Source organism: Xyrauchen texanus, chromosome 43 (genome assembly GCF_025860055.1).
Source record: "Xyrauchen texanus isolate HMW12.3.18 chromosome 43, RBS_HiC_50CHRs, whole genome shotgun sequence".
Taxonomy (NCBI): domain Eukaryota; kingdom Metazoa; phylum Chordata; class Actinopteri; order Cypriniformes; family Catostomidae; genus Xyrauchen; species Xyrauchen texanus.
Window position 1 is genome coordinate 17,973,125 of NC_068318.1, and position 140,958 is coordinate 18,114,082.

General features: G+C 41.7%; 2 protein-coding genes across 2 annotated transcripts; both read right to left on the minus strand.

Annotated features, from left to right (window-relative positions):
• Positions 1–4,272: 4,272 nt before the first annotated feature.
• On the minus strand, positions 4,273–33,128 carry LOC127635939 (melatonin receptor type 1B-B-like). The gene is made up of 2 exons (XM_052116241.1): positions 32,933–33,128; positions 4,273–5,296 (listed from the first exon to the last, which is right to left on the minus strand). Exons 1-2 carry the CDS (start codon positions 33,126–33,128, stop codon positions 4,449–4,451), a joined length of 1,044 nt encoding a protein of 347 aa, XP_051972201.1. The 3' UTR covers positions 4,273–4,448.
• A 14,694-nt stretch (positions 33,129–47,822) lies between these two features.
• Positions 47,823–116,739, minus strand: LOC127635910 (protocadherin Fat 3-like). The gene is given in 30 exon segments (XM_052116198.1): positions 47,823–48,392; positions 49,107–49,172; positions 49,722–49,760; positions 53,153–53,227; positions 54,995–55,090; positions 59,563–60,377; positions 63,040–63,193; positions 63,412–63,886; positions 63,983–64,140; positions 65,396–65,527; positions 65,684–66,225; positions 66,474–66,751; positions 67,705–67,902; positions 68,536–68,679; positions 69,722–69,859; positions 70,715–70,929; positions 72,214–72,606; positions 73,325–73,558; positions 74,532–74,685; positions 75,105–75,301; positions 75,809–79,903; positions 80,137–80,347; positions 81,348–81,623; positions 82,079–82,215; positions 83,053–83,124; positions 84,209–84,419; positions 84,520–84,834; positions 98,036–98,097; positions 102,805–103,122; positions 113,457–116,739. Coding segments are annotated over 30 exon segments (14,040 nt in total). The 3' UTR covers positions 47,823–47,835.
• Positions 116,740–140,958: the final 24,219 nt, after the last annotated feature.

Consider the following 140,958-nt stretch of genomic DNA (forward strand, 5'->3'; position numbering starts at 1 on the left):
ACCCAGAGCAGGCCCATGCGTGAGGCTGCCACTGCAAGCTGGCTGCTTCAATGCAGTTTACCAAAACAGTACCTCAGTCATATCTTTCTCCGCAAATTGGGACATGCTTTCCAAATGTAGCCCTTTCAAAATTATACTGCCGCAGCTGTACCCAACTCATAGCTCCACATTGTGGACATAGTAGGGAGACATCGGTCCAGCCTAAACAGCAGCATCGCCTGCTCATGACTCCAGGTTTATAAACACAGCGGCGAGACGCATTAGCGTTTCAAATTGACGCATCCCCAGTTGTCACTACAGTACAATCTCCCGCAATATCTACCTCCAATGCACAACAGTTGCCCCACTCACAGCTCCCGCAGAAACTAGGCAACCAACATCCCTCATCATATACCTTCATCCCTTTCAATTCACTTTTTTGGAGGGGGTCTTTCCGTACTATCAAGTCTAATGATCGTCTACATCAATTCAACCTCTAAGCATCCAACTTGCTGTCCTAAACTCCTCCTGCATCTTTTTGGGGGAATACTTCAGAGCTCGAGTTGAAGCTGCTTCATCGAGCCCCTCCTCTGCGGACAGCAAGCCAAATAAGTTTAACTTTAAAAGCTTTAAGATTATAAGGGCAAACAAACTCGTGTATTGAAGTTCCAAAACTTAATTCCATGAGGGACGAGTCCATCTAAACTTTCAATTAACAGCCAGAGTATATAAGCAGCTCTTTACCGGTCTTCGGTCTCAGCTGTTTCCAGCATCCCTCCACCTCCGCCAGAGTATATACACCTGGAACAGCCACAACATTAAAACCACCTACCTAATATTGTGTAGGTCAACCTCGTGATGCCAAATGTAATAAATGTAAATATGCAATAGAGGGTTAAGTGTGTATATGTAACGTATTTCCCTGTTTTATGGCAGTTTTGCTTTAAGTGTTTTCAAGTACATACGATTACAGTATGTTTGAGTGTATTTACTGTATGTGAAGTGCACTTGTAAATGTGTCCACTGAATGAATAAATGTCATGTAAATGCAAGTGTCCTTATCACTCTTGCGCTATCTGCATCCATGTATGTGTGTTTATTGTCTTTTTTTTTTTTATTCACTTCACGTTCACGTGTAGTTACAGAAGTATTGAGTAATTCAGATAAGCAACATGTAATATGTTCTATTGGAGCTTGTAATACAACATGAACACTGAAATGTATTAAAATATCTGTGCATTTAAAAGGGATAGTTCACCTTAAAATGTCATTATTTCTCACCCACAAGTTGTTCCAAAGCTGCATAAATGTATTTCTTCTGTGGACAACAAAGAGAGATGGTAGGCAGAATATCAGCCTCAGTCAAAATTCAAATTTTAATTCATCTTTTCTTCCATACATTCAAAATGAATGGTGACTAAAGGCTGACTATTGCCGAACATCTCCTTTGATGTTGCATGGAAGAAAGAAAGTAATATGAGTTCGGAACAACATATGGGTGAGTAAATGATAACAGAATTTACATTTTTGGGTAACTTATCCCTTTAAACTCCTCTATAAAAATTAATTCAAGTCATTATGCTGTTTAACATAACCTGAGGTTAGGTGCTGTTCTCAAATGTGTGATGTAATGGGTTTGGCCAGATCTCAACAACTCACTCGACCTGTGAGTGCAATCCTGCAATAAAGTGTTATATAATCTGCATGAATGATTCCACGTCTTTGCATGGGCACAAGTTCTTTTTGAAGTGCGTCTATGTGTACATGTTTGAATGTTTACCAGTTTCAAGGGGCTTTAAGTGTGTGTGCATAAATGTTTTTAAAGGGTTTTTGTGTGAGCGCAGGTAGGTGTTTGAATGTGTGTGTGTTCTGTCTCTGTTTGAGAGATGAAAGAGAAAGCAAAGTTAAATTAGAAGAGGTTGTTGTAGTCTGATCATTTTCTCAGAGGGGTGGTGCGGAAACCATTTAGTCTTCTCATTCACACTGTGCTGCTGTGCTGTTCATTTTAACTATATTTATTTTCAAAATGAACTTTTGCATTGGCAGAATAGCTCTCGGATACGAAGCTATGGATTTAGCACTCCAAACCCCTTTGTTATCTGCTAAGATCAGCTTTGTTGATTTTTGTGATGTTTTATTCTGTTAGATGTTGGCCAAAATACATGATCAAATAGATTTTAGTGGATTAAATAAAATATACATAAAGGTATATAAAATCATGTGATTTACAAAGCATAGAAAAAGGTAAAAGTGTTTACCTTTGTATGTTTACTTTTATACAGAAAACAATGTAACCTAAAAAAATGTGCTTCATCTAACATCTAAATGAACTGGTTTTATTCAAGTCAAGATATTATTTAACATCACTAAATCAACTTGAATCCATAAGTTTAAACCAACAATACTAATTTTAAGGGTTAGATCAGGTACATCTTCTTAACAGTTGCATACAGAAAACTGATATAAATCACTCTCAACTTGGTCATGTATTTACGTTATCAGCCACCTCAGTCCACACCATCTGCTGGGTATCCAGCCACACGGTCCCCGTAATTCCCTCTGCAGATGTGACCACAAGGAGCAAGGTCATCCCAATATCTCCATGTAATCCCTCCACAGCCGATTCATACCACACAGAGGTTGCGCAATCACCAATAGACTTGGCTTTCATCCGTTCCTTTCTTTTATTGAGGTCAATGGTGAAGAATGTTCTCACACAGTACAATCACACTGCATGGAACATCTTGTTATGTCGGGAGGATTAAATTGCCCAATGTCAAATCAAGTGAAAACAAGCACAGATAACAATAGTACATTCCAAACAGGTCCGATAAAATCATCCCCCCTTGCCAGTAACCTTTAGCTTAATCTAAATGCCTGCTGCATTTTGTTCAGATTATTTGTTGAAGAAATATAACATTTCAGAGTCATGCACATTTCCTTTTTTTTTCTTCCTTGAGAAAGTAATAACCCCAAAGTCATGAATGACATTTATGTTTGAAAGATAAGAGGTGAACACAGATTGAAAGTGATGACTGACTGGCTGCACGTTGTTACCGTTCACTTTGAAAAATTGAAATCTCTCTTTGCTTGAATACACATGAGGTGATATTTTTTGAAGTTGTGCTTTATTTCGCTGTGCTACCCTTTTGGAAGCTCTTTTGGCTCTGCACATCTGCAAGTTTGACACTACATTTAAATTAGGATTTGTTTCAACATGACAAACTGATTTGGTATTTATTAGATGATTTCCATCAGGTATTTTGGACCTGTAAGCATGTTTGACACTTTGAAGAATTATTCACTATATTCATTATATTAAATTTTTTTCTCCTCATATTTTATGTGAAAGTTTAAGTGTAAGGTAGAACTTCTGAAATGGTAATGACTTAAACATGTGAAGCATACTGATTTATACAACATATACACAACAGACCTCCACAAAAATGAAGAAGATCCTCAATAAATACAAGCCTTTTTATATTTTTGTATATTGTGTGTGTGTGTGCGTGCGTGCGTGAGTGCGTGCGTGTTTAAAAGGTCAATTTTATAATGGTAAGTTAAATATATTGTAATAATAATTATGTTTTGAAATGGATCACTCCATCACAGCAAAAGTAAAACAAACATCCTGAGTTGTGTATAATGGCATTGTAGGAGTAAAAAAAATGTCAAGTATTGACAATTCACATTACAGTTCGGTTTAAAGCATAGAAATTTGCTTTATGTATTCACAACATTTCCCGTAAGTCCCTTTTGTATAGCCTGATCTCATGAATATTATGTGATTTTGGCAACATTTTTGCAAAATGATATTACATGGCTCATTAGACATATCGTGGCACTTTCAATGTAAAATGTCCACTGTGTGGTGCCAAAAGCTAAATACATTTTTAAAATATACATAGACAAAAACTACCTCCTTAGCCTAAACCTTAAATCTAAACCTAATTGATAATGTCATAAAAGCAAATGTGAGATGAAAAACACAAATACTGAAGCAACCACTTTAAGCAATCAACCATTTTGTGGTGACACTTATGGCTCACGTGTCGATTTGCATGGTCTTCAAGACTCATACCCCGGTCCTTTGCAAGTGCAACTCTCTATCAGTTGAGCTACCATACATACTACACACGAACAAGCTTGTAGTTGTTTATGCAATGCAAATGTTAAAATATATTGCCTTCCAAGTCATGCTCTTTAGTGAAAGTTATAATGTCATAAGATTGTGTTGTGTGAGGAACAGAGCGAAAAGTAAGTGTTTAGGATAATTTGTCATTTTATCTGTGGTATGTGTGAAAGGGAATAAAAGTTGCAGTTGTAGCATCTCTAGTGTTCATTTCACCTTGATATGTACAATGAGGCACATGAAAAATAATTTAGCAAAAATGTACATCTAGTAATGTGATTATTTGAGGCCTGGTTGCTTTTGTATCAGTTAACAGTGATTTTGTTGAAAAGGTGAGTCACTCGTTGTTGTTGATGGCAGGTGAGTGTTTGCTCCTTATGCCATCCGTGGCTGCCTTGGATGTCTCAGTCACAAACCTTCGAGGAATCCACACCGAGGTTACAATCCGCATGTACTCCTTACGAAAGTTCCTATTAAGGAGTCCATAAATTATGGCGTTGAGGCAACTGTTAAAATAGGCCATAAAGTAGCTTACCACAAATAGCCACTCTGGAACACGTGGAGCCATAACCTCAGGGTCAGTGGCCACCACGAGACCAATGAGATTCAGTGGAGCCCAGCATATCGCAAATAAAACGAACACCACGAACATGGTGACAAAGTTTCGCAAGTCACTAGGCCTCACTTTGGATCTCTCCTCGCTCTTCACTTTCCTCCTCACCTGTATCACTAGCACCCAAATCCTCAGGTAACAGAAGGTCACCACAGCGATGGGCACCAGGAAGTGGACCACAACCACCACGACAGTGTAGGAGCTGCTGGCAGTCTGAGTGAAGGTACAGGAGTAAACCCTTGGTTCATAACTCAATGAACCCACAAAGAAGTTGGGGAGAATGGCCAGAACAGTCAGGGCCCAGATGAGGGCCACTAGTAGTAGCGTGTTACGGAAGCTGTAGATACGTCCGTAGGCAAAACTGTGACAGATATAGCAGTAGCGGTTGATGGCGATGCCCGTAATGTTGAAAACAGAGCCAATTACGCTCAGGCCCATTAGGAAGCCACTGAACTTGCACTGGGTTTCTCCTAGAGACCAGCCATCATGGAAGATTGCATACAAAGCCATGGGGTAGGGATAGAAAGCCACCACCAGGTCAGCGAAAGCCAGACTGACCACAAACACATTGCCTGTGTGAAAGAAAGGGAAAGAGGAAAAAACTGAGAGTTGTGCTTGTTAATGACACTTCATACTCTATGCCACAATTTGACACTTTCACAACATGACACTGGCACAGTAATTGAATTTAGTTATACAAGTAAACCCATATGTGAACTGAATTTTTGAGAACCATAGAGAAAATGAGCGAGGAAACGAGAATGACAAAGCTACAGACAGAAAAGGAGAGACAACAAATAAATCACATCAACTTCAAAAGCCCTGGATCCCAAGAGAGTGTAAAGCCTTTGATTACAGTGTGACAGAAGAAAACACATTACTCTGTTAACAATGCATTCTCTTCTAGTCTCTGCAACTTTAGATTCATCTCATGCATGTTCTACTGCTTTAAAAGTTTTGTTATGTATATATTTATTATGTAATTTTTCAAGCTAAACAGTCAACATCTCTTACTGTGGCTCATTAGATGAAGTTGTAGGCCATTGTATAAACAGTTGACCAAGTAATCAAATTAGCATGGAGTCCAGTGTAACGAACACAAGTTGAGACAGTCACAATGTCGAGGTAAAACTGCTTTATTAATCAAAGCAGGCAACAGTACAAAGGGCAAATCCAGAGAAGCGTAGTCAAGCGGAGCGTAAGGTCGAAGCCGGGAAATCAGTAAATATCAAAAGGGGCAAATCCACAGAAGAGTAGTCCAGGGGAGCGTTAGGTCGAAGCCGGGGAATCAGAGTATATCAAAGGGGCGAGACAAGCGAGAGGAAAAGACAGGGGATACTAGGGGAACACTAGAGCTGGCAAAGCGAAGGGGTAAACTAAACAATAACCAACAAGAGTGAAGCGAAAGGGCAGCGTATAAATAGGGGAAAACGAACAGTGCAGGTGAAACTAATAATCGAGTGATTGGGACGAGTGCGGGTGAAACTAATACTCTGATGATTGTGAGCGAGAGCCAGAGGGGGCGGATGCAGGTGAAACTAATAACAGAGAACATGCACGCTAATAAGGGGACTGTGGAGTTAAATACGGGACGAAATGGGCAAAGAAGAGGTAAAGGCAAAACGGGACAAGGTGAATGTTACATCCAGAAATGCTTACATTTTGTATTACTTCTTTAAAAATTTTGCATACAGAAGTTTGCTGTGGATGCATGCTGGTAAAATGAGGTACAATTTTCATAATGTGATTTGTGAGTGGTGGTGGCATAGTGGGCTAAAGCACATAACTGTTAATCAGAAGGTCACTGGTTCGATCCCCACGGCCACCACCATTGTGTCCTTGAGCAAGGCACTTAACTCCAGGTTGCTCCGGGGGAGATTGACCCTGTAATATGTGCACTGTAAGTCACTTTGGATAAAAGCGTCTGCCAAATGCATAAATGTAAATAAATATTATGAAAACTGCACCCAAAAATGTCATAACAGAACAGTAAAAGAAATGTATATTTTCTATGAAGAAATGTAAGCCTGTTTAAGGACCATATACAACATACCTGTATATATGGTCCTACAATAGGCAACATCTCCATCCACCCCGTAGCCCCCAAATTATCTTTACCTTAATAGGTGTTGATGCAATTCCAGTAATAATACAGTATTTCAAAATACAGGAATCAATATTTTATTTCATGTTTTATTATTAAGGTTTTCATTAAAGGTAGTACAACATATATTACTTAAATAACATATAATTGTCTTTTGCATTACAGTAATGATAATTAGATGTATTTATTTATTTTGCATTATGCAAAATAATGTAAAACATTTTGAAAATGTGCTAAATTATGATGAAAATAATGTCACAGTACACAAAAGCTTATTGGTCCCATAAATAGGCTTCTTATGTTTTATGTAAATTATAATTTCTTATTTTTTTTATTTTGATTTTAGGGTGAAATGTGACAGAAAGTTCATGATGGGCTTTGTAAGATCCACCCGTAAAATATCAAATAGATTTAACAAAGTCATAAATGGAGAACATCTACAAACATGCACACATTTTCCTCACAGCTTGTTAGTCCTCTTACTTAAATCAACAGTAACTGCAGTATTGCACCACCAAGTTCTCAGAGTAGCTGAAGTAATATAAAAGCTAGCGAAGAAAGAAACACACAAGGAAGGTATACCCTTACATTGTCTGCAAGTCACAGGATTGTAGCGTTAACAGCTTCATTGATTATAATAGGAGCGATCCAATCTTCCCAACCTTTCCACTGATTAAATAATTATGAGCATCTAAATCACAATACACTTCCATCTCCTCTCTTGTGAACAGAAAAGGCATTCTGTATCAACAACACGTCTGGATATATCACTTTAGGTAAGGATCCGTTAATTACCTCATTGTTTATTTTCAGTTTTCACACACATCTTGTTTGTTCTGTTTTAGCTAGACTTTAAAAGTTCCCACTAGTCATTTAATTTTGACAGTTCTGGGATATAAAAATGCTGCAATCGGAAATGCTTTAGGAACAGACATGCGCAGTAGCATTCTAATTCTAAGTCCTTTAAATTGTCTATAGCAACCAACCATGCTTGCTTTCAACATGATCACACAGGAAATCGACATGCTGCTTCCGAATGTTTATGAACCCTGAATTGACCCCATTTTGCTGAATTATTGATAAGCAGCATCCCTCATAAGACTTTTTTATTTTTTTCATCAATTCAAATGTGTTCAACTTTTCCTCTGGTGTTAATGAAAGTAAGTTGCATAAGCAGCCTCCGAGATGTGGGTTCTGGTCCCATGGAAACCAGGAAGTAGTCGTATTCATATTAACAATGTTGATTGTGAATCAGAGGTTTCATTTACACACTAAAATCTAATTTTTACTCCACTGACGCTTAGGTTTGGAATTAGAGTTTAGGATAAGAGGTAGGGTAAATAAAATAGCAGTTCCCCTTCTGTCGCTCTCTCCACGTTGTGTCAGAGAAGCAACACTAGGGGTCTCTCTTGAGCGCCGATATTCACATCTGGACTATGAAAAAAGGCCAATGAGAGTTGGCAACCAGTATTTGCATGTCCCGCCCCCGGACATACGGGTATTTAAGCGGCGCAAATACGGGAGTTCATTCAGAAAATTTCTTCAGAGCCGATGGTCGTGTCTGCAACTGCTGCGTGCACACACCGAGTTCCTGTTATCCCTCTGCTGCATGGTGTTGGATTCTACTGCGCACAACAGCGGCTTTCTCCTGTTTGCACGGCTGTGCATTCCTGACCCTGGGCGCATCGACAGTGCAGATTTAAAAACTCTCACGAGTTTTTTCCCTAAAAGAGTGATTTTATTTAAAAGATTAATTTCCTCTAAAAGAGCAAAACACAGCGCGTTGAACGTCCTTTTAAGGATGCGTCTTTATAAAGATGCCCTTCCGCCCCTGTGTTGTTTCTGGATGCGGTAGAGTGCTCTCTGCTTCCGACGGCCACAGGCGCTGTCTCGTGTGTCTGGGGAGCGATCACACCGAGGCTGCGTTTGTGGATGGTTCATGTTTTCACTGCGAGAACATAACCATGACAACGTTGCGGTCGCAGCTTGCTTACAACCGTGAGCAAGCCACTCCAGCCGCCCCCCGTGTCGCTCCTTCTTCCCACGGGATTGAGGACGATGCGGCTGGCGATGGAGGCGATTTGGGGATGGCAGCGGGTGCAGCTCCGCCGGGTACGCCCCCTCAGACCACCCGCGCCCCGACACGCTCGTTGATTCCCGTCCGTGCTCGAGGTAGCGGTGACTCGCCTCACAGCCAGTCGGCCGACCCTCTTGCGATGGAAGCCGATGAGATCGCAGCGGCATCGGAGGGCGGGTTATCTGATGCTGAGGACTCCCCTGGGCTGCCGCTTTCGGGCCTGCATGCCCAGGCTGAGGCCGACACACAGATGACGAACATGCTTTCCCGGGCAGCCGACAGCGTGGGCTTGGATTGGAACCCTCCATCCTCCCCACAACCATCACGGCTCGACGACTGGTTCCTGGGGTCTGGGCGCCGCTCACAGCCTCGCCCCCCCAGTCCCGTTTTTCCCGGAAGTGCATGACGAGCTGACGTCTTCGTGGAGAGCACCCCTCTCCACTCGTCACATCGCCACAGGCTCGTCCGCCCTCGCTACCATCGATGGCGTAGCGTGCCATGGGTACGAGGCGATTCCCCAGGTGGATAGGGCGGTTGCGATCCATCTATGCCCCGGTACCCCTACCACCTGGCGAGGTCGCCCCGTACTCCCTTTCCTGTAGCGCAACCTCCTCGCTGACAGCGAAGGCCTACAGGACACAGCGAAGGACGCGCCGCTTCCGCCCTGCATGCCGTGGCCCTCCTGCAGGTCCACCAAGCCAAGGCACTACGCGACATGCACGGGGGTGGCCCTAATCCCGACACGCTGCAGGAACTGCGCTCAGTGACCGACCTCGCCCTGAGAGCGACGAAGGTCACAGTGCAAGCACTCGGGCAGGCGATGGCCACGCTAGTGGTCCAGGAACGTCAACTGTGGCTGAACATGGTCGAGATGCGTGAAGCTGACAAGACTCGCTTCCTCAACGCCCCTGTCTCCCAGTTCAGCCTCTTCGGCGACACCGTCGAGGACTTTGCCCAGCAGTTCTCCATGGTGAAGAAGCAGACGGAGGCCATCTCTCACATCATGCCTCGCCGCAAGCCTGCCGCCACGGCCCATGCCCCGCCTGCTCGCCAATTTCGTCCTCCCGCGGCCAGAAGGCAAGCGCCTGCTCCACCTCAACCCGGGCCCAGCTCTCAGCCCCAGCGTCGAGCAAACCGCGGGAAGCGCACGCCCCCTGTCTCATGGACCCCCTCGAGGACCCGGAAGGCTCCCAGGCGCTCCTGAGACAACGCACCCACAGCCCAAGACGTTAGCTCCGGAGGTGGTAAGACCGATCCGTCCCCCGGTGGAGGGCCGGGAGGAGAATCCTTTGTTCTTTCATTTGCCGCACCCCCTAACACGGGCTGCAGTACCCAAATTCTCAATAAAAGAGCTATTTCCTTTGTCTCTGGGGCACATGGCCCGCAAATGCCGTTCTCACGGCACTCTGCTTTCAGGCCTCAACAGTCCCGGCTCCATGGACGCGGTGTCCCCGCCTTCAGCGCCACGACTGTTCCCCGGCCGGCCGGTTCAGACGAGTCCAGAGGACGCCAACATCAGACCTCCTCCTCAGTCACGAACCCGCCCCCTGCCGGGTGCGCGGAGCAAGGTAAGTGCTTTGAGTTCATTCTCAGCACCAGAGCCTCGGGACGCCACGTTGCCTCCTGACGCCGCGTTACCTGTTCCGCACTGCTGCGAAGCCCCGCCGGGTACGTCCAAAAAACCCGTCCCCTTGGTGCCCCTAGCACGGAGTTTAGAGGCGTGGCTTTCACTGCCCAACCCGTCACGCTGGCTGCACCGGACCATTCCACTCGGTTACGCAATTCAGTTTGCCAGGTCTCCGCCCCCCTTCGTGGGCGTACATTTTTCCGCAGTACACGGCCAACATGCCCTCTCCCTGCGTGAAGAAATCGCCTCCCTCCTCCCTCCAACCGAAACGAAGAAGGGTTTCTACAGCCCTTACTTCGTTGTACCCAAGAAAGGCGGCGGCTTACGACCGATCTTCGATCTGCGAGTTCTCAATCGGACCTTGTCCAAACTCCCGTTCAAAATGCTCACCCAGAAACAAATTCTATCTGGCGTCCGGCATCTAGATTGGTTCGCAGTGGTAGACCTGAAGGACATGTACTTCCACGTCTCAATTCACCCTCGACACCGCCCCTTCCTAAGGTTCGCGTTCGACGGCCAGGCGTATCAGTACAAAGTCCTCCCCTTCGTCCTGTCTCTGTCCCCTCGCGTCTTCACGAAAGTCGCAGAGGCAGCTCTTGCTCCGCTCCGAGAAGCCGGCATATGCATACTCAATTACCTCGACGACTGGCTCATACTGGCCCACTCCCGAGAGTTACTATGTGCACACAGAGACCAGGTGCTCAGCCACCTCAGCCGTTTGGGGTTTCAGGTCAATGAGGAAAAGTGCAAGCTCTCCCCGGTCCAGAGCATCTCTTTTCTCGGTCTGGTGTTAGACTCATTCCCAATGACAGCACGTCTCTCCAACGAGCGTGCTCAGTCAGTGCTGAAATGCCTCGCTTCCTTCAAGCCAGGCGCCATGATCCCGCTAAAACATTTCCAACAGCTCCTGGGGCATATGGCATCCTCCGCGGCGGCCGCGCTGCTGGGGTTGATGCATATGAGACCACTTCAGCACTGGCTCCGGACTTGAGTCCCGAGACGAGCATGGCACCGCGGCACGCACAACATAAAAGTTACCTCTGCCTGCCGCCAAACCTTCAAACCCTGGACAGACCTCTGCTTCCTAAGGGCAGGAGTACCCTTGCAGCAGGTGTCCCGACGTTCTGGTCACAACCGACGCCTCCAAATTGGGTTGGGGCGCCGTATGCAACGGGCGCGCAGCCGCAGGCCGGTGGAACCGAGGCCCGCTGCGCTGGCACATCAACTGCCTAGAGCTTCTGGCTGTTTTTCTGGCCCTGCAGAAGTTTCTCCCATTAATTCGTAACAAACACGTCCTAGTCAGGACAGACAGCACCACGGTCGTAGCCTACATAAACCGCCAAGGCGGAGTACGCTCCCTCCACATGTCACAGCTCGCCCGTCGTCTCCTCCTTTGGAGTCAGCAGCGACTCAAGTCACTGCGCGCCACTCACATCCCCGGCAACCTCAATGTGATAGCGGACGCGCTGTCAAGACAAAGCTTGCCCGGCGGAGAGTGGAGGCTCCACCCCCAGTCGGTCCAGCTGATTTGGGACCGGATCGGCAAGGCTCAGGTAGACCTGTTTGCCTCCCAAGAAACCTCCCACTGCCCGCTCTGGTATGCCCGGACAGAGGCTCCCCTCGGGGCAGACGCGTTGGCACACAGCTGGCCTGCGGGGCTGCGCAAGTACGCATTCCCCCCAGTGAGCCTTCTTGCACAGGTGCTATACAAGGTCAGGGAGGACGAGGAGCAAGTCATTCTGGTAGCCCCTTACTGGCCTACCCGGACTTGGTTTATGGACCTCACGCTCATCACGACAGCCCCTCCCTGGCGGATTCCCCGGAGGAAGGACCTTCTTTCTCAGGGACGGGGCACGCTCTGGCACCCACGTCTGGCCCTTGGACGGGATGAGGAAGATCTAGCCGGCCTACCACCTACCGTCATAGATACAATCAATCAAGCCAGAGCCCCCTCTACAAGGCATCTCTATGCTCTAAAGTGACGTCTGTTCGCGGACTGGTGTTCTTCCCGAGCCGAAGACACGCAGAAGTGTGCAGTTAGGTCAGTGCTCGTGTTTCTTCAGGAGAGGCTGGAGAGGAGGCTGTCCCCCTCCACCCTCAAGGTGTATTTCGCCGCTATCGTGGCCCACCACGACACGGTAGACGGCAAGTCTCTTGGTAAGCACGACTTAATCGTCAGGTTCCTAAAAGGTGCCCGGAGGATAACTCCCTCCCGGCCTAACCTGTTCCCCTCCTGGGATCTCTTGGTCGTCCTTACGGGCCTCCAGAGACCCCCCTTTGAGCCGCTTGACTCAGCTGGACTCAGGGCCCTCTCTCTCAAGACTGCCCTGCTGATCGCGCTCGCTTCCATCAAGAGGGTCGGGGACCTGCATGCGTTCTCTGTTAGCGACGCTTGCCTGGAGTTTGGTCCGGCAGATACATTCGTGATCCTAAGACCGTGACCGGGCTATGTGCCCAAGGTTCCTACCACGCCCTTCAGGGATCAGGTAGTGAACCTGCAAGCGCTGCCCCGGGAGGAGGCAGACCCAGCCCTTTCACTGCTGTGTCCAGTATGTGCTTTACGTATTTATCTGGACCGCACACAGAGCACCAGACGCTCTGAGCAGCTCTTCGTCGGCTTTGGGGGACAGCAGAAAGGGAATGCTGTCTCCAAGCAGAGACTCGCCCTCTGGGTTGTCGACGCCATTTCCCTGGCTTATCACACCCAGGCCGTGCCCCCCCCTTGCGGGTCCGAGCTCACTCCACCAGGAGTGTTGCGTCCTCATGGGCACTGGCTAGGGGCACTGCTCTAGCAGACATTTGTAGAGCAGCGGGCTGGGCAACACCTAACACTTTTGCGAGATTCTACAATCTCCGAGTTGAGTCAGTATCGTCCCGTGTTCTCTCAGGTACCGAGCCCGTAGAACTCGATGGCACGCCAACGATCTGACCAGGTGAATCGCTTGCACCTAGCGCCCTTCCCCCTAACCAGGGGAAACAGTGCGCCTTCATTCCCAGGAGATCTCAGGTTTGGGACACTGGTCGATTCCTCCCTAGCCCTCGTGGGTCGCAGTTCAGCGGAGGAACTCGCTGACCCAAGCCACTGCGGGTACCGTAAGCTACCCTGTACTGGTATAGGTGCTCCACAGGTAAGGCCTCCTTCGGACTCCCCCTGTGTGTAACACCACGGTTCTGTCCCCTCTGGCTGAGCTGACTCCGTGTTTCCCTTAGGCAGTCATGGCTGCCTCGGCTGCCGTGCTGTATGTTCCCCCCTCTATAGGCTGGATCCACCACCGCACCGACTTTTCCACATAGGCCCTAAGCAGGCCTCTGATGGTTTTGCCACTTAAACTTGCCTCCTCTCTCGGGTAGGCGTGGCCTCCGCAGGGTCTTCTCTGCCCTGAATAAGGGCTAAGACCCCCTTCCCTCAATGCGTGTAAGGGCCCCGGCCTAAGTTGTCCTATGCGAGAAACCTAGAGTGAAAAGAGGCCCGGCCAGGCTTGTCCCGTTCCCAGGTTGGCGGCCACCACCTTGTTCCCCTCCAGGGTAACAATAAGGAATCCTGATGGCTTAAATGGGGCATTGGGGAAGGGTACGTGCAGACTGATACAGTTGGTCGTCCTGCACGTAAGAATACCTGCTCGCTCCTGTATCAGCGGTTCACGTACACGGCTCAGCGCATGGCGCTTTTATAAGTGGACCCCTAGTGTCGCTTCTCTGACACAACGTGGAGAGAGCGACAGAAGGAGAACGTCTAGGTTACGTATGTAACCTCCATTCCCTGATGGAGAGAATGAGACTTTGTGTCTCCCCTGCCACGTCGCTGAGCCGAGCCACTGTTTTTTTTTCCGGCTCCTCAGAAAAATCCTGAATGAACTCCCGTATTTGCGCTGCTTAAATACCCGTATGTCCGGGGGCGGGACATGCAAATACTGGTTACCAACTCTCATTGGCCTTTTTTCATAGTCCAGAGGTGAATATCGGCGCTCAAGAGAGACCCCTAGTGTCGCTTCTCTGACACAACGTCTCGTTCCCTCCATCAGGGAACGGAGGTTACATACGTAACCTAGACGATTTCCCCCATATTTTTCCCAAATGCCAAAAAGTACATTTTCGACACTTCTGTGTTGCATTACAGATCATAGCCGAATATTCTCTTCTTTTCACCACTGTGGCCTCTTCAAAGAAGTTGAAATGACACTGACTTTCTCATGCTCTTTTCATCTATTCCAATTCTTACACAAAAGCAAGAAGTCTGTAAAAGGATAAACACAATAACCCTGACCTACCTGAGCCCAACCTTTCTTCTCTTCTCAACCAGAGCTTTCATCTCTTTTCTCTCGACTTTTATCCGCAGCCTCCATAATTCAGCATGAGATGTAGCATACTCAACGTCACTGTGCTGTTGTGTTCAATCAGCCATAAGTGAAAGTGTGATGAAATAATGTACAATGAGGGATACGGCTGTCATAAATGGTGTATTTGTGTTCACATACCCGTGATTAGCATGCATATTTTTTATCCCAATGTGTAAAATCTCAACAGACAGTTAATGCTTGAATTTCATGCATGGCACAATCTTTTTATAATCCTATAAAAATGATTTGTGTATAATCATGAGATAATTATGTAGAATAGAGATGTGGTTATAGATTGGAGCTGAATAAATTCTACCCAGTAGGCAAGGGAAATAAGAATTCACAAATGCAGCAAGATATAAAATGAACAATAATCATATATGCACACATAAGAGTGTATGTTTTTGTATTATATTTTAAAGGGGCAGTATGTTAATATTCTCACTCTCTATCTCTTGCTCTCTCAGTCTTCAATATCAAAATAGGGCAATTACAAAAGACAGCTGGCAATTTAATGGGTGATGAGCCTGTGTTTGTGAATGAATGTATAATGTGTGTGTGTGTGTGTGTGCGCGCGCGTGTGTGTGTGTGTGTGTGTGTGAGACAGAGAGAAACACACAGTAATCTAGTTTAATATGACGTAAAAATCGAGATGCAATGTAAGGGAGTGCCTTTCGGTTCCACACATCCACATTCTCTAGATTCAATATACTATAGAGTCAAAATTATACTCATAGTTAATGGAATATGAATAGAATTTAATGACAGATGAAGAGTTAGAAAGAGAGACAGAGAGAGGAAAAGAAAGATAGAAATTACATCTTTCCTTCCCTCTCCTTTGATGACAGATTTGGAGTAGTTACAGTGTGAAGGAAAATCTGCCAAGGAAAACTAGGGAGAAAAGGGTAAGTACTGTAAGAACAGAATAATAATAATGACTCCTTACTTTAAGAACAGAATAATAATAATGACTCCTTACATTGCACTTTTTTAAGCACTCATAGTGCTTTATATAGTATAGGGGGAATCTCCTCAACCACCACCTGTGTGCCGCATCCAACTAGATGATGCAACTGCAGCCATAGTGAGCCAGAACGCCCACCAAACACTAGCTATTGGTGGAGAGGAGAGTACAGTGATATGGCCAATTTAGGGATGGGGATTATTAGGAGGCCTTGATAGGTAAGGGCAAAGGGGGGGAGTTTTGGCCAGGACACCGGTGTTATACACCTACTCTTTATAAGGAGTGCCCTGGGATTTTTAATGACCGCAGAGAGTCATGACCTAGGTTTAACGTCTCATCTGAAAGACAGTTTGTTTGTACAGTGTAGCGTCACCATCACTATACTTATGCATTAGGACCCACACAGAACGCAGGGTGTGCACCCCCTGTTGGCCTCCCTAATACCACTTCCAGCAGCAACTTTAGTGTTCCCCAGGAGGTCTCCCATCCTGGTACTGACTGGCCAGACTCAACCCTACTTTGCTTTAGTGGGCAACCAGGCGAAAGCTGCAGGGTGATATTGCTGTTGAAGTCTTATTTCATGTCCAGGGGTCATTACAGATGCACTGGAACAGGGTCAGAGAGGGTTACAAAACCCTTGGGGTACAGTATAAAATAATACATGCAAGCCTTGTTCACCTGTCAAACTCTATATGCTCAGAAAAAGAAGAACTACAGCTGTAAGAGGCACAACACTCTCGAATCACGATGTCCACGAAACAGGTGGCCTTTTTTTGTCTTCCTTGCGGATCAAGACAACCTTTACAAATGGAATTTGCGAAGCCCTGCCACGTACAATAATACATATTGAACCTGAAGTTTCAATTAACAGCCTCACAAAACAAATCTATTTAATTAAAGAAATACTAATAATAATTAAATAAAATCAATAGTATGATCAAATCATTGTGAACATAAAAATAAACTAGGGGTTTTCCATCATAAATGTAATATCAGAATTATACCAAAAGGTTAGTAAGTTATAGCTACAACATAGAGAGAAAATTAAGCTAAATCATCAGCAGAAATACATGCAGTCATTTTTGACTCTACTGATCCATGCAAATCCTTGTTTTTCATTGTGAATGAACTGCTGTCCGTGGTGCTGAAATCAAATTCCAGTCGTCACATTTTGAATGATAACTCACATTAATTTTGCCAATTACATATAAAGATTGTCAAGAATAAAGAACATGTCAAGTTAAAAAATGACAGATTAATAAAATATGACAGTTGTGGCGCTCTATTTCAAGTGTGATTAAATGAATGAGTAAAAGCATTAATTTGAACCACTCCAGAAATCAAAACACAAGAAGCTGAGCTGACTGTCTAGCGAGCTGTGGGGTGAAAGAAGTGCACATGATGACCTTGTTAGCAATATCTTTTCATTATTATTATTTTTATTATTATTATTATTATTATTATTATTATTATTATCATCATGTTTTTAGCTTTCTATTGTACAGGAAAGTAGAGCTAGAAATTATTCTCACAAAACCTGTCAAGAAAATGTCCTGGTCCTATTTCATCCCAAAATCAGAAAGGAATAAGAAATTATATTTTACATATAGAAAATTAAGCCTTATTATGGCCAATTTTACATTGTGAAAAAATATATTATTATTATTATTATTATTACCTCAACACAAAAAAATATAATTGTACAACTATATGCAAATGTAAATACAATTTAAAAAAAATACATTAGAATATATCAGTTTGATTTCCTATTAAATATGACCACAATATTTTCTTGACAGGTTTCATGAGAACCACCTACAAATTTTAACTGTAATGGGAGAGAGGTGAATGGATGTGGGAGATCACATCAAACCTGCATTCCCATGCACTACCAAGTGTGCCTCAGCTTGGCTGCAACATTTTCATAGTTCTATTAGTAAATCTAAAATAGGTATAAATATTTTTTAACAATGTTTTTGTTCCATTTAAAACTTCTTCATTTGGCCTCTTTTAAGAGAGAAAGGTGATCCACGTGTAAATAGAGGGAACTGAACTTTAGATGGAAGCTTCCATCCTTGCTGAGCATGGCTTAAGGTTCACTTGGAACTCAATTCCACATAAGTCCACAGAAGTCTAATTATGCAGGAGAATGACCTTGTGGAACTTTGCATGCAGCCAAATGTATGTGTTTATTAGCACAGCACCTGCACTGCTGGTCATAATTGATAAAAGTCAATAACACATGGAAACCCCTCTACTACATATGATTAGGGACAAAAAGAGAAAATCAATGAATTCAGAAAATGGACAAGTACTGAAAATGAATACCAAACCTTGCGGTTGATACAGTATCTTTCTTTGTTCAGTTTTTCACCAACCAAATACAATGACTACAAATGTAACACATGTTTCTATTTGTGAGTATATGCACTACCCACAATGCCAATAGGTGACCTCCATTTTATAAGCATTTGTTTGAGCAATTCTGCTTCTAAAAATGTATGTTTATGGCAGTTCTCACTTGTAAATATGTCTGACTTGCCAAAAATCAAATAAATTCAAAAGAATAAAATAAAAAAATCAAATAATAATAATAATAAATAAATAAAATAAAAATTAAGTCATATCCCAATGCAAGATTTTCTAGCCTTTTCCTAATTTCTTCACACTGGGTTGAAACTTGTCATATTCCCAATCATGGTTAAGAAAGACAACACTTATATGACAAATAATAACAATAATAATACAATAAAAAATACAAATATAATTTGGGGAATTTAAGCTGCCTTTGATTACAACATTTCATCTTTTAAAAAGCTTACATCAGTAAGGAGCTTAACATAAAAGTGTAGCTTGCATGTTGCAAGTTTAAACCTTACCCTGTCAAAAGTTTAAAAACGTACTGATAATGACCTTGTCTGTCCTGAACAAGTATCGGGATTTTTATACTGACCCCAATATATTACAATATCCAGCAGCGTGAAGAACTTGGGTAAAGCTAAATGTCCGAGGAAGCACTTTTCTGTTCCTTTGAAGTGTGACATATTCACAGGGTAATTTCATACAAGCTAGAATATGGAAATCACATTATATGCTTGTTGCAACTTTTGGAAATGCAGATGAGGATGGTGACAGGTTTTGTGTTGAATTTTTTTAGGCTTCTACATTGTGGCAGGGGCCTAGTCCTAGAGGTCATTGGAACTAGAAATTATAAAGAAATATTTAAAAAACTGGACTGAAGACCACATGAAGCACTAGGGGCTAATCATAATTGGTACCCTGAAGCTTGTACTCTCAGTGGCACCACTATTGTGCCCTTGAGCCATAGCTATGTAGCTCAGTTGTGGTCCCCTTTTTTTCAAAAGAGAGTGTGTGTTCTGTGCTGTCTCTGTGATTTTGATACCACATGAATGTATGAAGTGTTATCTCAATACAACATATGCAGTGTTTGAGACATGGCCTGGTGGATCATGGATGTGCTCTGACATGTCATGTGGTGGTGGTTATGTGCAGTCAGCCCGAGTTAAAATCTAGTTCAGCATCGTAAGCCTAAGTAGATCGTAGAATCCATCTTGTGATTCATCTTAGTTTTGTGCCCCGTTTCCAAAAAGCATCCTAACTTAAGTAGTACTTGAAATGCTCATAGATTAACGAGTGCTCTGGATTACTCGTAAACCACTAAGAACATCGAAATGACACAGATTTATGTAGACCCCTACAGGACAATTGCAACATTACACCTAATACAATACCTATAGCTACACTTTATGCTCATTTAATATCAGTATACATATTTATGTATACAATTTATTGTTTTATTATTTTTAACTAACAAGGCTAATATGAATAATAATAATAATAATAAAATGCATAAAATGGTTAGTCAATATTGAATGAACAGATACATTAATAAGCAAACAAATAAAAGTTATTTGTGGTCTAGTTGGTAACAACAAAGTTGTGGCATGATTGTTGCAGGGAACAGTAAAAATTACAATCAGAGAGAGAAGGAAAAAAGTAAATAACTGCAGTGCATGAAAATCGTCTGTACAGTATATATTCTCCTCATGCTCGTCTCCTCTTCCTCTATGACACTTAAGGGCACACTTGCCCGCACCACGCGTTGTGTAGTACCACACATGTTGTGTAGCATTGCTGTTACTGTTATCACTTTTGGGAGTAAAGAGCAGATCTGGTGAATGTCCCTAAAGTGCAGTTTCCACACGGCACTTTATTTTGTGCTCCACAAAAACACAGTGAAACTCGTTATATTCAATTAATGCTTGTGATTAGCAGGACCATACACAGGGTCTCCGCTGTCTTCAATGATCTTGGAAGCTTTATTCTCGACCTATACAGCAATATTTGAAAACGAAATATTAAAATACACATATGATGAACGAAGCAGTGATTGTGTAAAAGAAATATATCGTTCTGCATAAAACGATTGCAAAGCAAAATTCAATTATGTGGTGAATTACATATTTTTATATTTCCATCAAGGTAAATTACAATTATGTACAATGAAGTTGCAATGACGAGCAGCACTATATGGTCACATTTCAGTACTTTCCGTTTATGGACAGCATCTCTCTTAATTAGTACTTAAAAGTGCTTTCTTGCACGTTCATGTTAAGTGTAGGGAATCGCACATAAAAATAATGAACGTTCGTAAAATTGCTCGTAAAAAATGCCCTTAACCAATAAGATCAATTGTTATTGCGAAACGAGGCCCAGGTAATTTCCAGATCCCACACAGTTTCCTTTTATTTCACAGATGGATGGATGGATGGATGGATGGATGGATGGATGGAATATACAATAAACGTCCAGCTCTCCAATTATTAAAACAACAAAATTACTCTTTTGTACAAATTCTGTTCAAATATACAAATTTTGACATATTCAACTGAATGTATGAATAGTATAAGAATTTCACCACAGCAAGGACACCTGTGCTTTCTTCTCTGGAATCTGTTTGCTTGTTTATTTGTTTTCCAAAGTTTAACTGTTGCATGATATTATTCTCATTCTGCAACACAAGCGGAACAATACCTCCCACCGGCTTCAAACCACACCAGCTTCTCTGCACCCACCCGTTATCAGTCAGCCCACTTCGAGACCAGTGTTCCTTCCAGCCAGTCTATTACATCATTCAGTGATCTGAACAGTCAAATAAAAAACAATATCCTTGTTGCAGACCTCTGTCAAAATGTCAACATGTTGGCCTTTGACTCCCTCCAAGTAAATCTGATGAGTCATGGAGCAATGTAAATAAAATGTCTCAGATTATGTTATGTAACTGCTCACAGCAGCTTGAACATCAGAAAGGTTCAGCTCTGGTTACATCGGTGTAATTATTTACATGTGAATTGGTGGTGTTAATTGTGTTTGTTTTTTTTTTTTTTTAAACTGAATCTGAAGACTGTGGATTTTTACTTTGTGCTGATGTACAAGCTTTGAATGCTTAAAAGTGCTTTAGGCACTCAGAGGCGCACTATTTTACCTCAGCCGAGGTAAAATAGTGCGCCTCTGTTCCTAGGAGACCCCATCTTCGGGTCGCTGGTTGACTCCTCCCTAGCCCTGTTGGGTCCGCAGTTCAGCGGAGGAACTCGCCGACCCAAGCCACTACGGGTACCCGAAGGCTACCCTGTACTGGAATAGGTGCTCCACAGGTAAGGCCTCCTGCTCGGACTCCCCCTGTGTGTAATTCCACGGTACTGTCCCCTCACGAGTGGACCCCCGTGTCTCCCTTAGGCAGTTACAGCTGCCTCGGTCGCCGTGCTGTATGCTTCCCCCCTCTACGAGACTGGATCTACCACCGCACCAACTTTTCCACATAGGTCCTAACAGGCCATGTGATGCATTTGCCACTCTTTGCCTCCCCTGCCGGGTAGGTGTGGCCTCCGCGGGGTCTTCTCCCCCTGAAAGAAGGGCTAAGACCCCCTTCCCTCAATGCATGTAAGGGCCCCGGCCGTAGTTGCTCTATGCGAGAAACATAGAGAGAAAAGAGGCCCAGCCAGGCTGATGGCTTGAATGGGGCATTGGGGAAGGGTACGAGAAGGGGAACGTCTAGGTTACGTATGTAACCTCCGTTCCCCGATGGAGGGAACGAGACGTTGTGTCTTCCCCGCCACGTCGCTGAGCCGAGCCACTGTTGTGGCCGGACCATTTCCGGCTCCTCAGAAAAATCCTGAATGAACTCCTGTATTTGCGCCACCTAAATACCCGTATGTCCGGGGGCGGGACATGCAAATACCGGCTGCCAACTTCTCATTGGCCTTTTTTCATAGCTCAGAGGTAAATATCGGCACTCAAGAGAGACCCCTAGTGTCGCTTCTCTGACACAACGTCTCGTTCCCTCCATCGGGGAACGGAGGATACATACGTAACCTAGACATTTTGTCCTAACTCTAAGGTAACATCGTATGTATTCTTCCCCATGTAGGCAAGCCCAGAATGCAATGTGATGAACTCCACCAAATTCAAGATGGTGGACAAAGCGAGAGAAAATGTATTATAAGTATAGATATAATCCTAAAAAGTATAAATAAATAATAGTTTTATATTATTCAAACAGACTATTTTTCCCAAAATGTGTGTGATGTGCATATTTCTGGTTATTAGAGGTTTCTGTCGTTTCTCTCACATCACCTGTATTGAAATCAGTTGCGAGTCGAGTCTCGGGCACAGCACGTGAGGAGCGCTATTTGAATGATCCACGGAGCTGCCAACTATAAATAGCTTTCCAAATTGGTCTCTTATTTATGAGAATCCATTCCAGTTAGGTTGCTACCATAAAAGACAGCTGCCAATATAGGCATGAGACAGTGAAGCTAAGTTTTGGAACGGACCCCCTGTTTGCCAGATAAAAGTATGGAGGTTTAATTCTAGGGCTGCTGAGAGTGGGAGTAGGCTAGCATCTGGAGGCTTACTGTGGTCACAATCCTGCTTTCCTAAAAATTAGTTGTTGAGCAAATCACTTAACTCTGAGTGGCTTCAGGACAACTGTCAGTGCAAGATCTTAGGTTAAAAGTGCCTGATGAATGATAAATCCTGATATCAGGGATGCTTCTTTTAAATTGGACAGAAACAGAAAAAGTTGGCATATTTTTGTTTCATGGCATTCAAATTTAAATATTTTTCAAAAAGTTAGATAGGACTCACTGAGGCTAGTGTATTGAGAACAGACTGTCAGAGACAAACAGAACCTATCATCAAGTAAACCTGAAAGTGATGCTAAACCTCTGTCTACTATTTGAACCTCACGCAGAGCGAAACAAGCACTGGATACATACAGATTGGTGGAGATTTTTTTTGCCTCCCATTAAATTTCAAACTCTTCTCTGGGCAAATTACATTTGTTGATACATCAGAAAGGACAAAACTAGAAATAAAAAATAGAAAAGTGAAAGAAGAACTAAAGGACACCAACAAAGTTGAAATGTGAATTCACTCATGACATGCTCTCAACAATGCAAATTATTCAACTGCCTGTCCATAACCTTACATCTTCTACACATACCTGTCTAGAGCATATGAGTACATACATTATTCTGTCTTATGTCTATGGTGTATTTGTATACATATTGTATTTTAACTTAATTTTATTATCCTATGTCTTGTTGTTGTATTTCTTTGTGTGGACTGGAAGCTCCAGTCACAGAAGACAAATTCCTTTTGTGTGTGAGCATAACAACGCTCTTTCTGATTCTAAAATTCTCTCGGTACCACTACAGTCTAGCTGACTGAATATGATACGATTTTTTAAACTTGCCTAAATAAAACAAAATTCAACTAAATTTAGAACTCTTTCATAGGGAATGCAAGTAATACTGTGAAACAAAATCACTTAACATTTACTGTTCTGCAGACAGAGGAATTACAGTTAGGTTTTACTACATGATCACACAGGGAATCAACATGTTACTTCTGAAAGTTAATGTAACCTGAAATCAACCCCATTCCGATGAATTATTGACAAGCAGCATCCCACATTAGACATCTTTGCAGAAATTGAAGCACAAACACATTTCCCTCTAGCTCAATCCCCAAGACTTGGGTTCTGCTCCTGTGCAAACCAGGAAGTAACTGCTTTCACATAAACAATGGTAAGTGCGATCTGGAGGTTGCATTTTCTCTCTAATATTAGATGTATACTCTACTGATGGTTATGTTTACCAATTGTTTTAGAATTCACAGTGGGATCAGTCTGTTCTTTTCCGACATCAGTTTCCGACAAGAAATTATCTGCACTCAGCCACACTGCAGTCCAAAAGTTTAATTTCTGTTCTTTGATGTTTTTAAAAGTGCCAGAAAAATCTATGTGTTTAACGGCACATTAAACTTTGATGCTTATGGAAACAGCTTTTCTTCCCTGTGATGAGGGATTTTCATGCACTGAAACAGCAGATGGGCTTCTTCCACTCTTAGCACTTTTAAGACAGTCAACAGCCAGCAGTGTGCATAAAAACTTACAGCTCCCAATTATTCCTTACTCACTCTCTATCCAAAAAACCCAAGGGTCCTTACAGTTACATAAGTTTCTTCTTCTAAACAATCACAATGCATTCATGACAGATATAGAAGAGATAGGGATAAGAAATTGGAACTGAAAAAGAATTATGCTTAATCACTGTCCATGGTCCTGAAGTGGGTCAGAAACATGTAATGAGCAACATTTTAGAAATAAGTAAAATTATCTTTGGTAAATGGGATGTAGATGGTGCTGATTGCTGATGCTGCTTGTGGTGATTTTTCTCTGAAGGCTTCGACTCTTCAATCACTTTCTCCTGTGTGTGTCAGGCAGAGGTGTTCCACACTAGTGCATGACATCAATACCCTGCTGTGTTTCAGAGGCAGGTGGTGAGGACATAGTTCAGATAGTTATACCACACTTACACTGGGCACAAATGCAGAGACAAGAAAATAAGAGGGAAAGACACACATAGAGACAGAGAGAAGTGTAGAGAAAAAAACAGATACACACCTTATATGAGAAGCACTGCAGACACTGAAAGGCTTTGAGAGATATGCGGATGGACACTGACCTAATTTAGGTTTAATCATGCAAAGCCTTGTGGCTGTGAAAAAGCATAAGCACAACATTTCCCCTAACACAAACAGAACACGATTCAAGCAGAATATTTCTCTGAAAATGTCTTGAAAAAATGGTTGACCCAATATTGAAAATATTGGGTCAATAAAGTAGACTTTTTCTTTTGTTGAGAAATAGAATGTTCACTCTGTTCTTTTCAAATCAATGAAAGCACAATGACCAGGGGCTGTAAAAAAGTAATTAAAAAGGAGTCCATACAAAAATTATAATCCATAATAAAAAGTAAGATTATACTTCTGATTACTATTTTAGTTGTGTAATTTGTAATCAGTACTTGATTACATGATTACACTCTGTATGGAATTAATTTAAGGTACTGTCAAAATGTAATGTCACTGGCAATATAATTTTCGCAACCTGCTAGTCCCTGATTAATGACAGCATGTATTTTATGAAAAAGAGAAGTGTGAACATTCTACAAAACTTCTCCTCTTCTGTTCCATGGAAGAAAGAAAGTCAGTTTGGAATTATGGTGAAAGTACAGTTTGTAACAATATGAGGGTGGGTAAATGCTTTTTAAAATCGAGTGAATGATACAAAATGTTCTGTTTACAATATTCTGTTTAAATCTTGTTCTGTTTCTGTATAATTTTTGGGTGAACTAAATCTTTAAGTAAAAATATTCATCTGAACCTCGGCTATTTGTCATTTAGCAATCAATCACATCCTCTCCAAAGTTTTAGCTGTGACGAAGCAGGCGGAGAATGAGGATCTAGGCACAGCAGTTTATTCAGAAACATAAAGAAACATAAAGAAAAACTCAGAAACAAGCAAAACAAGGGAGACCTGGCACAGAGCATCAAAAACATGCAAGAACTAACAAGGGAAACAAGGAAACTAAAGGGCTTAAATACACAAATGGAACAGACAAGGGAATAAGGAACACCTGGGGAAATAATCAGGGAAAGAGAACTAATCAGGGGAAAACCAATCAAAATGAAACTACAAAAGGACTACAAAAACTAAACAGGAAACAGGAACTAAACTTCAAAATAACAGCACAATAACAAAAGACAACAGAGAACATGACATTAGCTTCATTTAAATTTCTAACTCATATTTGGTTTGAAATAAAGCTCTTTAAATTGTAAGACTGCACTTCTCCAATCACAACACAAAAACACTCTTTGTCTCCATCTGTCTGCCCTTTCAATTTTCCAATCTCTTGTGGATTGCTATGCCATTTTCATCACACATACCTCAATCCTCACAAATGTGCAGATGGTCACACTGGCCATTCTAACATCTACACTGCTGTGGTAGACCTGTACTTACACGTACGGTGAGTGGCCTGCCAGGAATCTGATATCGTTAGAAGCTGACACTCATCCCCCTTTCTAAAAACACAATTGCATAACCACACAGGGGACAGCGCAAGGTGGAGCGGCCACTGGATAGTGACATTTAAGAAGCACTGGTGGCCACAGTGTGCTTTCAACCAACAGCTCTACAAGTCATTCTGAATTTGAACATGGTATATCTCTTCTACATAGTCTCCTACATAGATCACAGGACGCCCTACATGTCAAAAACAAATTGAGAAGGAAAGGAAAGTCTTATTAGACAGTCTCTTTCATACGTTCCCTCTCATCAAAGTGTGATTTGTTATCATTAAAGATTGAAGATGGGAGAGGAGAGAGAGTCTTACCAGTCGTAAATCTTTTATTTATCTTTTTCTGTGCTTCAATTGATTGAAAGGGTGATTATGAGGTGAATCTGCAAGCATGATTGTAGGAACATACAATATCACTACCTAAGAGACTTGATAAACAAGGCTTTTAGTTATCTTGTTTCCCAGCTCACTGCCCCTGTTGTTAGCTCACACGCCGTGAAGTACACAGAAGTAGGGCTGTGTCGATATAATCAAATATCTATATATCATGAAACTTTTTCTAACAATATTGTATCGATACTTAGATCCATGTATCGTGATATTTTCAGTGCAGTCTGAGATCCTTCTATGAGGCACGACAGAGACCAACTGATCCTGCAGGATTCACAGTTTCTCTCATGAACAATCTGGACCTCTCTCACACATTTGGATCTAGGGCCGGGATGAATATAGATTTTCTACTTAATCTTCATTTCTTTCTGATCTCTACAGTCAGCTATTTATCAATATAATATATGCAATTTCAATACACCATATTTATTGGACTACATTTATTTATTTTTTTCTTTAAAGCTAAAATGCCACCAAAATGATGAAAAACGTCTATAAGGAGGGAAATGCATCTGTTTCATTCAGGATTTTTCTGAGGAGCCGACAATGAGGTTCGGCTGCAACAGTGGCTCACAACGTCTCATCACCTCCATCAGGGAATGGAGGTTACATCCATAACCTAGACGTTCCCTGTCTGTCGCTCACTTCGACGTTGTGTTGAAGAAGTAGTAATTTAAATCACGCCATGTGCTGAGCCGTGTACGTGTACTGCTGACACAGGAGCGGGCAGGTATTTTACGTGCCAAAGCGACCAGCTGTGCCAGGCTGCACGTACCCTTCCCCAACGCCCCATAAAATCATCAAATCCTTCTGGTACTTTACCCCAGACAGGGGTGAACAAGGTGACGTGCCAAGCATGGGAGCAGGCCACGCCAGCCGTGCCTTTTCTCTCTCTATGTTTCTCGCATAGAGTTAAGCTGGGGCTTAATGTTTAATCTTAATGCTATCAAACACACTCGGGGAAGGCGATCTTTCACAGTTTTCCTATTCTTTCAGTGGGGAAAGACCCTGCGGAGACCATACCTGTCCAGACTGGGGGAGGTAAAGAGTTGTGAAATACATCACATGGGCTTTTAGGTCACATGTGGAAAATGGCGCGGTGGTAGATCCTACCTCATGGGGAGGGAGGAGTTGCTACAAACACGGTGACCAGGGGTCCGTGAGGACTGCCCAAGGGAGATGCGGGTCCGCTCACAAGGGGACCATACCGCGGAAAATATGCACAGGGGGATAATCCACGTGGGAGACCGTCCTGTGGAGCACCTATTCTAGTACAGAGTAAATTGAGTCTTGGTCGGCAAATTCCTCTGCTGAATTCGTGGACCAGAGTGCTAGGGAGGAGTCACCCAGGGAGTCAAGTTTGTGGGATCTCCTGGGGAAAAGGCACACAGTATTACATCAGTGGAGGGAAAGGGGGCTATGTGCAAGCAGTCCACCTGGTCAGTTTGTCAGCGAATACAGAGTTCTCATATGCATCAACCCCAGCAGTGCGACCGCCGCGGAGGATTCCATATGCCCCAGGAGCTTCTGGAAATGTTTTAAGGGGACCGCCATGCCCAGCCTGAACGCGGGGAGGCATTTCAGCACTGACTGTGCGCGCTCATTGGTGAGGCACTCTAACATTGAGACTGAGTCTAACTCCATGCCGAGAAAAGAGATGCTCTGAACCGGGGTGAGCTTGCTCTTTTCCCAGTTGACCTAAAGCCCTAAACGGCTGAGGTGCCTGAACACCTCGCCCCTGTGGGCGCATAGTAACTCTCGGGAGTGAGTCATCGAGGTAGTTGAGAATGCGGATGCCTGCTTCCTGAAGCGGGGCAAGGGCTGCCTCTGTGACCTTCGTGAAGACACAAGGGGACAGGGACATGCCGACGGTGAGGAACTTGTACCGATATGCCTGGCTGTCGAACGCGAACCCTAGAAAGGGTCGATGTCGAGGCAATATTGAGACATGGAAGTACGCATCCGTCAGGTCTACCGCTGCGAACCAATCTAGATGCCGGATGCAAGATAGAATGTGTCTTTGCGTGAGCATTTTGAAGGGGGGTTTGTGCAAAGCCCGGTTGAAAACTTGCAAGTCCAAGATCGGTCGTAAGCCACCACCTTTCTTGGGAACGATGAAGTAAGGGCTGTAGAAACCCTTCTTCATCTCGGTTGGAGGGACAGGCTCTATTGCGTTCTTGAGTAAGAGAGTCGCAGTTTCCAGGCACAGGGATTTGGCATCTTTGCCATGTACTGCAGTAAAGTCCTCCACCGGGGGATGGAGTGGTCTGCTTACCAGCTCCGGAGCAAGCATCTTGGTCCCTGGGTCGTCCGTCTCAGGAACGCTTGGGAGCCTTCCGGGTCCTCGAAAGGGTTCATGAGATGGGGGGTGTGCGCCTCCTGCGGGGTGCTCGGCGCTGGGGCTGAGAGCTGGGCACGGGTTGAGGCGGAGCTTTGTGTTTCTTAGGTGCAGGTGGACACCCTCGGCGGGTAGACAGGCACGGCCCGTGCTGGAGGTGTGGCGGGGCATGATGTGAGATATGGCCTCCGTCTGGTTTTTCACTGCTAAGAACTGCTGGGCGAAGTCCTCTACAGTGTCGTCGAAAAGGCCGAACTGAGAGACAGGTGCGTCGAGGAAGCGTGTTTTGTCCACTTCGCGCATCTCAAACATGTTCAGCCACATATGTCGTTCCTGAATCACAAGAGTGGCTATCGTCTGCCCGAGTGACCGCGCTGTGACCTTCGTGGCCCTGAGGGAGAGGTCGGTCGCTGAGCGCAGTTCCTGCAGCACGTCGGGATCAGGACTAACCCAAGTGCAGATCTTTAAGACCCTTGGCCTGGTGGACTTGCAGGAGGGCCATGGCATGCAGGGCGGAAGTGGCCTGTCCAGTGGCGCTGTAGGCTTTGGAGGTCAATGAAGATGGCATCCAACAGGCCTTGGAGGGGAGCACAGGGCGACCCCACCAGGTGGCGGCGTTCTCGGGGCACAGGTGGAGCGCAACCGCTCTATCCACCTGGGGGGACCGCCGTGTACCCGTGGGCCGCTCCGCCGTCGAGGGTAGCGAGAGGCATGGTGATGGGTTGACGAACTCGTCAGCTCATCGTGCACTTCTGGGAAGAAAGGAACCGGGGGGGGCGGCTGTGGAGAGGACAGAGGGTTCCAGTCCAGCCCCGAAGGCAGCAGCCCAGTCGAATGATCTGCGTCAGACGCCGAACCACTCACCAATACAGTGGCGACCTCATCCGGATCGGGGGGCCCTAGAGAATTTTCAGGCTGGCCGTGAGGCGAGCCGCTGTTTCCTCGAGCCCGGACGGAAGTCAATGAGCGTGTCGGGGGGAGGGTGGTTCGCGGGGACGTACCCGTCCGCTGCCATCCCCAAATCGCCTCCATCGCCAGCTGGGTCGTCCTCAATTCCGTGGGAAGAAGCAGCGACATAGGGGGCGGCTGGAGTGGGGTTTCTTCTGAGGAAGGAAAGCTGCGACCACAACGTTGCCATGGTCATGTTCTCGCAATGAGAACATGAGACATCCACAAACGCTACCTCAGTGTGATCGCTGCCCAGACACACGAGACAGCGCCTGTGGCCGTCAAGAGCGGAGAACATTCTACCGCATCCAGGAACTACACAGGGGCGGAAGGGCATCTTTATAAAGACGCATCCTGAAAAGTACGTTCAACGCCAGCTGTGTATAATGTGCTTTTAGAGAAATAACTCTTTTAACTGTGCTGTCGAAACGCCCAGGGGCAAAGCTGCACTGCCATGCAGAGAAGGAGAAAGCCGCTGATGTGCGCCATACAACAGCAATCACTCAGAGATGGGAGGAACAATGTGTGACTCGCAGCTTGCTGCATACACAACTGGTCGGCTCTGAAGGAAATTTCTGAATGAAACAGATCCATTTCCCTCCCTTTATACCCGTATGTCCGGGGACGGGACATGCAAATTCTGTCTGCTAATTTCTCATTGGCCTTTTCTCATAGATCAGAGATGCAAAAGGCTCTCAAGAGAGACCCCAAGTTTCGCTTCTTCTACACAATGTTGAAGTGAGCAACAGACGGGGCACTAATGATAAAATACAATTTGCAAAATGTATATGTCCGTAATTTAACAAGAAGGTAACCTGTATAATGAATAACAGCATTAGCTGAAAGACAATTTCTTTCATAATGTATGCAAGCAAAATGGACATGATAACTGAACTATACCCAAATTCATTTGAGGTATACTCGAACCATGATATCATGATATATCGAATCATGATATGTGTATCGCAATACATATCGTGTTGTGAGGTGGCTAACGATATTCAGCCCTAGTCATAAGTGTCTTTCAGACACAGGGTGATATAAGACTGTGAGTGTGCCTTTGAAGCAGACTCAGCTGAAGCAGACTTGGCTCTTGCTCAATACGAAAAGCATGAGCTTTGAAGTGTACTCTTGTGTGAGCGCTGTCCGCACTTATGTCCCTGCAGATGCACAAACTGTCAAGGGCTTCTGAATGCAGCCTCACTCAACTGCATTAGCAGTGTGTGGAGCAACCACACAAAATCCCACATATTTACACTTACATATATTTATGCATGCATACATTGTCACAGGTGCTGAAAGAGCTGAAATCTCTCTTTCTCCTCTGAATCGCTCAGTATCACACTATGCAAGTCCAACAACAGCAGCTGGATTGTGGTTAGGTGACACTGTTTCAACAGCTGTTCACAATGACAATGAGAGGATTAGGAAGAAAAATCAAAGTGAAACGCTTATACAGTATGTGTAAACAGACCAATTTTTTTGTAGAAAGGTGTCATTTGTGAGGGTAATTACATGTAATGTCAACTTAATGATAGAAGGAAAAACATAAAATGCATAACATTTTTAATTACAGTAAGGGTCTAAAAATGGTCAGGAGGGTTCCAGATTTTCACCAAGTACAGGTCCAATTATGTCAAACTACAGTGGAAGTTCTTTGAACCCCAGTCTCCTGAGAGTGATAAGATGCTGAGAATTTTTTTATGGCATGGTCAGGGTAATGTGAACTTTCTCTAGCCAAAGCTCAGACCTTAAAATGCTTTAAACAAGAATAGTAATTTCAGCACAACATTCAACATAAAACTAGTGAAGGTTTGACAAATTGGTAGTAACTTCGAATATTCAGCTGAAAATGTGGCATTTTCATTCTAAGCAAACTTTTTCCTCTAATTTGTACAAAAGCTTGACAAAGTCTTGTGGTTTGGATGGAATGGCTGCATAGGCTCTATATAATGTAATGCAGTTAAGATCAGTTGACAGAATTCATGGCATAATAATTTTAACAAAAAATATTCCCATTCTCATTTTCCAATTAATTTCCACTTAATTTCCAGAAGCACAAATCTGGGTTAAAGTGAGGCAGTTACAATGGCAGTGAATGGGGTCGATCTGTAAATGTTCAAGTACTCACTGTTTAAAAAGTTTAGCCACAAGACACAAACAATATGTGTGTTCAGATTATTTTAGTGTGATAAAATCTCTTACTAACCTTTTCTGTTTCCAGTTTTGCCGTAAACTCTGTAATCCCCCAAAACGGGATTTACACAACAATTTAAACAACTTTACATCTCAAATACACAAGTTTTAACAGAAGAATCAATGTAAGTTCTTTTAAAAATATAAGCTTAGTATTTCTGCTTTTAAACCCTCAAAAAACTGGCCCTACTTATTTCCATCATAAGTGCCTCACTGTAAACTTCATTTTTGCATTTTGCTTGGGGGGAGGGGGGGGTACATTGGGTGTAATCAACAATATACCTAAAATGCTGTCAGTTAAGCTTAAACTTGTATTGAACCCGGAATAATCCTTTAAATTATATTTTACTGTAATACTGAAAAACAAGTGAAAATTATTTTTGTGGTTAACAACATTGTGCCATTAATTCTGTCGATTTCTGTAATACAAAAGATTGCACTTTAAATTAGGAAAGTGTATCTGGTAAACGGTTTACCCTTCATTAAATCTTAACCCTTGACTCTTTAACATATACTGAAGGCGAGTAAGTTGTCAGAGCACAGAGGCACGTTGTTTCACCATGTATAATTTACGCTTTAGGCTGAATGTCAAAGTACATTCTTCTCAATGGGAGACAGTTAACAAGTCGACTAATTAATTAATTCGGTACCTTATTCATTAACTGTATCCTCATACAACACTACATGTCACACGTGAATGGCACGTGAAGAGCTTAATCAATGAACGGTGCACGAGAATTGCGGTCCATAACCCAGAAAGATACATGAAAGCTCACCAGCATTTCTCAGTTTCCGATTCCTGAACACCGAAATTATGACTAACAGGTTACCCAAAACATCCACCACTGTGGTGAAGATCAGCACGCTGGCCAGCACCGCTATCACCCAAGCGGGATGCGTGGTGGAACCCAACGCGCGACCGAGGTGCCCCAATTCTGTGCTGTTCGTCAGGAGAGCGATGTTGTCTGGCATCCCGGACCAGCTTCTTCTGAAAGCTTTGGTTTGTTAAAACTTATTCACGCAACCTGAGGAAGTAAAGAGAATATCAACTTACAACTCAAACCGAACTGCTCTGATAAAGTAAAAGCGCATACCGGAATATTTTCATAGGTAGCCTATAACTCCCATACATGTAAAATGCGAGTCTTTCCATTTGGCTTTCAACAGAACTTGGAAACAGTTGAATCATGAATCTCGGCTGATGTTGGTTGTTCCGCGCGCCTAGCATCAATCCTCTCTCGAAAAATAATCGATGGAGTCCGTCTAAACATCTTCTCAGCGCCTCAAACTAATTTATGTCCAGTAGTTTAGCTCGTCTTGCCTCGTCCTCACATTGAAACTGGTGTTGTCCTACGGAACAGAGCAGAACTGGCGCCGTGTTGTCCCATGGCGACCGTTACTCTCGCTCCAAGTTATTTTTTAAAACAGCTGTCGGAATTGTAAATCCAGCGTGCGACCAGCGGGGAATCTGGCCAGTTGATTGGCTCGCGTTCCGAACGTATCCAAATAACGCGGCGCGCATAGCTACTTGCGCGGGAGTTGTCATAACAACGAATGTGCGCTATGACCGCACGCCTCCAACAAAGAGGCGCATGGTCGACTGGTTTCCTGAGACTTTATGAGTCAGTGATGTGTTTATGCTTCGTGTTAACTATGGAGAAGTTACAAGGGGGCAATTACCCCCCTCAGCCAGACCGCTGTGTAATTTTAAGCTAAATTAAATCTTACGGAAAAGTGCCAAATCTGTGCCCCCTTCGAAATTTCAAATGTCCCTTCAGGTAGATTATCCTGCTCCAACTCTGCGTCCAAGTAAACTAAATCTTCTCAAACGACTGACTGAATCTGGTGTGTCTCTTAATGAGCGAAAGTTAGCGCGCGCGCACAGCAGGTGCCTCTAATTGATTCTCATGCGCTGCCTGAGCAAAACAGTGGGATCCCAAATCCAAGCTGCATTTATTATAACGGAATACGATTTACCTCTGTTCGTTTATTTTTCCATTGATTTAAAAAATAATAACGAGTGCATTTAAACATGTAATATTAAAATTATTAAAATAAGGTTATTCATTGGGGACGAACTACTAAAATGGTAATGATGTTATATAATGTGTTTAAAAAAATAGAAAAGACCTACTGGAACACTGGCATCTAATAGTCTCCGTTGTAATCAACATGGCACAAGAGTTGTAAATGTTTATTGAAAGGTGCACTCAGTAGTTGTTTTCCACTTTTAGAAAGTTTTTCTTCTAAAGATATGAATACTATATTTGCAACAGATGTATAAAATCATGAGCACACACACCTCCAGTCATATCAGTAACCTTATACAATAAAAGCTGTTTTACTGTATGCGAAGAAGGTCCCCTCATATGGGCTTGTGAGGTCCCCTCAAATAAGCTTGATATTACTCTCTTAATCTCAGTAACTGCCCTATTATTGGACACCTTCACTTATGCATTAAATTAAAAGAGATATGAGGAAATACGTTTTACTAGATTGTTTTACACATAAGAGATAATTTTACTGTAAAATAAAAACATATGGTATGTTTCAGAACTCAAAACTTTTTCCTCACTGCAAAAAGAGCAATTGGCCAAGCTGGCAAAACGACTCTTTCATTATTTCCTCCCCAATGTGATTTCACACTGTGGTGGACTTTTGCATCTGACCGCCTCCACAACAACACATCGACAACTAAATTACCTTATCAAGTCCTTAGCTCTGCCCAGTAGCAGTGAGCAGTGAGATGGCAATGGGAGAGCAAATCATAACAGTGGGTGTTTACTGTCAAGTCTTAAAGGAGAAGCAGCAACAAAACCAAGCATTTCTGATAGAGGGTCAGAATGAGTATGGAAAATTATCATGTTTTACAAAAAAAAAATAATAAAATAAAAAAAAAATAAAACTGTTTTTTGTGCAAAAAAAAAATAAAAATAAAAACAACTACTAATATAATATGTGAACCTCAAGGAACATTACACATATAAAAAAGCATGAATAATAAATAATAAACTGACTGTGAATAATACATTTCTACAATGGCTTTTGTTACTGAACACTATTGTATTTAAATGATGCTGATTCAAGCCCCTAGGTGTCAGTGTAAGTGTAAGAACACATAAACAAATTTTTTTAAGAGTGCATCTTTAAGCAGTGTAGATGTGACTGACGGGCATGACAGTCAGACACAGTACAATAAAGTTATTTCCCTGTTTATACAAGTAAGTAATATTGGACAGAAACGCATGTCCTTTCCTCCACATTGATGTGAGTCTTCTCAACCATGGGAAATGAGGTCTGTCGAAAATATCCTCTGGGTATTTTTTTTTTTTCATTCCCAGTACAAAGTAGCATGAAAACTCTGAATTGTGGCAGCTTGGCAAATGGTAAATTCAAAGCAAATGTGGGAAAACTGGAAGAGTAGAGAAGATGCGACTAAACTATGCTCCATGTTTCAGTCTTGATAGGCTTGGAACAAATCAGGCAGCTCTGCTTTTTGTTATGCCTCCCATATTTCAAATGAAGCATCTGTGTTTTTGCTGCAACAGTGGCATGCATTTTTAACCTCACCGTAAACATCAATTAAAGTATTTTATCCCATATAGTTTAAACACCAAGTGTAGGCTACAATAGCGTGAGTATTATAAATATAACCCCTAGAGACTGAGGAACTGCCTTGAATAATGGGGAATATTAGACTGTTCTAAGTCATATCATGCCATCACAGCAGGAGATCAGGTTAATGAGAAAAGATTGCTATCTGTAGTGGACTTAAACATGCGCTTTAATCTCATTTACCCTTATCAAAGTTTTAGAGGATCTGAATTCTGATCTTGACCCTTCATAAATTTCTGAGGTACCTTTGAGGTAGACAGGAATTGGTAGAAAATTAATGAGTGGGGGAACTCAAACCCAGCCATCAAGAGCATGCCAGGACATGTGCATTGTGAAAAGTAGATGTTTTTAATAGGCTACTATTTAGTTTTGCTCCACAATCTCCTGACTTTGTGTCAAAACTGAAGACCTGAATAGCTCATTTCTATTCGAACAAGCAAGTGGACATGAACTGTATCCTGTATGAGAAATGAACTGTAATTTATTGGACACATCTTGCCTTTGAAGTCAATAGAATTTTCTGGCATTTCATTTACCAGTTTGAATAATAATGATTAGAAAACAAACTTTGGTTTAAGGCACGATTACATCTGGAAAAGGCAGATATACCATAGCTTGGTGATTAAAGGAATCTGTGGAGTCTCATTTAGAGCATTCTAATATTGACTCACAGTGGAATCATTTAGAATGCTGAAGTTATTTACAAGCTATAAAATGGCTAGAAGCTAAAAGCCTATCAGAAAGGTTCAATTTCAACAGACAGAGCAACATTATTCAGCGCAGAACAACAAAGCCTAAGCTAGCCTCAGGTGTGCCTTCATCCAGTCAGTTCTTTATTTCGACAAGGTGCTCTCGAGTTTCTCTGTCTTTGTCTGTGTGTGACTGTGAATTTATTTATGATCTGATGATACTTTGGAACAAAAGGATGTTATGTAACAGTGAGTTATCAGCAAAGTTATTTTTTCCTATATGAATCTGGAACTCAAACCGAAACATCAAGAGCACGTCAGGACAAGTGCATAGTGAAACGTAGATGTTTTTAATAGGCTGCTATTTAGTTTTGCTCCACAATCTCCTGACTTTGTGTCAAAACTGAATCCCTAAATAGCTCATTTTTATTTAAACAAGCAAGTGGATGTGAATTGTATCCTGTATGAGAACTGAACAGTAATTTATTGGACACATCTTGCCTTTGGAGTCAATAGAATTTTCTGGCTGTTCATTTCATAAATTTGAATAATGATGATTTGAAAACATACATTGGTTTAAGGCACATGTGATTACATCTGGAAAAGGCTGCTTTGTATCTTAGCTTGGTGATTAAAGGAATCCATGGTGTCTCATTTAGAGCATTCTAAACGAGACACCATCCACACCTATCATATCGCTTCTGAAGATATGGATTAATCACCAAAGTCCTCTGGAGTACTTTTATTTTGCCCTTATGTGGATTTTGGAGCTTCAAAATGTTGGCAACCATTCACTTGTAGGTACCTACAGAGCTGAGATATTTTTCTAAAAATCTTTATTTCTGTTCTGAGGAAGAAAGAAAGTCATACTTATCTGGGATATCATAAAGGGTGAGTAAATGATGAGAGAATTTTCATTTTGGGGTGAACTAAGTAAGGCCCTATCCAATGCCATTGTATTGAAAAGACATTCATAAAAAAATCATTTTGTGTTTCACATAAGAAAATGCAGTCTTATCTCATGAAAATTACATAACTGTGGTGACATATTTGCAAAATGATATTATGTGGTTCATTACACACATTGCGGCTGTTCCGAGGTGAAATGGCCACAGTGTGTGGCTAAAGGTGAGTAAAAATGTCTCCTAAGCAAATTATGTTTTTAAGTTTAATGCTATATCGAGTTTTAAATCAACAATGCTCCCTATCCTAACCTTAAATCTAAACCTTAAACCTAAAACGATAGTGTCATAAAAGCAAATGTGAGATTAAAAACTCAATTATTGAAGCAGTCATTCTGTAGTTCTTCTATCATATGACATGCCAGTACATGACTTGAACATCTTTTAATATTGCAAGCAGTAAGGCACTATATAGACCAGTTTTATAAGCAGTTTTGTAAGCATATTTAGCAGTGAAATTTTCTATGAGCAGTTATATGGTCTACGAGGAGACAGATGTCTATGTGCAAAGTCTTTGTTATTTTCTGAAATTTATTGGAAACATTTGCAAATTACCTAATTTGTCACTCCTCGTAAAACTGAATTTTTTTACTTGAATTGTCTGAGAAGTCTCAGTAAAAGCTGACAAGAATTTGGCACAACTATGTGGAATTGGAAAGCAGTGTGCGTTCTTTCAACAAGCCTCTGTTATCGGTGTGTTTCTGCTTGTGGTGTTGGTGTTATAAGCTTGTGACATACACTGGCATCTGTTCCAAAGTGGTGCGTTTAACATCCACTGTGCCAGAGCTTGAGTGTGTGTGTTTTTCTGTTAGGGAGAGGCAGAAGTTTTGTGTGGAGATGAGGCCTGGTTAGTGTGTCTAATCTGGGTATTATTCAATAGACTGTGTGGGTATAATCACCCCTAACTCTCTTATGTCTCTAAGCAGAAACAGGGGAGCGATAATCCAGCATCTCTTCCCTACCCCCTTATATAACCAGCCGTCATTTGTTTTAAAAGTCATTGGAAATGGTGTTGACAGGGTGTGGATTCTTTAGAGTGGCTATGGTTTCTAAGATGTAAACATCAGCTGAATGAGTATTAATTCAAAGGGATTATGACTAGTTTAATTTCCGTGCAAATTATCCTCATTGCACTCAGAGTTGCATGTTTTGATTCAGTGTAAGAAGTCCTTTGAACGATGGCAGTTTGACCTTGCTTATCCAGTTCTGTTTCTGCTTGGGCTTAAATACCCATCAGTTCTCTGTGGGTGAATGTGACTGGCTGATTTTAGAAAGCAATAAAATAAATTCACTAACGTTTGACAATGACATATAATCTCATTGTGAATAGGGTTGGGAAACAAGACGTCACAGACAATTCAAGTAGGAAAAATGGAACCAGAACCAAATGATTTTCATGACTTGGTTCCTTAATGTGCAATTTTCCACCAATGCGGATGGAACACCTAAAATACTGAAAAGTGAAAAAATACTTTTCACAATTCATTGGCAGCGGAGCCCCCCTTTTGAATACAGTGTAAAACATACAGCATGAGCTGTATAATCAAATTCGCAAATTAATGACTCGTATGAGCTGATTCTTTTGACTCTACAGCAATAAACCAACACACTTTCATGGCAAAATCGTCAGGATTCATACGACTTTTCTAAATTTGTCTTATTCATATGATATCGTGCGACTGCACTCGTTTGAATTCCTATGACTTTCACTACAGCATGTGACGTCAATGGACATCGTTTCCATCTAATAGGCAACAAGTACTTGCATCTGTCACACACAACATCTTCCTATCATGTTTACACACTCTAATGATCGGTTAAGATTAGATAAGGGGTTTGGGTAAGGGCATAATATTAATAAGTATGTACTTAACGCTTTGTGCATGGAACTTGCTCTTACTTCCACATTACACATCTGGGAATTTTCACGTGATGAAAAAGTTTATGTGAACAACTTTGTGCAAGACCATACGAAATAGCCAACTCATAAATTATGTTAGACTTTTCATGAGATCAGGTTGGATAAACAGAGCACGTCCAGTGCAGTCCGATTCCTGAATGAATGACTCTTATGAGCCAGTTCTTTTGAACCTACAGTGTAAAATACACTGTGCACGAAGTGTAGATCAGTTCCCTAACTAATGACTGAAATGAGCCGGTTCTTTTTTATAGTGCATCACGCAACATAGAGTGCAACCCGATCTCACGAAAGTTCATACATATTTTAAGATTTGGCTATTTCGTATGCATTTGTAAAATTTTATCACGTACACAATGCCCGGATGTGTAATACTTAAGTAAGCATGAGTTCAGCGCACGAGTTGTCAAGGACATGCTTACTGATATTATGCCCTTACCTAAACCCCTTTTCTAAACCTGACAAACATGACAGGAAGCTGTAGTGTGTGACAGAATCAAGTAATTTTTGTTCATTTGATGAAAATGATGTCCAGCGACGTCATTAGCTGTAATAAAGGTTGTACGAATTCATACAAGTGCAGTCGTATGATACCATACGATTTAACTAAATTTAGAAAAGTCGTACGAATCCTTATGATTTTTCTGTGAGAGTGCTACCAGTGTATGCCAATTTCCTAACAAATGACTGTCATAATCGTTAAATTCCTATACAATTCCTATCCCTAATTGAGAAGAGGTAAAACAGTAATTTGTGATGTTATTGTTGTGTGGTTGCACATTATCCTCTATAACAGTATACTCAATTTGATTGAAAAGTATCATAGAGGTAATGTTCACGCAGATGGCCATGTACCAGATCTAACCCATTTTTGTGTTTTTGGCTGAGGCAAGATCAACAACTCCCTCCCCACTCCCATCCCAATCCATTTAACTGACTCAGTGCCAAAGTCATTTACAAATCACAATACACTATCATTATTTTCACTGAACATTTGAACCAGTGAATCAGAAAAAAATCTATACCACACACTTTAAAAATGCTCAGAAACACAGGATGTTTACAAGACCCTTTCTCTCTCCAAACAATTCAGTGACAAAACAAGTGTATTCTTGAAGAAGCCCCTATACAGCACAGAAAAAATGTTCAAAAAAAGGCATTTATTTGATCATATAATCTGGATTCCTGGAACATTGCCCGTAAACAAGCTTTGAGTAACAAAATCGGATTGCGTTGTCTTCTGTTTTGTTACCTCTGCGTACTTACAAATAATATATCTCAAAATCCTACAATGTCTTAAATTGTTTGTGTTTAACCAGAATTTTATTTGTGCACTTCTTCCAGACGAGATGGAACACAAACAATGATGTAACTATAAAAACTGCACTTTTGTGGCCATATTTTCTGTCAAGCACAAGAAAGAATACCCTGTGTTTATTTTAGTTCCTTTGCAGAGGTCCTCTTGCATATGCAATAAACCTGTGTGCATGTACATTTAGTAAATCAATTCATAGGGTGGTAACTTTACCAGTTTACAACAAAAAAAAACTTTTTTAGTTTACAACAAAATACAAATTCTGTCATCATTTACTCACCCTCATGTCACTCAGAAGATGATACAGGTTTGAAACGAATGGAGGATGAGAAAATGACAACAGAATGTTCATTTTTATGTGGACAATCCCTTTAACATGCAGAGTTAAACCCATCATTTATAAATTGCATAAGGAATTGGGATTGCATTGGTGAAGTTGTGAGTTTTTCAGGGAACGGAAAGCTTCTTATTTTTCTATGACATCCCATGGAGCAATTATATAAACAAGATTTAATCTTTGCCATGTGTGTTACAGTATCTTCTGTCTTTACTATTAAAGGAATATTCCAGGTTCAATATAAGTTCAGCTCAAATGACAGCATTTGTGGCATAATATTGAGTTCCACAAAAATGTATTTTGACTTGTCCCTCCTTTTCTTTAAAATAAGCAAAAATCATGGCTACAATGAGGCAATTACAATGGAAGTGAATGGGGGGCATTTTTTTTTCACATTAAAATACTTTTTCACAATTTTATGTGTGATTTATAAATGTGATTTTTGTGTGTAGTGATAAAATCACGTACTATCCTTTTCTGTGTAAAGCTATAGCCAATTTTACAACTTCGTTGCCATGATGATGTAATGTCAACTATTCCTAAAATTACTGTAAAAATGACCATTTAAACAAATTTACAGCTCAAATACACAAGTAGAAGAATTAATATCAGTGCTTTTATAGAAGTATAAGCTTCATATTTCTGCCTTTTAAATCCTCCAAAAATTGGCCACAGTCAATATTATTGTAAGTGCCTCTCTTTGACCTTGATTTTTGCTTATTTTAAAGAAAAGAGGAGACGATTCAATTTCAACGCGAGATATTCCTTTAAGAGCTATTCTCAGTAATGTTTTTTTAATCAATCAAAACATGACGCTTCACAGTATTTAATTTAATTCTTATAATTTGTTTATACACTTGACAGTGTAGTTTTACTCTTGCACACAAGGTGAGTTGTATACACATTAAATGAGCACCATTACAGGCCATCAGTACCTCTGACCCACAGGGTCATCCAAAACCCTTGAAATAATCTGATTTATTGCTGTGATATAATATTCTCTACGTTAAAGATCTCTTGTTTACATAAAAAAATAAATAAATACAAAACTATATTCAAACTTGTAAATATTAACATCTTCATGCCTTTTTCCTATTTATTAATCATGCACTGTAAAGCAACCTTGGGTTCTAGATGCTAAATAAATAAAACATGATTATTATTATTTGGCCCATGTATGGCCACTAAAATGAGGCATTAAAAATAATAGCTAAAACATTTTCAAGGACCAGACAAATATGTAACAAAAACCTTGTTGCTAGATTTTGTTTTGTTTGATTTTGATATATACCGTATTTGTAAATTGCAATTGGGAATCAAGGAGAAGGAAAAATGCAATAAAGCCTCAAGCCAAAAATCATCATGGTTACTGTTGTAACCTCCGTTCCCTGAGGGAGGGAACGAGATGTTGTGTCGAATGAAGTGACACAAGGGGTCTTTCTTGGGAGCCTCACATACCTCTGAACTTTAGAAAAGGCTAATGTGAAATTGGCAGACAGAATTTGCATGTTCCGCCCCCGGACATACGGGTATAAAGGGAAGCGGGCGTGCGTCTGTCAGTTAGAATTTTTCTTCAGAGCAGAGTGGTTGTGCAACAGCAAAGCTGAGTTCACCACTGTTTCGCTTACCTCTACTAGCGAGAAGCACTGCTTTTGGACGTTTCCAGCTGGCGTTCTCTCTCTGCATGCTGTGGAATTTGCATGTACCACCCCCGGACATACGGGTATAAAGGGAAGCGGCGTGTGTCTGTCAGTCAGGTTTTTGCACCGAGGAGCTGAGAATAAGGCACGGCCGTTTACAGTGGTAGGTCTAGTGTTGTGGCAGGAGGGACACAACGTCTCGTTCCCTCCCTAAGGGAATGGAGGTTACAACAGTAACCATGACGTTCCCCTTTAGTCCCTCACTCGATGTTGTGTTGAATGAAGTGACACAAGGGGTCCCATTCAAAAACGCCATGCACTAGTCCGTGTTACAATAACTGCTGAGAAAGGTGCAAGCAGGCTGCTGTGTGCTAGAGGCAGCTGTGTCGGCTGCACGTAACCCTCCCCAACGCCCCCCAAAAGAGATGTCATATACAGACCTTAGGTTCCCAGCACCCTTGAGGGGGGAATAGGTGCTACATGATTGGCATGGGAGCAAGCCTGGAAGCTGCGGCCTTTTCTCTCTCTATGTCTCTCACATAGGATGTGAAGTGGCTGGGGCTATCTTAGCACTATGAAATGCATCGGGGAAGGCTGTCTTTCCCGGTCCTATTCTTTCAGGCTTAAAAGACCCTGTGGAGGCCACTTCCGAGGCCAGAAGGCTAGGGAGGAGAACATCCAAGAAGCGATGCTTAGTGGCTAACCTGGGAGAGAAGGCGCACTGGATCAACTTGGTGAAGGGCGCTGTGTGCAAGCTGAACACCCAGTCGGTTGTGCCGCATTACTGAGCTCTACCGGCTCGGAACTGACAAAACACAGGACGAGACCGACTCAACCCTGAGATTGTAAAATCTTTCAAAGGTATTCGGTGTTGCCCAGCCCGCTGCTCTGCAGATGTCTGCTAGGGAGGTGTCGTTGGCCAGTGCCCACGAGGATGCCACACTTCTTGTCGAATGTGCTCGGACACGCAAGGGGGTGGGCACGGCCTGGTTCTGTTAGGCAAGTGAGATGGCATCAATGACCCAGTGAGCTAACCTCTGTTTGGAGATGGTGTTCCCTTTCCACAGTTTGCCAAAGCAGACAAAAAGCGGCTCAGAACATCTAAATCTATGCATGCGGTCCAAATAGATACGCAAAGCACTGGACAGCCTCCCCTCCAACCTCTCCTGCAGGAATGAAAGCACTGACCGAACTGCGCACCTCTGTGGGTCTTCGGTTCGGGAATAACACCGATTCACGAACAAGCACCACTTTAGGGCGTAAAGTTGCCTGGTGGAGGGAGCTCTGACTTGGTTGATCGTGTCTACAAATGCAGGTGGTCGATCACTCAGATCTTCCACGTCCCGGCCAGGGGCAAGACATGGAGGTTCCAGAGTTCTGGGCGCAATTGCCAGAGGGTGCCCCGTTCCTGAGAAAGAAGGTCCTTCCTCAGGGGAATTTTCCAGGAAGGTGCTGTTACGAGGAGTGTAAGATCCAAGAACCAGGTCCAGGTGGGCCAGTAAGGAGCCACCAAGGTGACCTGTTCCTCGTCCTCCCTGATCTTACACAGCACCAGTGCAAGGAGGCTCACTGGGGGAATTGCATACTTGTGCAGACCCCGGGGGCAGCTGTGTGCCAGCGTGTCTGTCCCGATAAGGGCTTCTGTCAGGGAGTACCAGAGCGGGCAGTGGGAGTTGTCCTGGGAGGCAAAGAGATCTATCTGTGCCATGCCGAATCGGTCCCAAATCAGTTGGACCGCCTGGGAGTGGAGTCTCCACTCTCCGCTGGGCAAAACCTGTCGCAACTTGCCAGTGTTGTGGTTGCCAGGGATGTGAGTGGCATGCAGCGACCTGAGTCATGGCTGACTCCAAAGGAGGAGATAGTGTGCGAGTTGTGACATATGACGAGAGTGCACACTCTCCAAGCCCATGCTCACGGCAGCCCGGGCAAGCATGTCAGCCATCTGCGCGTCAGCCTCAGACTGGACAGGCTGGCCCGAAGGCAGCAGCCCAGTCGACGCCTGGACGCTCTCCGATGCAGCGGCGATGTCATCATCCAATTCCAGGGGCTCAAAGGAGAATGCCGGCTGGCTGTGAGGCGAGCTGCACTCATCCCGAGCTTGGACAGAAGTGAGTAAGCCTGCCGGGGGGCGGGTGGTTCATTAGGATCATCCCCAAATCGCCAGCCGGGTCATCCTCAATCCTGTGGGAAGAAGGAGCGGCGCAGATGGCGGCTGAAGTGGCATTCACCTTGAGAAAGGAGAGCCGTGACTGCAACGCTGCCATGATCATGTTCTTGTAGTGAGTACATGAACCATCCATGATCGCCACCTCAGTGAGATCACTGCCCAGGCAGCATTGGTGGCCGTCGTTCTTGGAGAGATATCGACCGCATTCAGGAACTGCACAGAGGTGGAAGAGCATCTTGAAAAAGACGCATCCTGAAAACGACGTTCAACACCTGCTGTATTGCTCTTTTATGAGTGGAAAACTCAAACTCTTTTAGAGAAACACTTTTAGGAGGAAAACACTCTTTTAGGCAATGAAAGCGCTGTCGAAGCGCCCAGGGGCGTGGACTGCACAGCGTGCAGAGAGAGAGAACGCCATCTGGAAACGTCCAAAAGCAGTGCTTCTCACCCGTAGAGGTAAGTCAAACAGTGGTGAACTCAGCTTTGCTGTTGCACAACCGCTCGGCTCCGAAGAAAAAATCTGACAGACGCACGCCTGCTTCCCTTTATACCCGTATGTCCAGGAGCGGAACACGCAAATTCTGTCTGCCAATTTCACATTGGCCTTTTCTCAAGTTCAGAGGTACACGAGGCTCCCAAGGAAGACCCCTTGTGTCACTTCATTCAACACAATGTCGAGTGAGGTACAGAAGGGGAACTATAAATTCCCATTTGTAGCCAGATAATTATTTGCCACAAAGTGTTTGCTACAACTTTAGACCAAATTTTAATCAAATGACACTTACCATTACTAACAGCCCATATGCTTCAACAAGATTCTGTAACACCCTATACAATATAAGGATCAATTAAACACAGCAGTAACATGATAGTTTTGTGATAATTTAACTATTCATAATAAAATCACACAAAATTGCGTAAAGAGCATTAAAACTATAACATAGCAGATGTACAGTGCCTGATTAAAATGTTCTTGTCGTGTCTGCATTACTGACGACACTTAGAGAACATATGAATACATAAACACATAGAGTACCGTTCATTCTATGAGACCAGGTAGCATAAACAGCTCTTCATTTATATTTATGTTTGTGGGAAGCACCTTTGTGCTTTCCCTGTGGAATCCTTGCAAACCTTAAGGCTTCATCATCAAGCAAATTAAATTAAATCTACATATTTTTCTCCACAGCTTCTATATAGTCAGTGGTATAAATAGATTTCCCCTCCACATTAAATAAACAGGTGTCATTTTTTTGAAATAGATAAATATGGGCTGGCCAAAGACAAACCTTATCTGACCTTTTCTGACACTTAAATTCTTCACTTGAGAAGTGAGTACTGTCATAAGTTATGGAAAAATACTGCTACAGTGTGTTTATATTTAAATGGTTCTTGGATGGAAAGTGTGGATGTCTTCCTCAGTATATACAGTATGTGTGGGAATAGTTTATTTTCCAATAATCAATGTATGTGATGCACTATCTCAAATAAAAAAAAGAATAGAATAAACCTTGTTCAAGCAAGAGCCATCTTTGATTTTTAATGGAAATGACAATGAGGCTGTGAGGGATAGACATAAATTCTCTTCAATGGGTTGTACCCATTGATCATTCCGTGGAGAAAATATTGATAAAATATCTGTCCAAGAACATTTAGTATACAAAGAACTCCAAACAAAATGAGTTGTGGAAAATCAGATGTAATCCAGGAAAATCAAATATGGCGCTATCGTGAATAAGGTCTCATTATTAGCATCACTACTTTTACTTCTACTTGAGTCATTTTTTTTCAAGTAATTGTATTTTTACTCGAGTACAGTTTTTAGCTAATCTACCCACCTCTGCCCACATGATACTGTTTAAGGTACAATGGCCATCACTGGGGTTGTAACCTTGTTTTAGATACATATTTGTACCATTACCGTTGTACCCTGAGGAACAAAACAAATTAATGTACCTTTAAAATATGTCCTTAGAGTACAATTACATACCTAAAATGACTTAAAATTTGTTTCTAAAGGTACCATACAGAAAAGGTCCCTTTGAAATTACCACCACTATTGTACCTTAAACAGCAGCATTTTTTCTTAAAGCGCATACTAAAAATCACTGTACCGCATGGATTTCAGTGAATTATTGCTTTTTTTAAATGGCAGTTAGGGCACTACTGTATAATAAAAGACACCAATATACATTAAATTGCACGTTTATCATTTATAGTTATTGGAATAGGCAATTCATCCTCTAAGAAGAATTAGAGTTCATTATCCTAACTGCTGGAGCATTAAAGGGATAGTTCACGCAAAAATTTTAATTCTCTCATCATGTTCTCACCCTCCTGCCATCCCAGATGTGTACTAATTTCTTCTGCTGAAAAAAAATGAAGATTTTTAGTAGAATACTGTATCTCAGCTCTGTATGTCCATACTAATACACGTTAATGGTGACCAGAACTTTGAAGCTCCAAAAAATACATAAAGGCAGCACAAGAGTAATCCATCAGATATGAGAGGTGTGGGGAAAAAAACAGATCAATATTTAAGTCCTTTTTACTATAAATCTCCACTTTCAATTTCCTAAGCTCTCTTCTCTCCTATGAGTTCTTCTTTTGTATATGGTGATTCACATGCGTCATGTATATCACCACCTAATGGGCAGGTTGGAGAATTAAAATAAAAATTAAATAAAAAAGACATAAATATTGATATGTTTCTCAATCACACTTATAATATAGATTCTGAAGATATGAATTTAACTACTGAAGTCTTATGGATTACGCAGCCTTTCTGTCTTTTTGGAGCTATAGTTCTGGCCACAATTCACTTGCATTGAATGGACCAACAGAGCTGAAATATTCTTCTAAAAATCTTATTTTGTGTTCTGCAGAGGCAAGAAAGTCACACAAATTTGGGATGGCATGAGGGTGAGTAAATATGAGAGACATTACATTTTTGGGTGAACTATCCCTTTAATATAGAATGTGTTGGCCATTCAGGCCAAGTTTTGAGTTAATAGTCTTGCATGGTCCAGTTAATGATCAATAATAATCTCTCATTCCAGACGAAGAAGTCTTTGGGCTCTGATCACGCAAACGACGTGCTTGGAGTGAAAACCTGCCTAGTCTGCTGGTCTCCTGCTGGCTCCCAAAGGGGTGAGTGTCCTCCCAAACCTGCGGACGTTCCTCCCAGGCTAGTAGTGGAGGGTGAGAGAGCAGGTACTGGCTTGAATGATGGTAATCAGGTCTGGATTGCCCCTCACAGAAGCTGACACCCGGTGGATAAACAGTAGGAAGGTTGGCGAAATGACCCGGGTCACGATACTCTTCGTAAACAGGTGAGTTGTTGTCATCTTGTGTTAGAGATGAACAGAAATCTCTCTGGCCCTGATATCTTCGTAACGGATAGCCAGTCTGCAGGGATAGATTGCTTCCATCCAACCGAACGCTGCCGCCCAAGCGGGTGGGGGTGAAGGTCAAGGAAGGTGGGGGGGCAGGAAGGGGTGGAGGTGGTGGTGTGGGGGTCCGGTCTCGAGGCGGTGACTCTAAACCTGGTAGACATGTGTCATGAAGCCATTCTGTCGCCTGCCATTGGTAGGCTGGAACATAAACATGCAGGCCATCAAAAATGTGCTGGATGAGCTACTCTCATTCCACATTAATTTATATTTGTCATAAATTCTGTATTGTGTAACAAGGGTTTATTTTTACAGCAACCATATCATTTACATTTAATAATGAAAAATGTAGCATCACTCAAGGTGTCAAAAGGAAAGTTCGCCCAGAAGTTAAAAATTCTTTCATCATTTACAAGTTGTTTGAAACCTATTTGACATTCTTTATGTTAGTCTCAGTCACAATTCACTCTCATTGCATCTTTGTCCATACAATTAGAGTGAAGGGTGATTGAGGCTTTTCTTTTTATGCTTTAGAAAAAAGAAAACCATACATGTTTGAAGCAATATGAGAAGGAGTGAATGATGACAGAGTTTTCATTTGTTGGGTGAACTATCACTTTAAAATAAAGCAGTCTTTGGACTATAAGCACTATAAAAATGCTGTTTTAAAATATATTGTTTAAACTCTTAAACTCTTTAATAAGTTAGTTTCAAGAAAAAGTTGAGGTTGTGCTTGGTGATGGAAAGCAGATTCATTTAGATTAAGAATAATATCAAGTGAGCTTTAATTGAAAATGCAAATTTAAGTCATGTCATGGGACCTTGATATTTAAATACATGTGGTATGAATACACAAGATATTAATTATTATTGAATCACTAATTTAGTATATTCAATGAAGATGTGAGTACTTACAATTCATGAAATATTCTTTGACGAATTCAACACAAATCTCGTCCTCGCGACGGAGGCGTGGGCTTGCTGTGAAAAGGCATAAAATGGAAAATGTTTCACTTAGGCAAGCAATTTAATGAGTAATGAGATGAAAACAAACAAATAAACAACAAAGAACCACATCAATAAAAGCAAAACAATTAAAGGACCGACTGTTACCCTTTTACTTTAGTACTTTTATTTTAACTTGGAGCGGCTGTGGCTCAGGTAGTAGAGCGGGTTGACAACTAATCACAGGGTTGGTGGTTCGATTCCTGGCCCATATGACTCCACATGCCAAAGTGTACTTGAGCAAGACACTGAACCCCAAGTTGCTCCCAATGGCTGGCTAGGACCTTGCATGGCAGCTCTGCCATCATTGGTGTGTGAATGTGTGTGAATGGGACGCAGTGTAAAGTGCTTTGAATACCGCTAAGGTTAAAAAGGCACTATATAAGTGCAGACCATTTACTCCATAAAAAGATGGAATGTTTTTCATATGGGACACATGTGCAAATTAAAAAATATCTAATATGAAGTGTAACAAAGTGACATATAAAAAAGGAAAATAAACAATACAATATAATTTGTACTTACAGGTGGTACTGTGAGGCTGCACATCACCCAGCCCTGCAACTGTTAGGAGAAGAGGGGAAAAAGACAAGATATACCCATCATCCTTGTTGGTCCTTATCAACAAATCAGATTTTAGTGATGGGGTTAGGGTTAGTTCTTAGGGCTGGGGTAAACTACTTGTTTATTAACCAACCATTTCCATTTTGATTTTAGGTGATTAGGCCAGAAACCTAATAAAAACAATATGACGTCTTAGTGGGGCGTCGGGGAGGGTTACATGCAGTCTGATGCATCAGCAGATCATGTAACACGGTTCAGCGCGACGGGTTGGAAAGCATAAGCCCAAGCTCTGCGCAAGGTGCAATAAAGGGACGATTTTTGACATACCGGTGGGGCTTCGCAGTGGTGGGGAGCAGGCATATATCCAACAGAAATGCTCTCTTTTAGAGGTGAGTGGAACAGCGTGAGGTTTTAGCTCGCTGAACACACACAACTGCTCGGCTCCGAAGAAAGAATCTGACTGAACAGATGCACGATCCCCGCCTTTTATACCCATATGTCCGGGGGCGGGACATTCAAATTCTGTTCGCCAATTTGGCACTGGCCTTTTTCATATTCAGAGGTATCCGAGGCTCCCGAAAGAAGCCCCTTGTGTCACTACAACGTCGAGTGAGTGACAGAAGGGGAACCACTGTTCACTCTGTAAAGCACTTTAAGTGTAGTGTCAGAAAAGCATTATATAAATGTAAGATTAATTTATACCTACATTTCTGCTAAATTATTTTTATGGGGCTTGTTGTACGTATCACAGCACTTTCCTAGTTAAATGAACTAGAGGCACTAAAACAACAATGAATTCTATTCAATTTCACATAAATCACGAGTAAAATGCCAGATTATCAGTTCATAAAAAAGTTTTCACCTAATGGTATTTTATCACATCAAAACACTTTTTCTATCATGCATGACTACATTTTAATGTTTTCAATACATAGCCATCTACATTTGTAAGTTTGTTCTAACACAATCACATTTTCTAGTAGCTCAACTAATAGAGTGTTATACTTGCAATGCAAAGGATGCGTGAGGCGAAAGTGTCATAGAAGCACCACAAAATGATGTGGTTGCTTCAGCAATTGCATTTTTCATTACACATTTGCAATTACGAAACTATAGGTTAGAATTAGCATTAAAGCATTAACCCTTCTACCTCGGTGGACATTTCATCTCTAACTGCTTCAGTATAAGTAAGGAGACATGTAATATCATTTAGTAAAAACAACAACACAGACACTTAATTCCCACAAGATAAAGCTGTAATTGGAACAGCATGAGGGTGAATAAATGTAACAGAATTTTCCTTTTAGGGTGAACTATTCTTTTAAGGTAACAACTCCACATATTCACTTATTATGGCTATGATTTTTATAGGAATGCTGGTCCAGGAACACATCCTACTTTGGGGAATCACATTTTGCTGTTTACCATAACTAACAAAAAAGCATATTTCTTTAATCCAGACCTCAGAGAAAGAAGGTGGAGCAGAGCACTCCTCAAACATGAATTAACATAGTGTGTGAGACTTTTAAGCAAACAGCTTGTTTTTGCTCTGATTGGAATCATCTAGATCTTTGGTCTAGTGCATAATTAGAGACAGTCAGTGCCGTCGAGCCACAGAATGCTGTTCTTTAGTAACTAAACAGCAGTTCAATAGTTCAGATTTCCAATGCAGCTGGATTATGTGTGTGATTAGTGACAGTCTGTAGGGACTGAGTCTAAACCTTGGTTTTATATGAGTCCAGAGTTCTGCAGTTTAATTAACAAATATAATCCTACATTCTCCAATTAGGACCGAATACAAACACAAGACAGCAGACAATTTAGTTCCTGCGCTCTGGTATTTTACCTTTACTTTTTCATGCTGCATGGTTTTCCTCTATACATTTACATCGCACAAACACAGTACACACACATAAAGGGAAGACCAGGAGGTAGTTCTCACATGAGAAATGTATCTTTGCCATGTTTTAATATGCTCGCAATTGGGGCAAGTTGTCACAAAAGTCAGTGTCATTGTGTGTTCACTGAACTTTATATTTTTTCCTGGCAATAACAATGAAAATATTCAATTGCTTTTTTTGTATCCAAGACTTCAAGGTTTGTGGCTATGCAGAAAATGACTTTCAAACCTACCGTGATAAATATTCACCGGAGTAAACAGTGTGACAACTATATTTCCCCCATATAATATTATTATATGGCTCTCTAGAATACTTGATTTGGATTTTTCAAGTGTGGCAGATTTTTCAAGAGTATTCTGCAGGTAAATATTTTGTGAAATGAATGCTAAACTGTATAATTGACCGAACACTAACCCTTTAATAATACAACTGATTAGCCACAACATTAAAACCACAGACAGGTGACGTGAATAACATTTACTATCTCGTTACAATGGCACATGTCAAGGGGTGGGATATATTAGGCAGCAAGTGAACAGTCAGTTCTTGAATTTCATGTGTTGGAAGCAGGAAAAACTGGCAAGCATAAGGATCTGTGTGACTTTGACAAACTGTGATGGCTAGATGAAACAAAGGTCAGAGCATCTCCAAAATGGCAGGTCTTGTGGGTTGTTCCCCGTATGCAGTGGTTAGTACCTAAAAGTGGTCCAAGGAAGGACAACCGGTGAACCGGCGACAGGGTCATGGGCACCCAAAGCTCAATGATGCGCATGGGGAGCACATCCTAGCCCGTCTGGTGATCCCACAGAAGAGCTACTGTAGCACAAAGTGTTGAAAAACGTAATGCTGGCCATGATAGAAAGGTATCAGAGCACACAGTACATCGCAGCTTGCTGCGTATGGGGCTGCGTAGGTGCAGACCGGTCAGAGTGCCCATGCTGACCCCTGTCCACTGCCGAAAGTGCCTACAATGGGCACATGAGCATCAGAACTGGACCATGGAGCAATGGAAGAGGGTGACCTGGTCTGATGAATCATGTTTGCTTTTAGATCATGTAGACAGCCGGATGTTGTGCGTTGTTTACCTGGGGAAGAGATGGCAGCAGGATGCACTTTGGGAAGAAGGCAGGCCGGCGGAGGCAGTGTGATGCTCTGTGCAATGTTCTGCTGGGAAACCTTGGGTCCTGGCATTCATGTGGATGTTACTTTGACACGTACTAACTACCTAAAGATTGCTGCAGACCACGTACACCCATTCATGGCAACGGTATTCCCTGATGGCAGTTGCCTCTTTCAGCAGGATAATGCGCCCTGCCACACTGCAAAAATTAATCAGGAATGGTTTGATGAACATGACAAATAGTTCAAGGTGTTGACTTGGCTTCTAAATTCCCCAGATCTCAATCCGATTGAGCATCTATGATGTGCTGAACCAACAAGTCCAATCCATGGAGGCCCCACCTCACAACTTACAAGACTTAAAGGATCTACTGTTAACATTCATAGCTTCATTTTCAATGTTGTCCACAGCATTGTTTACCAGTCATATCACTGTCACTATGGAAGCTAGTTTGTAAAGGAGTGTAAAACACAAGGCAACAAATGATCAAACACTCTTTGAAAATCTTTACATAAGGATTCATGTAAATCAGTCTTGTTTGTAGTTCTCTAATGTCATCTGCTAAACAAAAGCAAGTGGACTACTGATGTGCCATGACATCTTTTTTTGTACAGCAGAAGTGATACTACGCTAATGAGTCATGAGAGCAATCGCGTTCGGAGAGGATATCAAAGGGAGATAGATTGTAATTACTGCTCTGACCTATTCAGGCTGTCACATTGTTGACTTTTAAGCAAGACAGGGTTATTACTAATTCTCATGATTTTCTTTTGGACAGATCAGACAACTCAAGACATCTTTATGAGGTAAATTGAATAATCAGTTACCTTTGCCTGAGATGGTAATTATAACACAGGTTAGATTATATTACTTGTGAGTGTGTGAGTTAGTATGTTTTAACATGATAATGTTTGTGTATGTTTTTGCGCTTTTTTCTTAATTATATCTTTCGACTTTGAGAGTTACTCAAAGCTAAAATACACACTAGTAAGTCTGATCATAATTTCAGGTCTTGACCCCATCACCATCAATCAACATATACGAAGGCAAACACATACTCTATAGATCTATACGATCTATCTATACACCCTGAAGGAAATATAGTGAGATTCATCAAAGCACATATCAATTGCACAAAGTTGCACATTAATCTTCCCTTGGTTTCTGATGCAGAAATTATATATTAAGTATTCACATGCATGCTGTGTGGACTCTGCTGTGAATGAGACTATGGAGGTGCTATGTGGTAATACAGATACTGAACTGCTGAATGCAAAAGTCTGAGATTAGTGAAAATGTTTTTATTTTTTTATGTATTTATTTAATGCAACTTTGTTTTAGTACTGATTATATTATCAAAATAACATTTTAAGTGAAAAGTTGACAAATATATTTACATTTTAAAATAGTAGTATATACCCTTTTAATGGCAGCATGCACTCGAGCTGGCACGTTTGAGCAAAACCTGATGATCCAGTATGATTTATATTCCAGTATGATTTGAGAATGTTCCAAAGAGCATCTTGTGTGCTTCAATGGAAGCATGAAAATATGACCTTTTCTTCAAAGGAGTCAGACATTTACATTTGATTAGAAACCTAGAAATAATGCAGATTTGCAAATATCATAACAAATCTGTCATAACATTTCTTTGTTTAACATTTTTCAAAAGCTTAAAATGTTTTGTTTATTTGCAGGTTTAATTTAGATTTTGAATCCCAGATTTCCAAAGTGGTTTTCAGACTTTAAACCCCACTGTCTGCAAATGATTCCAAAAGGTAACATAAATCACATGAAGAGCTCACTAATGCAAAGAGTTGATGAGTTAAAAAAACAAGGCTACATAACCAGAAACTGGAATTCTGCTGAGAGATAGACCATGAAAACATTATTGCACAGGGCTCGCTCACTACATGCTATGTGTTATCTAATTGCTCTGTGCTTTAATCAGAAGTTGCAGTATTGCCCTATGAGGCATATTTTTGAGGGACAATATGGAATTGAAATGTGAACTGTGCACTCCACAGCTTAATATTTTGATGGTTATAGTACTAAAGGAATATATTAAAAGCATAACAGGACAAGATTCCCTAAAGAAAACATTCACCTTTATAACATTTATAAAGTTTGCTTGTTAAAACCTTTTTTTTTTTTTTGGAGCCTGTTCTAGGAATATGCTTGGGACCTTGGGTCACGCAATGCATGTCTCTCACCATTGTTGGTGCAGGAATCGGACTGGAAGGACCTGAGGGAGTGTGCCTCACTGCTGCTACTGTCGAAGAAACAGGCGACGTCCTCCACAGCATTTTCTACTTCTGCTGAATAATACAACAATGAATGCACAAACAGACTTACACACGTGCAAATGCAAAAGTTTGTTAGGTTTTAAATGCTAAAAACTGTATTGATCAAAATTAAAGCCAAAAAATATTGGACACTTTCTTGTTGTCAAACTTTGTTGAACATGTCCATAGTTAACACAAACTACACCTGTACTTACTCTGCTTGGACCTGTGTCAACTTGCAGGGAACTTACTTCATACATCCTGTAAAAACCACCTTAAAGGGATAGTTCACCCCAAAATTAAAATTCTGTAATCACTTACTCACCAAGCCATCCCAGATGTGTGACTTTCTTTCTTCTGCCATACACAAATTGCGATTTTTAGAAGAATATTTCAGCTCTGTAGGTCCATACAATTCAAGTAAATGGTAGCCAAAATTGTGACTCTCCAAAAAGCACATAAAGGCAACATAAAAGTAATCCATATGACTCCAGTGTGTAAACCAATGTCTTCAGAAGTGATATGATAGGTGTGAGAGAGAAACAGATCAATATTTAAGTCCTTTTTTGCTAGAAATTCTTCTCTCTGCCCAGTAGAGAGCGATATACATGAAGAATGTGAATCACCAAAAACACAAGAAGAAGAATTTGAAAGTGATCTGTTTCTCACCCACACCTATCATATCGCTTCTGAAGACATTGATTAATCACTGGAGTCTTATGGACTACTTTTTTGCTGACTTTTAGCTTAACATTTTGGCACCCATTGACTTGCATTGCATGGACCAAAAGATCTGAGAAATTCTTTTAAAAATCTTAATTTCAGATCAGCAGATGAAAGAAAGTCGTACATATCTGGAATGTAATGAGGGTAAGTACATGATGAGAGAATTTTCATTTTTGAGTGAACTATCTCTTTAAGACCAGCTGGTCAAAAGCAACTGCAAAAAGGCTAGTTTTAAGAAAATTTTATTTGCAGATGTCACTTGATTTGATATTTTGTTAATGCAATGAAATGCATTTTAAATGTGATTAAATGTGAAGTGTCCAAAAGTGTCCAATACTTTTTAGGGACTCTATATAGGCCATCATGCAATGCATTCATAAAAACGTATTCCCATAATACACATAAAATTATGATCACAAAATTCTGGCCTGTTAATAGTTCCTAGAACATCAAAATCCACACAAGTAGGTAGATCCTTTTCCTATTTGGCTCCTAAACTATGGAATAGTCTCCTTAACACTGTTCGGGACACAGACACACTCAATTAGTTTAAGTCTAGACTACAGACTCTTCTATTTAGCCAGGCATACACCTTATTTATCCATAAACTCACAATTAGGCTGCTTTTGTTAGGTCTGCCGGAACCAGACCATCCATCATGATCTGTAACTGCAATAAATTGAATGGCATCTACTTTAATATTATTCCCTGTCTCAACCATTCCTCAGTTCCTGCTTGGTGTCGGACACAACTTCTACACGTCGCTGAGTAATGATGACAAACTATAGCCAGTACTAGTCAGACACAATCTCAGTCTTTTACGATGGACTTCAGAGGATGAACTGATGCCAGCTCCAACTGTAAGACATCGGATACTTCATATGCCACTTCCTGAACCTTGGACCTAGAGTGGACCCCCACCAAACCTCACCAAAATGGCCTGTCGGTTGAACTGTGATACACCTCACTGATCACTGCCTACATCACCTTTGTCTAATGTTGGGCTACACTCTTAAAATGGAATACATAGACTATCAATTAATTGCAAACAAAAGCCTTCATCAGCCAATTAACAAAGGACAATGCATCAATGTGAACTTCTGCAGTTAATCCAGAATGGACTTCAAAAGACATTAGTCATTAATCGTACAGTTCATACAAAATCTTTGTTTAAACTCTGTCCCTTAACACTTACTTAGTTTACAAATTTTAAACCATGACTTACACTCCACATAAATAACTTATTTTGGCATTATATCTATGATGTTTAGCCAGAAGGGAACTTGCCCCCACAGTGAGTCTGGTTTCCATCAAGGTTATTTTTCTACATTAACCAACATCTTATGGAGTTTTGTGTTCCTTGCCACAGTCGCATTCGGCTTGCTCACTGGGGTTTTAAATACAATTATTATTTAATTATTTATTTGTATACTCAATTTATAATCATAGTTATTCAAAACTACACAATGAAGACTCTTAAGACTTAGGTATTACAGTTAAATTTTCTGACAAAACATGATTTTCTGTAAAGCTGCTTTGAAACGATGTGTGTTGTGGAAAGCGCTATACAAATAAAAATGACTTGACAAACAATCGCATGCACCTAAAGTCACAAAGAAATAAAACTCACACCTAGAGCTTAATGTTCTCTACTACATCAAAACAGAAAGCATTATGGAATAGTTAATGCAAACATTTAAATTCTGTCTTCCAATGTGTTCCATTGTTTCAATGCAGCTATGCAGAAAATTATGCTGTAACAGAAAATGATGTTATAATATCTGTAACGTCATAAAATCCTCATTATGTGGTTTAAATGAACAAGGTGATTGAAACACTTTAAAAAGGATTGTCTTTATGCCCCCATTGAGCAAGCAAGCAACACAAAACTCAATAAGATGTTAGTAATGGAGAACAAAAAGCAAAACCTTGGGATAACCCAGGCTCTATAGCCAGAGTCAGTTCCCCTCTGGCTATATAGCATGAATATAATGTAAATATTAGTTATCTGTATGTAGTACAAGATAACTAATTTTAACTAAAATTAGTTTTGTTTAATGTGAGTGAATGTTGGTTGTCAATGTTTAAAAATTAAGGATTGTGCAGAACTTTAAAATGAATTACTAAGTTTCTTTCAAGTCCATCATGAATTGACTGCTGAAGTGCACATAGCCAATACTCAATGGCTCATGTGTGTCACGTGACCAAATTTCATGGGAACCAACTAGGTTTGATGTTATCGATGTAGCCGCCATATTGGATTTCAGAGTTGTTTATATACTTTATTAATTGTTTGATGAGATCTGCGAGTGAACTTAAATTATGGTCTGGATCTCATAGGAGATCAAAAGACTTGGAATAGGATGTACGAGGCATATGGACTGCTTTTATGACACTTTTTGTTGCTTTATTAAGCATTATAGTGAGTTTCTACGTACAGCCATTATATTGCATTCAATCAAAGGGACATTCATTTAATAATTTCCTTTTGTGTTCTGCAGAAGAAAGAAAGAGGGGCTTGGAAAGACATGAGGGTGAGTAAATGATAACAGAGTTGATGACGTCCTTTTAGCTCTGCTAAAGTAAAACAGTAATAATAATGTTTGACTCTTTACTGCTTTGAATTTATCTTGAAAAGCTGGTATGCAAACAGCAGTGCATTGCAAATTAGTTTTTATTTGAAGAAAACATTAAACATACCATGGTCATCTGTTCTAGAACAAAGCACAAAGAGAAGACTGGTAGATGTAATATGTTTCAACTCTGGAGGTGTAATCATCCTTCATATATGTACTTTCCACCAACCTGTTCATGGCCATACTGTTAAATATTTTATGAGGAGAAAGGCTCCAGTTGGGCTATTTCTTGAGCTGCTACAATACACCATGAAAGATGTTTCAGATTACTATTATCTGCTATGTTGAAAAACAAATTATCAGCGCCTGGTCAATTTTTAAGATGGAGCCAATTTCCCTGCCATGAAAAATCAGAACAGCGCAAGAATGTCGACGTATAATTTATTATGGGGAGATTAAAATCCAGTTTTTATATGTTATTACGATTCATGTATTCTGTACACCATTTATTATCATGTGGATGTTTTTATCAATGAATGTTGAGTCAGATTATAAAGGTTTTCATAACCTTTTTCTTATATGTGGAAGCATATCTGTTACCTCGTTATCTCAAAGATAATTACAACCCATCACAGTACAACGGATTTTGCAAATGGAGTGTTTCCTGCACCGCTCTTCAACAGTGGTGCTTTGTCACGGCAAAATAAATTATATTTTACCTGAAAAGTGTGCTTACAGTTTGAACTGAATGTAATGAGAAAAAAAGACACTGTACTGTGAAATAATTCAGACAATATTACTTGTTGTCTTCGCTTCGCTGCAACTCTAAAACAAATATTCAGCATGACTAGCATAGAAGAACGCCAGTAAAGGTGTTTACATGCAGAGTGAAATCAGGCTAATTGGCAAATCCTAAATAGGTTTTTGCTTAAACTGGCTATGACCTTACTCTGATAAAGGAAAGCCTTTAAGGGGTTTACACGACCTTAGACGTTGTCGGCTAATAAACTAAATCAGTGTAAGACCGTGCATGTAAACGTGTTCATTCTTCAAAATGTCTCCAAATGAAAAAAATTGTAAACATAAAAATATGCATCCAAAATAGTATTTTTCTAAAACATATGCAGTTAGGACCATTTATGTAGGCACTGGGTAGAGGAGGGAGTTCTGTAGGAAACATTCATTAGGAAACACTGTTACCCTCTGTTCTGTACACTTCCTCTCTGTCGCCCTGGTAACCCCTGTCTTCCCATTGCGATGCCTGGACTTGATGCTCTGTACTGTTGTCCTCTTCCTCATCTTCCTCATCGTCTTCTTCCTCTTCCCATGGCGGCTTACAAACAGGACTGCGTTCGCACGGATTGGGGGACATGGAAGTAGGAAGATTGGGCGCCACACTACAGACCGCCACACCCCTCCGAGGCATCCCCAGGATATGTGGAGGATCTGCCTGGAAGGTGCTCATCTGAGGTGGGCAGGAGAGGGTGGCCAGCCCCCCCTCCACCTCTGCCTTCTCCGTCTCCCCTCGAGGGATTCCCTGGCCATGAGGGAGAGTGTAGGCCGTAGGCCTCATCATGACCTGGGGCGGTCCAACCATGCTGTCGTTCCTGTAGAGACTGGCCTGAGAGTCGCCGCTGACCCGAACGGCTTTGAACTCAATGCCTTCGGCTCCCACACCTGTCTTTTGCAGCATGTAGTTGGTCTCTGTGGAGATGCCCACAGCCTCTCCTCGGCTCCAGTCCTTCCGAAGGACTTTTTTGCGGAACGCAGCCAGCAATGTCAGGAGAACCAGCACCACAAAGAGCAACACGCCGATACCAATGATCTCTCCCGGTCCAACATAAGACAGTGACTCGGGCAGAGTGTCTAGGCCATCTAGAGATGGCTGCCCGCAGAACTGACCTTCAAAGCCAGTGGTACAGTTACAGTAGAAGGTGCCAAAAGTGTTCACACACAACCCACCATTCTCACACTCCTCCCTTTCGCACTCGTTTACATCTTCATCACATCTGTGGACAAAAGGATTTGTTTGTGTTAGGCTACTGATTGTTTGGAATGGAATACTAGGTCACTATGTACTGAATACTATGCAGTACATACTATATACTGCATACTAACAACAATAGTAAGTAAAACAGTAGGCATTATTCCACACTTTAAACGATTCTGCCATACAAAGGCAAAACACAGTAACTACACATTTTGTCAAAACTGAGATATTATTGATATCGGGTCTCTTAAACTATGATCGGTCCTGTGCCAGATGGGTTTGGCTCACATATTATCAGATTGTAAGAGTAGACTGCATTATGACTTCATTATATTAGTATGCTACCTTGTTGTCACATGACATCATCACATTGCATGTGAGTGGCACCCAGTTATCTTATGTGTCAGCCCAATCACATGATGATGAAAAGAGTTGTACAAAATCATGGGATACAGTTTTTCTTAGTGTGCTCTGTTATATCCTGCACATTTTAGCTAATGCAGTAAGTCATGTTTATTCTATGCATACAGAAAATGTGCATACTGTTCAAAGTAAACATACTGTATTATGTAGTGCAGGAATAGTTAGAATAGTATACAGCTGTGCTTATGTACATGATAGGGTAAGTGTTAAGTTAGAATTATATGTATAAGACTTGTATGATTGTATGCTGGTAGGCTATTCTGAACAGACAGAAAATGTGCATACTATATACATAATAGTACAGCAAGAATACCTCAGTCTTTCTCTAATTAACTGACTGGTTCTCAGAGGCAGAGAAGCTCTTTAAGCAGTGTTTGTTCTATTTAAAAATTCATACCCTTTCACGTTTTGTAGAATACAAACTTCCCTCTGTGATCCAAACAGGAAATATGTAATGTTTCCTTTTAATGACGTTCAGAGATTCTCTAAAAAACTTTTATCTGTTCTTAAAGTACAAGAAAGTTCAACAAATCTTTCAAGTGAGCATAAAAGAACATAATGAGAGGGTCGTTTGTGTTGTGTAACTTAATGACACAGTTGGAGAAATGCAGAGGAAAAAGCAGTTATATAAACCAATTACATTTCCAGAAGGGCACAGGTCCCACTATCCCACTTTTCTCAGCCAGTTGTTTTCAGGTGTCTCCTGAAACTTATATCTCCTCAACACACGTAAAAAAGCAACTGCAGTGCCCTCTATGGGACAGATATTTCCAATTCATCTTTAATTATCATGGTAGCAAACACACAACCCATAAGAAATTATAGAACCCTTAATTGGATTTCTATGATGAATTGCTCTAAAATCTGGTTCTGATTTACTAATTGATCATAGTAATTAATTAGGCAAGTCTAATTAACATAAGCGAACAACAACACACCCATTTTATGATATCACGTATGTATTGAACCAGTGGATCAAACAATCAAGGTCTTAGATGGAAAACAGCAGGTGAACTCTTAGGATAATGACTTTTAGAACAGAGTGCAATTAGAGTGAGCTACATATGTAATGAAAAAGAAAAAGGCTTTCTGGTTACCTGCTCTTCGGAATACAATTGTGCACAAATGCAAGATGGCTTAATGGATTTCAGCAGAAACTTCATCATTTTGCTCATTACTAACATTGATTGATAATGATAACTAAAGAAATGTCTAAACTGTTAAAACGAGCATTGTTTTTTATATACTGAAACTCTTATTAATCGTTTAGGTCAAGATGAAAATCTGTCACATTTATCTGTCTGCCATAAAAATCAAGATCATTCACAAGTGTGTATGTTTGTGAGAAAGCATGCATGTGGATCATTCTACAGTGTGTTGCAAAGCATGTAAGAGCCATTCAAAATCTCATAAAAATAAAATACAAAATTTGTATCAAAACAGTTATGTTTTTTAAAGTTTTTATTATTACTAAATTACTTATTAAAGTTTCTTGGAATACACTGGCAATTTTACCAAATACATATTAGTCTTTCCTTTTTATTTATTCTTTTTTGTTGTTGCTAAAACTATCATTACAATTTAACCAAATACAAATGTTTTGTGCCAAAAATACTGAAAGTACAATTTACATATGATCCAAATCTGTGTTATATTTTAGCATCTTCAAAGTACTCACCCTTATATATATATATATATATATATATATATATATACACATATGTATGTGTGTGTGTGTGTGTGTGTGTGTGTGTGTGTGTATATACACACACACACACACACACACATTACTGTGCAAAAGTGTTTGTTGATATTTTACAAAAACATTTGTCTTAAGATGGTTATTTATATCTTCAGCTTTTGTGTGACAATAGGAAATCTACATTTTAGACTATAGTGTCTAATGGTCTAGTTTTTATTACTCATTTTCATTACAAAGTTTAAGTTTTGGAAGCAGAAAATGTTGCCTAAAATGGCAATGTGGTCTTTAAAAAAAAAAAATAATGAAGATTAATGAATGAAGATTAATGTCAAAATGCTTCATATTTAGTACAGATTAATGTATCTCCAATCTCAAAGGCTTTTAAAAAATTTTGATACGTTTATGTCTCTCATCCACTATGAAACTGCATGCTTTCAAAGACAGTGACATTAGGAAACGGAAAACAGAGGTTTCAAACTTTAACAGATGAGTGTGCACGTGGCCTTAGTAAATTTGTGTGATTCTGATCAGATCAGTACTGAAATGGATGTCTTACGTGAGTCCAGTGAAGCCCTTGAGGCAGCCGCAGAGGAAGCTGTTTCCTAGAGCCTTACAATCACCTCCATTCTGACAGGGTGAGGGCACACAGGATGTCACCTCCATCTCACAGCGAGAGCCTGTGAACTGTGGCAGGCAGCTGCATGAAAAGTCTGAGGGCAAATCCAATAATAACAGAGACAAGTCTATTAAGTCTTGGGATCAAGGATTTTATTTTTCCTTTTAACCTATACAAGATTATTTTGTACTATTTCTACTCAGTAAAATGTTTTATCAGGTTTGCTTCTTGTGGTAGCATTTAACTCCAAAAAGTTATTAAATATGACTAAATCAACCTGACTACATATGATTACAACAAGTAATGTCTCACCACCAGAGGTCAGCTGTGTACAAGTAGCTCCATTCTGACACGGTCCTCCGAGACATGGGTCAGGATATAAAACACATCCCAGCTTCACATCACTCAGCCCAGCCACCTCTGCATATCGACTCCTCTTGTTCTGAAGGGGGAGTTCATTCCCGTTGAGCATGACAGCACCAAGGCACCCCTGGAAGCCTTCTTGCACTCTTGGGGGCCTCTGGCCACCGCTGCCCACTGGGCCACGCAACACCTGAGCCCCGAAGAACAGTGATCCGTCTGCAGCCAGGGGCCAGATGTGGACAGGGGCCCTTGCAGAACGCCGGCGCTCCACGTAGCTATCATCCAAGGACAGAAGGGTGTAGTTACTGGTGAGCTCCAGGGTCACAGTGTGCCAGGAACCGTCATTGATCAGACGACCCGAGATGCCCAGGATGTCCAGTCTGTTGTCACAGTCCACCTGGAACCACAGACGGCCTTCCTCTATCTGAACAAACATACAAACTCTCACTATAGTCAGTCCGTTGCTTTAGCAAACACAGAAGTGATGGAAACTAACACTCTATTTCTATGTCCACCTTACCTTGAGCATTGTGCATGAGTCAGCACGTGTGTACATGATGACACCCTGGCTCTGTAGTGTCCTGATTCTCAAGCCCAACCTCATGTCCCCACTCTTATTACCATCAGTCACTCTGTACTTGATGTAACTGTTCCCTGTAAAGCTCAGAGACGTCTGACCTGCCAGCACAGGTGGAGAAACCTGTCAGTCAATCAATAAAAGGGTAATTCCATATTTTCCCTTTTATGTCTGCTATTTATACATACTTTTAAGCAAAATACTTTTGTAGAAGTGCTTTCTGAAATGTTGTTTAAATATGTTTGACCACCCTCAGGACATTGAACAACAGTGCAATGTGGCTTTATGTGGCAACCAAGTGAACCATATAAAGCAAAAGGAAAAAATGAATAAAAGTGACATTGTTGCGTATTTAGAGCTACCAGAGGGGTGTTAAATACACATTTCTATATGTTTTCATTAGTATTATACTGTATAATACTATATTTTATCCATAGCAAAATGCTGCTTCAGTTGCATGAAATGAATGCAAAATGTCTGTAGACATCTGTTTCAACTTATCTGTATTCAGAAATATACAACATGTATTCATTACATAAAACTTCATACACTTTAAAATAGGAAATCAGTGTCTTTTAGAAAAAAAGAAAAAGAGCAATTTTTTTTCAAGTTTACTATATTAAACTACATAAAAGGTTTTAAAAAATAATATATTTATTAGTACAATAAAACTTAGCTTTCATTTAAGATATTAATTATATTATTTGATCATATAAAGAACAAAAATATTAGTGGCAATTTCTTTTTCTTGAAAAAACAACCAAATTTTTCTAAATATATATATTTACTTATAAATTAACTATGACTATATTCACTTTTAAATAATTTATAAAAATGTATATTAACTATATTTTTCTAATTTATTTATTTATATATTCAAGTATCTTTAAATGCATTGAAAAAAGTCAAACATATTATACCATAATATATAACCATTTTTGATTCAAAAAATAAAAAATAAAACAAAAATGAAAAAAGAGAAAACTAAACTCTTTCAAAATAATACAAATAATGTTAATAAATAAATAAAAAGAGTAAAGTTTGAGTCTAACCTGCACACTGGCCAATTTCTTTTTTAAGATATGAACTAAATTAATAAATTACAATATGAAAAATTTCAAAAATATATTATTGACAAACTTTTTTTTTTCCTAAAATAAACAACCATATTCTTCTAATTTTAGTTAAGCAAATGAACTATATTTAGTAACAGTTACCACTGTATAATTATATACATAATGTTTATATATAACTTAACTACAACTATTTTAATTATTTAAATGAAAACAAAATATATAACCATTTTTAAACTTTGTTTGAAAATTTTAACTACTATCTTAAAATAAGTCCTCCAACCTGCACACTGGTCCAGTGTGCCAGGCAGACACTGGCAGAGAGAGGGCGCTGTGGGGCCACTGCGCACACACTGCATGTCTGGTGGGCACGTTTGGCCATCACATAGTTCTAAAGAAGATGGACAAATTCCACCTGCAGTTGGTACAAACACAAATTTAAATACCAGGCTACTGTATAAATGTATTCAGCCAGATTAAATAATGTATATCATGCAATGCATTCTAGAGTAAACCTTTGAATTAGATTTGCCTGTTGGAAAATTATATGAGAGGGGAACAGAGAGCTAACCTGGGCAAGTGCAGGTCTCTTTCCTGCTGTAGCGTGGAGACACAAAGCTCACTCTGGAGGTTGAGTAGGTGACCACGCCGATGGGGTCTAGAATGAGGGCAAGCTCGCAGCCTCTTTCCCCACACTCAAGTTCACCTGAGCAGCTTTGGTCAAGGACACTGACCACCCTTAATGCTTGCCCTAGGAGAAACTTTGCCTCCTCAAACTTAAGAGCCAACTCCCCTGGACCAACATAACCTCCATCGGGAGCCTCCACGGCAAGCAGCACCTCCAGCTGACTGTAGCGACTCAGAGGCTGCACTCCCAGGATGTGCAGAATGTCTGGCCCTTCAATGACTCCTGCCCCATCAGTAACCAGTGTGCCACAGAGCACAGTCTTCAAGTCTTGCATGTAAAGACCCACAAAGTCCTCAGGGGTGATGTCCTGGAAACGAAGGGTCACTGCATTCTGAATCATCTCTTCTGTGACTTGCTCAACCTGGATAGTCACGCCCACCGTGACGGAAAACCGCCCATCACTGACCGTGACATTGAGTGAGTATCTAAAAAAGATTTCATTTTTTACTGATTAAAGTATTATGCAGTTTCAGTGACAGACAGACAGACAGACAGACAGACAGACAGACAGATAGATAGATATTCCTTCCAAGCATCCCCTGTAACGAGCTTTAGTATCCCCTGAAGTACAATTACCCTGGTTGGGAATCAACCAATTTATTACAAATAAAATAATATTATCAAAAGTGTCAGCAGAGACACGCTGTAACACATCAATTATAGTTATATTTACCTTCCCGGCTCTAGGCCATTTAGAGCCACAATCTTCCCATCCTGTCTGTTAATCTTGAAAAGACTCTTTGTTTGCGGTCTCTGACTAAAAGACAGAACATCGTTCTTGTCTCGGTCTGTGGCAGATATCTTTCCAATAATCCCACCAGGAAACACATCTGCTGCCATGACAATTTTGATTTCCAGTGGGAAAGCCACAGGTTTGAAGAGGCTGTCTCCGATGACACGTACAAACACAAAGGATGTGGAAGACAGACGAGGCTTCCCAGAGTCATGCGCCTTAGACAAGAGCAAGAACAAACACTGTGCTTAAATTGTACTAAAATGGGTACAAAGGATAGTGCAATAATTACACATTCTCATGTTGTTCCAAACCTGTATGACTTTCAATCTTCTGTGGAACACAAAATTAGATGTTAGCACAGAAAAACAATGTAATTAAAGGAATGCTCCTGGTTTGATACAAGTTAAGCTCAATCGAAAGATTTGTGGCATAATGTTGATTACCACAAAAAATTTTTTGACTCGTTCCTCTTGTTTTATAAAAAAGCAAAAATTGAGGTTCCAGTGAGGCACTTACAATGGAAGTGAATGGGGCCAATTGTTGAATGTTACAATATTCACCTTTCAAAAGTATAGCCACAAGACATAAAGGATATGTGTGTAAACATGATTTTAGTGTGATAAAATCGCTTACAAACCTATCCTAGATTTTTGCTTTTTTTATAGAAAAGGTGGAAATGTATTTTTGTGGTAATCAACATTATGCCACAAACGTTGTCGATTTAGCTTAACTTGTATTGGACCCGTAACATTCCTTTAATGTAAATGGGGTTTGTGTGTGTGTGTGTGTGGGGGGCATGTTTATGTGGTTACGAGGACAATTTTTGATTGTGTTAGGTTTAGGGGATAGAATTTATAGTTTGTACAGTATAAAAATAATTATGTCTATGGAAAGTCCTCATAATGACACACAAACTCAACATCATGTGAGTGTGTGTGTGTGTGTGTGTGTGTGTGTGTGTGTGTGTGTGTGTGTGTGTGTGTGTGTGTGTGTGTGTGTGTGTGTGTGTGTGTGTGAGACTTCCACATAAGAAAGACAAGGGTTCAGAACAACATGAAGGAAACTAAACGATGACAGAATTTAAATTTTTGGGTGTGTGTTTTCTAAAACTTCTTGTTGCACAACATGCTGTACTTTTTTGGAGGTGTTTTTTGGGTTGTGTTCTAACCTGTATCTCAAGCGTATACTCCCGTGTTGCATCTGGACCAAGCACTCTGTTGGACCGTAACTCTCCATTCTGGTCCAAACTGAAAGCATTACCATCATTTCCAGACACAATGCGGAACTCAAAAGGGGCACCATTTCTAGGGGAGTCCTTATCAGAAACTGAAAGTGTGAGGATGGTGGTTCCTGCAGGTTTATTCAGCTTGAATAGACAAATAAATAAATAAAAACAGAAATTTGGATGCTTATTTGAGAAATTTAAAAAAGGTTGAAGCTACAACTACAGTTTCACATTTTCTAAAGGAAACGTGAGTGATGCTTGACTGTGCAAACATGGATAATTGCTAGGGCATTGCTACTGCGTGTGGTTGCAAAGTTTAGTTGCTTTAAGTGCTTTTTAGCACATTTCTAGGTGGTTTCTAGTGGTTGTTAGGCAGTTCTGGTTGGTTACTATGGCATTGCTAGGGAGCTAGCCCGTGTCAAAACAGCCCATGCTCAAGTTGCTAGAAATGGCTGGAGTCCCTCCTTTAATTTAAGTCTATGGGATTTTTCACCTGTTTTATCATCTACCAGGTGAAAAGTCTGATCACCAACAAAAGTAACGGCAACTATCATCAATAAAGTAGGATTTGAGGTATCATTCATGTCTGTAGCACAAACAATGTAGGACAAGTTACCATCACTTTAATCCTTAAAAGTTAGGTTTTTGTTCTAATCCCTCTCCATAGGTATGAACAACAGTACTAGTGATGTTTGCGTAAGCAAGCTCCACTAATGAACAGCGAAAAGCATATTTAATGTGCCTGTGCTGAAAATAACTTGCTGTGGCACATACCTGAAAAACAGCTGAAGCATTAGTGGTAGAGAAGATTGGTGGGTTATCATTCACATCACCAATCTCAATATTGACATTCACAGTGGTTGATTTGGCAGGTGACCCGCTGTCAAATGCCTGTATGGACAACGAGTAGCTGGAGACCTTAAATAAGTGATAAAGGAGGATAAATATCACAGTAAAACAATCTAGAGTGACTCTACTATTGATTAACATCTCTTTTGAAAAGAATAGGATTCTGTGCATTCCAGCTCTGGTGTTCCACAGTATTCTTTCACAATGGTGACCGGTTACAATTAAATAATAATTAAAAAAGAACCACTTGTACCACTTTTTTGTTTTTTAAATGAGAGTACACTGTGCTGATGAGCTTTGAAATTAAATATCAATTAATTCAAATTGATCAATGCTGAATGTGTTCAGAAACAGATGCAGTTCTAAAAATGTTATCTGTGTAATTTACATTTGAATTAGTCTACAGTACATTTGAAAAAATCAAGAAAGAAAGGCTAAATGCTATCTTTAGAGCCTACTTAAAATGCAAAAAATAGTACACTGAGATTAATGAATTCTGGCAAAAGCAGGTGGTGTAATTTTGAAAGTTTCCTGTTAAAATTATTTGGATTCATGAAAAATTATAACAAAAAAAGCTAAACAAATAAGCAAAAATGGCTTGAATTTATACAAATTATGAAAGAAATTTAATCCACTTACGTTAATTTATCAATTAATAGGAAGATATGTAATTTTACAAATTTTATTTCTGAATTTTACTTTTATAAAACAAAACATTTTTAATAAAAGACAAATCTGAACAAAGTAATATTATAAACCGTTCACCAGCATTTAATAGCGTTTTCACTCAGGAGCAACTGAAATTAATTTTGTTCCTATTTCAAAAAGGTTCTGCAAAAACATTTGTTTGTTTTCATTTCGTTTTTGTTTCATGTCACAAACAGTTTCTAATCCCTGGTGTGCCATGCCATAAAGAAAAGCCTGCAACCGTCTGCTCACTCGCAGTCACTCAAAACCTCAATTTTAATCCACCAAGAGAAACTCCACATCACCTAATTAAAAACTTTATAGCTGAGTTGAAAATAATAAAGCAAATTCATGCAACATCTCAGGAGAGTGTAGGTGTCAACATTTATTAGTCGTAGTAACCAAGCTCATTGCAAGGTCTTACCGTCTCTCTGTCCAGTGCCTTGTTAACTTTCAAAAGCCCGGTGACAGGGTCGATGCAAAACTGATTTTTACGATCCCCTTTCAGAATGGAATAAGTGATTCGCCCATTGACCTGACTGTCCGGGTCTTCTGCAAACAGCTGCGCATAACAATCATAAATAGCAAGTCAATAACCGATAACAAGCCCACATCACCAATTCGAACAGTGTTTCCCAACCCTAAGCTCTTCCTGAATTCTCATAATTTTAGAGTATCTACTGCATTTGATGAAGAACTTACTTCTAAACAGTTAACAAAGTACGTTCTTTGGGTATGCAAGTGTGCAGTATAAATGAATTCCCAGACACTGTATATTGGGTATCATTGGGCATCGCGAGTAATATTCCAAGTCTTCTGGAGACATACAATACATTTCTGGTAGTTTCTCACCCTTTTGTACTAAAAAAGTAATTATTAGAGAAAATCTTGACATCACAGTGACACACATACCACTGTGAACGAGCTTCTCTCACAGTGCTCATGAACGTGCAACTGATTTTCACCGTAAAGTGACTTAAATTTTGTGTTGTTTCTCACCAAAACCTTTCATATGGCTTCACAATACTTGGAGTATGAGGCACGAGTCACATTGACTACTTTTGTGATACACACCCAATTTAGGCCACAGAGCCTCTGCTAATGATCAGGTGTGTTTGATAAGGGACATATGCAAAATGTGTGACCAGTATTGTAACATTGAATTAGAGCATGCACCTTAAGAGCAGATACCAAAATTGCCTGAATTTCTATGAATTTCTGAGCAAATTACACCCACTTGCAGTAAATTATTTTACAGCTCAAGAACACAGTACAAGTGAATAACTATTGTGAGTTCATTAAGGGGATTTACAGTATATGAGTAATAGACTTAATTATATCCTAGCTGTGAAATTGAAATTATGTCTGCAGCTAATTAAATGCCAATAAAGTGGCTCTACAAATGAAAGAACATCACCCTCGTGACTGTCTCCCCAATGGCCACATCTTCGCTAATCAGAACATTGTAGATTTCCTCGCTGAATGAAGGCGAGTTGTCATTGACATCCAGTAGTTTGATGGTGACTATGGTCGTGGTTCTCAAGGGAGGAGTTCCACCATCAAAGGCCTCGATATTTAAGAAGAAGTCCTTGCAGATTTCATAGTCAAGATCATCTGCCACAGAGATGGTGCCTGGAATAACACAAGGTATGAGTCAGAGCAAAGCAAATTAATTTCAATGAATTGGTAAGACACCATAGTTGATTCATTTGAAATACAAAGGAGACGCATTTGGGGATGCATGAAAAGGCAGAATATTTAGATCATGCACACAATAGCTAAAAGGAAGCACTTTCCCACAGTGGTAATTAACAATGGTTTTCTTAGCAAAACTTTGGAGAGCTTAATTCTTTAAATTATGGTTTAAACTAAAGCACTTTGTTCTTTTGTCAAGATCGAAAATTAATTGTTCATATACAGTATTTAATGGTGTTTCTAAAGACTGCCCACACCTTTTTAAGACAAAGATCAGCTCTCTGACATTCTCAGTAATCTTATCCATGTGCTCTGCTGGTTAAGCACCATTATTAGTGTGTTATGGAGCATGCATAACTACATTTTCCCAATCACTGCACTTATATTGTGCTTCTTTGACTGAGAGAATTTGTCAAATAATAATGTCCTGTCAACCGTCAATAGACTTTCGTACATTTTTTAAATTATTTTTGAAGTAAGGAAATATAAATGACTCGACAATAAGCCTTTGTGACTGTGATTTGTGAGCTTTTAAAATACATTTTTTTGTTCCTTGACAAAAGATTTAATTTAAAATCCCTATAGCGAACTATAAGGGCCAGCAAAGCCTTCTCTGCTGGCATAACAGGTCTCATAATAAACAAATAAATACATATTTTACCTTTTGTTCTAATGTATCTTCATTTAATGTATCAAGTATTTTTGATTACTTTCTACTCCTGATTTATAGCAGACATTGTCAGCAAGCTAACAAATAGTTGCAAAAATTGTATTCAATCAGAGTTTATTCTTTGACGTTTATTAGTGTCTGAGCCTTCAGATTTTATTGTGAATTCCTCAACAGTGCCAATGAACAGAAATCTATTTTTACACTGTCCGATTCATTAGCCAATCAAATTGATTTATTTGTGGTGGGTGTAGACTTTTAGATATGCCTTGAGTAATGCAGTTATGCATTAATTGATGTAATTGGAGAGTGAAGGGCGTGAGAGACAGATGTTGTGCTGAATGTATTAAACAAGAAAGGGGGGCTGATTTAAAATTTCAACAGCATATTTGGTAATACACGTTGGCTATGACATAAAGCACTGTATTCTGTGTTGTCCACAGGGTGTTTTCTTAACGATAAAAATAAATGAAAGGCCTATACTTTAACATTTCAGACCAGACCCAGCACACAAAATGAATTTCTATGCGCAGAAAAGTTGTCCTCCACCTTACCTGTAGAATCATCAATAGAAAACTTCCCCAGCTCATTTCCAGACAAGAATCTGTAGTAGATTTCTGCGTTCACTCCAATATCATCACTGGTGGCAAAAACACGTAAAACATCTGTTCCTACAGCAACATCTTCAGGCACTGTGACGGAGTAATCTTGTTTCTGAAATACCGGTGGGTTGTCGTTCACATCCAGAACCATGATGGTGAGATCCACCTGGGTGAACAGTGAGCCGGAGGCCCCTGCTCGGTCTGCAGCCTTGATCCTGATCTGATATGAGTCTTGCACCTCTCTGTCCAGAGACCTCTCCAGAATCACTACACCAGAGGATGGATCAATGGAGAACACGCCACTGGCCGAGTCAACAAGTGAGTACACAATCTTCCTGTTCACTCCTGGGAGAAGACAACAAGAGCTAAAAGGAAGTGCAATAACCTCAAGAGTATTTGGACACTTAAAGGGTAAATTCACCCAAAAATTATAACTCTGTCATTTACTTACACTGTTGTTGTTCCAAACCCATATGACTCTCTTTCTTCTGTGGAGCAGTTGATGCAGAATATTAGATCTCTAATATTTTGCCTTACATCATGTGTTCCAAGAAAGAAAGTCAAAAGGGTTTGGAATGACATGAGGGTGAGTGAAATTTTACTTTTGGGTGATCTGACCCTTTAAGACACTTCAAAAAAAGGTAACATTAAAGGTTGCATTAGGTAACAAAATTATCAAACCAAGTGGTATCTTCAAATAAATGCTAGTGCTGTCTCTTTCTCAGAACTAACTTGTCTTCATTTTTTTTTATTATATCAGCAATGTCCAAACACTTAAATTTGAACTGTATATCTATTATTACATCAAAGAAGCTTGAAACTTGAGCTATATTTCTTTAAAATTAAATGGCACTTGGTTTGATATTTTGTGTCTAATAATATTCATGCATTTCTAATTGTGGATGACTGTAGGTGCCGAAAAACTTTTTTAGTGAAGTGCCATTTTTGGCACTTCACTAAAATATTGTTGCCCAGTAAACAAAGAACTTTTTAGATCATTTGCTAAATGTAAACACTTAGTTTTGTTGCATAAAGTCTATGGACTGTTGTGTGACAAACACACCTTCATCTGGATCATTAGCCTGAAGGCGTGTGAGCAAGGCCTTGGGTGCCGCACTCTCATATACACTCGCCATGAACCGTGTAAAAGCAAATGATGGTGCATTATCATTAACATCCAGAATAGTCAGAGAGATTTCAGAGCGACAGAACAGCCCTCCACCATCTGTAGCCTGGGCTATCAACTTATAACCTGCGGTTCGCTCACGGTCCAATAAATAAGCAGTCTTCAGTTCACCTGGCACAGAGAGACATCAGAAATGTGCAAAGTGTCACATGCTGGATTTAAAAATCATAGGCAAGAAATTTGAAAGCATATACAAACAAACCTTAGTGATATTAATAAATTATAAACAATGATAGACGATGGCGCTCAATATTTTTGTATGTTATAAATGTTTCATTCAATCTAGTCTGATGACGTCAATGAGGTAATCACAAAATCACTGCCATCTATTAAAAGAAAGTTTAAACTTGCGGGTCATTTTGGGATAGAATGCAAAATTGCATCTGAAAAAGGCATCTAAACCCTGAAAAAAATACCATTTAATTAATTCAACTAATTAAACAAATGAAAGGTGTAATTTTTTTATGTTAAAATACTTTCTCCTATGCCAGTTTAAAAGGGTAGTTCACCAAAACTAAAAATCCTGTCATCATTAAGTTGTGTTCCAAACACACTTGTCTTTCTTTCTTCCATGGATCACAAAAAGAGATGTTTGTCAGAATGTCCCCTCGGTCACCATTCAATTTCAGTGCATCTTTTTTTCTATACAATGAAAGTGAATGGTGACTGAGACTGACATAATAGCTCCTTTTGTGTTCCACGGATGAGAGAAAGTCTTATGGGTTTTTGATCAAAATGAGGGTAAGTGAATGATGACAGATTTTTTATTTTTGGGGAACTATTCCCATTTATGAGACAACTTTTATTGTAAACACTTTGGCTTTGTGCCACTATTAAAACTCAGTTTGTTTGATAATTCCAACCAGCCTGACAGCAACTTTGGTTCGACCAATGGTGTGAGTTTGCAGAACCATCTGTTTGGCAGATGGGGAAAGTTACTATAACCTTGAACACTAATAATTTTTCTATTTCATTTCACACTTCACATTTAAACTACAAGATGCTAAAAAAGTGCTAAAAGTGTCAAACCTATATTAAACTTAAAGTGTCTAAACGTATATGAAACAGGTATAAACAAAAATACCAGTCTTTGCATCCATATAAAAGTCTTCAACGCCAATGCCAAACAGAGAGTACTGAATTTCTGCATTGACACCAGTGTCCAAGTCTGTCGCTCCGACTGTCAGAACAGCTGTATTAATGGCAACATCTTCAGGAAATGAAGCTTCATACTGAGCCTAAACATATGATAAATATGTATTTTAATATTGTATGATTACACACAAAAAGCATTGAATCGTTTAAGGGATATTTCATCCAAAAATGTACATTTGTCATCATTCACTCATGTCATTCCAAACCTACATGACTTTCTTAGTTAGGCAAAATGACAGCCTAAGTCACCATTCGCTTTCATTGTCTGGAAAAAGATGCAATGAAAGTAAATGCTGACTGAGGCTGTCATTCACCTTTTGCTTTCCATGGAAGAAATACATTTTTTCTGGGTTGGAACAACATGGTGGTGCATGTTGCATTTGGTGCATTTTTGGGTACGCTATCCATTATATACAAAGTGTTTTGCAAGCATTAAACATTGCAGTTGTTGCATTTGGTCTCTACGAAATGACAGATGTCAGCCTAAATCAATAGCACAGACCTGATTGCAGATGGGGCTGTTGTCATTGGCATCCATGACAGTGACCTCCACGCCTATGCAGGTTACAAACAGGCCGTCACTGGCTGTGATATTGAGCAGATATCGATCCTGCTCCTCTCTGTCTAAAGGCCGCTTCACAAACACCTTCCACTCTCCCTGAACTGGAGCCAGTGCAAATACCCCCTTGGAGTTTCCACCTGAGATAAATGAGAAAAGTAACACTTTGTAATGCTTTGTGACTTGCCCACACATAGACCAAACAAATGCATAGTCCACATATTCCGTGTTCATATGAGGGTGAGGAAATTATAAAAGAATTTTCATCTTTTGGGTGAAATATCTTTATTTGGTGCTTTGTTTTAAGTGAAACAAGCCTAATGTGTTTCATAAACTATACTGAACACATCAAATGATGATGTGTGCAAACACCCATTAAAATAATGCTGAGAGTACACTAAAAGACCCTTTTGAATTGAGTATATAGTAAACTATGCTAAGTTGTTGGAAAGTGCAACAATAAAGAGAGCTAAATTCTAACAATCTGCTCACATCTCCTGATGAGTTTTAAACAAAGTAATGTGACATATAATGCAGATGGCTCTTTACTCATATAGAGTTTGCACACTTAGTTCATTCAATGAAACCCTTTCAATGTGATTATCTGAGGCATAAATCATCCTCTGCTGGCCTACTTTAATACACACCTGTTATATGGAAGCTGACAAGCCGATTCTGATCAGAGCTGTCCCTGTCACAAGTGCTCAAAACTGACACCACCTCCCCCAATGGGTCACTCTCTCTCACAGCACCCCTGTAGTACTCCCTCTCGAAGGTAGGAGGGTTGTCGTTGACGTCTGCTACTGCAACAGTCACCATGGCAGTGGAGGACAGTGAGACACCCTCACCTAGATCAGATGCCACCACGCTGAATGTGTAAGATGGGCACAACTCATGATCCAGGTCACCGAGAGTGGTAATCCAACCTGTCTTACTGTCAATAACAAACATATCACTGGCCAGAGATTTAGATCTGCTAGCCTTTTCCTGCTCTTGGTTCAGGGTTAGGCCAAGACTGTAAGTAACCTGTCCGTTAGAGCCCCAGTCAGGGTCAAGGGCTTGTACCTGGATGACCCGTGTACCCCTAGACATGCCCTCCATAACCATGGCCACGTAAGAACTGGTTTCAAATGATGGTTTGTTGTCATTCACATCCAGCACCTTAACTTCTACATCCACTACAGACATGGACTCAACAAGTGCCTGTCTCATTGTTGCTGAAATTTTGAAGCGGTAGATGTTAACAAGTTCATAGTCCAAGGGGTTAACAAGTCTGAGAAGACCAGTTTCTTTGTCCACCAGAAATGTCCCACCCTGGTTGCTCTCCACATTCTCTCCATTTACCATAGCAAAGGAGGCAGTTTGACCTGGACTTAGGTATACTGACCCAAAGGCTGTGCCAACAGGTGTATCTTCTGGGATTGTGTAAGAGTACTGAGGCTGGGTGAAGGAAGGCACATTTGCATCAGGTGGTAAGACATGGATAAATGCAGACACAAGGGAATGTTTGGCTGGGACCCCTCCATCGGTGGCTTTAACAAAAAAGGACAGGACTGTTCCTCTGAGATGTGCAATGCTTCCCTTAGTGACCATCCAGCCACTGTCAGGCTCAATCTCCAACACATCTACTAGAGGCAGCCTCGCCTCACTATATAGTGAGTAGCTGACTCTACCATTGTCGCCGGCATCTGGGTCCTGAGCTTGGATCTGAGTTACTAGTGATCCCATTGGCACGTTAGCCTTTATGCTAACCCTATACTCCACAGCCCTAAAACATGGCGCATTATCATTCTCATCAGCCAGAATGACCCTAACTGTGCAGAAGGATGCTCTTCCTCCACCGTCAAGAGCCATTACAGTTAGCACGATGTCTCGGTTAACAGGGTTCTCTCTGTCCAGTTTCTGTGTCGTGTTTATCTGGCCATCGGCTCCAATCTTAAACTGAGTCTTTCCAAGGTCATTGATAAAGGAGTACATGATCTGACCGAAGATCCCAGAGTCCTCATCTGTGGCAAGCACTTGAAGGACTCTGGTACCCGCAGGGGCATTCTCCTGAACCTCACCCAAGTAGAACCGTTGACTAAAGACAGGGCTATAAACGTTGGCCCCCAAGACTTGAATGTTTACCTGTGCAGTATTGGTGAAAACCCCATCCGATACGGACACATTAAGGCTGTATGCTGTCCGCATCCCCTGTCTGCGCTGGCTAGACAAGGAGATGACGCCAGTCTGGGAGTTCATGATAAAGTTCATTTTCTCATCTCCAGAGAGTATGCCATACCTCAACCTCTCTGCATCGGAGCTGTCAGCATCAGAAGCTTGAACACATGTCACAATGTGCCCTCTGGGAGCCAGTTCACTCACAAATGCCTCATAAAGTGGTTGTGTAAAGGACGGTGGATTGTCATTCATGTCATTCAACAAGACAGTGACTGTGACCTCACTGCTTTGGGCCGGAGAACCGCTATCTGTCGCCCTTACAATAAAGCTATAGAACTGAGCAAGTTTGCAGTCTAGAAGACGGGCTGTTAGCACAAGTCCACTCTTGCTGTCAATTTGGAAGTAGTCTGTGCTGTTGAACACATCAGAGAGGATCTCATAGCTAATCAAATTGTTTTTTTCAGAGTCCCTGTCTGTTGCCATTAGCTGTATCACAGATGTCCCAATCATTGAGTTTTCTGCCAATGTGGTGATGTACGATGCATTGCGAAATACAGGGGCATTGTCATTTACGTCCACCACAACTATATCCACAACTACTTCGGATCTGGCTCCATTAAGAGTGTCTGTAGATCTGACAGTTAGCCTGTAGTAGGGTGTGGTCTCATAATCTAATGTGAATATAATAATAATCACACCACTATCAAAGCCAATGTCGAACTGAAGGAAAGGATCACCATCTACAATAGTGTATATGAAGTTTTGACCCTCTGGACTGGTGGCATTAATGCTTAATATGGGTGTGGACACTGCAATGTCCTCTCTTACTGATATGCCATAAAATGGCTTGTCAAAAACAGGCATGGCCTTGTTCACAACTGTAACTGGAAGATCAACAGCCGCGAAGAGGGAAGGGTAGCCTGCATCACGTGCAAGGACAATCAGTGGGTATTCAACATTGGACAACTCTGCATCAAACAACCTTTTAAGTGTGAGCTCACCCGTAAGCTTGTTCAACTCAAAATGGGGGTGGTCCTCTTTAAGCTCATAATACACAGCTCCATTTATCCCTTTGTCCAAATCGGTTGCAGAAACTTGGAATATGAATGAGCCTGGTTCTGCATCAACTTGCACCACAGCATAATATGGAAGGCCCACAAACTCAGGGGCATTGTCATTTACGTCCTCAACTTCTACTCTGACGGTTACTCTTGCAACTCGCAGATCGTCATATTCTCTGCTTGCCTCCACCATCAACTCGTACAGTTCCTGTTGTTCTCGATCGAAAGGGACTCCTGTGGTTTGAATGACCCCTGATGTAGGACGAATCGTAAAGCATGTCCCTGCATTCAAAAGAGTGTATTTGAGTGGCTCATTTAGGCGGTTTCCAACAGCATTTACAATGCTCACTGTGGTAATGTTAACACTGTTCTCCAGCACAGAGGAGAAGTACAGGTTTTGACTGAAAAGAAGGCCACTGTCCATAGTCTCCCTGACCATTATGGTCACAAGTGCCGTGCAAAAGTAGCGCCCATCTGACACCTTGATATTGAAACGATAACGATCTTTGGACAGTTTGTTGTTTATGACAGTAAGAATGCCTGATGAATGATCCATTTCAAAGTGCTCCAAGTTGTTATCAGCTAAGGAATATGTCAGATCAGTGGTCATGTCTGGATCTGTGGCTTCAACTCTCAGAGCTTCGACTCCGATATATGTTGGAAGAAGCAAGACAGTGTCATACACTTCTTGTGAGAACTGTGGTGGAGAATCATTGATGTTCACAACCCTGATAAGGATTTTGGCTGGCTTCTCAGCCATTAGCTGAGGCATGCCACTGTCCCTCACATTAACTGAAAAATAAAAAGCACTTAATGTTTCATAGTCCAGCTTAGCGATGGTTCTGACAGAGCCTGTCCCAGAATCCACAGTAAAGAATAATTTAGCCATGTCCTCCACGATCTGGAAGACCAGAAGTGCATTCTGATTCTTGTCAGCATCCGTGGCTTGAATTACCAATGGACTTCCATCCTCACTCATTATCACACTATTGATGGGTGCTGCCTCACTGATGGTCCCTGAATAGGTAAGCTTCTGAAAAACTGGTGGATTATCATTTTCATCAACCACCTGGATGCTAACATTAACTCTGGAGACAATCCCAACCATGTTGACTGCTTGGATGAGCAGCATGTACGAGGAGGTTATCTCAAAGTCAAAATCTCTTTGTGTTGTGATGATGCCTGTGAAGCGATTTATTTGAAATTTTCTTTCACTATTCCCTTGAATAATGTCGTAATTTAGCGTGGATTGGCTAATTGCACTGATCATTATGACAAATGTCCCTCTGGCTACATTTTCTGTGATTTCAGCCTGGTAATCTTGTTGGGTAAACTTTGGGCTGGAGAGATCTGACATTGAAATGATGATTCTAGCAGTGGTTGTGGTACTTAAGGCTGGAATGCCTCCGTCTGTGGCTCTCACAGTGAGGGTATAAAAACCCACAGTTGTCAGGTCCAGCTCCCGGGCAACTGAAATGATGCCATACAGTGGATCTATTCCAAATAAGCCTCCAGTGTTGCCTGAGAGATAAAAAAATAAAAAAAATAATATTAAGCATGCTTGTCAGTTTTTGCTAAAAAGGCACCTTTCAGATAATGGATAAATCAAATCTTAAGATGCTTGACATTTTAAGAAAATAAGCTCATGTATCACTCTCAGAGGCAAAGACAATCAGCTTTACTCAAAACAGCTGAACAATGGAAATGTTATCAGGGAGTGTAATAAATTCAATTGCAGAAAACACAGAATTTACCTGCTTCAACTGAGTAAATTATCTCTCCGTTTCTCCCCGAGTCTCTGTCTAATGCGATCACCTGCAAAGCTGATGTTCCAAGAGGGGCCGATTCAAACAACATACAATCATAAACAGTTTGTGTGAAAAAGGGAGGATGGTCATTGGCATCCTCCAAAGACACAATAATTCGTGCCAGGTCTCTATAATAGGGAAATTCTTGGTCTTTCACCTATAAAAGAGGAGCAGAATACAAAGCGACAGACCTGAGGAGAAAAACTAAGAGTATGACATTTTTTTGAATAGAAAAGATTTGTGAAAAACAAGCAAAAAGTGAAAGGATAGTGAAAAGAAGAGAAAATTGAGACAGAAGTGGACAGTTAAATACAAAGTAATATTTTGTGAAAGCATATACTAAATTGTCTAGATTTGCTGTAGTTACAACTTTTCTTTATTTTTTTTATTTTATTTCTCTCCCCAATTTTGAATGCCCAATTGCCAATGCGCTCTAATCTTCGTGGTGGCGTAGTGACTCGCCTCGATCTGGGTGGCAGAGGACGAATCTCAGTTGTCTCCGCGTCTGAGACCATCAATCCACGCATCTTATAACATGGCTTGTTGAGCGCGTTACCGCGGAGACGTAGTGCATGTGGTTCAAGCTTATGCTATTCTCCGTGGCATCCACGCACAACTCACCACGCACCCCACCGAGAGCGAGAACCACATTATAGCGATCACGAGGAGGTTAACCCAATATGACTCTACCCACCCTAGAAACCGGGCCAATTGGTTGCTTAGGATGCCTGACTGGAGTCACTCAGCATGCCCTGGATTTGAACTTGTGACTCCAGGAGTGGTAGTCAGCACCTTTATGGTGTTTACATCCAACGTGAAATCAGCGTAATGGGCAAAAATCTACCTGTGTCGATTGGTTCATTCTTACATCATTTATGACCTTACACAAATAAAGGAATGCCTTTAATGCATTTAGATAACCACACACGTTGTCGGCTTATTTAGCATAATCATGTAAGAACATGCATGTAAATGCGCTGACTGTCTAGGATACTATTGCGATAGTATGGAGATCTCATTTGTGATCTTTCTTTCCTATACTGGAAGGGGTTATAATCCAGTTTGTTACAGCATTGAAATCAAGGACCATCAACTAATCTAACAACATAGTGCAACCTCATTAAAATTGCATAACACAAATGCGTGATGTTTCTCACCATAACCGTAAGGATGTGCTGAGTGCGGGTCTCATAGTCCAGTCGGTCTGCCGTGTACATGACACCTGTACCAGGATTGATCCTAAACATACGCATGCTGGCCGGATCAACACTGCCATGGATAGAGTAGCTCAGCTTAGCCCGCTCATCCCTGTCCCTGGCCCGGACACGCATGACTTCAGTGTCAGCTGGCATATCTTCAGACACCAAGACTTTATATGTATGCTCAGAGAACACGGGAGCATTGTCATTGCTGTCCAAAACCTTTATGTAAATCTAGGGAAACAAAGGACAGTGAGTCATTTTTAGTTTTGCAGAGTGGAAAATTAATCTCATTTAAACAGATACCTATATGAAATCTACATTTTTGCAATATGTACTACTGTCAAATCAACTTATGTAAGGAAAAGAAAATGCACATGCTAGAGTGACAATACAATATGTGGGTTTCTAGGACACTGCAATAGTCAGGACCCCTGGGCATAACTGAAGACACATTCAGTGGTAGATTTTATAGATTTCTCTTTCACAAAACAAACTTATGCAGGTAAAATTAGATGAGGGTTGGCAGACTGCTTAAATTCTTCAAGACATGTCATTTCTCTCCTGGATGTTCCAGGCACAGCTGCCAAGAATGTTCAGAAAATAAACGTTTCAAAATTTCTTGCAAAGTTTGCAGTCTTATAACACCTTTAAGGCAAAGAGCTTCAGTGTGTTTACTAATAATATACCTGTGTAGTTGCTGTGTTTGTCCCATCTGTCACTTGCACAGTCATGTTGAATATTGACTGGGTCTCAGCATCCAGAGGTTTGGCTATCACTATGGTCCCAATTCCTCTCTGTGTATCAAAAGGGCCATCAGTGTTACCTATTACACCAAGAAAACACAGTTAGCATGAACTAAAAATAGTCATAGAAAATGCACTGCATTTGTCCAACTAAAATTTTAAGGCTTAAAGGGATAGTTAGTAAAAAAATAAACATTGTCATCATTTTCTTTTCTTCATGTTATTCCAAGCCTGTATGATTTAATGTTTTTTTTTTTTTGTGGAGTATAAAAGATGTAAAGTAGAATGATGCCTCAAGCTATCATTTATTAAAACGTCCTTTTATGTTCCATGGAAGAAAGTCATATGGGTTTGGAACAACATGAGGTGTTTGTAAATGATGACATAATTAAAATTTTTGGTTGAACTAGTCCTACAACAAAAGGGATCAAGGTAAACATTCAACCAATCAAACTGTCAAGTGTTTGGCTCTTCTGTGAGAAATCATGATCGTGTTTCACAGCGAAAGTTTAAAAGCTTTCGAAACATTAACCGCTTTATGTTGGGATCTTTCCAATCAGCCTCAGGTCCCTTATCTTTCATTCCCACAAACATCTGTGGAAAGTTCAGGCCTCTCCACGGCAGATTCGCCAATCATTTATTCAGGTCCATTCTGAAGGATAAGGGCAAACCTTCCAAGCATTTTTAGTATTCATTTGATGCGTCTCTTCCAATTTCACTCAATTTCCACCGCACTTAAGCAAGATCAGAAGACCTGGAGTCTGGAAGGTATCTCAGCACTTAAAGTGTTTACAGGATTGAGCGGTTCACATGTGTCCTGCGGCAAACTGAGTTTTTAAAGTGACTATCTTAAAGTATCAGATAAACTAAGCCTTCATGCTCAGAAAATAACTACAAAATACTAACAGTTACCCTACCATTGTCAGATGAACAGTTTCCACCACAGGTGCTCTGTGGGATATAAAACATCTCTCGGGAAGTTCTTCCACCTTTTCAGAGACAAATACAGATGCAAGTAAAGAAAATGGAGCAAAGAATTATAATAACACTTCACAATTAGTCTATACATGCTACCATTAGTTCAAGCAATAGTTTAAGGGATAGTTCACACAAAAATGTAATTATGTCAGTATATACTCACCCTCATGTTGTCCCAGCCCATATGATGTTATATCTTCCATGGAACACAAAAGGATATGTCAGGTAGATAACAACCCCAGTCACCACATTGTATGAATAAAAGATGATTGAATGACTGCCTCACATCTCCTTTTGTATACCACATCAGAAAACAAAAGTCACATAGGTTTGGAACAACTTGGGTTTGAGTAAATGATGATGGGATTTTCCTTTTTGGGTGAACTATACCTTTAACATGAAATAACAATTAACAATACTTTTACATAATTTAATTTAAAGTTGGTTACATAAACTTCTACATAAACAAATATATTTTAATATTAAAAGGTGAATAATAGTACATTTATAAATTAACATTAACCAAGATTAATAAATGCTGTAAGAAAAGAAAAAAAGAAAGAAGTTTTCATTTGTTTTTTTCTCTTGGTTTTTCATTTGAGTTTTTAAATTGAATAATAACATAAGCACATACTACAACTATTGATGTGTTCAGCACAATTTAAAACCCAAATGCACATTTTAGCTTACTGACTATCTATACATCTTCTGTTGTCAAAGAGGAAAATATAGGCACAAATAATAAAATGCAAATTATAAGCAATATGGAAACTGAGTAAATCGTTGTCAGCAAAGCTTACAAATGATGTTCACTCCTTTAAATTACATTCAAATTTATTAATTTAGTGAACACTTTTATTCAAAGCAACTTTGGATAAAATGACTTTTGAAAAGCCAAGGAATGATACAACACAGATAATTCAGCAATTTCAGTGTTGAAAGCATTCATCAAGCTCAACTATTCAAACCCTGTTACCCAAGTTATTGTAAGAAGAAAAAAAAATATATATATATATAAATATATATATGTATAAACACATTAGTTTTAAACCTGACATAAAAAGGGATAGAAAATTCTGTCTTTTTGAGACTCACCAATGATGTCAAACCATAAAGGAGTTTCTGCTTGACAAACTGAGACCACTCCAACCGCCTCATACACTTTGGCCTTTTCTGCCACTGTGAAGTTGTAAACAGCTGCGGTAAATCGCAAGGTCTGTGGCGAAGGCAATGGCTTCCGAATCCATTCAACGTGCAAACGGGCAGTTGACCACCTCTGAGGGATCCCATTGTCAACGGCTTTTATCTGAGCAGATCAGTGAAAGTAGAAAGAACAAAAATATTATGCTACTAAAAATGCACATGAAAATAACTTGAAATTAACCTCGGACTGTCTGGCTCTTTACCGTGAGAATATCATAGCCACCAGACGTGACCATCTTCCTGGACAACACCATGGCTGTCTTAGCATCGATAAAGAATTTGCCATCATCATTTCCATCCACAATGCTGTAAGTGAGATCTGCATTAGATCCTTCATCCCGATCGTAGGCGAATACTCTGTAGATAGGGTCACCGCGTTTGTTACGGTCCCGCTCTGTAAGGCTGATGCGGTATACCGACTCTGTGAATTCTGGCTTGTTGTCATTTTCATCCAGAACATGCACTATCACCCAGACACTAGACTGCCTGAAGATACCTCCACCATCCATAACTGTAACCTAGATAAACACACATATAAACACATTAAACAAGAAAACACAGTCTTGCCATGAGTATATTGTAGGACTACACTCTAAAATATCTAAAACAAAAATACAAGGTTAATTAGTGGTGCTTGCAAAAACAAACACGTCATTTACTATTGCAATAATTTAGGGTAAGGAATTTAATTAAACTAAACCACAACCATAAACAAGGCCACTTAAACTTTAAAGTAAAAAAAAAATCCTTGTCTTTCCTCTACCTTTCTGCACTTCACACTGAGGCGGCATTTGTGGATGGTTCATGTATTCACTGCGAGAACATGACCATGGCAGCATTGCGGTCGGAGCTCTCCTTCCTTAAGGTGAACGCCACTTCAATCGCCCCCCGCGTTGCTCCTTCTTCCCACGGGATTGAGGATGACCCGGCTGGCGATGAAGGCGATTTGGGGATGACGACAGGCTCGGTTTCACCAGTTAAATCCCCACGAACCACCCGTCCCCGGCACGCTCGCTTGCTTCCGTCCAAGCTCGGGATGAGTGTGGATCGCCTTGCGACTAGCCGGCATTATCCCTTGAGCCCCCGGAATTAGATTACGACACGTCCAGGCATCTGACGTGGAGGACTCGACTGGGCTGCCGCCCTCCATCCTCCCCACAGCCTTCACCGCTCGACGACTGGTACCTCGGCTCAGGGCGCCGCTCCCAGCCACCCCCCGGTACCGTTCTTCCCGGAAGTGCAGCTCGTCCGCTCTCACTACCCTGGACACAGTAGTACACAGAGGTCCCCCAGGTAGACAGAGCATTTGCGATCCACCTGTGTCCCGAGAATGATGCCACATGGCGGGACCGCCCGGTACTCCCCTCCAGAGCCTGTAGGATGACTGCGTCGCTGACCTCGAAAGCCTACAGCGCCACCGGACAGGCCACCTCCGCCATGCATGCCATGGCTCTCCTGCAGGTCCACTAAGCCAAGGCACTCAAAGACCTGCACCTGGGTAGTCCCAACCCCTACGTGCTGCAGGAACAGCGCTCTGCCACCGACCTCGCTCTCAGAGCCACAAAGGTCACAGCGCAGGCACTTGGGTGGGCGATGGCCACCCTCGTGATCCAGGAGCGCCACCTCTGGCTGAAAATGGTCAAGAAGCGCAACGTTGGCCAGGCACGTTTTCTCAATGCCCCCGTATCCCAGCTTGGCCTCTTCGGCGACACCGTTGAAGACACCCAGCAGTTTTCGGTGGTAAAAAGACAACCCCTTCGGGCTGCGGTACCCACATTCTCAATAAAAGAGCGATTTCCTCACTCCCTGGGTCAATCTTGGACTTGCGAGTTCTCAACCGGTCCTTACACAAACTCCTAGTCAAAATGCTCACACAGAGACAGATTCTAACCTGCATTCGACAGCTACATTGGTTTGCGGCAGTAAACCTGAAGGATGCATGTTTCCACGTCTCCATCTTTTCTCGACACGACCCTTCCTACGGTTCATGTTCAACGGCCAGGCGTATCAGTACAAGGTCTTCCCCTTCAGCCTGTCCCTGTCCTCTCGTGTCTTCACAAAGGTAGCAGAGACAGCTCTTGCCCCGCAACGGGAAGTGGGCATCCACATACTCAATTACCTCAACGATTGGCTCATTCTGGCTTACGCTCGAGAGTTACTATGCGCTCACAGGGACCAGGTGCTCAGGTACCTTAGCCGCCTAGGGCTTCAGGTCAACCGGGAAAAGAGCAAGCTCACCCCGGTTCAGAGCATCTCTTTTCTCGGCATGGAGTTAGACTCAGTCTCAATGACAGCGCACCTCACCAACGAGCGCATGCAGTCAGTGCTCAGGTGCCTCGCTCTCTTCGAGCCCGGCACAGCGGTTCCTCTAAAACAATTCCAGAGGTTCCTGGGGCACATGGCATCCTCAGCCGCAGTCGTGACGTTGATGCATATGAGACCGCTTCAGCACTGGCTTCAGACTCGAGTCCCGAGATGGGCATGGCGTTGCGGCACATACCGTTTGATAATCACCCCCTCCTGCCAACAGACTTTCAGACAGACCTCTGTTTTCTGAGGACAGGAGTCCTCCTACAGCAGGTGTCCAGATGTGTCGTGATCCCCACAGATGCCTCTCAACTGGGTTGGGGCGCCATGTGCAATGGGCACACTGCTGTTGGCTCCTGGACAGGGCCCCGGCTCCATTGGCAGCTGGCTGTATTCCTTGCCCTGCGGAGGTTTCTCCCGCTGATTTGGGGAAATCACGTCTTGATCCTTTCAGACAGTACCGCGACGGTAGCGTACATAAATCACCATGGCGGCGTGCGCTCTCGTCATATGTCACAACTCGCCGCCATCTCCTCCTTTCGAGTCAGCAGCGACTGAGGTCCTGCATGCCACCAATATCCCTGACAACTGCGACACGACGGTGGACACGCTGTCACGACAGGTTTCGCCCAGCAGAGAGTGGATGCTCCACCCCCAGGTGGTCCAGCTGATTTGGGACTGATTCGGCATGACACAGGTAGATCATCTTTGCCTCCCAGGACAACACTCACTGCCCGATCTGGTAGTCCCTGACAGAAGCCCCTCTCTGGACAGACGCATTGGCACACAGCTGGCCCTGGGGGCTGCACAAGTACGCATTTCCTCCAGTGAGCCTTCTTGCACTGGTGCTGTGCAAGATCAGGGAGAGAGAGGAACAAGTCACCTTGGTGGCTCCTTATTGGCACACCCGGACTTGGTTCTCGGATCTCACGCTCCACGTGGGAGACTGTTCTTGGGGAGGCTGTCCCCCTCCACCTTGAATGTGTATGTAGTTGCAAGTCCTTTGGTAAGCACAACTTGATTATCAGGTTCCTTAGAGGCACTCGGAGACTGAACCCTCCCCAGCCAAGCCTGTTCCCCTCCTGGGATCTATCAGTGGTCCTCTCGGGCCTTCAGAGACCCCCCTTCGAGCCGCTTGACTCAGTTGAGCTCAAGGCCCTCTCCCTGAAGACGGCCCTCCTGATAACGCTAGCTTCAATCAAGAGGGTTGGGGACCTGCAAGCGTTCTCTGTCAGCGAAACCTACCTGGAGTTCGGTCCGGCACATACTCACATTATCCTGAGGTCACGACCGGGCTACGTGCCCAATGTTCCTACGACTCCCTTCAGGGATCAGGTCGTGAACCTGCAAGCACTGTCCCGGGAAGAGGCATACATCTTATGTACTGAGCTTTTTATGTACTGGTACGCATAATAAATCCTCTAAGTCGGTCAGAGACGGACCTTATAAGGGAGGAGGTGATGCCCAGCATACACACACTCTATTCCATTCTATAGTCAGGCTGATAGAATGTTGGAATGCAATGAGGGGACCTGTAGGTTATAAAACCTGATAAATGTCGAAGGCGAGGCCCAGCCTGCTGCCGCACAAATATCTTCAATGGGTATCCCACTCGACCACGCCCACGAGGAGGCCATGCTTCTCGTAGAGTGAGCTCTGATGCCTAAGGGGCATTGAAGGCCCTTGGCTTCATAAGCCAGCGCTATAGCATCCACTATCCAGCGCAATATTCTTTGCTTTGTGACAGCGAGACCCTTAGTTCGGCCGCCAAAGCATACGAATAATTGTTCCGTATGTCTGAACAGGGCAGAACGTTCCAAATATACTCTGAGCGCCCTGACCGGGCAGAGTAAATTTGCGTCGCCTTCGTCTGCTGGGGACGATAGCGCTGCCAGAGATATCACCTGTGCTCTGAAGGGTGTAGAGAGCACTTTAGGAATATACCCGTGCTTTGGCCTAAGGACAACTCTGCAGTCGTTAGGTCCAAATTCCAGGCAAGCAGCGCTTGATGACAGCGCATGCAGGTCGCCCACTCTTTTAACTGAAGTGAGCGCCAGCAAGAGCGCGGTTTTGAGCGAGAGCTGCTTAAGGTGCACGGTTCGGAGAGGTTCGAACGGGGCACCCTTGAGTGCGTCCAGGACCGTGGCCAGGTCCCAGATCGGCACCGAAGGTGGGCGAGGAGGGTTCATCCTCCTAGCGCCTCTTAGGAAATGAATGATCAGATCGTTTTTCCCTAATGAATGTCCTTTATCAGGATTGTGTGACGCCGCTATGGCAGCCACATAGACTTTGAAAGTGGAGGGTGTGCGGCCCGCCTCCAGCAGCTCCTGCAAAAAGGCGAGTACACTTGGTATCTCGCACGTTTTGGGGTTCAAACTCTTGGTATTACACCAGTCACTGAACACTTTCCACTTTCGGGCATACAAGCACCTCGTAGAGGGCGCTCGCGCTTCAGTAATGGTACTCAAAACTCCACTGGGGAGGTTCTCAGGAACCCGTTGAGGGGCCATGCATGGAGGGCCCACAGATCGGGGCGGGGATGAAGAATCATCCCGCTGGCCTGTCTGAGGAGGTCTTGCCTCAGCGGAATCGGCCATGGGGCAGATTGCATTATCTGTATCAGTTCTGGAAACCACGTCTGGTTTTTCCAGAGTGGGGCTACCAGGAGCACTGCACATTTCACCTCCCTGATCCGACTGATGACCTGAGGTAGCATCGCGATCGGGGGAAAAGCATACAAGGGGCGGCTCGGCCAAACTTGGACGAGCGCTTCTGTGATTTTTGAGAAGAAGAGAGGGCAGTGCGCGTTTTCCTTGGAGGCGAAGAGGTCGACCTCTGCCTCGCCAAAGGTTTGCCATAACCACTGAACCGTCAGAGGGTGGAGAGACCATTCTCCTGGGAGAACCTTGTCTCTGGATAGCATGTCCGCTCCTTGGTTCAGGACACCTGGCACGTGCGCTGCCCTTAGCGAGCGCAGGTGGTGTTGTGACCATAGGATGAGCTCCCTGGCCATAGAGTGCAGGGAGCTCGACCTGAGTCCACCTTGGCGATTTATATACGAAACTACCGTCATGTTGTCCGTTCGGACCAGGACGTGTTCGTTTTTTAGGTACGGAAGCAGGGCTCTGAGAGCCAAGGCGACCGCTTTCATTTCCAGACAGTTTATGTGTAGGCGCTTTTCCGGGTTTGACCAAAACCCGGAGACAGGCCTGCCCTCGTAAAGGGCCCCCCATCCTATTTTGGAGGCATCTGTCATGATCATTTTTCTCCGCGTACTCACGCCCAGACTCACGCCGGTTTGATACCAGTTGATGGCTTTCCAGGGCGTCAGGGCTTTTATACAGCCGTGATTCGCTCTGATCAAAAAGTGGCCCGAGCGCCACGCGTGAGTGGGGACACGGCTCTTGAGCCAGCGCTGGAGAGGACGCATGTGCAACAATCCTAGCTGGAGTACAGCTGATGCCGAGGCCATGAGACCGAGCATTCTTTGAAATCGTTTGATGGGGCGTGCGCGCCCGTTCTGAACGATGTTGCAAGGCGTCGAATAGAGAGCGCGCGCTCTGATGAGAGGCGCGCTGTCATCTGCACTGAGTCTAGCACTATTCCCAGAAAAGAGATATTCTGGCTGGGGGATAGCACGCTCTTTGCAAAATTGATTCTCAGACCCAGGCATTCTAGATGGCTGATAATCCAAGATCTGTGCATCATTAACTGGTCCTCTGATTGTGCTATGATTAGCCAATCGTCGAGGTAATTCAGTATTCGCACTCCCCGCTGTCTCAGGGGGGAAAGTGCCGCGTCCATACATTTCGTGAATGTACGGGGGGCCAATGATAGGCCGAATGGTAGTACTGTGTACTGGTATGACTGTCCCTCGAAAGCGAATCTCAGAAAGGGCCTGTGATGAGGCGCTATCGGAATGTGAAAGTAAGCGTCTTTCAAATCCACTGATAGAAACCAATCCCCGGGGCGAACTTGCGCGAGGATATGTTTGGTTGTTAACATTCTGAACGAGCGAATCATTAACGCTTTGTTCAGATGTCTGAGATCCAGGATGGGGCGAAGGCCACCGTCCTTTTTCGGGACGAGAAAATAGCGGCTGTAAAAACCCGCCTCGCTCAAAGAGGGAGGAACAGTTTCTATAGTGCCCTTCTCTATCAGTTTGAGCACCTAGGTGCATAGAACATGTGACACATCTTTTCTCACTTTCGTCTCGACCACCGCTGAAAAGCGGGGTGGTCTGCGAGCGAACTGAAGTGAGTATCCATGTTTTATTATGTTCAAAACCCATTTCGGCATGTCAGGGATTTTTTTCCCAGGCTTCTGCTCGCACAGATATGGGCTGAATGCTGGCTGGGGGCGTGTCGCAGTGACGTATGGGCCCCACCGGCAAATCGCTTTGTGCTAACACAGAGTCTATGGCTCTCAGAGGCGCAGGTGCGCGCTGAGCAGCCGTATTGAGTGCCGAGTGCAGGGGTGCGTGTGAGAGTACAGGCACGTGCGCTATCTCCGAGATGCTCACAGCATGAGTCGGAGAGATGCTTGAAACTGTATGAACAGTGTTTTGGGGTGGGGGTGCATACATCATAATAGGCACGCGCGCCACATTCATAAAGCTTTCCGCATTTAGCGGGGAGTTTCTTTGCTCGCGCATTGCATCTGTGATGCTTGCGGCATGAAATAGAGAGCTGTTTGAAACTGCATGGGTAGCCGTGTGTAGGGGTGCGTGCAGTACAGCAGGCACGCGCACTACACTTATAGTATTTCCCGTTTTTACTGGGGAAGTGTTTATAACTGTGGGAACAGTGCTTGTGTGTAGTGGTGTATACATGACAATAGGCACACGATCTACATTTTTGGGACATCCAGCCTGAACTGGGGAGGTATTTGGCACTGTTTGGACAGTATTGATATGTGGGAATGCGCACTTTAGTGTGGACATGTGAACCCTGTTTGAAACTGTATGGGCAGAAAATGACTCTTTTCGTGATTTCTGTGTGTCGCCGTAAAAACGGCGTTTGATTGCAGGTGAGCGAGTTTTATGACTGGCCCATTGACTGCTGTATAGACATTTCCAGCTGCCTGTAAGGGGACTGGGTAATGTTTTAGATGTTTGAGAGAGAGCGGTCCGGCTTTTGCGAGACACGTACTCTCTCTTTTTCTTCCTGTTGCTAGGAAGACTTACGAGGCTCCGTGTTCAGAGTGATTCTGGGCCGAGGACCTCGTTGCTCGTGCGGCTTTCTTCGGCCAGCGGAACGCGAGCGGCGTCGAGCGTCCTTTTCAGGTCTGCTCTTCGGCTGGGAGACGGGCGGCTCTGCCCTGGCTCGCTGCTGCTGCTGGGGCGGTTTCTGAGACGAGCTGGAGCGCTTGGGCAGGAAGTGATGCATAGCTTGCGAATCCTTCCGAGCCTCAGTGAAGCGCTCAGTGAATTCTCTCACCGCCGGTCCGAACAGGCCGCTTGGAGTGACAGGCGCGTCAAGAAATGGTGCCTTATCCGCGTCCTTCATCTCCGTTAGCGTTAGCCACAGATGGCGCTCAAGGACGGTCAAATTAGCCATGGCCCGGCCGATGGATTGGGCGGTGGCCTTTGTGGCTCGCAGGGCTACGTCCGTAGCGCTGCGCAGGTCCTTGAAAGCCTCGGGTTCAGGTCCAGACTCGTCCATGGTGCGGAGGAGTTTGGCCTGAAAAACTTGTAGGACCGCCATCGAATGCAGCGCTGATGCAGCTTGGCCGGCGGCGGCGGCGTATGCGCGACCGGCGAGAGCTGAGGTGGTTCTGCAGGGCTTCGAGGGGTGAGAAGCTCTGGCCTTCCATCCAGCTGTAGAGGGTGGGCATAGATGGTTGGCCACGGTCTCCTCGAGGGGCGGAGTTGCCTCGTAGCCTCTTTCTCTCGCGCCGTCCACTGAGGAGAGCGAGGAAGAAAAAGAAGGCTTTAGGCGAGCAGAGTGCGGGGCTTTCCACGACTTTGTGAGCTCGTCGTGGACCTCAGGGAAGAAAGGAGAGGGTCTCTGTCGGGGGGGCCTGCCGGCGCCCCTGCAGGAACCACTCGTCCAGCCGGCTGCGGGCGGGTTCTTCCGGGGAAGACCAGTCGAGCCCGAGGTCTTCCACGGCTTTTGACAGGATACGGACGATTTCCGAGTCCATGCTGGTGCCCGCGCTCGTGTCCGCTGATGTCGATGGCGCGGGGTCGAACGAGCCCGGCCAGTCGTCGGATGCAGCGTCAAGAGAGAGGCTGTCATCCTTTCCATCGTCGTCCCCTGATGTGCCGAACGAGACGAGACCCACCGCTTTGTTGGAGGGGTGCAGGTCCGCTCTCGTGAAATGGACTGGCGGCGGGGAGATTTCTGGTAGCGGTGATGCACGCGGGGACTGGGCCGGCGTGACGTCACCGAAGTCGGCGTGCTCTGGCAGCCTCTGTGAGCGGCGCTTTTTCTTGCGCGGCTCGAACGGAGGTGGCAGCACGGTGGAAGCCGGCTCGTTTGCGGTGAAAACGGCAAAGCGAGCGCGCAGCTCGGCGAGGCCCAAGGAGTCGCATTCGGGGCATCCGCCCTGAATGAGTGCAGCTTCTGCGTGGTCCAGACCCAGGCAGCGAGTGCAGATGATGTGCCGATCTCCGTCGTGAAGAGGGCCTCTGCACGAGGCGCAGGCTGAAGGCATTTGAAACAACGCCTTGGAAAATTACTCTTTTACTTTTAAAAGCGTCGCGGGGGCGAGCGCTTGCAGTAAAGGATATGCGATGCGCGCCGGATGGCGTAGCAGAAGGCTTCGAAGGCGGCTGAAGGCGCCGGCGTCCTCTTAGCAGTCCCGCTGTAAGCTTGTCAACGGCGGCGAAAGACTCCAACAATCCGGAGGATCCAGCGAAGAGAAGGTCTTCGCTGAAGGAGATTAAATCTAAAGGAACTCGCATGACGGGGTGCCCATTATATAGCCTGCCTATGCTAATTTCGGCAGGCTCTGAGCGCGCGAACGCGAGGCGCGCGCCCATTGGTCGCGCGTTCAGAGTCGCCCCGTCATTGGTTCGAGCAGTTGCCGCGGCACAGCCAATGACCGAGCTGCCTCGCTCATCGCTGTCTGCTGTGCAGCTGCAATGCGTTTTACATAAAGACTTCAATATTTCTCGAGAAACGGAGTTTTCCCATAGCGTAACCTACTTACGCAATAGGAGAGACCTCTCGATAGGGAACAGTATATATATATATATATATATATATATATATATATATATATATATACACACATATACTGTATATACTGTAATTTATTTATTTTCAGTCTGCATTTCTAATTCTGCTCTAGCCTCTTTACTACTTTAGCTTACTTTTGAAATGTGGCATTGCCATACTGCAAATGCTGTTGGCTCTTATGTGATAAATTGCTTGTGATGTTCCTCATTTGTAAGGTGCTTTGGAAAAAGTATCTGATAAATGATTTGATCTAAATGTAATGTATTTATAAATTTGAACAAACCCCCGAACCCTAAGTAATAACATCAGTGCATAACTCTTCCTGAATCATTTGTGCAAATGGACAAGACTGATCTCTCAAATCGTGCTTGTTAAAAAGAAAAGGTTTCTTTCTTCGGTCCCTTAAATTCTACTAACTAGCATCTTCTTTTGTATTCCACTGAAAACAAAAGTCATATGTGTTTGGAACATAATAAGGGGAAAATTATGAATTGCGTTTAACTTTCCAGTCACCCTCCACTGTTTAATGCAATAAAAAGGCTAAACAAAAACAAAACAATTTTGGTTTTCTCTTTTCATATTATTTTAAAACACATAAACAAACAGAAAAATAGAAACACAGACATATTCTTTAGAAAACAACCCAATGAGCTTACTCATCTGAATCTTCTATAAAGCACATTGATGTCTCTCCACTGGAGATACTTGATCAGAGAGTGGTTGAAAACTGGGGCCAGGGGCAATTACACCAGAGTTTCAACTTTCAAACCAGAAGCTCACTGCACTTCATCACGAAAGCCTCAATGGACTAAATCTTTAATGGGCTAGTCTACTGTCAGCGGCACATACTGGAGGACCCTGATGCTTGGACCACACTCAAAGTTGGCTCCCTGAGGCGGTAGATGCAAGATATGAACTTTGAAACTGGATGCTCGATGCAGAGTGAATCATCATTTAGTGAACACAAAATCAATGGCCCTCATTCCAGTCTGTCCATGTAGGCCAGGGATCACGGGGAGCCACACACGTGCTATTGATCAACTCTACTGTACTTGACTGATCAGTAATTTAAAGGCTGCTCACCAGACTGTATAAAAATTGCATATCTGCACATTTTGGTGATAATTAAGAGTCCTTAGTCAGCTAAAGCTTTTTGCCATTTAAAATGCAGTTATTTGCAATACGCTGTTCCTATTTAGTGCCTTATTATAAAGAAATGAAAAAGCATATGGAAATACTGGCACCTTTATGTTGTGCATGTGTAAATCCATTCCTCACTCAATACTATGAATGTGTTCCCTTATTTTCCATTGAATTCAATAGCTTACTGGTAACATCTCTGTATTTTCTTTGACCGACAAATGTGTTCCCTAAACAGATCAATAAACAAATAAGTCAGAGCTTATCCTATATGATGAAATCAATAAAATACTAGGCTGTTGAAGGGTAATCATTTCAACTTGCTTTATAGTACCTCATAGTTTCAGCACTGTCACTGTAGGTGGAATTACGTAATTTCACCTTTAATTAAACTAGTAAGCCTGCCCAAGAGAATCAATGATTAACTACAAGTGTTTGCTCTTAATGGGATAGTTCAACCAAAAATGAAAATTATGTCCTTTTTTATTAACCCTCATGATGTTAGAAAACGATGTTGTTATATTTTACGTGGAATGCAAAAGGAGAAATTCTGGAAAATGTACAAGCTCATCTTTTCCATACAAATTAATTGTGACCATGGTCAAGCTCCAAAAAGGACAAAAAAATCCCCACCTAAAAAGAATCTTAATAGTGCTCCTACAATAGCTTTGCATGAGGAAGAGATCAAAATTTAAGCTGTTATTCACTAACAATTTGATTTGCTCCCCTCATTTGCGCACACGTTTCAATTGAAATATGCTGCCTTTAGACAATTTGCGGCAGATTTGACATCATTGACATCTAATGCCATTTCTTCTGGATTCAAAGAGTACATATAGATTAAAATACAGCACATGAGTCGAATTAATTATTTAATGAGATTTCTAAAGTTTTGACAGCTGTGGTCAAAATGAACTGCTATTGTATGAAAAGAAGAGTATATAAATTTTTACAAATGTTCTTTTATTTTTCACAGGTTTGGTACAACATGGCAATCAATAAACAATTAGGGATGTCCCGATAGCGATACTTGTATCGGGGCCTGGGTAGCTCAACAAGTATTGATGCTGACTACCACCCCTGGAGTCATGAGTTCGAATCCAGGGTGTGCTGAGGGATTCCAGCCAGGTCTCCTAAGCAACCAAATTGGCCGGGTTGCAAGGGAGGGTAGAGTCACATGGGGTAACCTCCTCGTGGTTGTGATTAGTGGTTCCCGCTCTCAATGGGGCATGGGAAGTTGTGCGTGGATCACAGAGAATAGCATGAGCTTCCACATGCTGTGAGTCTCTGCGGTGTTATGCACAATGAGCCACGTGATAAGATGCATGGATTGACTGTCTCTGAAGCAGAGGCAACTGAGACTTTTCCTCCATCACCCGTACTGATATGAGTAACTGTGCCTCCACAAGGACCTAGTAAGCAGCGGGAATTGTGCATACGAAATTGGGGAGAAAAGGGGAGAAAACATTTTTAATGTAAAAAATAAAAGACGAAAGTCATTACGTAAAAATTCAGCCCACAAATTATAATCATGGTATGTCCTAGTGAGATTATGTAACCGCAAAAGCTGCGATTTAATTAGATAAATACATAGTTTGCATATAATACAAATGTGAGTACTTGTGAATGTGTGGAGACAGTTTTGTGCTGACGTCGGCTGCTCATACCATTTAAGGCTCCTCCAAGGCTCATACAGGGAAAACACTGTCATGATCATCGCGCAGAGTGCAAATTCACATTGTAGCATGAGGCACATACGGAGTACACACTTATTTAATTGTTTGTTTATTTGTTCAATCACTTTGAGTCATGTTCCCACTCTTTTCCAGAGTGGGAAGCTGCCGACATAACATCCGAACTCCTTGGTCAAAACGACACAAACACACTACAAAAAATAAAAGGATAAAGTATGACAGAAATATATCACTACTGTAAAGTTATGTAATATTCATTGTAATACTACTACTACTACTACTATAACTACTACTACTACTATAACTACTACTACTACTACTAATAATAACTACTACTACTATAACTACTACTACTACTACTACTACTAATATCTACTACTACTACTACTATAACTACTATAACTACTACTACTAATAACTACTACTACTACTACTAATAATAATAATAATAATAACTACTACTACTATAACTACTACTACTACTACTACTAATATCTACTACTACTATAACTACTAATACTACTATAACTACTACTACTAATAACTACTACTACACTACTATAACTACTACTACTACTACTACTACTACTACTACTACTATAACTACTACTACTATAACTACTACTACTACTAATAATAACTACTACTACTGCTACTACTACTACTACTATTACTACTACTACTACAACTACTACTACTACTACAACTACTACTACTACAACTACTACTACTACTACAACTACTACTACTACTAACTACTACTACTAATACTACTACTATAACTACTACTACTACTACTACTACTACAACTATAACTACTACTACTACTACTACTACTATAACTACTACTACTAATAATAATAATAATAATAATAATATCAGTAGTAATTGTATTATAATTAAGCAGTATTTAACATCTGTGATGCTCTGCTGTGCAGCACTTTATTTGACAAAATATAACTCCAGTGTTGTATTTTGGATTGTGCTGTGAGGTTCTGTATCTAAGCACTTCATTTGATAAAACATAATACAATAATATGCTGAAAATTCATTTGATTAAAGTTTTAATGAATTAATTATTTTAAACAAAATTCGGATGATAAAACTGAAATAAACTGTTGATATGGAATTCATAAATAAAAATAAAAAAACAGGTATTGGACTTGTTATCGGCGAGCAGGGCCACCCATAAGGGAGAAAAAAAGGTGATAGCTTTCAGGCGCCAAGCCACTGAGGGGAGCCCAAGAGAGATAGATCAACACCACCACTAGTGCTACGACGTCCGGAGATCACCCGCCAAAGATCGCGCACTTACATTACACCATATATTACAATTATATTTTTGGGTGAACTATCCCTTTAAGGTGTAGCTAGATCTGTAAAGTAAATGGTACCTCCAGGAAATGCTCTGCTTGTTGCTCTCTGTCCAGTTTCCTTGATGTGGTGGTAATGAGTCCTGAAAAACATTCAGTCACAAAATGGAATAACGTGCAAACTTTCATGACAATTGTGCCATGTAATCAAACTCTTTGAAATACATAAATCAAAGCAGATTAGCTGCAACTATCAGTATAGAGAACCGCTCCATTTTTGACAATGATTAATAACATGTCAGCAAGGGGCATACATTTACACAGCATTGTTTGTTTATTGTGGAAGGAAGAGCAGCTCATGACAGAAAGGGCCTTTGGCGTAAACCCAGCTCACAGATGGCATGTAGTGAACGCACAGGGTTATTTTTCAAACCCCTGATGGCTGTAAATACGCGTTAGGAAGCACTTCTATGCAGAGAGAGCAGCAGAGATTGTGAACAAGAAGACATTCTAGAATATGAATGCTTCATTGAGGCAGAAAACATCTGGATACAAGAGACAAGGCTGAATAACTTAAAGTGGGTCTATATGGGGTTGACAACAATCGGGTTGCTCAGGAAATAGGGTTTAGAAAAGAGTACTTTCTGTACTCATTTATTTGCTATTATGCAGTTATAAACCAGTGTGGATTACTTTCCTTTGTGGAACACAAAATGAGAAATTTTGAAGAATGCACTGGTCACTTTTTCCATGCCATTACAATGGGTGTGGAGCATTCAAGTCTTGAAAAGAATGCAAATGCACCATCAAATTATCGTAAAATGTGTCTATATGACTTGTGTGCTGTATTCCAAGTCTTCTGAAGTAATTCAAAACTTTTGGAAAGAAATAGACAGAAATTTAAGTCTTTATTCACTGCAAACCTTGACGTCCACCCTAGGCCTGGTGTATTCATTATTAAGTATTCATTCAAGTTCCATAGATGAGTAGCGATGTTCTATTTGAGAGCTGTTTTTTTTTTTTACCTTCTCAATCCATTCATTGAAAAGATCTGACTCAAAAGAATGATTTATTCACAAAGGTATCATGTGAGTTCAGAAGACATGGAAAATAGTGCATTAGTCATATTGGCCAATTCTGATGAAATATTTAGGGTAATTTTAGCTCCATAAAACCTCACATCCCTAATGTGTGTCAACGTGATCCAGAGAGACTCAATTAGAGAAATTAGAGGAGCTATGATCTCACAGAGCTGATGGGAGAATGAAACAGAATGGTTGTAAGGAAAGTGTGAGGAATAGATTATCACTGAAAAAGCAATGTAGAAGCCAACTGAAAGATACTGTTTGGAGGGCATATAAAGAAATAAATGTTAAAACAAATGACTTTATTGGGAGGCGAGCTTACTAAACTAATAATCAGACATGCTTTTGTTCACTCTATTTTTAAAGGTTCAGTAATTGTTTGCTTGCTTCCACAAACAGCCCATTTGTTTTTATAAAATAGCTCACAATGCAATTTATCTGAACACTTAGGCTAAGTTAAAGAGACAATGATAAAAAAGAGAGCTAAACTAGCAAAGATTAATCACAGCTGATGATGGCTTATTCCCAGCAGTGTCTTAAGCATAAAAAAGACTCTATAACTGTCACGGTCAGTGTCAGTCTGTGTTTTTGTCTGACAGGATTGTGGCATTATCGTCCAAGGTCTTTTTTTGGTTTGTTTTTTGGGGATTTTTCCCACTATTTCTCCCAATTTGGAATGCCCAATTCCCAATGTGCTTTTAAGTCCCCATGGACGCATAGTGATTTGCCTCAATCTGGGTGGAGGAGGACGAATCTCAGCTGCCTCCGTGTCTGAGACCATCAACCCGTGCATCTTATCACGTGGCTTGTTGAGTGCATTGCCACAGAGACATAGCACGTGTGGAGGCTTCACGCCATCCACCGCGGCATCCACGCTCAACTCACCACGCGCCCCCACTGAGAACAAACCACATTATAGCGACCACAAGGAGGTTACCCCATGTGACTTTACCCTCCCTAGCAATTGGGCCAATTTGGTTGCTTAGGAGACCTGACTGGAGTCACTCAGCACGCCCTTGGATTCGAACTAGCGAACTCCAGGGGTGATAGCCAGCGCCTTTACCACTGAGCAACCCAGGCCCCCTCATCATCCAATGTCTTGTATTTAATTGCCATTCGCTCTGGTCTTTCTTGTTTCATGTCGGAAGCATGGTGTTAGGATCCAGACTTCCTGTCTGGTTCGGTTTCGGTCTGTGTCAGGATCCGGACACTTGTGCTCCATGTCTGTCTGTTATTGATGTGGGTGCATCGCGCTTATGTCATCTTGGCAGCATGCCATCAATATTCTGTCTGTCTCTCGTGAACACGGGAGCACCTTGCGTAGCATTGCGTTGCGTTGTGCACCCGGGTCGTGAGCAGTCTTCATGTTGTGCTGAGGTTTGGTCACTTCTGTCAAAGATGTCGGGTGTGTGTGTGGTTGGACTCTCGCACAAGTGTCTTGATTTTGCCGCCTGTTGCGTGCATCGCGTGGTGTTTGCCTCGCAATGTACACTCAGGTTTCATTTAGTGTGTGAATGTATGACATCGCTTTGTTTGGCATTGCAACACATTCTCTCGTCTTGTTTGGTGGTTGGCATGGGCGTATATTACCTCATTGTCTTGGCGATGTGCGCACATGCTGTTCGGGCGTTTTGTTGTCTTGTGAGAGCACGTGGCTGTTTTGTTTCTGTATTGCTGCATGTCACTCTGTCTTATATCATACCCCGCCTCCTTGTTTGCTTATTATTAGTTTATTTACGTCACCTTTCCCCTGTTAACCCGTTTGATTTCTCTCCCTATTTAAGCCTCCTCGTGTGGGCTGTCTTGTTTAATCTCCAATGTCAGTCGTGTTTCCTCCCAGCTTGGTCCGGTCAGTCCTGTTCCCCAGCCTGGATTGTCTGTTTCCCCTACAGGATAGTTTAAGTTTGTTTTCCCCCTTGAGGGAATTTATATTGGATTTAGCCTTTGTATTTGTTTAAATTGTTTAAAAACCCCTTATTTACTCTGCTTTTGGGTCCAACACTACATTCTCTGACAACATCTGCTATGCGATGGATGGATGGATGGATGGATGGATGGATGGATGGATGGATGGATGGATGGATGGATGGATGGATGGGTCAGCCGCTTTTATTCAAAGTGCATTCATTTTATCAGTACATGCATTCCCTGGGAATCTAACACATGAGCTTCACTGCTAGCATTATGTTAACATACAATATTGTAATTCCCTTACTATTCATCTCTTTTATCATTGTGCTTTTGAGGACTGTAATGGCTTGGTTTATTCTTTGAACACTGAATACTTGTTCTTAGGATTTGGCCTGTTATAGAGTTTATGTTATAGTGATGTACAGTATTGCCTCTCTTAGCTCTCTCAATTTTGTAGAATAAAACATCAGTGCATGCATGCACTATCACTCACATCTCATTATATATATATATTGAGTTAGATGTATTGATCTTAAACCTCTGTATTCCAGTGTAATATGTGGTGCCACATGCTGCCTTGGAAGGAGATTTACAGACAGTAGAATAAAAAGCTTTCCTGCTGGCACCAAACCCTGTTTAATTAATTCACTGACTATGGCTGCATACATAAGCCCATGACTCACCTCTTAAATGACAAGCAGCACCCTGGTGTAATCTGCAGTACAGCATGCACCCAGAAATCTACATGTGTTAACTCTTCACACAAGAATGTCCTGACACCCAGGAAGATTGTGTAGCCTGTGCTGCTGCATTCATTTTGTAGTGCTTATTAATTCCTTTAAGTATTTGAGAAAGCAGTGGAAGTTTGTACAGAGGGATACTGAACATAAAATTGAAAATATCATCAACATAAAAGGTATTTTGCCTTTAATCTGCAAATCCATTTAAAATATATTGTTTCTACAGTATGTTTATAAATGAACAATTTCCAGTAGATTTGCTTGTGACTTGTAGAAAAAAAAGGATTCTGTCATCATTTACTCCCTCATGTCTTTCCAAACCTAACTAATTTTCTTTATTCCATGTAACACCAAAAAAGATGTTTAGCACAATATTCAATCAGCTTTTTTTAATGCAATGAAAGTGAATGGTGACCAAGGTCTGACAAAAAACATTGAAAAAGCATACAAAATCTTTGGTGAGGAAAAGACCAAAATACAGTTCACATATATTAAATACGTTCAATATGTTCACGTATATCGCATATAGGTATATATACGTCTCGCACTAGGTTTGATGTCACTGATGCCAAACGTTACTGGTTCTTGTGTCTTCTAACTGATCTCATTATGCAAAATTGATATATGTGCATATGCATACTGCATAAATTAGATTTGAGAGCTATGGTGGAAAGGAAGATTTTCAGTGAATAAAAACTTAGCTTTCAAGCTGTTCCTCAAACAAAATTATTGGAAGGCATCAGAAGACTTTAAATTTAGCGCATAATTCAAATAAACTACTTTTTAGGTTCTTTTGTGGTGCTCCTAGTAACCATTCACTTTCATTGTATGGAAAGGAGCTACATAATCATCTTACCATCAACTTTTGTAGTTAAAGATAATATAGGTTCAGAACTACATGAGGGTGATTAAATGACATCATTTTCATTTTTGGGTTAACTATCCCTTTAATTTAAGTGTCCAATCAATTTGTGCATTATAATATAATAAATGCTGTATATTACATAAAAAATTACAACATAATCTAAGATTTTAAATGTATGTGTTTCTAAATTGGTAAACCTTCTCACATGGACAACAAACACATGGCAAAACAATCCATCCAGTCATTTACCTGTGTTGGAATCAATGGCAAAGAAGTTCTGAGGATTTCCTGAGGTGATGCGATACACAAGGTGGCTATCTGAGGCGGTAACGTCAGGGTCCTGGGCTTGAATACGGACCACAGACAAATCTTTGGGTGAGTTCTCCATAATGTATGGGTGGTAGACAGGTTCAGACGTCAATGGCGCATTATCATTCACATCTTCTACTTGAATAAACACCTCAATAGAGGCAGTGAGTGGCACCACACCTTGGTCTGTCGCATACACCGTAAGCCAATAGGAATCCTCTGTCTCACAGTTCAGGGTGCCAGTGGTGTAAATCATTCCTGTAAAAACATAACAGAGGAAAAAAAGCACATATAAATTCAATATTGATGACCTATTTGATAAATATATTAATTTCTACTTCACACATTTTGTCAGATTCATCAAGCCCTATCAGTACTTTAGACTGAGTAAGCTGAGAACATTCACATACTCATTTTTCAAGCTAATCGTAACTTGGTTTGTGATCCAACTACATGTCAAAAGTGTCCAGCCCTACCATGAGTCAAACTTTATTAAACTGTAATGTGCCTAACATTTTGAGGAGATTAGAGTCAAGTTGAAAGATTAATGTTTTTTTTAGACACACACTCCCAAACCAAAGTCGGTTCAGCCGAGTGTTTCAATATCAGGGCTGGTCTGGCTTCCCTAAAAGTGTAATTTCTCTTCAGATGTTCTCTGGGGAAATTTACTGAACTTTCAACTATACCAACCAGAGAACAACCTAAAGCAATTTAGAGAACATGCTCTTTTGGAGACTTTTGTTCTCACACAGTACATTGCCTACAAGTCAGTCAATTGTGAAAGATATTAGAGGTATTTAAATGTATCTGCAATAAATTACATTTTGTGGCTATATTTTTCAAATAGAGTATTTTGAAATTTACGGATTGGTCCCATTCACTTACATTGTGAAGTGCCTCACTGTAACCCAGATAAACCTAAATAATTTTTTTGTGCTAATGAACATTATGCCACAAATACTGCTGATTAAACTGAACTTGTATTGAACTCCGGGTTACAAATACAAATATTCTTTTAAAAGCAAGTTCCATTGTTCCAAACCCAGATAGTGATAACATGCTTTCTCCTGGGCAATAATAGTGGAAATGTTCAACAACTTCTTTGCAGCCAAGGCTTTAAAGTATACAGTGCCTCCGGAAAGTATTCACAGCACTTAATTTTTTCCACATTTTGTTGTTACAGCCTTATTCCAAAATTGATTAAATTCATAATTTTCCTCAAAATTCTACAAACAATACCCAATAATGACACCGTGAAAGAAGTTTGTTTGAAATCTTTGCAAATTTATAAAAAATAAAAAAACTTATCTTATGTATCACACGTACATAAGTATTCACAGCCTTTGCCATGACACTCAAAATTGAGCTCAGGTGCATCCTGTTTCCACTGATCATCCTTGAGATGTTTCTACAACTTGATTTGAGTCCACCTGTGGTAAATTCAGTTGATTGGACATGATTTGGAAAGGCCCACACCTGTCTAAAGGTCCCACAGTTAACAGTGCATGTCAGAGCACAAACCAAGCCATGAAGTCCAAGGAATTGCCTGTAGACCTCCGAGACAGGATTGTATCGAGGCACAGATCGGGGGAAGGGTACAGAAAAATGTCTGCAGCATTGAAGGTCCCAATGAGCACAGTGGCCTCCATCATCTGTAAATGGAAGACGCTTGGAATCACCAGGACTCTTCCTAGAGCTGGCCGACCCGGCCAAACTGAGCGATCGGGAGAGAAGGGCCTTAGTCAGGGAGGTGACCAAAAACCCGATGGTCAATCTGACAGAGCTCCAGTTTCTCTGTGGAGAGAGGAGAACCTTCCAGAAGAACAACCATCTCTATAGCACTCCACCAATCAGGCCTGTATGGTAGAGTGGCCAGACGGAAGCCACTCCTCAGTAAAAGGCACATGACAGCCCGCCTGGAGTTCGCCAAAAATCACCTGAAGGACTCTCAGACCATGAGAAACAAAATTCTCTGGTCTGATGAAACAAAGATTGAACTCTTTGGCCTGAATGGCAAGCATCATATCTGGAGGAAACCAGGCACCGCTCATCACCTGGAAATGGCTGTGCACCGATGCTCCCCATCCAACCTGATGGAGCTTGAGAGGTCCTGCAAAGAAGAATGGGAGAAACTGGCCAAAAATAGGTGTGCCAAGCTTGTAGCATCATACACAAAAAGACTTGAGGCTGTAATTGGTGCCAAAGGTGCTTCGACAAAGTATTGAGCAAAGGCTGTGAATACTTATGTACAAGTGATCTTTTTTTTTATATATATATTTTTTATTTTTATACATTTGCAAAGATTTTAAACAAACTTCTTTCACATTCTCATTATAGGGTATTGTTTGTAGAATTTTGAGGAGAATTATGAATTTAATCAATTTTGGAATAAGGCTGTAACATAACAAAATGTGGAAAAAGTGAAGTGCTGTGAATACTTTCCGGATGCACTGTATATGTCTATACAGAAACTGACTTTCAAACACAATCCTATTCTTAGAAATATGCACTGGAGTAAGAAATGTGACAACTAGCTACAGTTTTCGCTGCATTATACTTTACATAACATAACTACATGATTTAGTTTTTAAGGAAAAAAGCCAATCTAGGGACCTGAAATTCAAATTAGCTTGTGCTATAATTTCTATGTACAATGCATCTTTTTAGATTTTGAACTGAAATCATGTTTTTGTACAGTTCCTATATAATAAACCATTAACTAAAAAAATTAAGTAATGGTTTTTGTAATAGATTGTTTACACTTTAGGTGTAATGCAGTCGCACTTTGCAGGGCACTTTAAGCTGGTGGTGCCCAATCCAAACTGACATCTTGGACATACCACTAACTTTAGACAGGCTGGGCATCCCACCGGAGGGTACGAAAGCAACAGCTCCTCACAGAGACAGTATGACCTTTAGGGCTTCAGCAAAGCGCATCTAATCATTCCTGACCACAGTGCTGCCTCTGTCATTCTGTGATTAGGAGCGATTCGACACTGCATCCCAGCCACATGTAAATACAATCATATATGGGAACGGGGTGTTACTGACAGAATGACTCTCTTAGAAGATTTTGTGTCGATCGGTCAACCATGGCACACAGCAAAAGCACTCAGCCGTGAAACAATTCACCTGAGGGCACTACGACCCACACGACCACAAGAAGTAAAAAAAGAAGAGTACTAACAAAAAAATTCAGGCCTCTGATTTTTACTAAAACCTTAAAAGCATTGAGAAGAGGGATTAAGATGCCAAAGGGGACAAAGACACAAAAGAGAATTGATGAAAAACAAACAGGGACATCAGAAGCTGACCAAAGGGGTGCTCAGAGATCTAACGCAGAATGACATCTTGCAAGAGGGAAATTTGCTGGATTCACAATACTTTCAAAAAGGGGACAAAATTTCCTTTTTGCCACATCTGCCAAAGGCGGGTGAATTGAGAAACTGTAATGGCAATTAATATTTTATACTGGCCATGAAACTGTATTTAAAATTGTTTTTTTTAAAAAAAATCCTTTCACCTGTAACAAAAACTGAAGAAAATTGTCATTTTGTTTATAACATGTTGGTTTTAGAAAATTCCACATATTTGGTTATTGCCCACACCAATCAGTTTAAGTTTGAAATATCTTTTTTCAGTTTCTCAAAGTCATAATCTTCCAAAGTATACGGTTAAGCAGAGCATTTTTTAAAAGTCTCAGTTTTCAGCGGAAGCAAAATGGCATTTTAGTGTGGAGAGGCATAAATGTAGTGAAATTAATGCATATTTAAATAAAATTTTATTAGTTTGGACGTGGCCTTACAATTCAACTTAAAGTACATTTTAGCTAGTTTCATATAAAGTTATCAGACAGTTTTATTTACTCACCAAAGCCAAATTTTTTCTCAAGTTGGTGCTTGATAAATCTTAATTTCATACCTTGCCTTAAAACAAAATAACTTCTCTTTATTTAACTTTTTATTCGTTTTTAATAACTTTTTATTTAACTTGAAGGGTCAGGAAGAAAGAACTGAGAAAAACGCACACAAAATAGATGGAGCAGAGAATCATTGCCTTAATAGGTAATACTCAACTCAACTAAACTCAATTTTATTTGCAGAACACTTTCAAAAACCGCACTGGGTACCAAAGTGCTGTAGATGGAGTTACAAAAAATAAAATCACATACATACTGCTTAAGAATACAAGCATTTAAAACCACCAAAGACAGGATTAGAGAAATTTACATAGTACAATTTATAAGGCAATTAATTAAAAGCTAGGGGAAATAAATACATTTTTAAGGCCCCCTGGAAAGACACTAGAGACGGAGATGATTTCATGGGCAAATGAAGCTCGTTCCAACGTTTAGGGGCTGCCACCGCAAAAGCTCAATCATCTTGAGTTTTAAGGTGAGATCGAGGGACCGACAGACACAGCTGATTACCAGAGCGGAGAGACCTTGAAGGTTGATGCAAACTTATTAAATCAGAGATGTACTCTGGTGATAGACCATGGGGAGCCTTAAATACATATAGAAACACTTTGTACTGGATTCTGTATTGGATCGGTAACCAATGTAGGGAAATCAATACTGGGGTAATATGGTCTCTTTTCCTGGTTCCAGTTAAAAGCCTAGCAGTTGAATTCTGGACAAGCTGCAGGCAAGAGAGAGAGGCATGACTCACACCCAGATACAAAGCATTACAATAGTCCAAGCGAGAAGAAACAAAGGCATGCACAACCTTCTCCAAATCATCAGAAGAGAGGAAGCACTTCAAATTTGCTATAGATCTAAGATAAAAAAGGTTATTTTTAACAAAAGCATTTATTTGCTGATCAAACTTGAGCTCAGTGTCAAAAATAACACCCAGGTTTTTCCACATAGGAAAGTTTTTTTCCCTGGAAGCAGTGACAAGTTTCTATCTAAATTTACCCCACATCCCCTTTGACCAAAAATAATAAACTCTGACTTATCCTCGTCTAATTGGAGAAAGTTGTTTGCCAACCAACATTTCACATCAGCCATGCATTTATACAGAGACTCAAAAGAGGGTTGCTTCCCATGTTTAATAGGACAGTAAAGTTGAGAGTCATCAGCATACAAATGGAAGTGTATGCCATGCTTATCAAAGATCTTTCCTAATGGAAGCATGTAGAGGGAGAATAAAACAGGTCCCAAAATGGAGCCCTGAGGAACCCCACACAAAAAGGAACAACTGATGAACAGTTCTCGAAACAGACTGAAATTGTTCTACCTTTGAGTTATGAAGAGACCCAATCCAAGGTTAACACCTGAATACCAACCTGGTCTCTTCCATCGATGAGAATGTCATGATCGACTGTATCAAAAGCGGCACTAAGATCCAGCAGCAGAAGAGCAACAGGACTATCAGAATCCACCCCAATAAAATATAATTTAAAACTCTCAACAGAGCCGACTCTGTACTATGACCAGCTCTGAAACCTGACTGAAATTTATCTAGCAAAATATTGCTAGCTAAAAATGCATTTAATTGTGCAAGCACCATCTTCAATAATATTTTTGACAAAGGATAATTTTGATATAGGTCGAAATATGTTAATCTTAGACGAATCAGGATTTGCTTTCTTAAGAAGACCATGAAGCAGCTGGGAACAATACCAGTGGTCAGGCTACTGTTGACAATCATCAACATGCTTGGACCAATTGAGTCCACCATCTCCTTAAACAAAGCGAATGGAATAACATCACAAGAAGAACCAGAAGGCTTCATATGTGCAATTATGTGTTTGAGTTGAGACAGGGACACATGTACAGAACATGTCAACAGATTTTGCGGAACAGAATAGGTAATAGGATCATTACTAACAGGTAAGGTCCGTGAGCGTATACCAGCAATTTTAACAGTAAAAAATGTAAAAACTGCTCACATGTGTCCATGGAAGGGGAGATGGAGGTAAGGGCAACTGGATGAAGACAGAAGACTTTAGAATTATGACAGTTCTTTGAAATGATATTAGAAAAATAGCTTGATCTGGCTAATTTAACTGCTCTTTGAAATGTATTCAAACAGTCTCTAAAAATGTCATAGGAAACTTGTAATAAAATTGTTAGCCACTTTCGCTCAGCCTTCCTGCACTCCTGTCTAAGAGCACGGGTATTACTATTCATCCAGGGCTGAGCCTTGACTTATTTCTTCATCATTTTTAACGTAGCCACAATGTCAGAACATGACGAGCCTTATGTCTTATGATCTGAGAACACAGTGTCAGCAATTTGCACATTGCTAATGGATAAACCAAGAGAAAAAAACAGATCAAGTGTATGACCACATATATGTGTAGAGCCAGCAACACTCTGAAATAAACTAAATTAATCTAATAAATTAACGAACTCTTTGACCAGTGGTCTCGAAGGACAACACAAGTGAATATTAAAATCCCCCAAAATTAAAATGTTATCTGAGCAAGGAATAATAACAGATAAAAGATCTGAGAACTCATTTATAAAATCTTTGTGACATGATGGAGGTCTGTAGATGAGAGCACATAGCACAGATTTCAATGAGTTCAGCATAATCAAATGAGCTTCAAATGTACAAAATGCCTCAGTAGACAGAAGCCTGCATTTAAACTTGTTTTTAAAATTAACTGCAAGGCCCCCACCGCTACCGACAGCCCGAGGGAGCTAAAGTAGCTACAGTCGGGAGGTGAAAGTTCTGAAAGAGGAGCCATGTCACCATTGCTGAGCCAAGTCTCAGTAACAAAAAGAAAATCCAATTCATGAGAGAGATAAAGATTGTTCAGAATAAAGGATTTATTCGAGAGAGATCATGCATTGATCAAAGTCATTGTCACTGAGATAGAGTCAGACGAATGATGAGAAGTACCATATGTATTTACCGACCTACCGCTACCCAGGGAACGTAGATTGAAGCGGAATGAAATCGGATGAAAACGGAAATACAGGCACCTAGAATGAACCCTTCAAAGTCGGCAGTACTTCAACACCATCCAGCACTGAGGCCACAGAGCAGGAGAAAGTAATCCTCTGAGACTTCTTCGACCTCACTAAGCGTACAGCCCTCTTGCGATGCTTCCTTCGGCATTTCCTCCGCAAGCACATACACCCAGGCAGGTGGCAGAGTTGTGTCAGTGTGACTGGCACTGCATGGGAAGTGAGATGCCAGTCACACTGACACAAGTCTGCCAACAATCAGTTACCTCCGTTCGAAAATGTAAAAGAGCCAAACGATCATAGACCAGAACAGAGCAAAGCGTGTGAGAAATAAAGGCAATAATAAAGATAGAAAGTAGAATTCAAACAGATAAGAGGATAAGTCACGATGGCCATGACTGCAAGCCGGTAAACAACCTGGCGCCATCATTCCATTGAGTACAAGTGAATACCAATACAAGTTAAATACAGTTAAAAGTCCTTAAATCATTGTGAGTGTACCACTTTCATGTAGCTTAAGTGTGTTTGATGGATGGAAAGGTTCCCTAATTAGTTGTTTCTCCTGCTTTTAAGCATGCTAGATTTTTTATACTGCAATAAGAGTAAGTTGGGGTGCAATTCAGCCTGAAATCCAGCCAGACTCTTACATACACATCTTGCAACCCTGTAAATACAGGAAATTTAGTTTGTCCACTGAACAAGATAATTATTTAACCTCTGTGCAGGAACAAAATGTTAACTGATGTCATCATATCACATTACATGCCCCCATCATGTTCGAAACCCTTTTAGCCAAATTGCTGTTAATTTGTAGGTCACATAATTAACTAATGCTCACACTAAGGACAGTGCTCTGCTTCTATACATCCATACATTGATAAGCTACATCAGTCAAGTCTTACATGAATCAGAAAAATGGCATAAACGAATTAAACAAGGCTTCAATGCTGTCTAGGACTCTACAGACTAGACATGTTTTCTGCAAAGTTTTGATTCTAAGATTCAAGCTTTGATGCTGAGGTTGTTTTGATGAAGGGATAAGCCCGGAATCCCACAGGTTCTAATGCCGAGGATCAGAACATTTCACAAAACACAAGGCCTGTCCCTGCTTTAATTAATGAGACACCGATTTCTACAAAGTGTCTGATTTTGTAAAGCATTTGAACATGAAAAAATTATTTCCTGGTGCAAAAAGGACTAGAGAAATGCAAATGATTAAGGCTTTTGACATGCTGTGATCTACTTTCAGTTGATTGTGAATCGCAAGCCACTGATTTAATACAGAGCACCAAATGCATCTGCCACTTTTGCTTTACAAATCATGGCTTTTAACATTTATCAGCATTCATGAATGTCAACTAACAGGTGCATATGATAAACATTAAGGACTCCTCACGGTGCTAGAAAGCACAATTTCAGTGCAAATCTTAAAAGGATGACTGTGTTCTAAGGTATGCAACATCACAAAGAGGCACCAATTATCCTCTGAAAACTCACAAATTACATAAAATAACAATATCAAAAAGTTATTAAATTTAGTTGATTTTCAAACATGTAACAGGAATTGTGTTACATGAATTCTGAAACACCCTAACATTCAGCATTTGGTGCCACCATTTTAATTTAATATTCACTGGAAAATATACACTGTATATAGTTCACATTTTAAGATGTAATCGATCAAATATTCATATTCAAAAAATCCACCACATCCGTCATGTCAACATAAATCATGTCCTTGTCCTTTTTATTCAGCTCCAAATCTACATCTTTGTTCTGGCGAATGAGAGAGAGAGAGTTTCCTTTAAATTACATAAAGGCATCAAAAGAAAAACCCTTGATATCTTCCCTGAATTACAATGAAAGTTCAAGAAGTCTGTGAGATGAAGTGGGCTGCAGTAAAGACCCAAATCCTCCAAAAATATGCTACCGTTCAAAAAGCTGAAAGGAATACATCATTGGTGTTCAGTGTGTGCGATGTGCAATGCAAGATGTGTTTTGCGCAGGTGTTTGAGAGATTTTGACATAAAGGACTTAACCTGACTCTGGAGAAAAAGAGGCCAAATCTCAGAGGCAAATTAGAGCTGAACTTCTTTCTCGACAGGCATCTGAGCGCGAGTGCTCTCTGATTTATTTCCTAAAGTGTGGTTAGGAATACCAATGTCTCCTCAAAGCAGAAGAGTGCTCTGCCGATAAGGCCTTCATAAATCCCACCAGATTTTTTTGTTCACTATTGCATTTGAGCAGAGAGATTTCCTATATCAAAATCACTCAAAATATACAGAACTTCAACCCCAACACATCTAAACTGGGGCCCAGGATCAAGAGGATTTGATTTCATCTCGTTTCCGAGAATAATGCATGAACTGCCCACTTTCAATCATCTGAAAAGCCTAGTGACAATGACAAGGACTCAGAACACACCACTCAACATGGCAGCTAAATGGATGTTGGTAGGCGGATGCGTAGTGGGAATGCAGAGCCATTGCCACTGTCCTTACTTGTCCCAGAGGTTTTACTTAGATGAAAGACTACTCTGGTACTCATGTCTCCGTCCCTAACTTGTCTTTTGCTGCTAGTAGTGTATTCAATTCTCTATGGAAAATCCATGCTCATTTGAGGCTCTGGCACAACCAGGCACAACTCGCTTAGTTTAAACAGGGGTCTGATTAACAGACTCAGCCTAATTAGCTGACATGTGAATGGAGGACCACAGTTTCATCCCACTGCCCCGTTGTATTTCCCTAATCAATAGTCATTAGCTGTAATTAATAGTGAAGCTGGCACTCGGCAGGAAGTCAGCGAAGTAACTGAGCATTTTTTTTAGCTGTTTCTTTTTCATTTTCTGTTGGATGAGCCTCAAATATAACATTTTGAAAAACTGTGAAAATCACAGAAAGAACACTGCTTCAAACTACACAGAGGTTAAGTCTTGCCTTTCTAGGTCAGTGATCTGCTCTACTGTGGCAATTTCAGAGGCAATTGTGAACACAGCACAAATACGTTGCCAAGACAAATAATGTCGCAGTGACCTTTTAATACCATTCAGTCAGCACACTGCTGTACAAGTGTTGGGGCATAATTTCAGTTTTTTGTTTGATTGTTTGAGTCAAAGATATCAAGTTTTCTCAGTTACACCAACACACAAAATAGGGTTGACCTGAACAAAATGTTCATAAAAATGTCAAAATAGTTATATTTGATAATATGATAAAGTTTTTTTTATTTTATTTACTTCAAAGCCCTAAAGGTGTCCTCCCTTTTTTTCACACAGCAAAATGGCTACTTACAGGTTGGTTGCACTTCATGAATTTGATTTGGTGCCCAAAAATGTATAATAATAATATTTAAAAATATTTTTTCCAATGCTTATTTTTTCAAGAAATAATAATAAAAGATTATTCTGCATTACTCATGCTAACATTTTGGTTTTCAGCTTTTAATGAGACTTTGAGAATTATTTATTTTATTACTCTTTGTTTTTTAGAACTCACTAATTGAGAACAGGTTCAAAATAGAAGAGGTGTATTCAAGTGGTTGTGTGGTGTGAATTAGATTTATTATGTATATTTGAATAATTTAATGGATCTGGACAAAAAAAAGAACACTAAAAATGTATGTCACTGATCCACAAACAAAAGTCTCAAAGACAGTTTAAAATATGATATACCTGTTTCTTCATCAATGGCAAACCTTTCTTGACCACTTCTAGCTTTAATGGAGTATCTGATGACACCATCTTTGCCCTTGTCGTTATCCACAGAAGTCACTTGGAGCACACTTGTTCCGTGATGACAGTTTTCCTTTACTGTCCCCCTCACTGCGAATTCTGTGAAGTATGGCTCATTGAGGTTCTCATTAACATCGATGACTTCCACTTCTAGATAAGACTCAGAGCGAAGCTTGTCTGGAAAACCCAAATCCTCTGCAACCACAGAGAGATTATAGAATGGTTGCTTCTCATAGTCCAGGTCCTTGGCCACCTTAATAGCTCCACTTTCAGCTTGGATCTTAAATGTTCCATTGAAGTCATTGGGAAGGGAGTATCTCACCCATCCACCAGATCCAATATCAGGGTCTTGTGTTTGCATCCAAGCTATAACAGTACCAACAGGAAGGTCTTCCAACAAACGGCAACTGTAGCTCTTGGGAATAAATGTGGGGGCACAGTCATTTACATCCTCGAGGTAGACTCTAAGAGTTGTCTCTGAGAACATCTGATTCCCTTGTTCCGCCTTATCTCTGGCTTGAATTTTGAGGGTGATATCCGAGATGGACTCCCTGTCTAATTGACTCAAGACATAAACAGAACCGGTTTTGCTGTCAATGGTAAACAGAGGGGTGTTTGTTAACAAGGTGTATGAGATTTCACCGTTCTGTCCGAGATCATCATCTAAGGCCGTGACATTGATAACTTCAGTGCCGATAGGAGCGTTCTCTGGTACAACAGCTGTATAGCTCTCTCTGGAGAATTTTGGGCTGTTATCATTCACATCATCAATGTTAACTGTCAACAATCTCCAACTAGATCTCTGTGGAAGGCCCAAGTCATATATTGTTATGTTAAGAAGGTACCGGTCTGATCTTTCACGGTTCAATGGCTGATAGATGTAAATTAGGCCACTTTCCAAGTCAATATTGAAACGCTCATCAATGTTCCCATCTGATATGGTATGCAGGACGCGACCATTGAAGCCTGTGTCGCCATCATTTGTGTTCACTTGAAGGACACTGGCTCTCACGGGAATGTCTTCACGGACTACAATATCTGAGGGAAAGGATTCAAACTGTGGTGCCTGTCTATTGACAGAGAACAGATCTGTGTAGCCTTCCTCCACTTTGGATTTGCTAACAGCAGAGGCTTTTTTGAGAAGTTTCACCGCTAACTTCTGTGCAACTTTCGTGTCTTGACAAATGAAACTCCTTGGTGGCGTTCTACCTCTCTCTAATGATATATTTACAAAAGTGGGTTCAGAGAGCAGCTCACCATCTGATGCAGTGATTTGTAAGCTGAATTGATCCTTCTTTATACTCATCCCAGTGAGGGGCCTTCTTAATGACAACATCCCTGAGTCAGGGTTGAGATGAAAGACATCTTGTTCATTTCCAGACAGAATTTTATAATTAACCAACCCCAGCTCATCTATATCAATGGCAGACATGGTAACAAGTGTCTGCCCTACAGGAAAATCTTGTCCTATCGTACCTTTGCACAGCACACGCTCAAAAAGGGGTTGGTTGTCATTAACGTTCAACACATTTACTGTGACATTGACTTCACTTTCTCGTCTGTAAGGTGAACCCCAGTCAGAAGCTCGGACTGCAAACGTGTATGTCTCCAAAGATGATTCAAAATCCAGTTCCTTAGATGTTCTCAGCTCTCCTGTCCTTTGGTTGATGACAAAAGGAAGGGGCTGAAGGCTGGCTATGCTGTAAGTTATGCATCCATTCTCACCTTTATCATCATCCACAGCCATTAATCTCAGAATTACAGTGCCAACAGGCATGCTCTCATTGACGAACACTTCATAAGATGTGCTGGTAAATATCGGGGTGTTGTCATTAGCATCCTCAACAGTGATTTGTACTTTTGCAGTCATGCCACTTACTGTCTCGATCACCTCGAGTTCAAAGAGCTCCTGGTTTAATGAGGTAAACTGTTGCGCTGTTGAGATGACACCAGTCAATTGATTAATGATGAAATAAATAGAATCTGAGGTCAGACTTAGTCTGTAGCTGACGGTCGGCGGTCTCGGAGAAATCCTTACAGTCTCTATTATGGACCCTGGTGGTGCAATTTCATTAAATGTGGCTTTGTAAAGCTCCTTTTCAAAACTCACCTGCACAGAATGGGGTTTTTTCACAAAGAGCTGAATGGTCTGAGGATTGGAGAGCCTTGGTGGTAAGCCTCTGTCTCTGGCTTGAAAAGTGAGATTGCAACCATATGGAATTTTATCCCAGTTGACTAGTTCAGACATCTTCAGCTTGTACTCATTTCCAAGCGGTGCTCTGTCAAGGACAAACTGCTCCTGTGGGTCACCTGCGATGATTTCAACCCACTCAATTTCTCCATTAAGTCCCTCGTCCAAATCTTCAACGGTAACAACAGCATAAACAGGCTCTTTTTCAGATATTAAAGGGAAAAGTTCAATCACCTTCAGTGTTGGTGCATATTCATTGATACGCACAACAGTGATCACTAGTTTGGCTGTGCTGCTTATGCCATTGTTCCCATAAACCTTCATTCCACGATCAACTGCTAAAACATCAAGATCAAATCTGCTGGTCTTGTCTGCGTTGGGCCTGCCTGTAAGAGATATCACCCCACTGGTTGGGTGGACAGCAAACTCCTCCACATCTTCTCTGAAAAAATAGTAAAACTCTCCATTGGAGCCAATGTCTGCATCGGTGGCCGTCACCTGAGCAACACTTGCCCCAAATGGAGTACTTTCTGGAACACTAATGCTATAAGAAGTTGGGGAGAACAATGGTCGGAGGTCGTTCATGTCCATGACTAGCACACTGACTCTCACGGAAGCCTCCAGCCCACCTTTGCTAGTAGCTCTCACTGTTAATGGATAATTATTCTGCACTTCTCGATTCAGGATGGCAGCACTATCACCATTAGTCCGTATGCGGAGAAAACAAAAGTCTCCCAAAATGAATTCCTCAGCCTGAAACAGCCCTTCATCATCTCCAGATTCAATGGAATACTTGATGTCCCAAGAACCCAACTTAGACAGCACAATCCCCATTTTAACCTCACTCCTAATGTACGTCCGGGCTGCAGAGTTCTCATAAATGGTGGCATTGTACATGGAGCTGGTGAACTGAAAGAAGGAGGACCCTGGCTCCTGCTGTTGCCCCCAACAGTGAACCAGGTGGAGAAGAAATAAGGAGAAACTGGTTAGATGGATCCTCATACTGCCCCCAGGGCAGCCGTTTAGAGCCATGCCATCATCCAGTCACCCTGCAAATGAGAGATATATGCTGTAAACCATTTCAATGCATGGCATTCATCTGACAAAGACATAACCTACCTCTCAAATAAATGTGATGGGAGTTAATTATTCAGTAGCCCTTGTTTTGGATTAAACTGTCAAAACAAATAAAAATAATAATACCTGTCTGACCCTGTGTATAATGGGCTCAGTAATTCCTTTTCAAAAAACATTGGCACGCCAGTTATGGATGATAATCTCACAGGATTGATAACAGCATGAAAAGCACAAATGCAGGTTAATTATCAAAGACCTAATTTTGACATAAACTTCAACTGTTACAGCAAGATTTGATACAATAGTCTTGAGAGTGAACATTCGACTAAATATGAATTGACACTTAGTCTACAGTTTTTATGGTTTTCTGACATTACTTATTTGACGGTGTGCTGCATTTTGAGAGTAAAAACTTGCCATTGTCAAATAAACACCTATTCTCTTCATTAAATGTGTATGTGCATTAGTCTCCGTTAATGATGCGATTCTAATCAAAGGAAACTTCCGATGGCGCCATGATGTTGTGTTCCAGATCTTACAGACAACTAACAATAACTCGTTCTCTCATTATTAGTAGGTCAAAAATATATGAATGACTTCTTACCTCTGGCTTAATGAGAAGAAAATCCCTGCGCAGCAGATATCCAAAAAAACGCTCACTGAACCAACATGCTTTAGCCTACTTGTTTGCCATACAGCACTATGATGCTCTCAGAGTTGACTGACTGTAATCAGTGCAGCGCGCACCGCCTACAGCACGCTCACGAGGGAACATTATCCCGTGAATGCGCAAATGAAAACTGGCGTTTTGCTGCTTTCCCCAACAATAATATTATCTATAATATAATCCTTATCGCACAGAAATCTTAGAAAAAGTAAACTAAATGCAATACGTTTTGGCTAAAAGAGCACAAATCGTAATTATGTTATTTATAATAAATATGGTTCAAAAACGGTCTTTTGGTAATTTTAATATAAAACGAAACTATTCATAATGTTTAGAAATGTTTTATGAATTTTTTTTTATCCAGAATTAAATTGAGACTTTCTTCATGTGCCGGATTGCAGATGTATTGAGCGAGCCCATTCTCATTCACATCCTTATCTCTGTTATTAACTGACTCCGTTATGTGGTGCATCCTATATTCCAGCTCTGTGATCCTATCATTCCAACTACTTCCTAGGAATTTTATGGTATCAAAATCCCGACAAATGTATTGCGGTCACGGATCCAAAAATAATAAGCGTGAATCAAAATATAATAAGCACAGATAAAAAATAATATGCACAAAAATTAATAAAAAATCGCTGATCAAAAAAATAAGCACAGATAAAAAATTATATAAACTACTACTTTAAACTATGCTTGTATGTGCTCTGACAATTTTGCTCATATTTTTTTTTTTTTTTAATTGTACGCTTATGCTGTATTTTTCTTTGCTTTTGTATCCAAGTTCTGCGTTTGATTTTTCAAAACTTGTGATTAGAGTTTCATATAAATCAGGGGGCGTTTTGCGTCTCTATTGGTCCACTAGTACTTGATCGCGTCTCCTCCTGTAGCCAATCATTCGAAGAGGGGAGGTCACTCCAATGCAACTGCGATGGCTGCTGCTCAATATTATATGTGATGGATAGATACGCGGCTTGTGTCTGTTTTGAGTAATTTCGGCCAGCTCGAGGAAACAGTGTGTTGTCCGAGTTGGCCATTATCATAGTCCGTTAACACATGTATAGAGTCAGCTGAATTTAGTTAGCAGAGTCTTTCGTTTAAGCATTATTTAAGACCTTGTTTGTAGGTTATTGGCTGCATATCTGTAATAAAAAAAAAACATGGCTGGGTTGGTGTGGATGTTTGATGCATGTTTTTACTTGCTGTACCAATGTAGTCACAAGTTGATCCCAACTTGATCAGCTTTTCCATGTTGTTGAATGTGCTGTAGCCTACTGATACTACGTTGGTATCGTTGGCACGGTTACATGTAGTTTCCAAGATACTGCAGCGAAATCAGAAACAAGTAACCAAGCATCCCCACATCAATAAATAATGCACTAAAGTTGGCTTGACGTTGGACGTTCTTGATTCACAAATAGAAATTGGGACCATCTCTAAAGATAAAGCAACATTGGGGCATACATATTCAAAACGTTTACAAACATTTCCATAACATAGAGTATACAACTTTGAAACCAATGACTTACAGGCATGGTTGTGGAGTAACTATAGTATATTTTTCAATATTCTAGTATGTTTTTATATATCAAAATACTCAAGACTTTTCTAGGCCTTTGTGTGACCCAGGAGAGAGCATATGAGGTTACTAAAAGTGTTGATGCTGCAGAGAACACAAAGAATGGTATATAACCTTGAAAAACAGGTGTATTTCTGTTAATCAGTTATTATATGAATGGTGTCTTGTATTTTTGCAGCTGGTGTTTTGCTGTTTTTGTTAATTAGTAGTATTCTGACATATATCCTTGATGTATTTCCTTTATGCTGACACGTATCTCTAAAATATATGGTGTGTCTCATTAAAATACAGGATGCACTATTACAAAAATACTTTTAATAAGTTAGATATCTCTTATATGATATGTTTCTGGCATGGTGTTTTACCCTGATGAGTTAAATATCTTTGGAGCTTGTATTTTCTTTCATTAATCAAATGATACTGTGTATGAACAAATGAGGCCGCCTCATTATGAGGGTACACTGAAATGTAGGGCAAAGGTAAAAGGTATGTGATGGGGACATGGCTGTTTGTCTCATACACAGGTGTTTCTAAAATTGATGCACTCTTACCATGAACTATGACATATGTCAAAAATAAGTGGAGTTACCAGTTGATGTATGTTTTTTAAAAATAATTAGATGGGGGATTTTCCACCAATATTTAATTAGTGAGGGAAATAAAACATATTGGTGGCGAAGGAAAGAGACAAAGGTAATTATTCTATTGGTCAGAGATAATGGGCAAAAAGATAACAAAAAGGTATGTAACTGAGAACTCAGGAGGATAGAGGCAGAACAATCAGCTGACTGGTCTCATGTTTGTTGGTGATCAATAAACTACAAAACGGGGAATTGTTGAACTATGTGCATGTTTAAGATAATGAATAATGTGCATAACTAACTATGTTGTTGGTGCATGTGCTTTCATACTACTAACCGCATTGTCTATGTGTTTTTTCAAATGCATGATCACAGTGCTGATGATGTGTTGTGTGCAAGCGCAGAATAATGCAGAGAATCAGGTGCACCAAGCAAGTAACATGAACTAAAAGTAAGGGTAAATTGGGAAACTAAAATGAAGAAAATAATTGTAGAAAAAGATATGAAAACACCTGATCCTCTGTCTCCCGGACCTGCCTTCACTCACTGGGTGGCTGAATGGCCAGCACTGTGAGTGAGGGGAGGGGGAGATTGGGATAGAAAAAGAAATAGATTAATTGGGGAATAAAAAGAAGGAAAATGTTTTCCATTTGCAGTGAACAAAACTAAAGAGAAAATGAAATTTGTGAGATGCGAAGACCGACGGGGACCTGAAGAGTGGGAACGAAAATTGGAAAAGACATTGATAGAGTCAAAGGGCATACGTGATCATTTTTGGAGGGAAACAGAGTATGTAGATTACACGGGACAGAAAAGACAATTGACACTAGATAAAAAGAAGGCACTGTTGAGAGGTTTGATTAGGATAGTAAATTTACCAGAATTAGAACAAGAATGGCCTTTTGTAGATTGGTTGGAAGTCACAATGGAGAACTTGTACCTTGGAACCTTTTTAACAGGCATAGAAAGGCAGGATATGGGGAACAGCTGGACACCTTTGGGATAGAAATAAGAAGGTCAGCTAAACAAGTGCAAATCCCTTATCTCAGCACTGAAGTGGCCCATTATTGGGAAACGCTAGAGAGGCCAGTGGGAGAAGGTGTCACAATCTTGAAAAATGTAAGCTTAGAGATATTCAACAGTGTCAGAAATGTATACAGGGAAAGTAAAGTAATATTCAAGGAAAATAATGAAGGGGAGATTGTACCAGCAACTGTAACTGAAGGTACAGTAGGAACGTTTGAGGTAAGAATTTGCCTGGATCCCCCAGCAGAAATAAAGCAGACTCGGCTGGACATATATGAGAGATAGCCAAATAGCCAATAGCGGGCAGGCTTGGATAGAAAAATATAGATATGCATGAAATAAGATAGAGCGCAAAACTTAGAGTGTATCATTAATAAAGACATTTACAGTAACGTAATTCTTAATGATGTAATGTTCATGTTTAGATAAATATGTAACCACACACGAAAGTATAATGCATGAGAAAGATTTAATAGTTAGAAGAATTAATGTATTAGCTTAGACACTTATAACTATGCTGTGTGTATAAGAATGAAGCAATGTATAAGTATGTTAACCAGATCAAACTTGTATCCAAGTGCATGCATAAAAATAAGTAACGTGTAATCATCTCTAAAAATCTTGTAATGAAGGATTGTAATGGGAAAATAACGCATAAACAAACAAATAGTTGGTTTTGAAAAGAAATAAAGTGAAACCATACAAGTAATAAAAGAGGGAACATAAGCAAATAATAAAATAAAAGACTAAGAAAAATATGAATTAATAAAAATAAAAATAAAGAGCATGACAAAAGAGTGCAAAGGAAAGAAATAAAAGATAATAAATAACTATAAGAAGAAGAGATGATAAACAAAAGGGGAATATATAAATAGTACTTATAAATAAAATCAATAGTGTAGCAGGTAAGACTAAGTAAATGAGCATAATAGTTGATTGTCTCTCTCTCTCTCTCTCTCTCTCTCACACACACACAGCATGCTGGGGACCGGGTGTTGGGAGGGAGAGAGGGGAGGGGCTGCTAGAACCAGAACAAGAGAGCAGTGAAGGGAGGGCTTTTGAGCACGCATAAGAGAGATAGGATAAGATTTCTTGGGTCTCCTCCCGCCTGATAATAACAGTACGGAGGGCTGGCAGTTGATTAGAAAGGGTGTAAAAAGGAAAGAAGGAAAAAGAGGCAAAATGATAATAGATAAAAAGTCAAATAAATTAACCTCATGTTTTACTTTCATGCACTGGGCAGGAGAAGTAATTGCAACAGGTCAAGAGTGTTGTGGAAAAAACCTGGAGCAGTGATTTGATAACCCTGAGGAGTGACATTGTTTGGATAGATAATAATCCATGTGGACTGGGACCAGAAGAGGAACCAACAAAGCAACCAAGCAGAACACAAACAAAAAGTAGCAGTATTAAAATATCTAGGAAGAAGGAAATTCCTCAACCCAGAAAAAGCCCAGGGGAAGTCAGGGGCCGGATACTTTTAGTGGTCCTCGTCTGACCAGCCTGGTGAAGATTAGCATAGCAGAATAGAACACTCTGGGGTTAAAGAGGTACTGAATTATTGAAAACATAGAGGGATAGTAAAATGACACCGACACCAATAGATCAGATATGCATGGAGTTCCCAACATATAGAGAGGTGATAAAAGAGATGTCTAGGAAATGGGAAGGAAGAACAAAGGGGCTGAACACAAAGTGGCCAGCAGAGGGAACATTTGATGTAGGGATATGTAGAGAAATGGAAGCATTGATAAAAAAATCATAAACCAAAAGATAAGAGCCAGAAGAGGATAATGAAACGAGATAGGGAACTAACAATGCTCCATATGTTCAAGACCAAGGGGATAGAAATAATAAAACAGGAAAGGGAAGGAAAAAAGGTGGATGAAGAAAAGGGAGAAAGACCCCCTCCCTATGCACCAACAATGGAAACGAAGAGGAATTTGCAAATGCCTATGATGGAGTTTAAGGGGGAAGTACACATGGCTGGAGAAATAGAAGTCACTGAGAAAGTGCCAATAGAGCCAGAAGAAGAACCAGCAAATCTATACCCAGATATTAAACTGAGAGGAACTACGAGCCACAATTATGGGGAAGCAGTGGGATCAGAATAAAACAGCACAAAGGGTCTATGGAGTCCAAGTCAAAGGTGGGAAGGGCCAGAAGGATCAGATCGAGAAATGCGCCAAGAGCTGTTAAGTCAACAAAGAATAAAGGAAGAATTAAACAAACAATGCCAGGAAGCAATAATAGAAGGAATAAAAGGGTATGCGGAGCAACAGAACAAAGAACAAAGAAAACAACAAGAGCAAGAAAGCACATCTGAAGATGACGATCTAATAGAGACAGATGACGGCATGACAATATCATCAAGAGTGAAAGAAAGTGTGAAAAAGCAGCGGAAAATGAGAGAAGATGTGACCAGCATCAGAGCCAAGTCACAGGAACTATCGGACTCCATGAGAAAGGAAAAAGAGATGCTGGAAAACATGAGAAGGTCAACAAGAAGAAGAGAGCATGTCGCTCCAGACATAAACACCCTGGGACACCGGACAAAAGGAAAGATGAAACAGGTTACAGGACAACTCTATCTTGAAGACATGCCAGAAAAGACTAAGCAAACATGGCAGAGAATGACAGGAAGAATGGTCAGAACTGATGTGGAATCTGATGGAGGGATGATGAAGAATGGTCAGATGAAGAGGAAGTGAGAAGACCAGTTAGACGACATAACAGGACGATATCATCACAGTGTCCTATTATGATGAAGGGACAGTATGACTGCTATGTGCCATGGGCCAACCATGATCTTGAAGGATTACTGGCAGCCCTCCCTGACATATATGAAGGAGCAGGAAGGTGGATTAGAGATGTTGAGGAGCGAGCAGTTGGAACTCAACTGGCCCTGGGAGACATTAAAGCACTTCTTGCAAGATGCATTGGAGGAGGCAAAATGGCGGAAATACTCGAAAAAGCCAAAGTGGGAAATGCAGCAGATACCACAAAGTATGATGAGATACCCTTCAGCAGATGCCGAAATATCATCTGGAAAGCCCTAAGAGAAGAATTTCCCACCAACCTAGACCCAAAATCAATAAAAGGAGAGCCACTGGGAACAACTGAAAACCCGAAAGCCTATATCGAACGAGAGCTAAAGAGATGGAAGCTGGAAATGGAAAAAGATCCAGAAAAGGATCCCTGGATGACAGCTGTGTTCCGAACGGCCATAATAGAGGCTATGCCTACACCAGTAAAGGAAAAGCTGGAAGACGTGGTAGGGTTAACTACTAAGACACAGAAAGAGTTCTGTGCCCATGTGGTACATGCAGTGGAACAACACAGACGGAATGAAGAAAAGCTAAAGCAACAAGAGAGAGACATACGTAAGAAACTGGAACAGTTGCAACTGGAGGAACTAACAGGAAACAAGAAAAGAATTCAAGCGGCAGTAGAAGGAAAAGATGCACCAACCTCTGTAATGGCGCCAGTAAATACAGCATTACAAACTCCGATCAGTACACAGGCTCAGATGACCTCAAGTGAAACAGTTACACCTATGGTGCCCGGCGTACCACCTGTGCCCATGTATCAACCTGTACCAACAATCCAGGTAGCACCAATGGCTCCTGTACCAAGTGCTCAAAACCAGATACCCATGCAGAGTCAGGTGATGCAACAGCCCATGCCGACTGTGGTACAAAACCAGATACCCATGCAGAGTCAGGTGATGCAACAGCCCATGCCGACTGTGATATATCATTTCCCCGATCAAATGAATAGAAGATGGAATCGACAGTATCAAGGGGGAAGAGGAAGAGGACGAGGAAGACAGAATTATAATAATGGCCCAACAAATGCATGTTGGGGGTGTAACCAAGTGGGACACCGAAAAAGCGAATGTCCTATGAACCCCTGGCCACAAACGCACCAGGCAGACACCAACAACTGGCAACAGGACCCTCAGCAGCAGCAGCAGGCCCCAGGTCCCGTCAATCCATGGCGCGGACCACCACAAGGTTACTAGGGATGCCCAGAGAATCCTACGGGGAGGGGTCAGCTTCCAATGATATCAACTGATGCTGATCAAGAACCAATAATGAAGGTTAAGATAGAGGGCAAAGTAACACCGGTTATGTTAGATACTGGAGCCACTTTTACGTGTATAAGTCCAAGTTATGCCTCTCACCTCCCCCGGTCTGGAAAATATGTTAAGACAGTAGGATTCTCGGGACAAATGCAGTTGATTCCAATGACCTCTCCAGTAAACATAGAAGTAAAAGGAAAAGCAGTAAACATCCCAATCTTGATATCAGAAAATACACCAGTGAACTTATTGGGAAGAGACGCTATATGTAAAATGAATTTACAAATATGGTGCACTCCAGAAGGAATCTACATTGATGACAGAGGAGTGAAACAAATGACAGTGACAAAACAACCTGACCCTGAACGTCCGCAAGCAAACGTATATTGGCTGGGAGATCTAGGAGAAGAAGTGAACAACACAATAGACAAGTGGGGAAAATATATTAAGGCACAGTTAGGAGATCCAAATGTGCCTGGAGCAGAGCATCAATGTACATTAATGTATGATGAAACAAGAAACCCAGAATTGGAGGAAAAGTGGCTGAATGGAACAAAACAACAAGAAATCACCTTGACGTCAGAATACATAGTAGTTGGACAGGAGGGAGCAGCACTCAAGATAGAGAATAATGACTTTATAGACAAATGGTTTCAGATACCAGAATCTGTTCCACATGTGACAATCTATGTGAGCAAAGGAAGGGAACAAAAAGACTTAGGACAAATGATGAAAAGGGCAGAGAGGGTACAATGAAAAGGGACAGAGAATCCTCTTATCATGGAATCACCAGACAGAACATTTCTAAAGATCATATGTGCTACCCAAATGATAGGAACACCTAAGGTAGTAGTTATTTCACCTACTGAAAAACTAGACTCAAAAATGGTAGAGCTAATGGCAGAAATGGAAAATGTAATGCCAGTAAAACTGTGGTCACGGCATGACACAGATGTGGGGTTAGTACTATCAGCAAATCCAATCCAGATAAAAGTAAAACCAGGAACCCAACCTCCACGAAAACAGCAGTATCAACTTAAACCAGAGGCAATATTGGGGATTAAAAGTACTATTGAAGGGCTACTTAAAGCAGGAGTACTAATAGAAACATCAAGCTGTTGTAATACACCTATACTTCCAGTAGCAAAGGCAAATAAAGCAAAGTGGCGATTAGTACATGATTTGAGGGCAGTTAATGAAGTAGTAGAGGATTGGCCTGCAGAAGTACCCAACCCGCATACTCTGCTGACTAATGTTCCCCCTGCTGCTAATTATTTCACTGTAATTGACTTGTGTTCTGCCTTTTTCAGTATTCCTTTAGCAGAGGAAAGCAGACAGCTCTTTGCATTCACCTATCAAGGTAAACAATTCACGTACACACGACTACCTCAAGGATTCAAGCATTCGCCTCATGTGTTCAACCAGGTATTAAAAGTAGATTTAGAAGATCTCAGAATTGACAGCACACTGATACAGTATGTGGATGATTTACTGATTTGCTCACCAACGCTAGAGCAGTGTCACCAGGATAGTATCAAAGTCCTTACTAAACTAGCTGAAGGGGGTCATAAGGTATCAAAAGATAAGCTACAGTACTGTTTACCCCAGGTAGAGTACCTGGGACGAATTATTGCGCATCAGACCAAAGCAATATCACCAAGTCAGTTGGAGGGCATAAGTAAAGCACCACAACCACAAACAGTGGGGCAAATGATGACCTTTTTAGGGATGACAGGATTTAGTTCAGATTGGATAGAAGACTATGCTATGAAAACAAACCCCCTGCGAGAACTAATGAAGCAAACAGGACAGCAAAATCTTAGAAGTAGGCTAACCTGGGGTGCGGATGAACTGGTAGCCTTTGAATCACTAAAAAAGGAACTGCAAACAGCACCTGCACTAGCAAGCCCGGACTACACTAAGCCGTTTCATTTGTATGTAGCGAATAGAAAAAGTGGTTATGCATCAGCAGTGCTGATGCAGGAACTGTGTAGTGGAAGGAGAAAACAACCCATAGCGTATTATAGCACAAAACTGGACAGTGTAGCCCAAGGATACCCGCCATGCTATCAGGGATTGGCGGCAGTTTATTTTGCGTATGAAAAAGCCTCCACAATAACTATGGGATATCCAGTGGTGATCTACACTCACCATAAGATAATAGAGCTAATAGAGAATGGGAAATTTGTACTAACACAGGCAAGATGTTTAGCATATTCAACATTGCTGACATACCCAGATGTAACTATAAAGAGATGTACCACTGTAAATCCAGCAAACTATATTCCCTTGGAGGATTGTGTGGCAAATTAATTAGCATTCACACGGTTGAGGCCTGACCTGGAATCAATACCAATGGTTGAGGCAGAAATAGAATACTTTGTTGATGGATCTTGCTTTAAGGACCATTTGGGAAATCATGCTGGGTTTACTGTGGTAAAAAAGCAGGGAGATTCTTTTGTGCCAATTGTGGTTCAGCATTGCGAACAGCCATGCTCAGCACAATTGGCACAATTAAAAGCATTGACCAAAGCCTGTCTACTCACAAAAGATCAAAAAGTAAATGTATATACAGACTCTGCATATGCACATGGAGTGTGTCATTTGTTTGGTGCAGTGTGGAAACAGAGAGGGTTCAAAAAGAGTGATGGAACACCAATCCAGCATAAAGACCAGATAATCAGATTAATTTCAGCAATGATGAGTCCAAAAAGGCTGGCTATAGTAAAATGCCAGGCACACAAAAAAGGCAAGGATTTTGTTATTAGAGGAAATAATGCTGCGGACGAACATGCCCGAGAAGCTTCAGGATGCAAAGTAGCAATAATGGCACCACAAGTGATATTACAGGTCCAGCCAAGTTTGGCAGATATAGCACGGATGCAGCTTCAAGCTGGCCCACCTGAATTAGCACAATGGCAGCAGAGGGGGGCGACAAGGGACGTTAATGGAATATGGAGGTCACATGAGGGGCAGATATTGGCTCCAGTAGCACTTCTAAATATGTTCATTTCTGAAGCGCACGGATTTGACCACTGTGCAAGAGGCGAGGTAGTGAGGAAGATAAAACAGCAGGGCTACTGGTCGCCATACTTGCAGGCCTCAGTAGATGAGTTTTTGGCAGGCTGTGAAATTTGTGAAACACACAATGTCAGGAAAGGTACGACCGCTCCATTAGGTCATATTCCAGCACCGGAGGGCCCGTTCAAACATCTAGTGATGGACTATGTAGATATGATAAAACCAGTCAGAGGCAAAAGATATATGTTAGTAGTAATAGACAGATTCAGTAGATGGGTAGAAGCAGTTCCCTCAGCCGACCAGGGAGCATAAACAGTGATTAAATTCCTAACAAGAGAAGTTATCCCAAGGTTTGGAATACCGTCACAAATTAGCTCAGATAATGGCTCGGCATTCATTCAGAGGGCAGTAAAAACAGTCATACAGCAGCTGAGAATAAAACAACGACTAGGGTGTGTCTACCATCCGCAGTCTCAGGGGATGGTGGAGAGGGTAAATGGGAATCTCAAGGCAAAGATTGTGAAAATCTGTCAAGAAACAAGACTTAATTGGGTTGATGCGCTTCGGTGGCATTAATGAAATATCGCATGCAAACAAATAGGATTACTAATCTAACCCCGCATGAAATGCTGACGGGAAGGCCTATGCCAGTGCCTTATCTGAGAGGACCTTATGAGGGTCCATCATTGGAACAACTAGAAATGGAATTGAAAGCATATATGAGACAATTGACGACAATACATGGAAAAATCTGTTTGCAGGAACAAAGAAGAAATCCTAGGCAGGAAGAGAATGCACCTTGTTCAATTGCTCCTGGAGATCTTGTGTACCTAAGAGTGTTTAGAAGAAGGTGGAATGAGCCAAGACGGGAAGGACCTTATGAAGTGGTACAGGCAACCCCAACAGCAGTGAAGGTAAGAGGAAGTAACACATGGTATCATTTAAATCACTGCACTAAAGTACGTAGGAGAAACCTACCACAAAATCAGGAACCTGAAACAGAAGAAGCAGCGGAGCAGCAAAGAGAGGATCAAACCCACGAGGTTGAAGACCTACAATACCAGATAGAGACATCGAAGAGAGTGAAGAAGAGGAAGAAGGACAACAAACGAACGTAGGGGAAGAGCACACTGAGGAAGAGGAAGAATCTGAAGGACGTGCCACAGTGGAGCGGGACAACACAGAAAGAGAAACGGAAGTACATGTCGCAGAAGAACAGGAACAAGAAGGTGAAGAAAGAGAAAGACAGGAAGAAAGTGCTTACCTTGCTGCACCAAATACGGAAACAGCTGAAGGATATGAAGCAGACCAACAGATGCATCCATGGGAAGAAATATTGTCGGAGGCAGAGGACAGGTTGGGGGATGAAGGAGGTACTGTGGATAATGATATTGATGATGTATTTGGGACAGGTATTTCCCCCGATACAGGGCCTACCGGGGAAGCGGCGCAAGAAGACCCAGACTCACCCGGTGAAGGACCGTCAGAGCGACCATGGTATGATGACTTCCCTACAATTGACACCTCAGAACTTATGTCCTTCTTCCCAGAATAAGCAAGGACAAGATGTTATAGAACAAGAAATTAGACAGAAGAGAGCATCTGGAGCATTGAACGAAGGTGAACCAAAAAAAGGACAGAAGCATAGTTAACCAAAATAAGACAAAACCATTAGATTTAATATATGATTGGGAGCCTATAGAGACAGCAGGAGTAGAAGAACTATTACAACATGCAAATCAAAACGACTGGTATAGATGGGCTAAATATACGGTTAAGCAGGCAGACATGACAAATTGTGTAATGTGCTCACCCTCACCGTTGAAGAAGTTGACAGTAGTTCCGAATCAGTATGATTACAGACACTGCGCCAAGTATTATGCCAAAAATTGTGGAACTACAGGAAGAACAGTGTTCTGCCCAGCGGAATGTTTGGCTTTCCTAGGTCACCCAGAATATGAAAAGTATAGTAAGCTGATAGGGTGGGGAGATGAATGTAGGAAATTAGACATACGCGTGGATAATAAGAATAAAGAAAGTCCATCATCATTTACGATTAATCAACAACTGGAATATGAATGCTTTAACAGGACTAAGGGAAAAAATAATGTAGGACAGTTTAAGGGCAATTGCGCAGTAATATGGCATTTAGACGAAGAAATGTTTTCCAACAATAATGTAATCCGATTTGGGGGACCACATTATGCAACAGCAACATTCGGACAGAACTTTACTGCAAATATAACTCCAGGATGCTTAGGTGTAGTTGCGGGCCATTGCCTTACAGGATGTGAAAATCAAACCTTAGTATCTCCTTCAATGAAGATTCATCAGGAACAAACAGAAACCATAGCGGACTACTTTTGGTTATGTGGGGGAGGTCAGTTGAAAACCTCTCTACCTAAAAACTGGAAAGGGCTGTGCGCTAGAGTAAGGCTAATACAAGAGGTAACTATGGTAGAGTGGGATCTCTCTGAAATCCAAGCTGTACCAAAACCTTTCGTACAACAACAGGCAAGGGTGAGAAGAGCGTACTCCCCAGATCCGGATGTTTATTTGGATGCAATTGGTCAACCAAGGGGAATACCACAACAATTTAAAGCTAGGAATGAAATTAAATCAGGCTTTGAGTCAATATTTGTATGGATAACGACCAACAAAAATTTGGAGTGGATTAATTATATTTACTATAACCAACAGAGGTTTATAAACCATACTGATGAGGCATTGGAGGCATTAGGAACACAATTAGCGGCAACTAGTAAAATGGCATGGCAAAATCGTCAAGCACTAAATTGGTTATTGGCAGATAAAGGAGGAGTATGTGTTATGTTCGGAGCAGATTGCTGTACATACATACCAAATAATACATCCCCAGAAGGAGCTTTTACACAGGCAATGAAAAACTGCATGACCTCAGAAAGGAAGTTAAATCTAATGCAGGAAGAGATCAGATGTTTGGCCAATGGTTCGATGATCTTTTTGGATCATGGAAGTTGGGCTTAATGAAACTAGGTATAATGATCATTATAGGACTGACCCTATTTGCATTGTTGTTTTGCTGTGTCATACCAGTTCTAAGATCAATAATGGCTAGAACAGTGGCTAAGCAAATAGTGACTGTATCAATGATGTCAACGCAAACAGGGATAGAAACTAGATACTGTACCATTGGACCAGGATTGGATGAACTTGATGAGATTTACTGAGAAGCAATCCAGAAATAACACTAATTTAAGGGGAATTTTATTTTTGAACACTTTTCTCATGTTTTTGATAGTAAGGGAGATAGCATGACTATTGTACTTTCATCTTACTTAACAGAATAGACAGCAACTCAAGAAAGGTGTTAGAGGGTGTTTTGTTTGTTATTTTTGACATGTTCCCCTATTACTTTCAATATAACCCATTACTTATAATAATTAACAAAGTTTATATTACGATATATTTAATCAAGTAGAAGCAGTATTGATGATGATTATGTTCAAGAAAATATAGTTGTGAAGTAATTGCCAAGAGAAGACATACAAGAGCAACATGTGAGGAAAGGAGCGACGAGCACCTCAGTGCTTGGCTGCAAGAGCAAATAGACTCAACTGGTGGTTTAAAAACCCGCTGTCTGCTCCAACACACCACCAGATAGCGCTCCAGGCTACCGGAATTGTCTGTGAGTTCCTCTGGCAATGAAGGCTGAATATTACTATGATACTTTTACTAGTTTTTGTTAAGCTTATATATATCTTCTGTTTAATGGATAATCAATTGTACTCTACATCACGCAAGGCTTTACATTTGCATGCACATGCTTATTACAAATGAGTTTGATTTTTGTCATCCACCCTCCAGGAACTTTGTTAGCTACAGGAATGGGATCTTTTACTCCTTTGTCACGTGTGGAAGGAGATGTTTAGTCCCATGTCCTGCAGAGTGCAGCCCCATATAGACAGCATTGGATAAAGGACTGGTGTAGCCACTTTTGGCTACAAGTTGGAATGGGATCGGCTGACTTGTGTGACTGCACTCTGGTTTGAGGGAAAGAGAGTGTGAGACTTTTATAAGTCTCAGAGGAGGGAGTATATAGTATATTTTTCAATATTCTAGTATGTTTTTATATATCAAAATACTCAAGACTTTTCTAGGCCTTTGTGTGACCCAGGAGAGAGCATATGATGTTACTAAAAGTGTTGATGCTGCAGAGAACACAAAGAATGGTATATAACCTTGAAAAACAGGTGTATTTCTGTTAATCAGTTATTATATGAATGGTGTCTTGTATTTTTGCAGCTGGTGTTTTACTGTTTTTGTTAATTAGTAGTATTCTGACATATATCCTTGATGTATTTCCTTTATGCTGACACGTATCTCTAAAATATATGGTGTGTCTCATTAAAATACAGGATGCACTTCTTACAAAAATACTTTAATAAGTTAGATATCTCTTATATGATATGTTTCTGGCATGGTGTTTTACCCTGATGAGTTAAATATCTTTGGAGCTTGTATTTTCTTTCATTAATCAAATGATACTGTGTATGAACAAATGAGGCCGCCTCATTATGAGGGTACACTGAAATGTAGGGCAAAGGTAAAAGGTATGTGATGGGGACATGGCTGTTTGTCTCATACACAGGTGTTTCTAAAATTGATGCACTCTTACCATGAACTATGACATATGTCAAAAATAAGTGGAGTTACCAGTTGATGTATGTTTTTTAAAAATAATTAGATGGGGGATTTTCCACCAATATTTAATTAGTGAGGGAAATAAAACATATTGGTGGCGAAGGAAAGAGACAAGGGTAATTATTCTATTGGTCAGAGATAATGGGCAAAAAGATAACAAAAAGGTATATAACTGAGAACTCAGGAGGATAGAGGCAGAACAATCAGCTGACTGGTCTCATGTTTGTTGGTGATCAATAAACTACAACTTTGGCATCTGGAACTCAAGACTCTGAAAGTTTTCTTCAACTTAGAGAAACTCATCGCAATATTCCACGACATAACGAAATACATGTAACGGGATTATGTATTTAAAATACAAAATAGAAGTAATTCCACTACAGTTACAATTTAAATAATTGGTATTTAGAGTTACATTAAAAAAGTTTTTGATTACTGAAGAGATTACTTTGCATTTTATTGCCATTTGTTTAATTAAATATTTAGTCCTTTCAGATGGAAAACATTTAAACATATAAATGACGTGATCCAAATTGCTTTTGAACAGCGGTGAAACACTTTCTTATGATGTTACATTCATACAAGCAGAAGAAATAGAAATAAACCTTGTGTAAATTGTCAGCTTTACGCTAAGCTAAAATGCTATTTCTAGCCATTTTACATGCACATGTTACCAGACACGATCATATTTTTTATCATGCAAATTCACGTTGGATCATAATTTCTTTTTTTTTCTAATAAGACCTATGATATTAGGGCAAAAATCATATTCTTGATAATAATTTTTGTATTGTTTTCCTGTAAAAATATTTAAAAATCCTTAAAACGATTTGATTGATCTTGTTTTATAAACAACATTGCATAAGATATTTAGTTCCCTATCGAGAGGTCTCTCCAAGTGCGTAAGTAGCTTACGATATGGGAAAACTCCGTTTCTCGAGAAATATTGAAGTCTTTATGTAAAACGCATTGCAGCTGCACAGCAGACAGCGATGAGCGAGGCAGCTCGATCATTGGCTGTGCCGCGGCAACTGCTCGAACCAATGACGGGGCGACTCTGAACGCGCGACCAATGGGCGCGTGCCTCGCGTTCGCACGCTCAGAGCCTGCCGAAATTAGCATAGGCAGGCTATATAATGGGCACCCCGTCATGCGAGTTCCTTTAGATTTAATCTCCTTCAGCGAAGACCTTCTCTTCGTTGGATCCTCCGGATTGTTGGAGTCTTTCGCCGCCGTTGACAAGCTTACAGCGGGACTGCTAAGAGGACGCCGGCGCCTTCAGCCGCCTTCGAAGCCTTCTGCTACGCCATCCGGCGCGCATCGCATGTCCTTTACTGCAAGCGCTCGCCCCCGCGACGCTTTTATAAGTAAAAGAGTAATTTTCCAAGGCGTTGTTTCAAATGCCTTCAGCCTGCGCCTCGTGCAGATGCCCTCTTCACGACGGAGATCGGCACATCATCTGCACTCGCTGCCTAGGTCTGGACCACGCAGAAGCTGCACTCATTCAGGGCGGATGCCCCGAATGCGACACCTTGGGCCTCGCCGAGCTGCGCGCTCGCTTTGCAGTTTTCACCGCAAACGAGCCGCTTCCACCGTGCTGCCACCTCCGTTCGAGCTGCGCAAGAAAAAGCGCCGCTCACAGAGGCTGCCAGAGCACGCCGACTTCGGTGACGTCACGCCGGCCCAGTCCCCGCGTACATCACCGCTACCAGAAATCTCCCCGCCGCCAGTCCATTTCACGAGAGCGGACCTGCACCCCTCCAACAAAGCGGTGGGTCTCGTCTCGTTCGGCACATCAGGGGACGACGATGGAAAGGATGACAGCCGCGCCATCGACCCCGCGCCATCGACATCAGCGGACACGAGCGCGGGCACCAGCATGGACTCGGAAATCGTCCGTATCCTGTCAAAAGCCGTGGAAGACCTCGGGCTTGACTGGTCTTCCCCGGAAGAACCCACCCGCAGCCGGCTGGACGAGTGGTTCCTGCAGGGGCGCCGGCAGGCCCCCCGACAGAGACCCTCTCCTTTCTTCCCTGAGGTCCACGACGAGCTCACAAAGTCGTGGAAAGCCCCGCACTCTGCTCGCCTAAAGCCTTCTTTTTCTTCCTCGCTCTCCTCAGTGGACGGCGCGAGAGAAAGAGGCTACGAGGCAACTCCGCCCCTCGAGGAGACCGTGGCCAACCATCTATGCCCACCCTCCACCGCTGGATGGAAGGCCAGAGCTTCTCACCCCTCGAAGCCCTGCAGAACCACCTCAGCTCTCGCCGGTCGCGCATACGCCGCCGCCGGCCAAGCTGCGTCAGCGCTGCATTCGATGGCGGTCCTACAAGTTTTTCAGGCCAAACACCTCCACACCATGGATGTGTCTGGACCTGAACCCGAGGCTTTCAAGGACCTGCGCAGCACTACGGACGTAGCCCTGCGAGCCACAAAGGCCACCGCCCAATCCATCGGCCGGGCCATGGCTAATTTGACCGTCCTTGAGCGCCATCTGTGGCTAACGCTAACGGAGATGAAGGACGCGGATAAGGCACCATTTCTTGACGCACCTGTCACTCCAAGCGGCCTGTTCGGACCGGCGGTGAGAGAATTCACTGAGCGCTTCACTGAGGCTCGGAAGGATTCGCAAGCTATGCATCACTTCCTGCCCAAGCGCTCCAGCTCGTCTCAGAAACTGCCCCAGCAGCAGCAGCGAGCCAGCCGCTCGCGTTCCGCTGGCCGAAGAAAGCCACACGAGCAACGAGGTCCTCGGCCCAGAATCACTCTGAACACGGAGCCTCGTAAGTCTTCCTAGCAACAGGAAGAAAAAGAGAGAGTACGTGTCCCGCAAAAGCCGGACCGCTCTCTCTCAAACATCTAAATCATTACCCAGTCCCCTTACAGGCGGCTGGAAATGTCTATACAACAGTCATTGGGCCAGTCATAAAACTTGCTCACCTGCAATCAAACGCCGTTTTTACGGCGACACACAGAAATCACGAAAAGAGTCATTTTCTGCCTGTCACTAAGGGTTCACATGTCCACACTAAAGTGCGCATTCCCACATATCAATACTGTCCAAACAGTGCCATATACCTCCCCAGTTCAGGCTGGATGTCCCAAAAATGTAGATCGTGTGCCTATTGTCATGTATGCACCACTACACACAAGCACTGTTCCCACAGTTATAAACACTTCCCCAGTAAAAACGGGAAATACTATAAGTGTAGCGCACGTGCCTGCTGTACTGCACGCACCCCTACACACAGCTACCCATACAGTTTCAAACAGCTCTCTATTTCATGCCGCAAGCATCACAGATGCAATGTGCGAGCAAAGAAACTCCCCGCTAAATGCGGAAAGCTTTATGAATGTGGCACGCGTGCCTATTATGATGTATGCACCCCCACCCCAAAACACTGTTCATACAGTTTCAAGCATCTCTCCGACTCATGCTGTGAACATCTCGGAGATAGCGCACGTGCCTGTACTCTCACACGCACCCCTGCACTCGGCACTCAATACGGCTGCTCAGCGTGCACCTGCGCCTCTGAGAGCCGTAGACTCTGTGTTAGCACAAAGCGATTTGCCGGTGGGGCCCATACGTCACTGCGACACGCCCCCAGCCAGCATTCAGCCCATATCTGTGCGAGCAGAAGCCTGGGAAAAAATCCCTGACATGCCGAAATGGGTTTTGAACATAATAAAACACGGATACTCACTTCAGTTCGCTCGCAGACCACCCCGCTTTTCAGCGGTGGTCGAGACGAAAGTGAGAAAAGATGTGTCACATGTTCTACACACCGAGGTGCTCAAACTGATAGAGAAGGGCGCTATAGAAACTGTTCCTCCCTCTTTGAGCGAGGCGGGTTTTTACAGCCGCTATTTTCTCGTCCCGAAAAAGGACGGTGGCCTTCGCCCCATCCTGGATCTCAGACATCTGAATAAAGCTTTAATGATTCGCTCGTTCAGAATGTTAACAACCAAACATATCCTCGCGCAAGTTCGCCCCGGGGATTGGTTTCTATCAGTGGATTTGAAAGACGCTTACTTTCACATTCTGATAGTGCCTCATCACAGGCCCTTTCTGAGATTCGCTTTCGAGGGACAGTCATACCAGTACACAGTACTACCATTCGGCCTATCATTGGCCCCCCGTACATTCACGAAATGTATGGACGCGGCACTTTCCCCCCTGAGACAGCGGGGAGTGCGAATACTGAATTACCTCGATGATTGGATAATCATAGCACAATCAGAGGACCAGTTAATGACGCACAGATCTTGGATTATCAGCCATCTAGAATGCCTGGGTCTGAGAATCAATTTTGCAAAGAGCGTGCTATCCCCCAGCCAGAATATCTCTTTTCTGGGAATAGTGCTAGACTCAGTGCAGATGACAGCGCGCCTCTCATCAGAGCGCGCGCTCTCTATTCGACGCCTTGCAACATCATTCAGAACGGGCGCGCACGCCCCCGTCAAACGATTTCAAAGAATGCTCGGTCTCATGGCCTCGGCATCAGCTGTACTCCAGCTAGGATTGTTGCACATGCGTCCTCTCCAGCGCTGGCTCAAGAGCCGTGTCCCCACTCACGCGTGGCGCTCGGGCCACTTTTTGATCAGAGCGAATCACGGCTGTATAAAAGCCCTGACGCCCTGGAAAGCCATCAACTGGTATCAAACCGGCGTGAGTCTGGGCGTGAGTACGCGGAGAAAAATGATCATGACAGATGCCTCCAAAATAGGATGGGGGGCCCTTTACGAGGGCAGGCCTGTCTCCGGGTTTTGGTCAAACCCGGAAAAGCGCATACACATAAACTGTCTGGAAATGAAAGCGGTTGCCTTGGCTCTCAGAGCCCTGCTTCCGTACCTAAAAAACGAACACGTCCTGGTCCGAACGGACAACATGACGGTAGTTTCGAATATAAATCGCCAAGGTGGACTCAGGTCGAGCTCCCTGCACTCTATGGCCAGGGAGCTCATCCTATGGTCACAACACCACCTGCGCTCGCTAAGGGCAGCGCACGTGCCAGGTGTCCTGAACCAAGGAGCGGACATGCTATCCAGAGACAAGGTTCTCCCAGGAGAATGGTCTCTCCACCCTCTGACGGTTCAGTGGTTATGGCAAACCTTTGGCGAGGCAGAGGTCGACCTCTTCGCCTCCAAGGAAAATGCGCACTGCCCTCTCTTCTTTTCAAAAAGCACGGACGCGCTCGCCCAAGTTTGGCCGAGCCGCCCCTTGTATGCTTTTCCCCCGATCGCGATGCTACCTCAGGTCATCAGTCGGATCAGGGAGGTGAAATGTGCAGTGCTCCTGGTAGCCCCACTCTGGAAAAACCAGACGTGGTTTCCAGAACTGATACAGATGATGCAATCTGCCCCATGGCCGATTCCGCTGAGGCAAGACCTCCTCGGACAGGCCAGCGGGATGATTCTTCATCCCCGCCCCGATCTGTGGGCCCTCCATGCATGGCCCCTCAACGGGTTCCCGAGAACCTCCCCAGTGGAGTTTTGAGAACCATTACTGAGGCGCGAGCGCCCTCTACGAGGCGCTTGTATGCCCGAAAGTGGAACGTGTTCAGTGACTGGTGTGATACCAAGAGTTTGAACCCCAAAACGTGCGAGATACCAAGTGTACTCGCCTTTTGCAGGAGCTGCTGGAGGCGGGCCGCACACCCTCCACGCTCAAAGTCTATGTGGCTGCCATAGCGGCGTCACACAATCCTGATAAAGGACATTCATTAGGGAAAAACGATCTGATCGTTCGTTTCCTAAGAGGCGCTAGGAGGATGAACCCTCCTCGCCCACCTTCGGTGCCGATCTGGGACCTGGCCACGGTCCTGGACGCACTCAAGGGTGCCCCGTTCGAACCTCTCCGAACCGTGCACCTTAAGCAGCTCTCGCTCAAAACCGCGCTCTTGCTGGCGCTCGCTTCAGTTAAAAGAGTGGGCGACCTGCACGCGCTGTCATCAAGCGCTGCTTGCCTGGAATTTGGACCTAACGACTGCAGAGTTGTCCTTAGGCCAAAGCACGGGTATATTCCTAAAGTGCTCTCTACACCCTTCAGAGCACAGGTGATATCTCTGGCAGCGCTATCGTCCCCAGCAGACGAAGGCGACGCAAATTTACTCTGCCCGGTCAGGGCGCTCAGAGTATATTTGGAACGTTCTGCCCTGTTCAGACAGACGGAACAATTATTCGTATGCTTTGGCGGCCGAACTAAGGGTCTCGCTGTCTCAAAGCAAAGAATATCGCGCTGGATAGTGGATGCTATAGCGCTGGCTTATGAAGCCAAGGGCCTTCAATGCCCCTTAGGCATCAGAGCTCACTCTACGAGGAGCATGGCCTCCTCGTGGGCGTGGTCGAGTGGGATACCCATTGAAGATATTTGTGCGGCGGCAGGCTGGGCCTCGCCTTCGACATTTATCAGGTTTTATAACCTACAGGTCCCCTCATTGCATTCCAACATTCTATCAGCCTGACTATAGAATGGAATAGAGTGTGTGTATGCTGGGCATCACCTCCTCCCTTATAAGGTCCGTCTCTGACCGACTTAGAGGATTTATTATGCGTACCAGTACATAAAAAGCTCAGTACATAAGATGTGTGCTTGTGTTTGTACAAAGAGCGCCCAGCCTTGGGCAAGGACGCTCTGTAATATCCCAGTATATAGCTCGCCATTGGCCGGCTCGGGGAATAATCACTTTGCTTTAAAGCTCAGGCACCTGCCTCTGGTTTTATAGAGCGAAGTCAGCACGCACGGCGTTTTACATGGTGTTCCCATAGCGTAAGCTACTTACGCAATAGCGCACTGCGTTTTACATGGTGTTCCCATAGCGTAAGCTATTTACGCAATAGGAGAGACCTCTCGATAGGGAACGACTCAGTTACTAGCGTAACCTCGGTTCCCTGAGAGGAGGGAACGAGTATTGCGTAAGCTGCCGTGCTTGTGCTTGGTCAGTTCGCTTCAGTCGATTGAACTTAAAGGAACTCGCATGACAGGGTGCCCATTATATAGCCTGCCTATGCTAATTTCGGCAGGCTCTGAGCGCGCGAACGCGAGGCGCACGCCCATTGGTCGCGCGTTCAGAGTCGCCACGTCATTGGTTCGAGCAGTTGCCGCGGCACAGCCAATGACCGAGCTGCCTCGCTCATCGCTGTCTGCTGTGCAGCTGCAATGCGTTTTACATAAAGACTTCAATATTTCTCGAGAAACTGAGTTTTCCCATAGCGTAAGCTACTTACGCAATACTCGTTCCCTCCTCTCAGGGAACCGAGGTTACGCTAGTAACCGAGTCGTTTTTTCAGATAATATATTTTTAACATGTGTATTTTGTCTTACTGTATTGGCAGTTTTTATAGTTAAAACAAGTGAAAAAATCTACCAGTGCTGAAGAAGTAATCCAAAGTATTTAGAATACGTAACTGACTGAGTAATCTAACAGAATACTTTACAGATGACATTTTACAGCATGTATTCTGTACTCTGTAGTGGAATACATTTCAAAAGGAACCCTCACAACCTTGCATACAACCAACTCCAAAATGTGCATGTAGGTGTCAGCAATAATGCACACCTTTTAGATTTTTGATATAATAATACATAAAAAGTCAAATTATATGAAAGCATTTCTATGTTCATAAGTATTGTAATAGGCCTTACGTGTCGGGATCTGGATTTTATTTAATGGAAAAGCAGATCAAGTAGGGTTCTGAACTTGCGACTACGTTGGTACAGCTAGTAAAAACATGCATCAAACATCCACAACAAACCAGCCATGTTTTATTATTATTATTTTTTTTTTTATTATTTATTTATTTATTTTTTTTTTTTGATATGCAGCCAATAACCTTCAAACCAGAAGTCTTAATAATGCATAAACTAAAGACTCTCAGCTGACTCTAATACATGTTAACGGACTATGATAATGGCCAACTCGGACAACAATTTTCTTTTCTAGAGCTGGCAGAAAATTCTCAAAACAGACACAGGAACCGTATCTATCAACCACATAATAAAATAATAATGAGCAGCAGCCATCGCAATTGCATTGGAGTGACCTCTCCTCTTCGAATGATTGGCTACAGGAAGAGAAGGGATCAAGTAGGCTACTTGTGGACCAATGGGGGCGCAAAACGCCCCTGATAAACAGCCAAAAAAAAAAAAAAAAAAAGAAAACATGATTTTGTTTGCAATTCTGATGACTTTGCTTTAATGTTTTTGAAGTTTTTTTTATTTTTGCAGCATATTTTAAATGTGTTTATATATTTTTGATTCATCCTTGTTATGTTTTGAACTGCACTTTTTATTTATTTTTGCCCTTATTATTTTTTTTATCTGCGCTTATTATTTTTTGATTCACGATTATTATTTTATTTCACGCTTATTTGATCTGTGACCACAATACATTTGGTGAATTTTCCAGACGTGCCGAAAAGACACGAGCAGAGCCGAAATTGTGCACGACAACTTACGGAGATTCACGAAAGATGCCGGAAGGGGCCTCAAAGGCAGCCGGTGAGTTAGCTAGTCAATACTTTGTATTATTAT

Bases quoted from the DNA above. Each gene is read 5' to 3' on its own strand.
- LOC127635939 (XM_052116241.1), bottom strand. From the start codon at position 33,128: ATGCCAGACAACATCGCTCTCCTGACGAACAGCACAGAATTGGGGCAC. The intron at 5,297-32,932 runs GTGAGCTTTCAT...TCTTTCACACAG, and splicing joins TCGGAAACTGAGAAATGCTG to GCAATGTGTTTGTGGTCAGT.